The 108504-nt window shown below is 64.0% G+C and overlaps 1 protein-coding gene across 8 annotated transcripts; it reads left to right on the plus strand.

Annotated features, from left to right (window-relative positions):
- The first annotated feature begins 16263 nt into the window (after positions 1-16263).
- Positions 16264-98787, plus strand: ADGRB1 (adhesion G protein-coupled receptor B1). 8 transcript variants are annotated; one of them, XM_049700681.1, is made up of 32 exons: positions 16670-16872; positions 28532-29523; positions 40192-40353; positions 41309-41419; positions 41775-41939; positions 42083-42247; positions 42609-42773; positions 43083-43247; positions 43461-43562; positions 45145-45251; positions 45461-45655; positions 45822-45890; positions 46599-46707; positions 49979-50122; positions 50582-50657; positions 50762-50864; positions 51752-51795; positions 69916-70057; positions 76078-76181; positions 77487-77589; positions 78220-78370; positions 78813-78882; positions 80289-80355; positions 82721-82806; positions 84688-84786; positions 87993-88164; positions 91074-91169; positions 92799-92853; positions 95181-95869; positions 97110-97145; positions 97328-97438; positions 97993-98787. In XM_049700681.1, the coding sequence occupies exons 2-32, from the start codon at positions 28752-28754 to the stop codon at positions 98191-98193; spliced, it is 4836 nt and encodes a 1611-aa protein (XP_049556638.1). In that variant the 5' UTR covers positions 16670-16872; positions 28532-28751; the 3' UTR covers positions 98194-98787. The 8 variants fall into 8 exon arrangements, with proteins under 8 accessions (XP_049556644.1, XP_049556638.1, XP_049556640.1 ...); XM_049700683.1 differs by having other exon boundaries at positions 97996-98787; XM_049700684.1 differs by having other exon boundaries at positions 16671-16872; positions 92799-92838.
- The last annotated feature ends 9717 nt before the right edge of the window (positions 98788-108504 follow it).

The following is a 108504-nucleotide window of genomic DNA, read 5'->3' on the forward strand; positions in this document are numbered from 1 at the left end:
AACGTTCACTGCCGGTGAGAATGTAACATAGGACAGCCACTCTGAAACACAGTCTGGTGGTTTCTTATCAAGTTAGACGTACACATAATGCAGGGCCCATAAGATTCCTGGTAAGTGGATACCTACCCTAGGAATTTACCCAAGTGAAACCAAGACTCATGTTCGCAAAAACCTGTACACAAGTGTTCATAGCACCTTTATTTGTCATAACCCCAAATTGGAAATAACTGGATGTCCTTCAAAGGATGATGGTTAAACCAGCTGTGGTACCTGCGTGCAGTGGAACGGTCACCAGCAGGAAAAAGAAAACGGCAATAGTGCAGGTGGATGGCCACAGCTTTACGCGGAGCAGACGAAGCCAGCCTCAGAATTCGGCAACTGTGTGAGTCCCCGGACAGGGCAGCCTCGAAAGAACAAAACTGTAGTGATGGAGGACACACACGTGGTGGCCAGGGATGAGGGGTCAGGGGAAGGCGTGACCACAGACGGGTAGCCTGGAGGAGTTTTGGCGGGGACGGGACTGTTCGTATCCTGATAGTTGTGGTGGACAAACACCAGCTTCTCCAGGGCAGACAGATTTGCCACTCCTCCCTCGTCCGGCCACAGCACGTGGCAGGCAGGCACACATACATGTGACAAAGCCACGTGCCCGTGCTCTTATACCCGTGAGGTCTGCACAGACCTTGTGTATTTGTGTTTACATTCACATGCATGAGTGTCCACGTGTGTGACATGTGTGCACGCCACCTGTGTTTGTGCAGTGCACCATACCTGTGGCCTTGCCCGTGTGCATACACGTGGGTGCACACGTATGCATGGGTGTGGTGTGCGTGCCTGTGCCTCTGTGCATGCGCACCTGCACTGCGTATCGTGTGTGCACACACCAGCGTACATGCAGGCACACGTGGGTTGCACACACAGGCACGTGCCAATACACCTGCTTTCCCTCCAGAGTCAGCCGTGACAGAAGCACTGGGGGTGGCACAGGGTGGGCCCAGGCCCGGCCTGGACTGAGGGGTGTCCTTCCCGCCCCGCTCAGGCCCCCACTGTGGCAGAGCCGTAGGGGTCACTGACCAGACTCTGGGCACAGCTGCGGCCAGGGGCAGATGTCAGGAAATCCAGCTCAGTGCCTACCCTCCAGGCAATGCCTGAGCTCAGTCCAGATCCTCAGACCGCATCACCTCTCACCACGCGTCTGCAAAATGGGTGTCCCGTCTCCCTCGCGGACTCTGAGGAAAGCAGGACACGTGGGCTGTGGACACACCGAGAAGCCCTCCAGTCAGGGCGGCCCTGCCCCACCTCGCCCGATGCCGGGACGGTGCCCACTGCCCTTGCCTTCTGAAGCGAGGCTTCCGCAAGTCAGGAGGTTGGCACGTAGACTCGGGACGGTGGAACTGAAGCCCCAGAGCTCTCTGCTGTGGCCCTGATCTCGGCTCTGGGAGAGGCCAGACGGCTCCTTCCCAGGACCCAGGGGACCTCGGCGCCAGTGGAGGTCCCAGGAGCCGAGCCCCTCCCCCCCAAGGAAACCCAGATTCCGCTCTTGGCAGGGTGGGTCCAGGCCGCGCTGGCTGCACCAGGAGGCAGGGGTGCCGTGCTTTGGGGGGTGGGCACATAGATGAAGGCACCACCCACCTTCAGATCAGTGCTCTGGCTCCAAGGGCAGGGAGGGGGCGGGGCAGGGAGAAGCCCTGTGTCTTTTCTCCTTTTATGAGTTGGGAAATGGCCTTCCCCACCTTCTCAGGGTTTGGGGAGCTGCTGATCTTCACGCATCTAAATCTGGGGCCGGCAGGTCGTGGGCGCCGAGGGCACTAAGGAGGTCAGCCCAGGAGGACAAGCTGCACAGCCCTGACCCTGTTTGTGACCCATGTCGCCGCCCATGGCACTCGGGATGCCACCCCTGGGGTGCAATGTGATTCTGGGGATGGGGGTGGGGGTGTGCTGAGACCATCGCTCCTTACACACACGCGCACATGCACACGCGCACGTGCACACGCGCATATGCACACACGCACACACACGCACACACGCACACACACGCACTGGCCTGCTCTCCTTATAGATGGCCCCTGGGCGTGTCCCCTAGGCCCCTCTCTCCCCACACCTCATCTGAGAAGCTGGTCTCTGGGTCTGTCCTGGGCAGGAGCCGGACCAGGCAGCCCCTCATGCCAGGCCCCGGGGTGATCCTGGGCCAGGGCGGACCCTCCATTTCATTGCCTCCACCACCCTCTGTCTGTCAGCTCCACCAGACACCCTGCCCCGCCTGCCACGTCCCCTCCCACCCTCGCCGCCTTTGCCTTCGGGGAAGAGTCTGGCTGCAGTAACAGGAAAAGTCAGAGGTCGAGCAACACAGACGACCGACCAAGCAATGAAGTGACCGGCCCCAGGCCTCATGACCTTTCGGGCTCAGAGCCAGGATTTAAGCCCCGCCCCGGCTGGGGGCTCCCATCACCCGCCTGACAGCAACACCACCCAGCCCCCCAATCCACCAGCCACCTTGCCATCCATCTCCTTGGCGCCGTGCCCTCCTCCTCGTAACAAGCACCCCACCCTGCCAGCCCCAGCACCCCCGGCTTTACTTCTGTCGCGTCACACATTGTGGCAGCAGCACCGGGGAGAAGGGCACAGGCGGCCAGCGGCACACCTGTCCCGCCAGCTCCACCTTCACCAGGCCCGTAGGCGGCATCACCCTCCTGCCCTCCCCTCCCCACGGATGGCGAGCTCTCCCTCGGGGCGCGGGGCCCTCCAGTACACATTATACTCTTCGGAGCCTGCGGCCGGCCGGGCCCTGCTCCAGGTGCCAGGTGAGCCTCACCCGGAGCTGTCCGGGCCCGCACTCCCCCCGCCCGGTGCCCGGGCCTTGTGCGCTCAGCTGGCCGCTCCCCTTCCCAGAATGAGCACTAACGCACCCTCTCGGATGGCTGGGCTGGGTGTTGGTTTCCTGTTTATTTTTTTCCTCTTTGTGTCAAACTCCCTTTTCTCACTCTAAACTGGCACGAGAGGGGGATTCACAATTCACCCTCCCGGCTCCCATCCCAGCACACGCACCTCGCTGCAGTCTTAATCATCTAGTTTGTAATATTTCATCTCCCCTCCCTTTCATCTCCCTCCGAACACCTCGACCGGTTAGAATAAACATGTAGTTTTAATTCTGAGGCACCTAATTTAGTCTGGCAGGCAACGTTCCGCCACTCACTGGCATGCACCTCCGCTGAGTCACACTCCAGCTCACCAGGCACGCCGGCCCCCGCCCACGCTGCCAGGGGCTGCGTGGGGAGAGGGCTCGGGGCCGTGTTCCCAGGAGGCAGTGCCCTCCCCCAGTGGTGTCCTTTCCTGGAGAGGCCGCAGGACACCGCCAAGGAATCCCATAGGCGGCTCCTGGCCCCAAGCACTGGCCCCGAAAAGCCAGCCCGAGGGCTCCAGCGTCGCTCACCTTCCTCTCTCCAGGGCCGGGCCATGTACGCAGGAGGGCCTGTCAGCAGGTGAGCGGGTAGAGGCCCCCAGGCCGGTAGCAGTTGCCCCTTCTTGGTCTCCATGGGCATATTTCTGGCCCCTCCTCCCCTTTGCAGGGCTTGGTCAGCAAGGTGGACCTCATTCTGGGTGGCTCCTCTCAGACCACTCAGAGGCCATTGTCACCTCCCTGGAGACCACCGACACCCGACTGCATTGTCATCCTTGACCCCGGCCTGGGGCCTGCCACTCTGCTCTCTCTCCCCTGCCCACCAAGCTGCTGGGCCTGGCCGTACGTTCCACAGGTCACAGGAGTTGACAGGTGAGGGGTGGCACCCGGCCTGCTTGAAGCAAGGGTGCCTGAGAGGACGGGAAGCCGGAGCCCCAGCCCTGTGTCCCCTGGCCAGGCCTGGCTCTGATGAGGCTGGAGGGCTCACCCAGGGCGACCTCAGACCCCCACTCGCCCAAAGACCTGTTGGAACCCATTACCTTAAGCAGTTGGCTGGAGGTGATTTAACATCCCTAAGTCAGTGGACACCTTGCCTCCCAAGTGAAGTCATCTCCAGCTAGTCTGTTTCTCATTCATTCATTCATGCGTTCATGGGTCATCTGCTCATTCATTGGTCCAAAAAGTATCTGGCTGGCCAGGAAGGAGGGGCTCCAGGGATTCAGAAATGAGCTGTGTTGGAAGATGGGTCTCTGAAGTCAGGAAGGCTGTGCGCTTAAAGCTGCAGTGGGAGTGAAGACAAGCCCCCAGGCCCTGGGCTCTCACGGGTCACAGCTGCCACTCCCACCGCTGCTCAGAGCAGGAACCTGAATCTGGGTTACACCTGGGCCAGGGCCTGGCCTGCGCTGGCCTGGGCCTTTCTGCCAGTCCCAGGGCCTCCAGGCAGCGGATCTGAGGCCTCTCCAGGTCCTCACTGATGATCTGCTCCAACCTGCCCATCTCTGTCCCTTCCCACTCAGCTTCCAAAGCCGACGGAACACCTGAGGGACAGGAAATGACGAATGGCCACCGTGTGAGATTTCATTCATGCCCCTAGGCAGGACCTGCTACAAGGACAGGGGAGGTGACGGCCAGCTCCCCAAGGGTGTGTGCGCCCCAGGGCTCATCCACACTGGACAGCTCAAGCTTCACGTGCCCTTTGGCCCAGCGCTTCTCTTCCTGGATGCACATCCCAGAGAAAGTCCACCCTGTGCACCAAGGGGTCACCCACAGGACGTTCCACCCAGCTTGCTGTGGAGACGGCAGCCAGGCCCTGCTGGAAGCTTGTCCACAGAGCCGCACTTGGGGAAACGGAAGTTCCGGGAATGGGAGAGAGGATGGATACGAGGCCTGTGGCCCCATCCAGGATGGAGCACCTCGTGGCCGGGAGGATGAGGCAGCACTGGGCTACAACCTTCGTGTGCATTCTCCCCACAGAGCTGAATTAATTGCTGAAAGGAGTTAGCTTGGGACACCACTCACCCATGTCTCAGGGGCCCATAGACCGCGTCAGTCCACTGTTTGGATAAGTGCGTACCGCCCGGAGATGTAGAGAACGAGGCAGAGGTGTGATTGGCTCAAACACGGGCAGAAGAGGGGCCACGTGTGCTGGGAAAGTCACAGAGAACCTGTCCACGTTAGCGAGGTTTTCTCCCCTTAAAACCAGAAAGATCTCAGGCCAAACACTAAGCTCTGATGAAGCTGGGTCCTGGGCCGGGGCTCCCCCATAATTGTTGCCCCCCCATACTTATCAGCATACTTGAAACATTATATAGGGACTTCCCTGGTGGTCCAGTGGCTAGGGCTCCACGCTCCCAATGCAGGAGGCCCAGGGTTCGATCCCTGGTCAGGGAACTAGATCCCACGTGCCGCAGTTAAGACCCGGCGCAGCCAAATAAATAAATATTTTTTTTAAAAAAAAAGTGATATAAGTTTCAAGGGAGAAAAATGCATCTATTAACTCCTCACCATGAAGGTGTAAAATGCTGATGACCCAGCAGCCCTGGAGGCTCTGGGCAAGCACAGCGTTCCCTAAAGGGAACAGGGGCTCATGGGGGGACATGGGGCTCCTTGACCAGCAAAGGTGGCAGGCTCAGAGTGGAGCTCCTCCTGGACCCTCTGCAAACATCTCAGCTGGTTGGTTCCCAAGGTGGCAGAGTCTACATCTAAGCCCGTCTTAAGAGTTTAGGGACCAACCCCAACCTGCAGAGAATGGGCCCCCCTTTCTCTCTCCCTGCGGTACTGACCCCGCCAGCTCCCGGGGCACTCAAGTTGGCTGATTCTCAGAAAGGATCCTTTGCAGCCACAGCTCCCTCCCTGGGAACGTACAAGTCCGGCTGGGTGACACCCATAAGGAGAGTGGCTGGACCCTGTGGAGGCTCAGGGGTGGCATGCAAGGCCACACGGGGTGCAGCAGGGTGAGCACATCCTGGCTTCAGGAGAACAGACCCCCGGGCTGGCTCTGCTCTGCCTGGCAGCGTGATCTGGGCCTGCATGCTGGGTCGTGTGTGGATGTGGGTGTGTGTGATCGTGTGTGAGTGGGGGGGTGGGGGTTGGTGTCTGCGTTTGTGTGCCAGTGTGTGTGCACAAGGCTGAGACCAACAGTGAGCCTGGAACCAACAGAGCCCTGCGGGCCCTGTGGAGCCAGGTTCTAGGACGAGGGCAGAGAGGGGCAGGAGCAGGTGCCTGCCTGGCCCTGGACGTGGTCATGGGCAGGGTAGGGAAGAGGGCCGCAGAGGGGTGGGGGCTCTTGGGGTCTAAGGAGCTGCTCCCTTGTCTTATCGTATCTCCACATCTGGACTCATTCAGGCATCTACTCATCACACACTGGCCAAGTAAGGCAGCTCCTCGAGGTAGGGGCCAAGACAGATGAAGAAATAAGGATGCCCAGGCCATGCCACCTGAGTGCTGACAGAGACAGCATAGCCTGAGGGGGCTACCTGGGAGAACAGGATATGGGGAGAGCACTGAGAAAGGAGCAATTCCCCACCCTCCCAGAGCTCCAGATGAGGAGGGGATGGTGGACTAGCCACAGGCAGAAGGACAGAGGCATAAAATAAGCCAGCCACTGGCTCCAGAATCTTCGAGGAAAGAGGCACAGATTCCTGACTTTGGCTTCATGAGTCATCCACACCAGGCAGGCCCACGCTCTTCAACATCATCAGAATCACCACTGCCCTTACCATCACCATCATGATCACCATCACCACCACCATCACCAGCACCACCAGCCCCATCACCACCATCACCATCATCACCACCATCACCACCATCACCATCACCACCATCACCACCATCACCACCACCACCACCATCACCACCACCACCATCACCACTATCACCATCACCAGCACCATCACCACCACCAGCACCAGCACCACCAGAACCATCACCACCATCACCATCATCACCACCACCACCACCATCACCACCATCACCATCATCACCATCACCACCACCACCACCACCATCACCATCATCACCACCACCAGCCCCATCACCACCATCACCATCATCACCACCACCACCACCATCACCATCACCATCACCATCATCACCACCACCACCACCACCATCACCACCATCACTATCACCGCCATCATCACCATCACCATCATCACCATCACCATCATCACCACCACCACCACCATCACCATCACCATCACCATCATCACCATCACTATCACCACCATCATCACCATCACCATCATCACCATCACCATCATCACCACCATCACCACCACCACCACCATCACCATCATCACCATCACCACCACCATCACTACCATCACCATCACCATCACCACCACCATCACCACCATCGCCATCACCATCACCATCACCACCACCACCACCACCACCATCACCACCACCATCACCACCATCATCACCACCATCACCACCGCCACTATCACCACCATCACCACCATCACCACCACCACCACCACCATCACCACCACCACCACCACCATCACCACCACCACCACCACCACCATCACCACTATCACCATCACCACCACCAGCACCAGCACCACCACCAGCACCAGCACCACCAGAACCATCACCACCACCACCATTCTCCTCCCACATTAGGTTCTGAGTAGAGGACTGTGTACGTCAGAGCAGGCAGCTGGATAGCCAGGGCTATTGAGGAGTCGGCGGGAAGAGCAGGAGAGGATTTGTGGGATCCAGATCCTTGCCGGGGTCCTTGCTTGTCATGTGGCCTCGCACAACTGGCTTGTCATTTCTGAGCCTCAGCTCCCCGCCCTTTGAGAGTAGGGTTATGCTCCATGACCCCACTACTTTTCGATGTTGTTTTGAGAGTGAAATAAATTGAACTATTTGAAGGTGTTACGTAAATTTGAGAGTGGTGAGCAAATGTTATGCATTCTTCTCAGTATGTAGATTCCATTCCCAGCTGAGCCCCTCTCTCTGCCCCCCCTCCCAGCAACCACACACTTACCAGGTCCTGGGAGTGTGAGGTTCCAGGAACCAACCCCAGGAGCTGGAAGATTGACGCCACCTTTGACTGGAATGCAAACAACATGCAAATGAACAAGCAAATTCCCTCTCCTCCTTCCGGAGGGCCCTACCTGGTCCTGGTTGGGCTGCCCTGCCCTGGCTCTTGTTCAGGACAGGTGGTGGAGGGACAGGGCTGCGGAGTTCCAGGCGGAAGGAGGGGCCTGGAAACACCACACGTCACAGAGCACCCAGCAGGTCCATGTTCTCGCCCTGTCTCTGCTCCACAAAATATCCATGCGTCTTCCGGAGCTGCAAGCTTCCCTCCCTCGTCTCAAACGTGGCATCCGTCCCTGTCACTCCGCCCTCCTCTCTCTCCTCCCTTCTGTCCTTCCTCCAACTTTCCCTGGGGGCCCTTGCAGGCCCCGGACTTGGTGTCCACCACCGGCACTTGGGCTCCAGGAGAGAGACTAACAAGAGGCCATGGCCCCGCAGTCCCAGCTCACGGTGCAGAGTGTCACCCTATGGTCCCCCGGGGGTCCGAGGCTACTCCTTGAGAAGCCTTGGCGTGGAGCTGCATGTCTGCCACCCTCCACATGTCTGTCTGTCTGGCCACCCACCACCCGGGCTGGGCTGTGTCCTGAGTGTCAGCTAGTGAGACCTCCTGATGGGGCCACGGGGATGGGACATCAGAGCCCGGGGGGGCAGGGGAGGACCCATGTGGAGGCTGAGGTGGTGTCCAGGGTCCCTGTGGACACCTGGGGCCTCTTTGGCACTCAGGGGTGGTGAGAGTGGGGTCGTGCACCTGTCCTGGGGGCCTGGGCAGGGCACCAGCTCGCGGGGGAGAACTCGGCCTGCGCCTGCAAGGGGGCCAACGCCTCATCCGTGCCACTTGGAGCCCGCTGGGCGCCAGGTGTGGTGGGCAGGTGTGCAAAGCCGCTGGGCCGTCTCAAGCCTCAGCTCCCTCGGCTCTGTGATCCCTGCGATTGTCTGCACTGATTTTCACTGCACGGTTTATTCAATGCTTAATCTCCCTCCACTGAAAGCTCCGAGAGCGGAGCGGCGTCCTCAGTCCCAAGGGCCTGCTAAGCCCAGGGGAAGGCCTGACAGAAGCCGGGCGGCTACTGGCACAGGCCCTGAGTCCACACGGCCTCTGCCCTGGGAACCGGGGCGGCAGGGGTGGCGTGGGGACTGGCCCGGTGTCAGCAGGTGCCAGGCCCACGGGAGGCGCCCGAGGAGGCCGGTCAAATGGCGGCCGTTGATAGCCACCCTCAGGGGTGCCTGGGGAGGGTCAGGGCTCAGTCTGTGATATGGATTAGGGATCAGTACGCCCGGGACCAGGGCTCAGTCAGGACGTCGTGAGGACTGGAAGTGGTGCTTCAGAAGTGTCCAGGGCCGGAGGCAGGAACTGCGTGTAACGACCCTCCTTCCCTTTCTGCCCTGTCCATCCTGAAGACCCCCTTTGAAGAACGAGTCCATGAGTCTCGATCGCACCTGGTCGGAGTGAAGGCTTCGGTGCCAATCCTAGTGCCCGGCTGTGTGAGCTTGGGCCAGTCACATCACCATTCTGAACCACGAGATGCCCAGCTCCAGGATGGCCCCACGCCTTGCAGCCTTTGGGGGTTACAGATGGAGATGGGCATGCAGTGGGCTGGCCAGCACAGCTGCTGAGGACATGTCAGGAGGGTGCCCTTCAGCTGCCCACTTGCAGGGCCGTGAAGGCCCTTGGGCGCCCCCAGCCGGCCCCACCCCGGGTCCCCAGAGCAGCAACAGTGCCACCTGCGGGCTGGCGCCACCGCACCTCTCCCTGACCTGCATTTCCTCTGCCGGCCCCCGTGGGGGGTGGGGAGGGAAACCCGCCACTCGCACCTGGTTCTCAGTCAAGAGTTGTGACAACGAGTGGTTGAAAATAGTCTGAAACTATCCCAGCCTCGTCCTCCCCAGGGAGGGCAGGGCAGGCGAGGGGTGCCGAGGAGTGGGCAGCACGCTCCGGTTACATAAGCTCGGCGCCCTGGGCGCCCCAGGCTCCCCGGGAGAAGGCAGATGGCTCAGCCCCATGGCCGGGAAGCCAGGTGTCCTGGGCCTGCAGACGGGTCCTGCGGGCAGGGCATGGGCTGTGGGCCCAGCAGAAACTGCGGGGCACGGTTGGCCGCGCAGTCTTTCCCGGGCCTGAGGACCAGGTGGACGAAACTCTCCAATCCCTTGGTCCTGAATCCCCCAAACAAGTGCCCCATTCCTCCTCCTTCCCCCAGAAGCCCGCCTGAGTCCCGCCTGATGGAGACCCTCCAGCGCCTTCGCCGCTCTGAGCCTTTCCCGGAGAGCTCAAAGAAACGACGCCGCCCAGCCGACAAGGGCAGCCTCGGCCGCAGAGGCGGGCTCGGCAGGGTCCAGAGTAAGACTGGCCGATCTGCCCCTCACCTCTGCCCACCTGCTCCCCCTCTCAGGAGGCATGTCCCTCTCCTGGGTACCCACACCCCAGTGCCCCCATGGCTTCGATGCCATCCACAGAAGCTGAAGGGAACTCTGTCTTTCCAGGCCTGGTGTCCCCCCGAGTGACCCTCAACCTGAGGTTTCTGTGTCCAGCAGGCCTGCTGTTCTCCAGGGCCTTAGGCAGAGGTGGTGAGCGGGGAGCAGGTGGAGCGCCGGGGCCCATGCTGCAGCAAGAGAGCTTAAGGCCAGGCGTAGGAGGAACTTCCAAGGGCTGAGGGTAGTGACAGCTGGAATCATGGGCCAGCTCTTCCCTCCTGTCTCCTGCCCTTCCACTCCCGAGGCCCATCACTCAGCCAGCCAGCCCGGGTGTGGGTGGTGGCCCCAGAGGACCCCCGGGGCCAGGGCCACACTGAGGGTGTGCACAGTGGTCCACGGGAAATTCGTTCCTTGGCACTGGGGGCGGGTGGCAGGAGCTCAAGGCGTCAGGGCCAGACAGGGAACAAAGTCATGGGCAGCCAACTGCCGTCTGCTGCCGTCATGCCGCCTGACCCCAAGGGGCTGCAGGGAGGGGGTCCTGTCCTGTGGGCTGGGCTGAGTCAGGGCAGGGAGGCAAGCGGGCGTGGGGCAGGAGCTGGGCCCCAGCCAGGAAGCTTGGCACCAGAGAGCAGGAAAACTGGGGCTCTGGCGTGGAGCCCACACCTCCATTGGTATTTGCCATCTGTGCCAGGCCCTCCTTGATTTACTCATTTAATCCTGACAAAGACCACATAGGTGGTACTATTATCGTCCCCATTACAGATGAAGCAGGCACAGAGTGGGTAAGTTGCCTGAGGTCACACAGCTAGAAAGTGGAGCCGTCAGGACACAACCCAGCCTCCCGTCTGGCTGCAGCCACTGCACCAGCACTCCCTGAGGACACCCCACTCTCACCTGGACCCCCGATGTGTGGAGGGGAGAGGTGCTGGGCGGCTCACGAGCTCTGCGGCCGAGCCTGGAGCCGCAGGTCGCGTGCTCGCCCTCCCAAGGGAGCCTCAGGACTCCTGGATGCCAGACCCCGGCAGGGATGGCCGGCCACAGCCGCAACAGGGCAGCCACTAGCCACACGTGGCTGTTTAAAGTGAAATTAGTCTAAAGTACGTAAAATTACAAATTCAGCTCCTCAGGCACACAAGCCACATTTCAAGGGCTCGGGAGCCACACATGGCCAGTGGTGGATGTGTTGGACGGCGCAACACAGAACGTGGCCACCATCCATTCTGTTGGACAGCTCTGTAGGGCCATCTTTGGAGACCGGCCTTCTCTGCTCTTTGCCACTCCCGCCCCCGGCCCAGAGGCGGGCAGCCTGGGGAGAGGGGCAAGGGGATGGTGGGAGGGGAGGTCGGCCTCCCTGGGCCCTCTCACTGCCCACCTCCTGGTAACTCACCCTGACGCTGGCCCTGAACCTAGTCTGCTAGAACACAGACCACAACTGGGTCGCTGCTGTGTGTCCAGACCTGGCCTGGGCTGGTGAAGGGTGATGGTCCACACAGGACTGTGGACTTCACGGAATGGAAGCTGCGGCACATCTGCCCAAGACCCACCGTGTGCTGGCCCAGTCACCCAGCTCTGGGCTGGCCCTGGCGTGCAGAGCCCCTGTGGAGGGTCCCGTCACTGTCACTGGGCCCAGGGAGGGTCTCGGACTGTCTGACTTTGTGGATGGGCTGAGATGTGTCTGGTGTGTTCCCGGGATACAGCGAGGGGCCATGCCTGCCAATGAGATCACCGGGGAGGATGGAGGACTTCCTGGAGGAGGGGCCCTTCTGAGCTTCACCCTTTAGAACCTGTGGTTAACCGGAGGAGCTGGGAGCCCCTGGCCTTGCTGTCCTTCCTCCCCAACCATCCCTCCTCTTTTTCCTCCCCTCACAGTTGCACAGCCTGAAGGGACCAGGGCTGAGTGGGGTTGGGAAGGAGGGGGGACCCAGAAGGCAGAGCTACCACAGGGTGGGGCCTCGCTTCTGCTGAGTGGCAGTGCAAGTCCTTTGTGTCCTGGCTGGGAGGCTAATCATGGCATGTTGCATCCACAACTAATTATGTGCATGTGAATCAGCTAATTACTCACCATGCTCAGCGCCCGCCACCCCAACTCTGGCTGGCAAAGTTCACGGAGTGGTTGGAGAGGACCACGAATGTCCCCAGGCTGGGAATCCTGTGCAGTCCCCTACTGCCCAGCCCCCACGTGGCCTCTGAAGGCCCGAGAAGGGCTGCCAGATGCTAAGGGCTCTCGCTCCACCTCTGTCCCAGGAGCCAGGAGTCAGGGAGCCTGGTTCTAGACCACCCCGCTCCGCACGCGACCGCACGTAGGTCCCCCCCTTCTCCCCTGAGGAGAGGACTGTCCTATACGAAAATGCTTGGAAATAGACAGGGCCTCGAGGAATGCTTCCTGCTGCTCCACTGGGGGTCCTCCCAGCCCCCCACAACGTTCCTGTTTCTCATCCCTCAGGGATGCCTGAGCGTGGACACTCAGGCCTGGGAATAAAGAACTGGATGCGTAAGACTGCCATGAGGACGGGGCTCAGGGTGGGACCAGGGGCGGGGCTCAGAGTGGGACCAGGGCTCAGAGTGGGACCAGGGCTCAGAGTGGGACCAGGGCCAGGGCTCAGGGTGGGACCAGGGTCAGGGCTCAGAGTGGGACCAGGGTAAGTCAGGGCTCAGTGTGACCAGGATAGGGGCTCAGAGTGGGACCAGGGCCAGGGCTCAGAGTGGGACCAGGGCCAGGGCTCAGAGTGGGACCAGGGTCAGGGCTCAGAGTGTGACCAAGGTAGGGGTTCAGAGTGGGACCAGGGTCAGGGCTCAGAGTGTGACCAGGGTAGGGGTTCAGCATGGGACCAGAGTCGGGGCTTAGTGTGTGACCAGGGTCAGGGCTCAGAGTGTGACCAGGGTCAGGGCTCAACGTGTGAGCAGGGTCAGTCAGGGCTCAGTGTGACCAGGATAGGGGCTCAGAGTGGGACCAGGGTAGGGGTTCAGCATGGGACCAGGGTAGGGGTTCAGCATGGGACCACGGTAGGGGTTCAGCATGGGACCAGGGTCGGGGCTCAGTGTGTGACCACGGTCAGGGTCAATGTGTGACCAGGGTCAGTGATCAGTGAGTCAGTGGCTGTGGTGAGGGATTGGTTCATGGCCATGAAGAGGGCTTTTAATGTCATGCGCTCTCTGCGGCTGGGGGAAGAAGTTCTAGAACCTGGATAGGGTTGACCTGCCAGGGGATCGTCAGTTTCAACCTCCTGTGCTAAGCCCACTCCGGGTTTCTTCAAGCTGTGGCCCCGCCCTCAGGTGGCTGTGAGATGGCCAAGGGTTTGCACAAGCTTTGGTGGAGGGTGCTGGATGTAAACTGGTAGCAAATCTCTGGAAGAGTGGCCATTGGCTTAGAGTTCTAGAATCTTGGGGTGTCTGGGCTGCAAGAAACCTTCAGAACCCTTCTGTCCCGGTACTCACGTACCCATCGGGACACTGAGGCTGCAGCAGGGCCGGTGTGACTCTGTTCATTTCAGGGCGCTCAGCTGGGTGTGGGCCTGGGGCAGTGGATAGAAGCCCTGCCCTGGAATTTCAGGGGCCATGCTGACTTTGCTCCCTCCTCAAGGAGGAGCATGGGGGCAGTTAGGCACCTCTGCTTCTAGGAGGGGGAACTGTCTGGGGTCTGGATCAGGAACTGGGGCAAGGGGACACTCTTCTAAAAGGGGCAAGTAATGGAGGGAGGCAAGGAGTCCCAGAGCAGGGAGGGGGAGACATGGCCCTGCTGAGAAGCCCCGTCTGAGGGGACACCACCTTGCGCTGGATGGCCTGGGTGGAGGGGGTCCCAGCCTTGCCCTGGGAACCCCAGGCGGGGGTCCCAAAGCAGAGGAGTGGGATGGCTGCTATCCTCCCCCATCCACGGGAGAAAGGTTGGTGGCAAAGCGGCAGCTGAAATCCTGACTCAGAGCTACCGGCACCCTTGGCGGGGCCTTGTGGCCGAATACCAGAGGACCCCTGGTGGCCACGAGCTGCTAGTGCAGGGAGGAGATGGAAGCAAGGGCAGCGGGCAGAGAGGATCTGGGCTAGGAAGGGTGGGAGGCGCAGATGGGGCAGCACCTCACCCCCACCCCGCCGGGGACACCACCTCCATCTCTTCCCCCAGTTCAAAGACTTTGGGAAGAAGGTCCTTTCTCTGGGAGGGAGGGGGAAGAATAAGGCTGGCCTGGAGGTTGACTGGGAAAGGGGCCTCCCCTGCCCTCCCAATTGCCTTGGGATCTGTGTCTCCCTAGCTCTTCCGACCAGCCCCTCAGGACACCCCTAGAGGCTTAGGCCACAGGCTGGCCTTTCGAGAGGGACCGGTTTGGACGGAGCTCCACCTGATGAGGGGAGCAATGTGCAGTGACCAGAGATGGTGCTGACTGTGGCGCTGATGTAGTGGCTCTGTCCAGGGGTTGTGGCAATGGTCATGGAGAGAGCAGTGTGGGGGTGGCTGCTGACATTCAGGTTGAGAATGGTGACAATGATTGCGGATTAATGTTTGGTGGTGACAGTGATGACACCCTGCTGGAGCCTCCTGGGAGGAAGCTGAGAAAAGCAGACGGTTGGACCAGATGCTGGGCTTGGGCAGCAAAGGCATTAGTGGACTGCTAAGATGATAAATGTATATAGTATTGGATATTCAGGCGGACCCAAAGAAGATTTTGCATTCAGAGTGGACCACAAGTTATGAAAAAGAAGCAAGGGGCTGGGAGGCATAAACATCCTGGTAGAGAAGGACCCTGAAGTAATCTCCCTGAGGTCATTCCTCCAAGATTCTGTATTTCATTCTAGGGAGGCCCCCTATGGGTATCTGGCCAAAGGTCTCAGAAGAAGAGGGACTGTTGTCACTTTAAGATGGGAGATGAAGCAGCTAAAGGGGCCATTTCCATCAGCTTATGGAAAACAAAATCTAAATATGCGACTGGGATGTCCTCACTGTCACCAAGTCAAAGGAGGATGCATGGAGGATGTGAATGTGGATGGAATGGCTGAGGACAGCTCCACGGGGTAAATGGTGGTCTGGACCTCACTTTCAAACCCTTGGCTCTTCTCCCAAGCCCCTCCCTCAGCGTCTCTCAGAACAGAGTACCCCTGAGGAGACTCGACAAATCCAACCTGGGCAGTTCAAACTGGCCCTTCCCACGACCGCCAACCTCTGACCCTCTTGGATGGGGTCCAGAGTCTGTGCCTCTGACTCTGTCTCTTGCCCATCACTCATTCCATCTTCCATCCAACCCGCCCACCCGCTCTCATCCACCTATCCATGCATCACCCTTCCAACTGCACGGCCCACCCCATCTCTTCAGCCCTCCACTCATGTGCCATCCATCCATCTATGCACCCACCTACCCTGCCCATCCTCAGCCGCCTCTTTCCTCCATCCATCCACCCACCCTCCACCCTTCCATCTACCATCCCACCCATCTCTCTAGGCATCTGTCCATCCACCCAGCCTCCGGAGCACCTCCTCAATCTACACGCACTTACCTCATCCACCCTTCCACACATCCCATCCTCTCATGGACCTTTGTGCATTGTTCACGCACAACCCCATATAACTTCCTTCCCTCCATCCATCTGCCCTCTGTCTACCCATGCATCCCCCTGTCCACCTATCCACCCATCCATTTATCCAGTCGGCCAGCGGCAGCCACTCCTCGGCTCCTGGAAGAGGCAGAGGGCTGAGACCCAACTCTTGGTTTTCCTGCTGCATAGGGCAGGAGCTGGGCTTTCCTCGGTGTGCGCGCTTGTGTGCGTTTTACCCGTGCCCCCAACCCCGTTATCTCTCTCCCCTCCCCCACACCCCGCCCCCCGCTCGCGCTCCCCTCTAATGTGTGATCTGGAAGCTCTATAAAGCCTGATGTAATCCGTAATGCAGTCTCTGGCTCCCGATTCGGGATCCAGTTTCAGAGAGGGAGAGATTGGGGAGCGCCGGCAGCCCGGTGGGGGGAAGCAGCTCGCCTCTCTCCTCCTCCTTCTCCTCGTCCTCGGCCTCCTCCTCCTCCTCCCCGCGCCGCCCCGCCCCCGGCTCGGCTCGGCTCGGCTCGCCCCCCCCCCCCAGGAAGGGGAAAAAAGGCGAGAGGAGCGGGGCAGGCGACAGGAGCGGAGCGGCGGCGGCGGCCGGAGAGGGAGCGGCGGGCGCAGGCGGCGGCGGGCGCGGCGTTGGCGGCGGCCCCGGCGGAGCGAGCGTGGAGCCGGCGAGCCGGGAACACAGGCGGCCGCGCCGCGTCCTGGCCGGGCCCGGGCCCGCGCGCTCCGCATCGCCCGCAGCCCGGGCATCCGGACCTCCCCGGCGCCCGGGGGGCGCCGGCACGCGGGGGGAGGGGAGGGGGCCTGCGCGCGCCGGCGGGTGCGCTCCCGAGGACGTCGCTGCTAGGCCTGGAGCGGGCCGGGGGCGACGGAGGCAGGAGGACCCCCCCGTCCGCCCGGACGCCCGGCTCGGCCGCCGGCGACGCGCGGCGCTCCTGGGTATTTGCAACTCGCCGGATCAAGTCTTCGCCAGCGGGGCCGCTGCTGCCGGGAAGGTAAGGAAGGCTCCGGCGGGCGGCTGGGGGCTGGGGGCGCGGCGAGAGGGGGTGCAGCGAGGGTGGGAGGGGGCCGGGGGAGGGGCGGACGCCCGGACTTCTTAACTTCGCCGTTTGGAGCTTCGCAGCTCCGAGGTTTGCGCTCGGAGCACGGGAGTTTGGACCCCCCTCTCCCCCCGCCCCCTGCCTCCTCCAGCGGCCGCGACGGAATCTGGCAGGTCTCCGCGCGCCCGCATTGGGAGGCTGAGGAGGGGGCGACCTGGACGTGGGAGAGGCTCCTCGGCGCTGCTCACCTGCCCCCAGTCCACACACACGCAGCCTGGCCGGGGTGGCAGGCCAGGCTGGGGAAGACACCCCCTCCCCGTCATAGGCACAGACCCAGGGCAGGCTGGGGAAGGCGTTCCCGTTGTGTCCTCACCACATACGGACGCTGGCAGGGGCCTCAGGGAGCCCCAGATGTCCCCACAGCCACACGCAGACCCAGGTAGGTTCAGGAGGGACACCCCAGTGTGTCCCCCTTCCCCTCATCATAGCCAGAGCCCCTACAGACATTGTAGGGGCCCGAGATGTCCTCCCCCACGCACAGTGCCTCCCTCGAAGCCTCACGGTAGACCCGGCACTGGCGGTGGACACTCCCCGGAGGTTCTCTTATCCCCAGATCGGGCGGAGGGCTACCCTAGCGCCCGTCCGCCCCCCTCCACACACACGAAAGCCCTGACTCGTTCCGTTCTCGGCTTCTTTTCCGCTCGCTCGGACAGGCCGCACGGATAAGCCGCTCCGAACTTTGGGTCGGCCCTGTGCCCTCTCCGCGGGAAGCGGGGAGGCCAGGCGCCGGGCACTCCTCGGTCCCCATTCCCAGCGGGCGGAGGCCGCCGGCCCTCCGCGGCCGCCGCGCTCGCTTGGAGCCGCGCGGAGCTGCCTCGAGGAATGAGCCTGGCCCCCGCCCCCTCCCGGGCAGGCTGGGGCTCTGGGCCCGGCCGGGTGCCCTCTCCCACTAGTCTCCGCGGCCCCCTGGGCAGGGCAGAACGCGTCTCGGGCCTGCCTCGGGAGGGGGCGGTGGAGCTGAAAATCGCCGCGAAGCAAGGTGGCCAGGAAGGCTCGTCAGAGGATGCGGCTCCCAGCCCCAGTACCTCTGCCGGGCCGCGGCGGCTCCTGCTGGGGTCACTTCCCAGGCAGCCTAGAGAAAGCGCCCGTTCAGGCACCCAAACCCCGGCCCGCTGGGCACCTTACCCTCCCCACTTTTATTTTCGGCTTCCAAGTTTCTTGGAGCGCAGGGAGGCAGGATGGGACCGGACGAGTCCTAACCCGCCCCTCCTTCAGCACCCTTTCCCTCCGCGCGCTCCCCAACACGTCCCATTCCCCCGGGTCTGGGTCGAGGATTCCTTAGCGGCAACTACCGAGGAGTTGAAAGGTGTGCAGGTGTGTGGGTGGGCAGGGGGCGCGCACCCACGCCCCAGAGGAGCGGATTGGCAAACGTGTTGGGGAGGGAGCCGGGAGGTCTGCGCTCCCAACCCACCCTCGGGACCTACGGGGACCCCCAGTGCCTTCCGCCACTACACAGACACACGCCCCCTACGAGCAGCGGCCGCGCGGGCGGGGTGGAGAGGGCAAACGGGAGGCTGGGGTCCCTTTTCACATCCGGAGGTGGCATACGGTGTATCTGGGGTCTGAGGAGGCGGCCAGAGCGTCTCCTAGAACCCGAAGCTTTCCATTTCTTGGCGACCCCCGCCGCCGCGGAGGCAGCGAGGGAGGTCGAGGGAGAGAGCCGCTCCCTCACTACCGCAGGCGGCAGCGAAACTCTGCGTCCGGACGCCCGGGTGCCGCCGGGTCCTGCTTTGAGTACCCGAGCAAGGTCAAGCAGGCGAAGGAGGGGGCGGGGGCTCCTGGGCGCGCCCCCGCCCGTGCAGAGTCGGGGCCTTGGGAGGGGGTGTAGGCCGCCCACCGAGTAAGCCCCGAGAGCCCGCTGCCCGCGCCCGGTCCCCGGAGGCGGACGTTGCGCGCGTTCCGGGATCCCGGAGCGCCCCGCGCCCGGCCCGGTGCCCTTCCTCCCGGCTAGCTTGCTGGCGCTCGGCGCTGCTTTCAGACTTGTTGCTCCTGGATGCGGGGGGCGGGGGGGGGGGGCCGGCCTGGGATCACCGGAGCCCGGGCGGCGGGGGGCCGAGCGCGAGGCCGGCGGGAATGCGCCAGGGCGGCGCGCGGCTCCGCGGGCGGGCGCGGCGCGGAGGCTCGAGCAGGGAGTTTGCCGCCTCCGATCCCGGAGAAGGGCGCTTGTCCCCGCCACGCTCCCGCGCGGGGGCGGAAAAGACGATTCGTTGCCCTCGGCATAACGCCGGTCTCCTCCAGACCCTGGGCCGGGAGGGGACGCAGCCAAGTTGTCGAGCCCTCCCTTGTCCGGCTCCGGCCCCTCTCGGACCTCTGTGGCCGCGTCCGTGAAATGGGGGCGAGGGTGGGGGTCTCGGAGCCCTTCCGGCTCAGGCCCTCGGCGCTCGTCCCGATGTCCAGCGTGCTGGGCCCGCAGCGTGCTGGGTCTGCGGCGTCCCGACCGGCCGGGTCGGGAGGCAGTTGGGCGCCTGCGGACGCGCGGCCGCGGGGACGGGCACGAGGCGGACCCGGCAAAGCCAGACGAGCAGCGGGGCGCGAGCAACCTCCCGAGGCGTCCTCGCCCCCTGGCCGGCCCGCCCGGTCCGGCCCCGCCTCCGGAACGAGTCCTGGGGCCCAAGCCCGCCCCCTGGGGACGCCTCCAGCTCAGGCAGGGGCGGCGGGCGCGGGGCTGCGGTGGCGGTGGCGGAGGGCGGCGCGCTGTCGCGTTCGGCCGAGAGAGGGCGCCCGCGCCGCCGGCCGCCTGCCCGCCCCTTCCGTCTCTTCCGTGGCCCAGGCGCCCGCCCCATCCTGGGCAGCCCTGGCCGCCTCCGCCCTCTCGCCGGTGCCGCCGGTCCCTCCGCTCCCGCGTCTGGGCGGGAGCGCTGTGACCTGTGTCTCTCCACGCTCGCCTGGCCCCCGGACCTCCGTGCCCTGTGCACGGGCGTGAGGAGCATGTTTGTGTACATGTGTGCTACGCGTGCAGGTGTGTGTCCGGCCGGCAGGCTGGCGGCATGTGTGGGCAGGCATGCAAACTGCCACGTGTGTGTGTGTGGCGCGGAGCGGGTCTGTGTGAATGTGCGCCCTGGATGGCAGTATTTAACCGCACCACCTTTTACCTGTGGCAGGTCCTGTAACTGGCTGTGTGCAAGAGGTGGCCCCCTGGGAGTAAAGCTCTAACCCCGCCCCGAAAAGCTCAAACCTGGAGGGTTTTGTTAACTCTATCCAAACCAGCAAACCCACACTATCCCGTTGTCCTCTGGAACCCTCTGGCCTCCAGCCTCCACGGCTGCCGCTGCGCCATCGGTCAGAGCTGTGATTTCTGTGTAAACATACACGGCCCGGATACCCTTGTGCACAGCTTGCGCGCACACACATACTGAACGTGTGGGTGCCCACGTGTACACACTCGCACTAGTGGTGCAGCCCGGACGAGGCAGAGGGCATGCCCCCCACCCGGTGTGAAGGCTGGTGGGAATACGGGAGGAAGGAGACCCTGCTCGGCTCAGTGAATGGACCCTGGGGGTGGAAGACAGCAGCCTGCAGGAGCCCAGAGGTGGGGCTCCCCGAGAGCCCTCCACGGGGAAGTGGCAGCTAAGCTGGGAGAAGAGCGGTGGTGGTGATGACAATGAGGAGGGTCTCAGTATGGGACCAGCCATGCAAAGGCCTTGTGGCAGGTGTGAGGCGTAGACAGGAGCTGGAAAAGAGGTGAATGGCAGGACCAGGGCTTCAGAGGGAGCGGGGCCAGACCGCAGATCCCTGTAGGCCTCGGGCTATGTCCTGGGAGTGGTGGGGGCCACGGGGGGCTGTAAACAGAGGTGATGACTTGGCCTGATGGACATGCCAAAGGTAGCGGGTGCTCCTAGGGGCAGCCAGGTTGCATGGGGCTGCCCCGCCCACAACTGCACTGGACTCCAGACTTCACTTGTCACCACAGAACGGCCGTCACCCTGATACCACCCAGGAGCCCCATCAGTGTGCACCACAAACAGCCCACAGCACAGCACAGAACGCGAGCGTGCGCTACCCTGGAATCTGGGCCCCGAGGTGGACATTCATGTCCGGGGACATGGTGTCACTCCGAGGACCCTGAGGCCGCAGGGCACCGGGAGAGCCCCTCTTCCCACCCACTGCCCATTTACAGTTGTTGGAAAAGTAAGGCCAGAGAGGGGAAGAGCTTCCCATTGGAACTTTGATTCCAGGCCTTTGCCTCCGCGCAGCTGCAGGCGACAGAGGCACAAGGCCCTCCCCCTGCAGGGCGGGGCTTCGCAGGGAGACCCCAGGACCTGTGGCCTCAGCTGAGTGTAAACCCCTGGGTTCAGATCTCTTAGGGAGCCGTCCCTGCGTCCCAGTGTCCTCCTGGCTCCCAGGGTAGGGGAGGACGGGCGCTGCCGGGGAAAGCACACAGCAGGCAGGAGGGTGCCGCCCTGGGGGGCGGGGCTGCCAATGCAGGTCTCGGGGAGGGCCCAGTTGTCCCAGAGGGATGGGAGTGCCTTCAGAACAGAGAGAGCGCTGTCCCTGCTCCCCGCCAGAGCCCTGACCGTTTGGGTCCCAGCGCGCAGGGGCGCCTCCGGAAAGCCTTCCACTCACACACGTGCACACCGGCACACATTCACCCCGAACACGGCGACCCTCCCTGCTGCCGTGCACACGCTCCCTCACGCACTGCACATGCGTGTGCATAGGCACCCCCGCGTGCGCACACTGGTTCCTCCGCAGTCCTGTCCCGGTCTCGGGGTCCACCTCCCCGGCGCTCACTGTGGGCCACAGGTTGGCTTGCCCTTTCTCCTCCGGGCCCGCCCTCTGCCACCCTCGCTCACCTCGGCCGTCCTGGAGAGAGGGGAGAGGGCGCCCCGTGGGTCTCGGGGAGGCCCAGGTCCAGAGCCTTGATACCTCTGGGCACCAGGTACCAAGGTACGTCTTGGGACGGCCAGTCCTGCCACAGCTGCTGGCACCATTAGGGTGGGTACAGGGAACGTCAGGAGCCAGGAGACCTGGGTTTCCTGAAGCACGTCCAGGCTAAGCACCCCCTTCCTCTGTTGTCATCCCCCCTCTCCCCACTCCATGCTGTCAGGACCTCTGCGTCCCCACCTGGCCAGGCCTATCCGGGACGTCCCTGGGACCTCAGTGTTGTCTGCCGGCCGCCAGGGCCCTTCCTGACCGCCTCTTCCGATCTTGTCACCGTCCTCACACGCTCCCCGTGTGGCCTTGGACAGGTGACCTTGGATGAGCCCCTCTTCCTGGGAACCTCAGGCATGGATCCTGGCGTGGGGTGTGGGTGGGCATCACTTGTAGGCCAGCCGCTGAGCGGGCGTGGAAGGTGTGTCTCCCTCTCTGGGAGCAGGGGCTTAATCTGGGTACCCAGCAGGGGGACACAGAGGGGAGAGGGCAGTGACGTATGTCACACCCAGAATTTCAGGAGCCTCCCCTCCTCAGGAGAGTTCCCCGCTCCGGGGGGTTGCCCCAGTTGATGGGGCAGACGCTCTCACTGTCCCCGCCTGGGACTCTCCAGAGAGCGTGTCTGTGTGCACGCGAGGGCATCGTGTGCGTGTGTATGCAACCACGTGTGTGCATGCCCGGGGCGCAGGACGCAGTGGAGCTCAGAGCGGGAGGGGTCCGGCAGGCTCAGGTAAGGCTTCTAGGACAGCCATCTGGCCCGTGTCCTGAAGGACAGGTGGGTGTCTGCTGGGCAGGGGCCAGGGCAGCGGGGGCAGCCCGGGAGCTTGAGGGCACGGGGTGTCTTCAAGGCCTACAGGTGGTTTGGGGTAACAGGCTCCTGGGCAAGAAGAGGTGTGATGAGGGTGAGGGTGTGTACGGGGAGGCCTGGAGCAGAGCCAGAGGGCCCTCCCTCCACCCCCCAGCAGTGGACCTTCCGGGGCACCTTTCTTTTTCCTCCTGGGGAGCTCTGCCTGGCCTCCAGCCAGATTCCCCTGGCAGCCCCTGTGCCCAGGCAGGCAGGTAGGCAGGGGAAGGAGGCCTCCCTGCCGGCAGCCCAGCCCTGCCCAGGCGGCCCCTCCCCGCCCCGAGGGATACCTCCCTGGCAAGCTCCCACCTTTCTGCTGTGAGTGGAACATGGCCGGGGCCTCCTTGGGGGAGGCCTGGGGTGCGCCACACGCCAGTCAGGAGGGCTGGGGGCAGGATCTCCGAGCGGCGCCCCCAGCTCTGCTCATGAACGGAGGCTCTGCCTGTTGGCCTGACCTGCCACGGCCCAGGAGGGCGGCCCCCGCTGGGCGGTCAGGTGCCCCCGGGGGCCCTCCCCTGCGTGCTCTCCCAGCCCCACCCGGCCGCCGGCTCCGAGCCGCGGGTGCCCACGCGCCCCTCCCCCAGTGCAGCCTTCCCCGGGACACACAGGCGGGCACTGTTCAGAGTGCCGGGCGGGACAACAGAGCGCCTTTTGTGGCTGGTGTCGGGGGATGCCATTGGCGGCCTGGGGTGGGTGGGGAGGGATGGAGGCAGGGCCTGGGTCAGGCCTGCGTGTTGGACAGTTGCGGGGGGGGGGGGGAATCCCACGGACTGAGGTGAGGCTGGAGGCTTCTGGAGGCTGAGGGGTGGGCATCCAGCCCACGCCCCTGAGGCGCCCAGGGCTTCTGATCGAGGCCAGGGGCTGGATGGTCCCCCGTGCGCAGATACGTCTGGGACGGTGGTGGGAGGAGGGCGCGTCACCCCTCAGCGGGCGGCGACCCTGCCAGCTGTGAAGTGGGGCCGCTGCTGCTCCTGCCTCCTGGGGTCCCGTGTGCGGTCAGCGCTCAGTAAGCAGCCACCGTCTCCCTCTCTCGTCTCCGTGACTCCAGATCCCCGTCCTCCGCCTGCCGTGGCCGGCTCTCTGGGGTCCCCCACCCCTCACCCCGAGGCCACCCTGCAGGCTCTGAGAGGCCGCGTGGTAGGTTCGGGGCAGAGGCTGGCCAAAGGGATGGGGGCCAGACACCAGGAGGGTTTCCCTGCAGCAGGGCAGTTTGGCCCTGAGAAGGTGATGGGAGAGGCGGGGGCCTGAGGGGGCTTGGGTGCTAATTGGCCACCGTCCTTGGGACCCCAAGATGGGCAGGGGGCGATGGACGCCGCAATGACCCAGGTTGGGATATGGGAACCCAAGGACCAGACAGGGGGCCTGCAGCCCCAGGGAGACAGTCCCCCCGTGAGCACCTCTGGAGAGGAGCGACCCGCAGCCTCGCTGGACCCCGGCCCCGAGGCCAGGAGCCTCCTCCAGGCCCCTCACCTGTGGTCGCCAGGCTTGTAGAGTTTGACCCTCAGCGGAGGCCTGGGCGCTGGGTGTGGCCTAGGGGAGCAGGCGTGAGCCAGCCCGGGGGAGCCACAGCCCCAGTCACCTGCACCCAGTGTGGAGCCGGCCTTCTGCCGGCCTGGCCCTTCTCTGAGGCCCTGCCTTGGCCTCCGTGGGGCTCCGTCCTGGCCATGGGCTCCCCCTCCAGGCAAGCACTCCTCTCGCAGCCCCAGTCCCTGTCCCACTGCCCTGCACGTCCCATGATTAAACGCTGAGCCCTCCTCCTGCTGGGAGCCTTGTACAAGCGTGCTACTACACGTGTGCGTGTGTGCAGACACAGTGCAGGCACGCGCACACACGTGCGCGCACAGAGACATAGGTGTTTGCACACGCACGTGCGTGCACATGTACGGGCACACGTCTACTCCCCCCAGCTCAGCGAGGGTCCCCACCGCCTATGGCCCACATGCTCAAGCTAGAAGCCTGGTCACCTCCATGACCCTGTTTGTCCTCTGACCACCCTCCCGGCCCAGACACCACACAAGCCTCCCCCCGGCTCTCCCTGCCTGTGCCCCCTCCCCCGTCAGAGGAATCCCCCCAGTGAAGGTCGATGCTGTCCCCCTCATCCCGGGACCCTTCCCCAGCATTGCCCCCTCCAGGACACTAGCCCTGGGTGCCAGGTAGGGTCAGGGGCTCCCCTGCACGCCCCACCCCATCTCAGCTCTGCTTGCCCGGGCCTGGGATGGAGTCAACTGGTCAGCCTCCACCACGGCTGTGTGACCTGGGGCCTGACACGGGCGTCCCCCCGACCAAGGCTAGAGGGGACCTCTGAGCCATTTATCCAAGGCCTTGTTGGAGCGTTTCAGGCAGGCAGTTAATGGGGAGGGAGAGGCCTCAGCCTCTGGAAAGCACCTGTGGGTCTGTTGGGGGCGGGGCAGAGGGCAGGGTGTGGGGTGCGGGCAGGTGGAGGGTGAGTGACCGCTGGCAGGCACGGGAGCTGTCCGTGCTGACGGCCTGGGCCTCCTGCCCAGCTCTGCCCCGAGACCCAGCCAGAAGAGGCAGAGCGAGGCCAGTTCTGTGGCACTCAGACTCAGAGCTGGGACAGCGTTCTGGCCAGCAGAGCCCTGCCCAAGGCCCAGGGTGTGGAGCTGTTCAAGGTGTAGAGGAGGCCTGGCCCCCTGGTGCCCTAGTGGTCCGCGCTGTGGAACCCTGTGTGAACACCCCATGGGTGGGCCCTTCTAGGCCATCTCCTGGCCCCAGGAGCCTGTCGAAGGCTCATAGCAGAGCCTCAGTCCCGGGGGTGAGGCGTCCTGAGCTGCCACTTAGCCCCTGTCCCCATGGGCGCCTCCCGCCTCCCCCGGGTCCAGGCCAGCAGCGTCGCCTCCACGTCGCAGCGCCCAGCCGGGGCCGGGGCCGGGGCCGGGGCCGCTCTCTTCTGCGTCCTGCACATCCTTGCCCTGCCTCCTTCCTCGCCCCCCAGGCCAAGCCCTGTGCTGCCGCCCTTCTACGGGGCAGTTCTGAACGGGGCGCTGCCCTGCACCTCATCCTCGCTTCTCCCTCTCGCCCGCTGTGCGGGACCCTGGGCTGGGCCTCGCTCCCCTGACAGGCCCTCAAGGAGCGGAGTGAGCTGGCGTGGATGAGGGCCAGCCGGCAGGGATGCTAGGAGGGCCCCGGCTCGGCCCAGCTCCCGCGGGCCCTGGGACAGGGGCAGGATCAGGGCCGGTTCTGCCGGGCCTAGGGCAGTGCCAGCTCTCAGAGGGCAGGGGCTTTGTGCGGCAGACCTGGACCCAGACCCTGCCTCAGGCGCCCTGCACCAGCAAGCCCCCACCAGGGTTGTTCGTCTGTGGCCCCCACGTGCCCGTCCGCACAACCGCGCCATAGAGGAGCCCCAGGATTGCTCCTGCGGAGACAGAGTGCCCCGCGCAGGATCGAGCCCAACATTGGTCCCCTCCCCGCCACAAGCCCTGCTTCTCCTGTGCTTTCCCTCCACGCTGGGCCTGGCTGGGACGCCCCTCCAGGCCTGCGAGCCCACAGGGTGGTGGAGGCAGCTGTGCAGCCTTGAGGCTGAGTGTCTGAGACACCTGAGGCCGGGTGTGTGCGCCAGGCTGTACCCACATTCCACACGGGAGGGCTGTGGCGTGGGCCGCCAGGGGCTGGGGTGGGGAGGGGAGAGTGCGGGCCCGGCCTGGGCCATCTCAGGACCGGGCAGGCCCCTCTGGGGGAAGGTGCTGTGTTTTGGGGTGGCCTTGACCCCAGGTCAAGGGGGATGAGTCAGAAGAAGTCGGCTGTCGCGTGGCGGGGGTCAGGGTGGTGCTGGGGAAACGCCCGAGTGTGATCAGGGTTTCTGCTGGGCTTTGCCGACTTCCACCTGAGATTCTCCGGGGCATCGGAGAGGGTTTGTCCCGGGGCTGGGGCTCCAGCTGGGGGCCTGGTGGCTGCATTAGGTCCCAGCCTGGGACCAAGGGAGGGGGCGCTGCAGCCGGGGCTGGGGTTCAGGTGAGGTTTCGGATGCCATGGCCACCCCTGCAGGCAGCCTCCTAGGTCTGGGATTGACTGTGAGACCCTGGCCCCAGCCTCTCGGTTCCCACACATGGCAGCGGGTGGCCAGGGCAGGCGGCTCTGCTATGCTGGCGTCCGAGGCTGGCCCCCGGATGGCCTAGAGGCGCGACCGGAAGAGGGGCTTCCTGGAAGCAGGGGCCAAGTGCAGGGTCTGCATGCGGGGTCTGCAAGTCCTTTCCTCAGGGGACCTGAGCGTTGGCCACTGAAGAGCCCCACAGGGCCGCCCCTGGTGATCCGGAGCCCCTGCCGCGGGTGCCTGCTGCCCCATCTCTGGGTAAACCCACAGGTCCAGCGCTGACCTCGTGCCGGGAGAGTGAGGCTGGGAAGTGAGGGCCTTGGCCGGGTCCACACTGCCATGAGCGGGGCAGCCCGTGTCCAGCCATCCTGGCCAGCCCGAGGCCGCCCACACCCAGCTCCCTGCTCTGCCGACGAGGCCTGCCAGGAAGGACGCCAGGAGGGGACTGCAGAGCAGTGACCGACCTTGTGTCGCCGGCCAGCTGGGCCCAGGCAGCGAGAAGCAGCAAGTCCCTGTGGGCAGGCGGCTGGCGTGTGCACGGTCGGCGGAGCCGAGGCGCCGGCACCAGGCCAGGCGGGCTGCGGGGGGCTGCCGTGACTCCCCCCGCTTTGCCCACATGCTCAGCTGCTGCTGCCCGGACGACGCCCAGCAGGGGCTCTGGGGGGAGGGTGGGGAAGCTGAGGTTTAGGCAGAAGGAGCTTTGCAGGGTCCACGTGGAGGCGCGTCAGGACGGGCAGCGTTGGCTCCCCGGGCCCGGGACGGCTCTGCTGTGTCCCTGCTGACCTGGGCCGGAGCTGCCCCCCCCCCAGGTGTGAGCCGGCGGCACACAGCCAGTGCCCATTCCTGGTGCAGCACAGGTGACCCCAGGGCCACAAGGTTGGGGTCAATCTGGGGGTGTTCAAGTGTGGGTACTGCCACTCCCTGCCTGTGACCCCGTCTGAGCCTTGATTTCCTCATCGTGAGATGGGAGGCAGGGAGCAGCCTGGCTAAGTGGGGAGGGGCAGGCCGAAGCCTGGTCCCGGTGGCCGCAGGTGACCCCGGGGCGGGGAGAGGGAGGCTCCCTGGCAGGAACATGGCTGGTGGGCCAAAGGGGGCACCTGAGTGGCTGTGTGAGCAGGAAGGGGGGGCAATAGGAGGTGGGTGGATGTCACAGTCACAGCCAGAGACCCAGAGACGGGGCACCAATCCTACCCTCACCCCCCAAAAACTGGTCACTCCTGCTGTGACGAAACAGAAGTGGGAGGGGTCTCTGCACCTGCACCGGGCAAGGCCCAGAGGGGCGGGGCTGCAGGGAAGCTGGGAAACGGCAGGAATGACCTGTCTCCTCTGCTCCCCTGCCCTGCTTCCCCTCTGGCTGGGTTTGCAGATGCTTCCCTGAAAGAGGGCTGGAGACGGATACGGTCTGAGAGGCCACAGAGGCCCAGGGGCAGAATGGCCTCCGTGGCCACCCCAGGGCAGGCGGTCGGGCCCAGAGCCCGTGGAGCCACGCCAGGCTGCCCAGCCAGGTGGGCACAGCCGAGGCCCCTGTGGCCTGCGGCCCTGGCCAGGGTGGCCCACCGCTTCCCGCTCAGGCTTGGTGGGGGAGGAGGGGCCCCGGCCCCTGGCTCCTGCCCCTGCAGGTGGACATGCTGGCAGGTGGCAGACAGACAGGTGGGCAGAGCAGGTGCCTGAGAGCGAGGCCAGGGCCTGTGTCGGGGGCCCAGAGCCCGGGGCGGGCACTGCCCCCAGCGTGCCAAGTCCCAGCCTCCCCCGGGGGCTCACGCGAACCCTCTCTGCTCTTTCTCTTCCAGCTGCTGCTGGCGACCACAGGCGGGCACTGGGGCCCCGGACGTTAGGAGCCGCCCCTGCCCACTCAGTCGCCTGAAGCCGTCTCCTCCTCCTGCCCTCGCTTGAAGGCCCTGCCCCCGGCCCCGGCCCGCTCCGCTCGCTGCTGCCGGACCCTGGCATGTCAAGGCCTGGCTCGCGCCTGCCTGCCCAGCCGGCGGAACCCTGGCGGCCCCGCGAGCTAGGATGAGGGGCCAGGCCGCCGCCCCGGGCGCCCTCTGGATCCTCGGGCCACTGCTGCTGCTGCTGGGGCACCAGGCGGGCACGGCCGCGGGGACAGACGCGGGGCCCGGGGCCGAGCCGTGCGCCACGCTGGTGCAGGGCAAGTTCTTCGGGTACTTCTCGGCAGCCGCCGTGTTCCCGGCCAACGCCTCGCGCTGCTCCTGGACCCTGCGCAACCCGGACCCGCGCCGCTACACGCTCTACGTGAAGGTGGCCAAGGCGCCCTCCTGCAGCGGCCCCAGCCGCGTCCGCACCTACCAGTTCGACTCCTTCCTGGAGTCCACACGCACCTACCTGGGCGTGGAGAGCTTCGACGAGGTGCTGAGGCTCTGCGACCCCTCGGCGCCCCTGGCCTTCCTGCAGGCCAGCAAGCAGTTTCTGCAGATGCAGCGGCAGCGGCCGCCGCAGGATGACGGCCCCGCGCCCCAGGACGGGCCCCCCGGTCCCAGCGACGACTTCTCCGTGGAGTACCTGGTCGTGGGCAACCGCAACCCCAGCCGGGCCGCCTGCCAGATGCTGTGCCGCTGGCTGGACGCCTGTCTGGCTGGCAGCCGCAGCTCACACCCCTGTGGCATCATGCAGACCCCCTGTGCCTGCCTGGGCGGGGACACCGGCGACCCTGCCTCCGGCTCCCTGGTGCCTCGTGGGGATGTCTGCCTGAGGGACGGCGTGGCTGGTGGCCCCGAGAACTGCCTCACCAGCCTGACCCAGGACCGGGGCGGGGATGGCGCTCCAGGTGAGTGACGGCTAGGAGAGGCCCTGGGGTGGCTCTCTGGGCATACGGTGGGTGGGAAGGGTCTTCTCTGCAGGGCTGCCCTGGCCACCGATCCCCCGAGCACTTCAGGGAAGCCAAGTGCAAAGAGAGAAGTTCTCTGCAGGCTCGCTGAGAATGGGCAGCCTGGGTGCTTGCCTCTGGCCCCCAGGGTGCTGGGGTGCCTGCCTCGTGGGTGGTGCTTGCTAAGTGCTCAGGGAAGGGAGGGATGGATGGAGGGAGGGAGGGAAGGAAGGAAGAGCAGGTCTCATTTCTCCCAGGATGAGGGAGTTTTAGATTCCTGGCTGGGGGGAGGGTCCCTCCCGGTCCCTCCCTTTTCGCAGGCAGGACCATTCTCATGGGCCAGCAGGCTGCTGTGGCCTGTGGCCGGGGTCTGCAGGGGCCTCCTGGGACACGGGAGACAAAGTGAGCAGAGTGGACTCATGTGGTCAAGGAGATGCAGTGTGGGGCTTGCACATGGTTACAGCCACGCAAACCGTCAAGCAGCAGTTAGTTACCCAGCGCCTGTGAGGTGTTCTAGGAGCCGGGGACACGCAAGGAAGACAAGAAACAACAAAAACAAAACAAAACAAAACAAAACCCCCGCTCTCGCTCTCGCTCTCGCTCTCGCTCTCGTGGAGCTGCCTTCTGGGTCTGGGCGGTGTTAAACGGCAAAGCACAAGAAACAGGCACGTCAGGTGGTGATGAAGACACCGCAGGGGGAGGGACCCTGGTGGCGGGGCTGCATGTCACCTGGAGGTCAGGGGGCCATGTTCGAGGTTCTGGGAGGGGTGCAGGTGAGCCCCGTGCGGGTCAGAGGGCAGGGCAGGGCAAAGGTGGGGTTGGGCGTGTGCTCAGCTGGTCCCACCTTCTTAGCAGTTTGGGTTCCTCGGTGAGACGGCCACCTGCACAGGAGGGCGCCATCAGTGGAATGGGACACCGAGCGGGCCCCCTGGCATCGGGCAGGAGGGAGACCCTGTGCGTGCTTGGAGCGGGACGCCCAGGGTGTCTCGGGAGGCTGGGGCTGCGTCAGGGGACAGCTCTTCACCGAACGTGGAGTTTGAGACACCAGACAGCGTGCCAGGCGTCCGGGGGCCAGGCTGGGCTGGGCGTTCATGCGGGCAGGTCACCGTGAGACCAGGTGACATGGTCCAGGGCTCTTGGTGTCTCCGGAGCCAGTAAGGCCGATGGATTCCTCCGAGTGACGTCTGTAAAGGCATCAGAGAAGCTACGTGGGGTTACAGAGGAAACCAGCTATCCTGGAACGTGGTTCTATTCATGGGCCCCGGGCCGTGGATCCCAGATTAGAAACCCCCGTGGAGCGGTGAGCATAGCTGGAGGGGATCAGGAGAGGAGGGAAGAGGCGGGCAGCGCCCCGGGAGGTGGAGGCGGTGTGGTGTCCAGGAAGCCGGCAGAAAAGCCCCATCTTCCATCAGTTGTGTCAGGGCTCCCAGCGATGGCGTGGGAGGCTGGGAGGGCTGACCTTTGGGCTGGGCAAGGTAGAGGTCACTGTGACCTTGGCGTGGGCAGACCCCGCAGCGTGGTGGTGGGAGTGGTCCTCAGGGCAGGGGGGTGGGGAGAATGGAGCAGAGATGCCGGGCCGGCGGCTAGTTTGGGAGGTGGGCGGATGCAAGAGGACCAGTGGGGCAGGGGCCTGGCCGGACATGTCGCTCAGCCACTCCCCAGTGGTCACCTGCCCCTGAGCCTCAGCATCTTCGCTGGCAGAGTGCTGAGTGCTTTGAGGGACTCTTCAGTCACCTCAGACCTGATTGCCCTGGGGCCTGGCCCACACTGGAAACCAAAGTGCAAGAGCTGCTCTCTGTTAGCATCTCGGGGCAGTGACCGTGCCGGGTAGATACCTGGTACAGCTGGAGCCGTGTGGAGCTTGCGGGAGAAGGTCAAGGGGACGGGGCTGGTGTGATACATGTGTGGCAAGTGGCAGGAGCTTGTGGGGCTGTGACGTTGGTGCTGGAGGGAGCAGGCCCTGCTGCTGGAGTCGGGTACGGTGGTGGACAGGCCTCCTGGCCGGAGTTTGCGTGTTATCATGAGAGCTGAAGGGCCATGGGGGGCTTTAAGCAGAAGGGTGACATCACTGGGGCTGTACATGCAATGTCGGGCTCAGAGGGGGAATCCGGGGCAGGGACAGGGCACTGCAGGCATCCAGGAGGGAGCAGACGCTGGCCTGGGTGGGAGGAAGGGGGAGGATCTTGGGGGGGGCGTGGAGCTGACGGACTTGCTGATGCAAAGGATGTGGGCGTGGAGGCAGGAGATGGCTGGACCCCTCCCAGGTTCTGGCCAGGAGTGAGGACCTCGGCCGAGGTGGGGAAGTGGCAGGGAGGACAGGGCTGGGGTGGAAGATCCAGAGGACAGAGCAGGACCTGACCGTGACAGGCCTGTGGGTCATCTGGTGGGAATGTCGTTTGAGAGGGAGCCTGGGACCTGGCGCCCCAGGATAGGCCCAGGTCAGGTTCAAATCCCAGCCCGCCCCACACTCGCTGTGTCCCCGGACCTTGTCTTTAAAATGGAAAGAGTAAAAACGTCTTCTTTTCTTGATTGTTATGAGGAATGAGAACTGGGGTGAAAGTGTTTCTAAGCAGAAGCAACGTCAGTGATGAAATGCCACTATCTGTGTTTACTATGAGGTAGAGGATCTAGAGGGCTTGGGGGGCAAAGAGGCAGATTGGAGGAGCGGAGCTGTTTGGAGACCACAGCTGGGTGCTTCGGGCTTGCACAGAGATTCTGAGAATGGGCATGTTTGGAACTGGTGCTGGAAAGGGGTGGGCAGGCGTGCGTGTGTGTGTGCATGTGCATGTATGTGTGCAGTGTGTTACGTGAGCATGTGTGTGTTCATGCATCCATGTGTATAAGTATACATGCGTGCATGTATGTGTGTACACGGCATGTGTTATGTGTGTTCACATGCACGTTGCCAGTACGTGTGCTGTGCGTGCATGGTGTGTGTGTGCGTGTGTGCAGTGCACCGGGCATGTGTGTATGTGCATGAGTGTACGGCTGGTGTATACATGTGTGCGTGCCTGTGTGCAGTGCATCGGGCATGTGTGTATGTGCATGAGTGTATGGTTGGTGTATATATGTGTGCGTGTGTGCAGTGCCTCGGGCATGTGTGTGAGTCTGTGCATGAGTGTACGGCTGGTGTACACGTGTGCGTGCCTGTGTGCAGTGCATCGGGCATGTGTGTGAGTGTGTGCATGAGTGTACGGCTGGTGTATACATGTGTGCGTGCCTGTGTGCAGTGCATCGGGCATGTGTGTGAGTCTGTGCATGAGTGTACGGCTGGTGTATACACGTGTGCGTGCCTGTGTGCAGTGCATCGGCATCTGTGTGCATCGTTTTTGTGCGCGTGTGCATGTGAGCATGTGCAGGTGTGCACCTGTGGTATGTACTTGCTGTGTGTGTGTGTGTGTGTGTGTGTGTGTGTGTGTGTGTGTGTGTTAGGCTGGCTCTGTGCGAGCCGATTTCAGCAATCCTGACAAAGCGGAAGTCCAGGCTACGAGGCAGGGCTGGCAGTCTCGTGGAAGACGGTTCGGAGGGCATGAGGGCTGGGGCTGCCGCCATGAAGCGAGGAGCTCGACTCTGCGGGGCGGGGGGCACGGGACATGGTCGCCCAGGCCCACAGGCAGCTCAGACCCCGTGCCCGTGCCCTGGACTCAGAAGGCCCTGATGCTTCTGAGACCTTGGGAGTAAACCTGATCTTAGTAGTGGCAGTAGCCGCATTCTGCGTGTTTCCTTTGTGCAGGAAGCACCCACATCTTAACCAGTTAACTCTTGCCAGTTGCCCAGAGATGGCTCCCCAGCGAGGCACCTACCTCCCTGCCCAAGGCCTTTGCATGGGCTGTCCCCTGGCCTGGAACACCCTCCCCACGTGCCCACAGGGCTCCCTCCCTTGAGTGCTTGCCCAGATAGCACCTTCTCAAGACGCCCTGGCCCTGCTGCAGAAAGCGGCAGCAGCCCCAGCCCTGCTGTCGCCTCACACTCTCTCTCTCTCCCTCTTTCTCTCTCTTCCCACACGGTATCGCCTGTGAGCACTGGAGAATTTCCTGTGTCCTTATTCTCCGCCCCTGCCAGGATGTACCCACCACAGGGCAGGGGAGTTTGCCCTGCTCTCTGACGAAGCCCCGTGTGTGGACCAGTACCTGGCACACAGCAGGCCCTTGATTAATTCTTGTTGAGTGGAAGGAGGCACAGAGACGTTAAGGCAGCAGCCAGGGTCACACAGCTTGTAAGGGGGAGACAGAGAGCAGAGCCAGCTCTTGGTCACCTGGTGGTCCTGCCTGGGGCTTCTCCTGCAAGAAGGAGAGGGTGTGTGTGTGTGTGTTCATGTGTGTGTAGGGGTGGGGTGGTATATGGACCAGAGAGGTCCAGCAGTAATTCAGAAGACACACAGCAGATCCAGACCCCATATCTTGCCTGCCGAGCCTGTGCCCAGGAAGCTGCGTCCCCTCACGCATGCCAGGGGAGGCTGGGTCAGGCGCGTCCCTCCATAGCCGCGGAGCCGGAGCCGGAGCAAGCAGGAGGCCCAGGCCAGCCCGTGGCCCATTTTCAGCCCTGCCCCCGCCCGGCCTGTCCAAATGCCACATGGCCACGTCACGCATCCGACTGGCAAGCGTTCCTCAGGCCAGAGCAACTGTTCCCTCTCCCCTGCCCCGCCGGCTGCCCCTCTGCGCTGCCTGCGCGCTCCCACGTGCTCTCGGGCTGTCCCTCCTTCCCCCTCCCAGAGTCTCTCTGCGTTTTTCTGCCTCTGGTGAGATGTGCCGTTTCTCTCAAGGGTTGTTTTAAATATTCACGTTTTAATTAAAGAATTTTATTGCAGAAGTGACATGTAAGATAATGAAGAAGCCGCATCCTGAGGGCTGGGGGCGAGTGTGCGTGTCTCCTTGTGTGTGTGTCCCTGTGTGTGTGTGCCCGTGTGCCCCCTCCAAGTGCCTGCATGGGGCGGGGGGTGGGGGGTGGGCTGGAGCCTGAGCGTGTGAGTGTGTGACATCCTGGGCACGTGCTGGGCCGCGATGCCGGCCTGGGGGCCGTGACCTGCCCAAGGCCACACGCCAGGGGAGATGCCGAGCGCTCCACCCGCCTCCTCCAGGCCCCTCGCCTCTCAGCTGGGGCGCCCCTGCCCTGAAACCCCCCCCCAAGGGATCTGGAGTCTTTCCAACCCTAAATGCCCCACAACTTCCCTCGGGGGAGGCTGCGAGCCCTCTCTGGGGCCTGCAGGGTGTGGAGGGGAGCTGGGCTGGGGGGAGGGACGAGTGGGGAATCCCAGGGGGAAAGGCGTGTCTCTGGAGTTTGGGGGCAACTGGGCGCTTGGGGGTGGGGAGCAGGGTCGGGGTGGGAGTAGGAAGGGTTAGGGCCTCCCTGCCAGGACTGGGTTTGTCATCCCAGCCAGGGGAGCTGCGCTTTTGCACAAGGGCCAATTTAGAAAAATCTGGAAAACAAGGTTTCAGGCTCCATTGTAGACAGCCCCCATTCCAGAGGGAAATAGCAAGATGTGACCCCATGAAAACAATAAGTACGCACGGGGCATCACCCACAGAGGAACTGCCATGAGAGGCCAGAGCTCACCCCACACCCCCCGGTGGCCAGGGAGACTGGAAGCTATGGCCCTGCTGGGGTCCCACTTCCCTAAAAGGTGGGGAGAAGCGCTGTCGGTCGTATAGCCAAGGCTCAGGGAGGAGAAGAGACCTGCCCAGGTCATCCAGCGCCGAAGGGCAAAGCCGGGTGGGACCCAGCCCTTCGAGCTTGTAACGGGCACCCTTCTTAGGGGGCACCTGCCTGGCTCAGGGAAAGCAGCATTGAGAAAGTGAGCAACCCCGCAGACGGGGCCAAGTCGCCCCTCATCTTCCCTTCTGTGAAAACAGGGATGGCACAGCTCCTGCTCATAGGGTCTTGGCGCCTCTGCCACGCTTGGAGGAGACCCCCTTGTCCTCCTTCTCTGGCAAGTGGCCCCGTGGGCAGTGGGCACGGCTCTCAGCCTGTCCTGAGATCCAGGGGTGCCTGTGGCAGCTGGGCAGACTGCTGGTCACTCGGGCCTGGGAGCTGCAGGCCTTGGTGAAGGATGCACCAGGTCTGGACCTGTGGAGCCAGGGGCGCTGTGGACTGGGGATTGGGTTGGAGAGGGGCTTCAGGGAGCTGTCCAGTTTCCCTGTGGTCCTCATTTGCACATCCATGTAGGGGGCTGAGAGGAGGAGCCTGCATTCCGCAGTACACACCTTCGCTCGGTTGGGGGTAGGGGTCCGCACAGGGGCTGGACTTCGCCGAGGTGGATGTGCACGGAACCCGGCCTGACTGCGGGGCGGGAATGGGCAGGGGCTGACCCCCCCAGCCGGGTGCTGCCTGACCTGCTAGACTGGGGAGACCTCTGCTGGAGGAGACGGGAAGTGCACCGCTCCCCTCCAAAGGGGACCCAGGAGGCGGGAAGGCCCAGCGGGAAGAGGGCCCCCCCCAGCGCCCTCATCCCAGCTGACTGAGGGCGCAGGGACCAGGGAGGCCATGGCCTGAAGGCTGGGGCACCAGGGTGGGAAGGGGGCCAGGAGCCCCCCTCTCTGTGTGCTCTCTCTCCTGGGCGGCCAAGGCTGCCTGGCGGCCATTAATTGGCTCTATTCATCCCTTAATGAGATGGAAATGAGGCTTCCAGACAGAGGGGGCATTGAGCCCGGGAAGAATGGCGGCTTCTTTCCGGGCCTGGAGGGGCAGCCCACCCCCCAGCCTTGCCCACTCCTCTGCTGCCCCCTCAAAGCCCACCCAGCCCAGGAGCACCGTGGCCACCCAGGAAAGGGTGGCCTGAGTTCCCCTGTGCCCAGCTCTGCGGGCCCCAGGAGCCCTGCCTGGGTAATTCCCTGGTCGTGGCTGCATTTGCTTGACAAGCATTTATCAGGTGTCAGCCGTGGGGGGGACACACGTTAAAAATAAAAATGGTAACAAAGATAGCAGCTACCATTAACCGAGTGTTCATCGGTGGTGGGAGTGCGGCCAAGGTCAGGATGGGTCCGTGCCTGGGATCAGGGCTCAGTATGTGACAGGGGATCAGGGATCCCGTGTCCAGGATCAGAAGGCAATCTGTGAAGAGGATTAAGGCCCAGTGTGTGGTCAGGGTCAGGGCTAGGCCTGGGGGGCAGTCTGTGCTCTGAGCCAGTGGACCCCCTGCCTGGCCTCTCCCATATGACCCCTCCTCTCCTCCCCCTCCCCCCACCACATCCCCACCCCCTGGGTCACCAAGGTAACCAGCCCTGAAATTGTGGGTGTTTTGGCAGCAGAGGCCTAACCTGAGTCTATCCTGAAAGACTGAGCTCTGCGGCAGTTGCCATGGGAACCAAGTGGCATCCCGCGATTAGCCAGCATGGACACCCTCTCTCTCCCACCCACTTCCAGCTTCCGCGTCACTCAGGCTTCCGCGCGGGGGCTGGGCTGGGGCAGCAAGGGGGGCCAGGCAGGACGTGTCCACCTTGTCCCTGCCGGCAGGCCTGTCTCCCTGGACTCCAGGCCTCCCTGTTCCTTTGTCTCAGTATGACGGTGAGACCAGTGAGGCCTGGAGTACCAGGCTGGGGGTGGTCCTGGCGGGCAGCCTCTGCCTGGGGGGCAGTGTAGGAGGAGCGCTTGGAATCTGATCATGGGTCCAGTCCCAGCTCCTCTCCTTGTCCACCCGGTGGGTAACTTGGCCTCCCTGTCTGTACCTTCCAGGTGGGCGTGGTTGCGGGGCTGACGGTCCCCAGAGTGAAGGCGCCTAGAGTGGCAGCAGTGAGGGCCCCATATCTGCGCAGCCTCAGGGCCCAGCCGCTCACCAGTCCTGCCCACCAGTCCTGCCGTGTGCACCTGGGGGCTCCCCACCCCCTCCCCCGGGGCCCTGGCCTGTTTGTCTCTCACCCCCACGGCATGGACATTTCTGTCCACAAGGAAGTCCTATTTGTGTAGTGTCCTCCATACTTCTGGTTCTTACTCAGCCCTGGGGACCCTGGCGCCTGTCTTCTGAGGCTCGGGCCTCCATGCCTCCTCAACTCCAGGGCAGATCCTCCTGCAGGTGGGGGGGGGGGGTCGCCAGCCTGACTGTCTGGACCACCCCTCTTTGAGCCTCAGTTTGCTCTGCTGTAAGTGGGGTGAGCACTTGGTTCCTGGGTGGACTGGGACTCGAGGTTCCTGAGGCATCTGGCACGGAGTGGGGGAGACAGGGATGGGGGAGTCAGTACTCGCCTGCCCAGGATGCCGCCCTGAGAGCCGGCCTTGAGGGAAGCAACCGTCCTTGAAGGGTGTATGGGCCGGGTCCAACAACCTGGGCGATTCCTGCTCGGCCCCCTCGTAACTGGGGGAGTACGCGCATCCCGTCACTAGGGCAGGCCTCGATCTTCCCATCTGAACAATGGGAGCAGAGAGGCCTCCCTTGTGGGAGCACAAGCCGTCACGCCCAGACCCAGGAAGGGGCTCAGAACCGGGCCCCTCGGCCCCCTGAAGCGAGGGTCCCTGCAAAGCTCAGTCGGGCTCCCAGAGTGAGAAGCTCCTCCCTGGGCCGCCGCTGCACGGCTAGGAACCAAGTGTTACTGCGCGTGCGCGAGGGGCAGAGCCGGGTCCACGCCCACCCCCAGAAGACAGCGATTAAGGTCCGAGCCGGCCCCCACTACGGGTCCCTGTCTGGGTGCGTCGGCCCGCCCACCTGCCCCACCCACCTGCGTGACCCACCAGCATGGCAAGTCTGGAGGACAGGAGGCTTGACTTCTTTGTGCCCTTGGCCCGTTGATGCTCTGCGTCTCTGGGCTCAGGGGGAAGTGAGACGTATGGGAGGGTGGGTTCTGCAAGGGGAGAGAAGATTCCTCAAGGGCTTGGGGGCGTGGAGGGAGAAATGAGCCCCGCCTTCCAAACTGGGGAAATTGGGCTCCCTCACCCGCCTCCCGTTCATTTGCTTCCGGCGCCCCCTGCTGGTCGGTTCCCAGCACAGGCGCAGGGACCACTGGGAGCGGCCCTCCACAGAACAGAGCACCTGGACGCCCGACTTGCTGCAAATCAAAGTGAGTTCTCTGGGATCGACTCCGACCCCAGTGACGCCCACACCTGTCGTCGCCCAGCCATTTCTTGCCATTTACCCTCACAGGCGTAAGTCCTAGGAAGTAGTGTCCTCGTCCTCTGGCGAGGGGTGTGAGGTCAGGGCAGGGTGGACTTAACCATCCCATGGTCGTGGGTGCTGGGGCCACCATGTGAACCTGGCCTTTCGGCTCCAGTGCCCACCCTCCAGGATCTGCACAGTCCTCATTCCCACCCTATGTGCTCCCCAGATAAGCCAGCCTCCAGGAGGCATCAGGGACGCTCCTGCTGGGCCAGGTGTGACCTGCCCTTGGCCAGCCTGGCTCCCCTGCTCCAGCCCCGGGTGAGCAGGCAGCATGGGGCAGTGGCCCAGCTCTAGTGCAGCTCCCAGTGCTGGGCCTTGGCAATGCCATCTCCTCGCCTCCTCATACATGGGTGCCATGTCGGGGGGCTGTGTGCAGGGTGCCCGGCGCAAAGTAGGTGCTCGGTGAGGCTGCGTGCCCTTGGTGAGTCTGCCCTGACCCTGCTATGCTGGGAGTGTAGGGGCCCTGGGGTTCTCCAGGACAAATGGGGTGGCGGCACCAGAGTCCCTCGAGGCAGGAGTGATCTGGGCACCTTAAGTGTGGCCTTTGAACAGAAAGCCTGGATGAAGCGGCCCCTTCCTGAGCGAATCAGTGCAGCCTCCAGCTCTGGCCCAAGATGTGTGGCCTCCCTGCTTCTCACCCCTCAATGGCTCCCCAGTACTTTGAGGCTGTCCCTCTTAGTGTCTTTGGTGGCACTGGGGCCACCAAGGGGCTCAGAACTTCAGGGGCACGAGGTCATGATGGTTGGGGGGACGGGGCCGGGATGGAGAAGACCCTTGAGAGGGCTGAAGGAGGGTGGCCATAGGGGCCTGGAGGCCCTCAGCAGCCAGTGTCTGCTGGGTCTGGGGGACGCTCCGCCTGGCGGGGCCCTGGGTGTGAGACCCCACTCGGCTACCAGGGGTGGGACCTCGGTCACCTCTGGTGTCCCTGCGGGTGCTGGGGGAATGAGCACATGGGTCATGGCAGGGGATGGGGGGATGAGCAAACTGAGGCTCAGAGGATACTGGACTGAGGACCATGGGGAGGGGGTTCAGCAGGGCGCGAGGCTCGGTGCCAGGCAGGAGAGCCCCTCTGCCCCCAGCCCATCACCCGGCCCTCGATATAAGGCAGCCGTTGGGGTGGGCAGGGGTGTCATTCATTCATTCATTCTCCAGACCCACCTGGGGCTCCAGCTCTGTGTCCAGCCCCACACTGGGGACCTGGATTCAAAGCCAGTGGAGACCCTGGCCCAGGTGCCTGTAGACAGAGCCGGAGAGCACAGAGACTCCAGAGAGAAGTGGGGTGGGCCCCGGACCACAACTTGCCCGGCACCTCTGCCCCTCCCGGCCCTGTCGGCCTCTGCTTCACACCCCATCACCAACCCCGTCCAGGCCCACACTTGCCTCCTAGCTGACCCTCCAGGGTGCTATGCTGGTTCCGACGCGGAGGCCTCTTCGCAGGGGCTGCTGTGCCCCAGATCCCTGCCTGGGAGACCCCTAGAGGTCACTCCCCGAAAGACACCAAAGCCCTTTGCCCCTGGCCCTGACCCCTGCCCTCTGGTCCCCACCAGGCGGCTGGAAGCTGTGGTCCCTGTGGGGCGAGTGCACGCGGGACTGCGGGGGAGGCCTGCAGACGCGGACGCGCACCTGCCTGCCCGCACCGGGCATTGAAGGCGGCGGCTGCGAGGGGGTGCTGGAGGAGGGCCGCCTGTGCAACCGCAAGGCCTGCGGCCGTGAGTGCGCGGACAGGCGGGTCGCGGGCGGAGCCGGGGGAGGGAGGGGCTCGGGGCGGGGTCAGGTGGAGGCAGGAACCCGGACTGGGCAGGGCCGGGCGGGGAAAAGGGCGGGGAGGGGCGGGCAGGGCCTGGCCAGGTGAGGGAGGGAGGGAGGGCGCTCGGGGCGGGGCCGGGCCAGGCAAGGCCTGGGCTACGAGGGGCGGGACGTGGGACAGGGGCGGGGTCAGAGGGTGGAGCCTTCCAGGGGCGGGACCAGTAGAAGTAAGGGCCCAGGAGGAAGGGTGGGACCCGGTGTTAGGACTGGATGGGTCTTTCTTAGCAGCTGTGGATTGGGAATTCTGGGGTGCACGTGGAAAGCCGGCTGAGGGGCTTGTTCCGCCACCGCCATCCCTAGCCCTGGCCAGACCCGACTGTCCCAGCCGGATGCTGCCTCCAGGATGTATTTCTTTAATAAGGCTCTCTAATGATCTCATGCATATTTTAGCTGCTTCCATAAAATTAAATCAAGTTATAATGAGATTGTCATTCTTCGGGTTGTTTTTTCCCCGACGAACTTTCCTGGGGAGAGGAGCTCATCTCCGAAGCCTGGAGAGGGCCCTGGGGTGTCGGGGCTGGGCCGCGGGGGGCAGGATCGCTGCCGCGATGCTCAGCAGCGGAGAGCAGTAGCCATTCAGACGTGCTGCCCCGCAGGTGACTCCTGCGGGCCCCGGAGGAAGAGAGGGAGGGGCGCAGGGCAGGGGAGACTGGACCAGACAGTGATTGGCGCCAGGCCAGGGTGCCCTGGTCCCGAGTTTCCCACCTGTCCGGTGCGGCCAAGTGGCCCTGGTGCTGAGAAGCCCGGACCCCGCTACGGCTGGGGACCGAGGGACCAAGGGCCGAGAGCGCCCCTCTAGAGCTGCAGGGCGGGGGCTGCAGGCCACGGCCTGGACGCTTACCTGAACCCGCCCTGCAGCCGCCGGGCGCACCAACTCCCGGAGCCAGTCCCTGCGGTCCACGGATGCCCGGCGGCGCGAGGAGCTGGGAGACGAGCTGCAGCAGTTTGGGTTTCCTGCCCCGCAGACAGGTGAGTGGCAGCGTCTGGGCGGGGCTGACAACGCAAATGCACTAAAACCCTGGGAAGTGGGGAAAGTTGGTCTCAGGGGACTAGGTCTTTGGGCAAGTACTATACGTTATTAATTGCTGTTGCTTCTAAGTAATGACTGTAATAATTTTCCGTAATTAGACTAACCTCTCAGGTGCCAGGCTCTTGTCTCCAGGCACACTGGATTTAGGGGAAGTGGTGTGAGGAGAAGGGGACTGTCGAGAATAAAAAACGGGTGGGGTGCTCAAGGGCTTTGCTGCGGCCGCCTGACGGTCTGACCGTAGCTCGGGTGCAGGGGCAGCAGCAGGCCTGTGATGCTGTAGGTCTGGGCCCACAGGTGACCCCGCGGCCGAGGAGTGGTCCCCGTGGAGCGTGTGCTCCAGCACCTGCGGTGAGGGCTGGCAGACTCGCACGCGCTTCTGTGTGTCGTCCTCCTACAGCACGCAGTGCAGCGGGCCCCTGCGGGAGCAGCGGCTGTGCAACAACTCCGCTGTGTGTCCAGGTGGGCGGCGCGCCGTGGGGGGCGGGGGAATAACAGGAGCAGGGGGCGGGGCGTCCGGGTCAGAGGGCGGGGCATCAGGGGCGGGTGACCGGGCTGCGGGCTCGGGCAGACAGGGGTCGCAGAGTGCTTTGTTCCTTCCGTAGTGCACGGCGCCTGGGACGAGTGGTCGCCTTGGAGCCTGTGCTCCAGCACCTGCGGCCGCGGCTTCCGGGACCGCACGCGCACCTGCAGGCCACCCCAGTTTGGAGGCAACCCCTGTGAGGGCCCGGAGAAGCAAACCAAGTTCTGCAACATCGCTCTGTGCCCTGGTAGGTGAGAGGGAGGTCGCTGGGTGAGGTGGGACAGGGGCGGGAAGGGAAGGGAAGGGCCCAGTGGGCCACCGGCCAGCCCTGCCCTGGGAGCCCCGCTTTGCCCGCTCAGACCCACCTGCTAGGGGGCTCAGGTTGGAAGCTCAGGCTGTGATCAGGCTGAAGGTTGGAGACCTTGGGGCGTTCTCACTCGCGTACCGTGGGCGTTGGGGTGATGGGCCCTCTTGGGTGTCACACCCATGCCTCAGACTTCGTGGGGGGGGCCACACCTGTGGGGTGTTCACGCCTGTGCCCCAGGCTGGGTGTGGGCCCTGGGTGTTCACGCTGCCTTCCTGTCCCCTTCATCCCCTGGGCCGGGCAGTGGATGGAAACTGGAATGAGTGGTCAAGCTGGAGCTCGTGCTCCGCCAGCTGCTCTCAGGGCCGGCAGCAGCGCACGCGCGAGTGCAACGGGCCTTCGTACGGGGGCGCCGAGTGCCAGGGCCACTGGGTGGAAACGCGAGACTGCTTCCTGCAGCAGTGTCCAGGTCAGGGCCATGCTCCAGGGCCTGCGGGTGGGGGGATCTGGTGGGCGTGAGCCACTCGGGAGGGGTGAGACCTTGGGGGGCTCCTGGTGGGCCCTTGTACACGGCCCTGGGGGTGTGGGGGGCGGGGGGGGTGACTGTGAGGGACCAGTGCACAGGAGGCATTTGTCTGATCCTGTATCAGTCTGGGCTCTGGCTTCCCCGTCCTGGGTCTCGACTTCTTTCTCCTCGTGGCTTCCTGCCCCTGCGTCCCTGTGTCCGCACCCTCCTCACCCCCATCCTTGTGGCTCTGTGCATGGCCGTGTCCCACAGTGGACGGGAAATGGCAGGCCTGGACGCCGTGGGGCGGCTGCAGCGTCACGTGTGGAGGTGGCACGCAGCGGCGGGAGCGCGCCTGCTTGGGGCCCTTCTTCGGGGGAGCAGCCTGCCGGGGCCCACAAGATGAATACCGGCAGTGCAGTGCCCAGCGGTGTCCCGGTGAGCTTCCCGCACTCCCACCCCACCGCTGGACTCTGGGGAGGGGCCTCCTGAGTGGCGGGGGAGGGAGCTTGGAGCTTAGTTCTGCTGGGGAAAGCCTCCCCCTCGTGAGGGTAGATGTCTCGCGAGGGCCTTGGCCTTCCTGACCCTGTTGCCAGGTCTCGGCCCACCCCCCGTGCCCCACCCACACTCACGTGTCTAGCCCCTTGGCAGAGCCGCATGAGATCTGCGCTGAGGACAGCTTGGGCGCTGTGATCTGGAAGGAGACCCCGGCCGGAGAGGTGGCTGCAGTGCGGTGTCCTCGCAACGCCACAGGTGAGGGCCGGTGGGGCAGGTGTTGTGCAGGGCTCTTGTCCTTTCCTCACAGAGGTGCAGGGGAGGCACCGAGATGCCCCTTCAGGCCCGCCCACGGAGCTGTCAGCTCAGGGCACGTGGCCCAGACCCTGCCCAGGCAGCCCTGTGCACACAGAGGCTAGCACAGTACAGGCGGGGGTCCGGGGCCGCCGCGTCCTGAGAGCTCACCAGGAGCCAGCGCCAGCACGAAGCCCTTTAGTGCGATGTCCCACAAAGTCACCCATTTACACGTGGGAAACTGAGGCACAGAGGAGTTAACACACTGGCCCTGGGCTTGGGGGCCATTAAGTAGGAAATTGGCTTTGAACACGGTCATCTTAATCCCCGTGCAGCCCTGTGGAGTGATGGGAGGTGTGGAAGAAGCAGGTTGGGCTCCCAGAAGGGGCCGGACGCATCAAGCTTGGCTTGGTTTTCTTTGCCCCTCTTATCTGAGGAGTGCATGCAGTTTTGTACCCCTGTTTGCTGTGTGACATCCGGGAAGTGACTTAACCTCTCTGAACTTTGGTTTTCCTACTGTAAAACAAGTGTGTTGTGAGTTCCCCACCACCCGACAGGGCTGGTCCACGTGGTAGAGGCTGTGTATTTCCAGCTGTGGTTATAGCCCCCCTACCCAGAATAATACATGTTCTGGGTAGCGTCTTACAAATACAGGGAAGGCAAATGAATAAAATACACGTCACGGACTGGTGTGACTCCCCTGGCCTCTTGTCTGCATGTGTGGCCTCTCGTCTGGACTCTGCGCCATGCTGTGCAGCAGGTGTCCTGTCCTGCCCCGTGGCTCCTGTTGGGTGACAGGGTTGTGGCAGTTCCCTAAGGTCATCACCGCTGTGTGTGCACAGCTGTGCCTGGCTCCCTGGGAGTAAGTTCTGAGTCATAGGCTGTGCCTGTGTTCCAGGCCGTTGACACCTGATGCCAGTCAGCCCCGAGGCTGCCCAGTGTCCGCAGCACACCCGGGCCATCGGGGGCCCCCTGATCCCAGGGGTGGAGCTAGGCAGGGGCCAGGCCGTTGGGTTCTCCCTGGGGCTCTGGATAGGAAGGGGCCCGAGGAGAGGCCCTGGGCTGAACACTGAAGCCCCTCACTCGGCCCAGGGCTCTGCCTCCACGCCAGTGGGATGCCTGCAGGTTTGGCTCCTGCCAGGTGCCAGTGCTTGGCCTGTGGCGTCTGCTCAGAAATGCTTCGAGTGAGGGAATTCCCTGGCGGTCCAGTGGTTAGGACTCCGAGCTCTCGTTGCTGAGAGCCGGGGTTCAATCCCTGGTTGGGGAGCTAAAATCCCACAAGCCACACGGCCAAACAAAACAAAGCAAAGCAACAAACAAACAAACACTTAAAAAAAGAAATGTTTTGAGTGAAAGAAACTAAGGGATGCCTGGCCCCCACGCCAGCTCTGCTCTTGGAATGAGGCCACAGGCGAGCACCTGCCCCTAGGGCTGCAGGGTCTCATCCAGAGGGGCTTGTGCCTGGGAGCCGGGGGTGGGCCTCCCACCCGGGACATGGGCATCTACCAGAGAAGTGGGAGACGGAGCTGACCCACCGTCTCCGCAGGCCTCATCCTGCGACGCTGTGAGCTGGACGAGGAGGGCATCGCCTACTGGGAGCCCCCGACCTACATCCGCTGTGTCTCCATCGACTACCGGAACATCCAGATGATGGTGAGGCCGGCCCCGGGGTCTCCCGCCCCACCCGTCACTCCAGGGCTCGCCTCTGCCCTCCGTCCTCAGACATAGCCCTGTGTCCCCAGTGGCACACCCTGTGGACGTGAGTCAGCCACGGCCGCTGGCTGCGGGCTGCAGAGGACCCTCTGGGCATGGGAGGTCCTTGGTACCTGCAGTCATGGCACTCATACCCTCCACCTCCCCAGACCCGGGAGCACCTGGCAAAGGCTCAGCGTGGGCTGCCCGGAGAGGGGGTCTCCGAGGTCATCCAGACACTGGTAGAGATCTCCCAGGACGGGACCAGCTACAGCGGGGACCTGCTCTCCACCATCGATGTCCTGAGGAACATGACAGAGATCTTCCGGAGGGCGTACTACAGCCCCACCCCGGGGGATGTACAGGTGGGCGCCCAGGAGGGCGGTCCTCCCCCCCAGCGTTAGACGGAGCCCTGACCCCAGATGGAGCTCTGACCCTGGTCCCACGCTGAGCCCTGACCCTGGGCGCGTTCTGGGCCGTGATTCTGTGCCTCATCCTCTGCTCACTGGCCTTTCTCCCTCTTCCTTTCAGAACTTTGTCCAGATCATCAGCAACCTGCTGGCGGAGGAGAACCGGGACAAGTGGGAGGAGGCCCAGCTGGTAGGGATGCCAGTCCGGGACCCTTGCGGCCAGAGCAGCAGGATGGGCGCGGGCCTCTCTGGTGGCTCCCTGAGCCCCAGGCCAGCTCAGGGTGGGGTCTTGGGTTCAAATCCCAGCACAGCCTCTGCCAGTCTCGTGACTTTGAGGACGTCACTTATCCTTCCGGGCCTCGGCTTCCCCGCCCGTCAGAGGACAGCGGCGCACCACGCGGGGCTCGGGGAGGGGCGTGAGAAAACGTGTTGGCCGTGGGGTACACGTGGGCGTTTTCTCATCTGGAGAAATTGGTCCGCCTCCCTTCCTCCCAGGCTGACCTGGAACCTGCCAATACTCCTGTGCCCAGGGCAGCACCCGGAGTGGGGACCGCAGTGGCCGGAGAGCCTCCGCCCTCCTCCCAGCTGGACCCCTGGCCACCGGGCTGGAGCGCAGCGGCCCCTCTGGGCTCAGGGTTCTCGTGCACACAATGGCGATGGAGACTCAGGTCCCCATCTGCTTCCCAAGTCAGGTCCAGAGCCCTGCGGGGCTGGGGAGTGACCGACAGGGCCCTGATGAGGAGGGAACAGACGAGGGAAGGAGGCCGGCGGAGGCAGAGCAATGAGAGGGCGTGTCCCTGCTGCGGCGCAGGGGTCTTTGGGGACCCTGAGCTCCGGTTGTCGACGTTCTCGGCGGGGCTGCTCCCCGCTATGTCCCTGACCCCCGCCTCCCCTCCAGATGGGCCCCAACGCCAAGGAGCTGTTCCGGCTGGTGGAGGACTTCGTGGACGTCATCGGCTTCCGCATGAAGGACTTGCGGGACGCGTACCAGGTGACAGACAACCTGGGTAAGCCCAGCCCTCGCTGCGCCGACCTCCAGGCCCCTGCCCCGCAGTCATGGGCAGGGCGGTTTGGCCTCAGTCTCCTTGTCTATAAACAAGCAGCGCCAGATGCCTCCTGCAGGACCCCCGGGCCGGGTTCTAAGATGACCTCTGTGTCCTCAGGTGCACAGACCCGAGTCTTCTGATGATGGTCTGATGTGACCCCGGGAGGGGGTCGGCGTAGGGGCTCTCAGACCCATACAAGGTCCTGGAGACCTTGAATCGTGGGACACACCAGGAAGTCCCTTGCTTCCACCTCCCTGGGGCTGGGGGCCCACTTGTACTTGTCCCCACCCCGCCCCGGGGCCCCCAGTGCAGGGACCTTGAAGGCAGGACTCCGTGGTCCTCCGCTCCCCGAAGTGCCTCGTCACAGGGGCCTGGCTCCACCCAGCTCCGTGGCACTGAGCGACTCTCTCTGATGGGAAGGCAGGGGCGCTGGCCTTGTGGGTCCGAAGGAGCAGTAAGTGGGCCGGGACCCGAGAGCTCGGTGGCGACCGTCGGCACAAATACTAGAGCAGTTACATTTAACGATTGTCATCCGCGTTCTCTTAAATAGCTCTTTTGGGCCTCATTTGTCAAGTCCTCCCTGTTTTGGGGTGCTCCCCAGACAATCTCCATTGTCAGGGTTCCTCCTCACAGTGGGGCACCCAGGAGTGGGCGCTGGACCCGGCTGTGGTCCTGACAGCACCAAGGAGGGAGATTGTCGCATCCCTTGCAGAGACACTCGGGCTTCTAGTGACATATCCTAGCTCAGCTGTGCTGCCTTAGCACACACCTGGGGACCTGCCTGGGCCGGGACAAACGTTTGCTAAACTGCAGGTTCCCAGAGTGCTGGCTGGCCCTGCCTTTCTGCCTTAGAGCCCAGGACCCCAGAGCTGGGAGACCTCTGAGGCCAGGGGATCAGGGACAGCCATCATCTCGCAGGTGGGGAGACTCGGGCCTGCGGGTCAGGTGCTAATGGAGGTCACCTGGCAGGTGGGATCAGTGGTGGCACCAGGCCGGCTGGGACTTCCTTGCCTTCCTTCCCTTCCTCGCCGGGCTGACTGGGCCTTTCTTCACGGTGAGATGGGAGTGGCCCAGAGAGGGGAGGGCTTTTATGCAGCCTTGCGTGAGCGGGCATGGGACCGGGTGGCTACTGCAGCTTTCAGCCCCCCTGGCCCAGGACCTCACTGTGGAGTCTGGTTCCCCAGCCGCCCAGCCCCGCCCGTGGTCCCTGGAGGGGCGCTCACGGCCCACCCTTTGTCACCAAAGGAGGCCCTGGACTCCTTCCCATTAGTCCTCATTAGCCATCCCACCCCACGCACCCTCACACCCCCAATCACCCCCTAGCCCCCCCATACTCACACACCCATGTACCCCACACGCCTACACACCCTACACATTGTGCACCCCATGTACCCATACATCTCATGCACCCTGTATACCCTACACCCTCAATTCACTCCTACACCCCTCATATACTCACATACCCATGTACCCTACACCCCGTGCGCCCCCTGCACCCCAAACACCGTGCACTCCATGCACCCCCCTTCACCCCCTATACCCCACGCATATACTCACACACCCCATGTACCCTGCGCACCCATGCGCCCTGTACACCCCACGCACCCTGCATACCCATACGCCCTGTACACCCCATGCACCCTACACATCATACACTCCCTACGCCCTGCTGCTGGAACACCTGCCCCAGGAATCCAAGCAGCCTAACCTTCTCCAGGGGCCTCCAGAGGCCACCTCCTCAGGGAGGACTTCCTGACCACCTTGTTTGGAAGTGCCCCACCCAGGGGTCATCACTGCCCAACAGACCACAGTCCATCTATTTCTTCTCTACTTGGGTCACTGTCTGTTTCCTCCGCTCCCTGTCAGCTCTGGGAGAGGGTCTCACTTTCCTCTGCACCCTCAGCGTTAGAACAGTCCCAGGCACATGGTTGGGGTTCGGAAGCGTGTGGCGCGGATGAATTTGCTTATTCGTTCTGTCCTTGGTGAGGGCCTCAGCCACAGAGGGCCAGCCATGTGCTGGGCTGGGCGCCCAGAGAGGGCCGCCCGTCCCTCTTGCAGGGAAGGTGCCCTGGGCCCCAGAGCTGACCACACAGGTGCAGGGAGGGCATGGCCAGTGGGGGAGGGGGGCACGGCCGGGTAAGCCAGGCCTGGAGGGGTACAGGAGTGCGGGCAGGTGCTGCACAAACAAAGGTATGGAGGTGGGCATCAGCTGGTCAGTGGGGTTTTGCTGGGGAAGAGGCCCCAGGGTTGGGGGAAGGCCAGGTGACAGCCGGGCAGGTGAGGCTGTTGGTTCCTAAGCCCCTACCCCTTCCCCCTACACCTAAGGCCGCCCCGGTGCAGACCCCGACCCAGGCCGTGGGTGCTGGGTGAGGGGAGCAGTGTCTGCCTGGAGTGAGTGGGCCTGGAATGAAGGGGCTCGGAGACGATGGGACCCCACCCCACCCCCTCCTGTCCTCCCAGGCCCGCCTGCCGCTCCACCTCTGGGAAGCCTGGGGCGGGGCTGGACAGAGCCCACTGGGGCTGGTGTCTTCAGGAGGCCTGCCAGGCGCCCACAGGGAGAGCTCGGGAGAAACAGCTACACGCTGCCAGCTCTCCCTGCCCTGGCCTCTCCCCATACGTGCTGTGTCCCCGCAGCCCGTCCCCCTCCACCCTGCGTGGAGCCCTTCCCCATACCCAGCACCTTCCTTCCCGGGTCCCCACTCCACCTTGGTCCATCTGTTGGCCCCTTTACAGTCCCGGCCCTGTGAGGGGGGATCCGTCCCTGTCCCTGTTACAGAGCAGAGCCCAAAGGGGGAGGGCTGGGCTCCAGTGTCCCAGGGAGGGGCACCAAGGTGGACACCACGCCCTGTGGGTCCCTCTGTGGCCGCAGACCTGCCCACAGAACCCGTCTCTGGCACCTCTGGGGCCACGGTGACTGGGTCCAGGCCTGCGTCCTCATAAGGGCCATAGGGCTCCTGCTGGGGTGGGAGTGTCATTTGAGGGCTTGGAAGGAACCAGGAAGCCGCCCGGGCCCTGGACCTCATGGGGAGGCTGGTGTCAGGCTCCCTCCTGGCTGGGTGGCCCCATGCGCGCTGCACCCACTCTGAGCCGGGAGCACCCCCATGTCATGGTCCTGGGCTCCGGGGCCCACTCCCCGTCCCAGGGCCGAGGCTCCTCTCGTGAACCGGCTTCGCGTCTCACTGTCTCTGTCTCCCTTCGTCTCTGTCACCTCTCACTCCCTCCCGAACCCCAGTTCTCAGCATCCACAAGCTCCCGGCCAGCGGAGCCACGGACATCAGCTTCCCTATGAAGGGCTGGCGGGCCACGGGCGACTGGGCCAAGGTGCCAGAGGACAGGGTCACTGTGTCCAAGAGCGTCTTCTCCACGGGGCTGGCAGGTGAGGAGCCTCGGGGTGTGGGAGGGGCCCCCCAGAGTCCGAGGCTACCCCCCAGGAAGTTCCTTCTGGAGTCTGGCCTGCTGCTTCAAGAGCTAGGGTGGCGTCCGTTTCTTCTCAGTGTTCCCCAGGTTGCCCCCTCCTCCAGGAAGCCCTCCCTGCCCTCCCTGTGTTGGGAGACTCCCAGGCAATCTTGGCTGAATGGACCGATGGACGCCCTCACCACAGGGAGGGAGAGGGTCTTGCCTGGGTCACACAGAAGGTGACTCTGGTTCCCAGGAAGATGAACTGTGCCCTGCCAGCCCCGGGTCTCAGGAGTCACTCCGGGGGACCCAGGCAGTCCCCCCAGCTCCAGGCAGTGCTGCGTCCGCAGTCGGTGGGGGGAAACACACTCCCCTTGCCCAAGCAGGGTCCTGGTTTGTGGGTGGCCGGGAGGAGGGTGACCGCGGTGCTCTCTTCCAGAGGCTGATGACTCGTCTGTGTTCGTGGTGGGCACCGTGCTCTATAGAAACCTGGGCAGCTTCCTGGCGCTGCAGAGGTGGGCACCGCGGGCACGCGGGGTGGGGGTCAGGGAGGCCAGGCCTGGGGGAGGTGAGGGCACAGGGCTCCCGACCCCGACACGGCCCGCCGGCTCTCCCCCAGGAACACGACCGTCCTGAACTCCAAGGTCATCTCGGTGACCGTGAAGCCCCCTCCCCGCTCCCTGCTCACACCCCTGGAGATCGAATTCGCCCACATGTACAACGTGAGTGCCCTCCGTGTGCACGTCTGCGTGCGCATGCCCCTCTGCCTGATCCCACGTGTGGTGCGTGCTCACACGTCCCCACCTCGCGTCAGCCTTGAGGGAGAGCTCCTTTACGCCCGAGTGACAGGTGGGGATGCAGGCTGGCAGAGCTGCGGGGACTTGCCCAGGGTCACCCAGCAGGGCTGTGTGGGAGCTGAGGCTCAGCCCAGCCCCGTCGGCCTGGCCGTTCCCTCGGGGAAGAGAGAGTTGTCCTCTGCTGAGAAACGCACCTGCCCCGGCCTCACGGACCCTCTACACCCTGCTCCTTGGGGCTTTCCCTCGGGCCTCAGAGCAGCCGGTGCCACGAAGCCCTGGGACCAGCCGAGCGCCGGGAGCCGCCCCGGTTACCCAGCCAGGACAGGGCGGCGCCGGGCCAGGTTGTGGGAAGAGCCGGGCCTGCCTTTCCCGCTGTGAGGCCTTGGGGCTTTGCTCAGCCTCTCTGTGCCTTGGCTTCCCTCCCTTACAAGTGGGAACCCTGCTGTCACCGCACCGCAGCCCTCGGGACGGGGGTGTCTGCTGAGCCCCACCTGTGCCCCCGGCCCCAGGCTTTCGGCGTTAGCCCGTTTTGCGTTCAGCTGGACTGGTCAGCGGGGCGTCTAGAGTTGGGCTTCGGCCGCTGCTGCCCAGCTCTGCTCAGAGAGGGGACAGAAGATACCCAAAGCCACACAGCAGGGCTAGGGGCTGAGCCAGTCCCTTCCCTGCTCTGGGCCTCAGTTCCTCCTCCTAAAACTCTGTCTCTGGGGAACAGCGGAGGGAGGGCGCCTGGCACGCCCACGGGTGGACCCCACAGTGACCCTTGGGTGCGGCTCATAGGGCGGCAGGTGGCCTGACCCCTCCCCTCTCTCCAGGGCACCACCAACCAGACCTGTATCCTGTGGGATGAGACGGATGTGTAAGTTCATCTGGGCTTTGTGGCCTCGGCCCGACTTGGTGGGCGGATGGGGGAGGAGGCTGACCCAGTAGGGGAGGGACACGGGCTTCGGGTTCAGGGCTTCCGACCGTCCCCCCGACCCCGTCAGTCAAGCACGGTCTCTCCCCGCCTAGTTCAGGCTCTGAGGCAGCAGGGGGCCCACCCAGCCGGCCTCACACTCCTCCCAGGGAAGTCCACGGTCAGGGGTCCCGAGGGGTGTGGAAGTCCCCCGGACCAGGAGCGCCGCCACTGACCGGGGCAGCTGGGTGACACCCAGAGGGGTCAGAGAGGAAGCAGAGGCGGGGGCTTCTGGGGTCCCGGGCCCAGTTTCCTGTGCGGCACGTGGCGCAGGCCTGCGCGCAGTGCGGAGAGCACAGGTGGGCGCGGGGCATCGGTCTGGACTGGCCGGGCTGTGATTCGGGGTCACGGGGCCGTGTGGGCACCCAGAGCAGGGTGTCCTCCCAGACACAAGGAGGCAAAGGGAAAGGTGGGTGGGGTCTCGTGTACTCACAGGGAAGAGTTTGCAAAGGCCCTAAAGTGGGGGCGGCCCTCAGAGGGGAGGAGGGTCAGAATCTGGGGAGACCGGGCAGGAGAGAGCTTAACGTCTGGCTCCTGATGGGCCAGGTGGGCCTGGGGAGGGCTGGGCCTTCCCCCCAAGGGGTAGTCAGAGAGCTGCGTGTCATTGTTACCACCCGCCTCCCTCAGCCCTGGCACCGCCAGTCCCCAGGCCAGCACCCGGGCCAGGGGGTACATGCGGCGAGTCCCTCGTACTATGGGCAGTGCAGTGACGGAGGTGCGTCCCGGGAGGTCAGGGGGGGCTCCCGGAGTGGCTGGCACTCAAGGAGGACACCTTTTCCCTGAAGAGAACGTGAGGGAGGGGTCTCGGGCAGAAGCACAGTTTGAGCAGAAGTGTGGAGGTCGGAAGGTACGGGGGGGCATGGCCAGGAAGAACAGGCAGTTAGAGAGGTGCAGGGCTGCAGGGAGGCTGCAAGGGCCATGGGGCCAGTTTGTAGGGGCAGTGTGTCAGGAACTATGGGAACTGTTGGGGAGGGATGTGATCATGATGTATCCATCCATTCTCCACCCACCCATCCATCCACCCATCCCCCATTCATCTATCCATCCACCGACCCACCCTTCTATCCGTCTACCCACTTACCTATCCTCTCACCCACCTATCTACCTATCCACTCAATCATCCACCCATCCACCCCCCATCCATCCACCCATCCACCCCCCCATCCATCCACCCATCCACCCCCCCCACCCATCCACCCATCCATCCACCCATCCACCCCCCCATCCATCCACCCATCCATCCACCCATCCATCCATCCATCCTTCCACCCACCCACTCACTCATCCACCCATCCACCCCCCCACCCATCCACCCATCCATCCACCCATCCACCCCCCCACCCATCCACCCATCCATCCACCCATCCATCCACCCACCCACCCACCAATCTACCCATCTACCCACCCACCCACCCACCTATCCCCCAGTGATTACTGACCACTGAGAAGGCACTCCTCTACAAGGTCCTGGCCCTCAGCCTCCTCCTGTGCCTGATGAGTAGGAACAGGAAATTAGGAACATATAGATCCCTGTGAAACTGTCAGGGCATGCCACGTGCCAAGAAGTGGAGGCAGTGGATCTAGTGGCAGGTGGGGCGAGGTGCCTTTCGGAGCAGGTTCACAGAAACCTCTCTAGGGTGGTGTTTGAGCAGAGGCCTGACACAGCACTGTACACATGGGTGTCTGGGGACAAGCATTTTGGCAGAAGGAACAGGCAGTGCAAAGGCCCTGTGTGTGCAGGGAGTGTGCAGGGCCATAGGGCAGACTGCACTGCCCTTTCCCACTCTGGCTCTGAGGGTGTGAGGACAGGGTCTGGGGCCGGGAGCTGGGCTGGGGGAGAGCTGGGGCGGACCCTGGGAAACTGGCCCTCTGGCTTTGGTTGTCGTCGACTGTTTTTCTCTGGATTTCGCAAGCGGCATAAACTCTTTGTACAAAATGGGGTATCAGAACAGAAAAGGGTGAAAAAAGAAGAAACAAGAAAGAGGGCCCACGTTCTCACAGTACCCAGGCTGGACCCCCTGGCCGTCGTGGGAGGTTGTGCAGCGGCTGCAGTCCATCCCTGATGTCAGCACAAGCCCCTCCCCACAGCCCAGAAACCCTCCCAACAGGCTGTTCAAAGGCTGCCCGGAGCTCCCCGGCGGTGCCCGGTTCACCCAGCGGCCCAGCATCCTCGCTTGGACAGCGCCGCTCACATTTCTGTTTGTTTCCTTGCCTTTGAGTCCCCCAGACCATTTCAAGGTCTTGGTAGTAAGTTGCTTTCCAGAGAGGTGGACCCGTCCCCTTTGCTGTCCCAGGGCAGCAGGTCGTGAGAGGTCTGGCCAGCCCAGTGTCAAGTTCACTGTCCTTTGGGGCTGCATAGTCTGGGGCAGATTCCACCCTCCAGAAGCCTCGGCCTTCCATCCCCGTGGCGGAGTCTGCCTGCTTGCGTGTGAGAGCAGAGTGGGGGAAAGGACAGCGGCCAGGTCCATGGGGTGCTCACCCCTGGCCGTGGCCTCCACTTGCCCTTCCTCCCTCAGGTGTGGGGAGCCCACCCACTGCCCCAGGCCTGCTTTGCCCACCGCTGGTCGCCTCTGGATAGATGGGATTGTTAAGCTCTCTGCACCTCGCTCCAGGTCCCTGAGCACAGTGGGAAGGTGACAACAGCTGTGCTGTGTTTGAAGCCCCCTGAAGTGCATTTTGCCCACAAGCTCCCTGTTCAGTTCTGGGTGCAGCCCTGGGAGCCCTGCTGACTGTTCCTGTTACCGCTGGGGAATCTGCGGCTCCAGAAGGACTGTGGTCCAGCTCAGAGTGGGGACGAGGCATCTGCTGCAGAGCTGGACAGCCGGGGACCCAGAGGCTGACAGTGGGGGAGGGGGGCCACGGGAGAGGGGGGCTGGCTCTGTCCCCTCCCCCGCCCTCCCCCCATGCTCTGTGCGGGACAGCACCTCCTTCCACCGCAGGGCGGGGCCACTTCTCACATAAATGGGCTCAAAGGAGCCAAGGGTTTCCCAGGTGACCTGAAATGGGGACCAGGGACAGGGCCCCAGGTCTGTTTCCACCAGTGTGCCCAGGGATCAGGTCTGTGCTGGTGTGGGCTTGTGTTTGTGTGTGTTTGGATGAGAAAGGGTCTCACGTGTCTGCAGAATTCTGTGTGTGTGGGGCGTGCCAGTGGGGGGTGAGAGCCGTCAGTGACCATCAGCTGAGAAGTAGTGATCTCTGACCCATGACTGGGCCCCGGTCACTGAAGGAGCCTAGTTTCCCAATCCCAGGCTGAGCCCTTGTCCTGGTCCCACGCTGAGCCCTGAGCCTGGTCACCTGCTGAACCCTGATCCTGGTCACACTCTGAGCCCTGACCCTGGTCACACTCTGAGCCCTGGCCCTGGTCACACTCTGAGCCCTGGCCCTGGTCACACTCTGAGCCCTGGCCCTGGTCTCACGCTGAGCCCTGACCCTGGTCACACTCAGAGCCCTGACCCTGGTCACACTCTGAGCCCTGGCCCTGGTCACACACTGAGCCCTGACCCTGGTCCCACGCTGAGCCCTGACGCTGGTCCCACTCTGAGCCCTGGCCCTGGTCACCTGCTGAACCCTGATCCTGGTCACACTCTGAGCCCTGACCCTGGTCCCACGCTGAGCCCTACCCTGTGTCTCATCTGGAGTCATCACGCATGTTCACGTGTAGTCGTTCACGTGTCATGTGCGTGGAGGGCTGCCTCCTCTTCCAGCCACACGTAACAGTCCAGCATGTGACACAGTCGTCTTGGAAAGTCTGAGTCAGAGGCTTCCACCCACAGGGCAGACCCCCTCCTACCTCGCCCCCAGCTGTACACACACACAGACTCAACATTTACAGCCGAGGCGACTGCTCACAGCGAGGCTCAAGGCCACCCCCCCCTCACCCCCTCACCCCTACGCCAGCCTGACCAGTGGCAATGAGGGCCTTGGGAGCAGGGCTGTTAAGGAGGGAAAGGGGGACTTTGCAGAATTCTCCAATGTTTAGGGGGATGGAGGGGTGGATGGGGGGTGGAGGATGGGGGCGTCGGTAAGTGGATGGATGGATGGAGGGTGGATGGGTGGGTGGATGGAGGATGGGTGCAGGGAGGATGGGCTGGTGGTGACGGGGGTTGATGAAGGGCAGGAGCACATCCCTGGAGTTAAGTTCTGTGGTTCTGAAAGGACAGCTCCCTGGATCTCTCACTGGTAGAAGCTGCAAATATTTTGCAGTTTCCTTTTTAAAAACAGACAAGAGTTACATAGAGCATAAAAGTCAGAGCTGGCAAGATCCTCGGGAATCACTTGCTCCGCCCTCACTTGGAAATGGTGTAGCTGAGGCCCGGTGTGGGGACGTCAGGCCAGGCCAGGCCAGGCCTGGGCCACACGCGCTCCACGGTGCTCGTCCTGCGGCGCCAGCGTTTCTTTCGGGAGGTGTTTTGCCCGATACCAGTCCCGCGTGGGCTCCAGGGAGGGCAGGGTCCTATGCCCACTGTGTCTTGTGCTCCTGGGCCCACACTCAAGTCAATGAAGGCTCTGAGAAGTCCTGCAACAGCCTCCTCTTCAGTCGGGTTGGGGCGCTTGGCACCCTTACTCTGTAACTTGAGCCGGCAGAGCAGATGCTGGGACAGGCTGGTGGAGGGCGTGATGTTCCCGCAGAGTCTGTGGGGTCCTTTCCCGAAACCTGAGCCCACTCCAGGCACCTTCAGAACCCTCTCGTTTACTCACACAAGCTTTCTGTCCGGCTGAGGACTGGGGCTCAGAGTGACAAGCCCAGGGTCGCCCTCTCCCCGCCCGTGCCGACCCCCAGCCCTGCTGGGTGCAGCTGTCCTGGGGGACGCTGAGGACCCAGGCCCAGCCCCCTCCCTGGGGTCCTTGCCCAAGTACGTGTCCTGGTCCCTTTAAGAGCCTTGCCCCTCCCCCATCCTTGGTTTCCTTGGAGAGGGCGGTGAGGGGCCAGGCCGAGGGGGGCAAGCGGAAGGGAGTCTTGGCAGGGTCCCCAGGTCGCTGTCGGCAGCCGGTTCCCAGCCCAATTTCTCCCACGCCGGCTGGTTCCTGATGGGGGCAGAGGAGGCCGGCAGAGGGGGACACGGAGGGGGACGGGGTAGGAGACGGCTCGACACAGAAGGCCTCCCTGGTGGCCTGGGTAGGGCCTCGGGATCCACGTCACCAGTGAGCACGGGAGGGAGGTGGGGAGACGTGCTCTGCTCCCCCCACCTGGATGGGGGCTGGGGCTGGGGGAGGGGTGCAGAGCTGCTCCCAGAGGCGAGACCACCCACCCGTCCTAGCCTCTGCTCTGGACTCAGCCCAGCCCCTTCCCCAGCGCCCGTCCCTTCTCTGAGCCGCCCCCTACTTCGTCCTTGGGGAGCAGGGGGGCTGGCAGAGGCCCACGGTGGGCCTGCCCTCTCTTCGAGGGGCGTCTGAGCCCCGGGCCTGCGTGTTCCCTGCCGGCTTTGGGAGCTGGAACGGACAGACAGCCATGAGGTCACGGCCCAGGGACAGCAGCTGTGCTCTGAACCTGGGGCAGTGAGCGTCCCCACTGCCTTGCTGGCAGCCCAGCTCCGCAGCCACCGCCGGCCGCCCCATGGGCCCCTCGCCACTCCCCGCTTTGGTGCCGCTGGAACACTTGGCGCCTTTGTCCGCGGTCCCCGTGCACTCTTCTCCAGCCTCAAAAGCCACCTGCTCCTGGAGGCCTTTCTGCCTGTTTTTCTGCATCCCCAGCCCTGTCCCCTTCCTCCCAGCTCTGACCCCCATTTGCAGCAACTCCGTGTATCCGCAGAGTGTGAGGCCCGCCGCGCAAGGCCTGGGTCTCCTCATGCAGCCGGCCACCTCCCCCGCCCAGCGGGCGCACAGGAAGCCCTCGGGAGGGCTCATTCTAACGGCCCCTGCCCTCGCCCTCTTCTTCTTCCGGCTGGAAATAGCACTGCTGGGCTGGAAAGAGCACTGCTGGGCCAGTGGCGCCCTGGTGAGGCGCGTCTGGGGAGGGGGGCAGGGTCCGGTGCCAGGAGCAGGCTGGGAGCATCACAGACGTGTGCTTGAGGGTCGGGGGGCTCTCCTGAGCGTGGGGGGCTTTCCGGGGCGGAGTCAGGGCCCATGAGTCTCCTGCTAGGCGTGTCCAGCTGCGTCCCATCCCTGTGCTTTCCCACCAATGCGGGGCCCCATGTGTCTGGGTGCCCCTGTGTCAGTGGTGTGGGTGTGCGCCCCTATGAGCGTGGTGTCCATGGAGATTCGAGGGTGAGGCGCCGGGGCTGATGGGTCAGGGGAGGCACAGGATGTGGCCAGCCCTGAGCTCCCGGGGGCTGCTGGATGGGAGCAGGGGCCATGCCGGGCAGTGCTGGGTGGCTCGGTGTTGGGAGGGTGCCAGGGTGCACCGGGCAGCTGCGGGTGGGGGCAGGTTGAGTCAACCACGTTGTCTTCCCTGGTCAAGTGGCCGAGGGGTCAGCGGAGTGTGGCACCGCCGGGGCCTGGGGCTGGGCGGGGCCCCTTCAAGGCCTCGCCTCCTCCTTGCCTCCTGTGCCCTCACTGGTGATGGCGGCGCTGGGGAGACAAGGAGGAGAGCCTGGCGTTGCCCTCAGGGAGGAGGGGGCGCCCACAGGGAGGTCAGTGCCGGGCCCTGAGCGCACGGGGCAGTGCCAGGAAGTGGGGAGGGTGCTCAGTTCCCTCCTCCACTGAGACCTGGGGGCTCCAAGAGGGGCCACCTAGGGGGAGGGGGACAGCTGCCTGTTGGGCCACTTGGTGCAGGGAGGGCGCAGGTGAGGACAGAGCAGGGGCCTCTCCGGGAAGGACCAGGCCTGGCTGGAGACAGAGGTACTCGAGGCCGCTCCTGGCAGGGATTTCATCTGTCTGTCTGTCCTTCTGTTTTCGATGTTCCCGAGCTCCGTGTCTTCATAGTGACGTCAGCCCTCGGTTGAGCACTCACCCACGCCCAGCACTTGGGCCCCCTTCGTCCTCCCAGGAGGAGGGGTCAGTGCGGGGGCTGCCCCTGTCCAGACCCTGCCACCTCCCGCAGGGCCCCCGTCTGCCTCACATCCTCCCAGAGTCCCCCGCACGCCCGGGCTGCCAGGCCTTTGCCCTGCTCTTCCCACAGTGTCACAGGGTCGTTCCATCCGCTCCCTGCGCGGTCGTGTCAGATGGGAGGTGCTTCACCTGGCACATGTCCGGGGCCCTGTGTGACATGGGGGACGGGGCAGAGCTCTCACCTCCAGCCTGGACGCCAGTCCTGGCCCTGTTCTCACTGACGGGTGACTGTGGGCGAGCCCTTTAGCCTCCTTGAGCCTCAGTTTCTGCATCTGTCCAAGGGGCGGCTGCGATTCCTTGACGAGCTGTTGTGTTAAGGAGCTGGACCAGGAAATGCTCAGCAAGTAGACGCTGTCGTTACCCCCACCCCCGCCCCGTTCCAAGAAGCCTGCGGGGGGACAGCAGTGAGCCACTCAGGCAAAGCACGTGCCCTCGGGGGCAGGGGGATGGGGCACGGCTGCCCCACGTGCTGGGAATAAGGGGCCACCTCTAGGAATGGGCTTCCTGGGGAGGGGGAGCTTGGGCTGATGGTGAAGGGTGAGCTGGAGTCCCGGGGCAGGAGGGTAGTAGAGGCCCCCCATGCCCAAGGCGCAGTATGTGCAAAGGCACCGAGGCAGAGAGCATTTGGGGTGCTGGGGTACAAGGGGTCCAGTGAGAGGTGGGCCTGGGGGCCTCCGCCAGCTCCTCTTTTTAGGAGCAGAGAGGGGTGAGCTCTCTGGCCTTGAGGTAATCAAGCACAGGCAGAATGGGACTGGGTTTTGGAAGGACAGAGTGACACTTCCTGGGCACCTGCTCTGGGCCTGGTCCTTCTGCCAAAAGTTCACTCCAAGTTCAGACCAGGCCCCAGACCTCACGCAAGAGGCCTGAGGTTCAGAGTGCTCGAGAGGCTTGCGCGGGTCCCACAGCCCTTTGCGGGTCCTGACCCTGCAAAGCCCTGAACCCGGATGGCCCCAGTGATCTTGAAGAGGCCTGGTGAGGACAGGGCTGGGGGATTGCAGGGTCCCTGCCACTGGGACGGGCCTGGAGGGCGCACGGTGACCCTCCTCCCTCGAGACACTTTCTCCCCTCTGCTCGGGGTGTGCAGTTGCTAGTTTCCTGAGGCAGGAAAGTCTTAATCAAAACCCCAGCTTGGGGCTTCCCTGGTGGCGCAGTGGTTGAGAGTCCACCTGCTGATGCAGGGGACACGAGTTCGTGCCCCAGTCCGGGAGGATCCCACGTGCCGCGGAGCGGCTGGGCCCGTGAGCCGTGGCCGCTGAGCCTGCGCGTCTGGAGCCTGTGCTCCGCAACAGGGAGAGGCCACAGCAGTGAGAGGCCCGCGTACCGCAAAAAAAAAAAAAAAAAAAAAAAAAAACCCAGCTTGCCAGGCGGCTCAGTGGTTTGCTGGTGTGGTATTGGGAGGGCAGGGACTAATGTCCTCATCTCTGCAGGGAGCTGACTAGGGATGCGGGAGGGCAAGATGTGGGGTAGACACAGGAAAACTTGGCAGAGAGGGCAGGGTGACCGTGGGTGTCTTGGCCTTGGTGCAGAGGCACCTGGAAATGGGGGATGATGAAACAAACTTGAGGTTCATCCTGGGAGGCAGGTGAGATAGGAGATGCCTGGAGGGTGGGGTGTGGTCACGGGTGGGATGGATAATGGCAATGGCGTGGTTGCCTGGGTTCAGCCCATCATGGTTGATGGGGCTGGTGGTGAGGCCTCCTGCAAGATGGGTCCCGCCTACACGGTGCCCTGGACGTGGCGGGTTGAGTGTTGGTGATGGGGGTTACCATCACCCTAGTGTTGGTCCACAGACATGGTGCCGGTTCAGAGGTGATGGCAGTCAGGGTGGTATTGCTAACAGCGGAGGTGAGGCTGGTGACCATGGTGATCATGTAATTGTGGTGACCAAAAAGATGGAGAAATGGTGGTGACATGGCAGTGATGATTGTGCTGTTGGTGGTGGTAGTATTGGTGGTGAGAGTGACGGCATTGGAAATGGTGTGTTGTTGATGGTAGTGAAGATGGTGACGGTGGTGGTGATGATAATGTTGGTGCAATGGTAGTGTCGCTGCTGATGGTGTGATTGGTGGTGGTGGTGGCAATGGTGGTAATAATGGTTGTGTTATTGTTGCTGCTGTTAGCGTTGGTAATGGAGATGATGGTGAGGGTGGTAGTAATGATGATGCTATTGATAACATAATGGTGGTGGTGGTGGTGGTGATGGTGTTGCTGGTAGTGGGGATAGTGGAGATGGAGTGGAAATGGTAGCGGTACTTATGATGATATTGACGGTGATGGTGATGGTGATGGTGGGAGTAATGACTGTGGTGATGTTGGTGGTGGTGGTGATGGTGATGGTGATGGTGATGGTGGGAGTAATGACTGTAGTGATGGTGGTGGTGGTGATGGTGATGGTGATGATGGTGATGGTGGGAGTAATGACTGTGGTGATGTTGGTGATGGTGATGGTGATGATGGTGATGGTGGGAGTAATGACTGTCTTAGTGATGATGGTGGTGGTGGTGATGATGGTGATGGTGATGATGGTGACGGTTGTAGTATGTGTCATTCTTGATGCTGACGATGGTGGTGCTGTTGATAATATAATAGTGGCGTTGAAGTTGATCGTGTTGGGAGTGGCGATGGCAGTGATGTGTGGTAATGACAGTACTGATGACGTTGGTGGTGGTGGTGGTAGTAATGATTGTGCTGTTGGTGGTGGTGGCGGTGTTAATGATGTTGCTGATGGTGGTAATGGTGGTGCTGATGGTGTTGGTGGTCGTGATGGTGGTGATGGTGGTGGTGTTGGTAGTGGGGATGGTGGCGATGGAGTGGAAGTGGTGGTGGTATTGATGATATTGGTGGTGTTGGTAGTGGCAATGGTGGTGACGCAGTGGTAATGATGGTCTGATGATGTGGATGGTGGTGGTATTATTGTGTCATTCTTGATGCTGGTGGTGGGGCTGTTGATAATGTAATGCTGTTTGTTTTTCAATGTAGTAATTGTATTTTTATATTAATTTTTATTGGAGTATAGCTGCTTTATACTGTTGTGTTAGTTTTTGCTGTACAGCAAAGTGAATCAGTTACACGTATACATATATCCCCTCTTTTTTAGATTTCCTTCCCATTTAGGTCACCACAGAGCACTGAGTAGAGTTTCCTGTGCTATACAGTAGGTAAATCGTGCTGCAATGAACATTTTGGTACATGACTCTTTTTGAATTATGATTTTCTCAGGGTATATGCCCAGTAGTGGGATTGCTGGGTCATATGGTAGTTCTATTTTTAGTTTTTTAAGGAACCTCCATACTGTTCTCCACAGTGACTGTATCAATTTACATTCCCACCAGCAGTGCAAGAGGGTTCCCTTTTCTCCACACCCTCTCCAGCATTGTTTGTGGATTTTTTGATGGTGGCCATTCGGACTGGTGTGAGGTGATACCTCACTGTAGTTTCGATTTGCGTTTCTCTGGTACGTGGTGCTGGTATTGATGTTGATGGTGGTGGTGGTGATGGTGATGGTGATGTTACTGATGTTGGTGGTAGTTTCAGTGAGAGCCATGAGGGTGGAGGTTGTGGTGACAGTTAAGGTGGTGGTGGTCTCAGCTCTTTGGGGGATTTGAAGCCCCCCCCATGGGAACCAGGACGCTCCCATGGCACAGTGTTGGAGGTAGACTGCAGCAGACAGGGTCAGACGCCAGCCCGAGGAGATGAGAGGGCGGGGTGGAGGGTAGAGGGGAGCGCTCACGAGGCCACGCAGTCTGGGAGGGTGTCTTGGAGGAGGCAAAGCTGGGCCAGCTGAGGGTGGTGAGGTTTGGGGTCTCCTGGAGCCAGGGAAGTGCCTGTGGAGGTGCCCAGTGCCCAGCACAGGGCCTAAGCAGGCGGGCGAGGGACGCGCTTGCTGAATGAGTGAGTGATGGACCAGCCTGAGCCCCAGCTGCACCAGCGGCTGGAGCGTGAGGGGGTGGGGTGTCGAGGCGCTGGCCCCTCAGCTGGTAGGGGTAGGTGACAGGCTGGACAGAGCTGGGCCAGAGGTGCACCAGGCGAGGGTCTGAGTGAGGGGCAAAGGGCTCAGGGAGGGTTCCTGGGGTGCCGGGCTCTGAGATGGGAGGAGGTGGCAGGTAGGCTGGGGTTTAGCAGGGCCCTGGCCCTCCCAGGCCAGATGACTTCCTTGTGAGGCTGGGGAGCTCAGGGGCCCCAGGGGCCTTGCCCAGGTGGGTGGGGTGGGTCAGGCGAAGAGCCGCTGAGCCCTGAGGATGGCCAGGTTGCTAGCCTGGGGGCAGGCCTGCGGCCGGAAGCCCTGACTCAGAGCGTGGCTGGTGCCAGCTGGGAGCCAGGAGATTGGCATCGTGGGGAACGTGAGAAGCCCTGGAGGCCCTGGTCACAGCGCCACAGATGCTGAGCCAGCCTGAGACACTATCAGCGGCGCGAGAGCCAGCCCCACATGCGCAGGGGCGCAGGCCTGCGGGGGCATGGCTCTCACCTGGCGATGCACTCAGCAAGACCCAGGTCAGGTGGATATCCATCCCCCAGGGTCCCCAGCGCCACAAGCATTGCCCCCGGGCCCTGAGCCAAGAGGGGATGGAGCTGACCTGGGCTCGCCCTGGGGGTTCTCACAGGCCAGTGACCAGCTCACCTTGGGGTGAGCTGTGCCCACTCTGGCTGCCCAGGGAGCGAGGTGGGTGGGTGAGGGTGGCGTGGTGGTGGAGGGAGGATGCACCGTGTATTCAGGACTGACCCCAAGGCGTCCAAGGGGTCGGGGGTGGCAGAGGAAACTCAGGTCTCAGCTCAGGGGGTTGGGCACAGAGCAGGAGGCTGAGGAGACTTCCTGGAGATGGCAATGCCCCGGGGGAGCCCCGAAGGACGAGGCTGAGTCAGCCAGGGGGCAGGCGGGTGTGTGGTCAGAGGGACTGGTCAAGATCAAGGCCTGGAGGCAGGAGAGGGCGCCTGTGTTCTGAGTCACCAGTGGTTCCTCTGGGCTGGTGCATGGAGGCAGGGCTGCCAGGGCTGGGATAGTGGGGGTGAGGGGGTGCTTGGGAGTCATGATGAGCTCCAGCCGCTGGGTGAGGTAGGACCCAAGAAGGGAGCCCCAGCACGGCGGCAGGGTAGGACCTGTTGGAGGAGCCAGGTGCAACACTCAGGAACTCACGACTTATCCAGGCAGGCTCCCTGGAAGAGGAGGCTCAGCACAAGCCTTGGTCTGTGGGTCAGAGGTCAGTAGGCGGAGGTGGGAGGTAGGCACCCTGGATGTGTGAAGTGTGATTCAGCAGGGCTTGTGCCTGGAATGCATGGTTTGGGGAGCACAACGGCCAGTCTGAGGAGTTTTCAGGGGCTCCTAGAAGCCCCTGCCTGCAGAGACACCTTGCCCACTCCCTGTTCCCTCATTGGGGTGAGCTGTGCCCACTCTGGCTTCTCTCTGCTGTGTGGGGGGACACCTGAGTCACTCACACTCCAGTGTGAATTAGCCCATCAAACCCCAGGGGACCCTGATGCACACAGTCCCATAATAGCACCTGCTTCGTGGGCCGACAGGAGGCATCCTGAATGCAGCGGAGGCCCTGGCTCAGCGGGCCGGCGGGGGGCTCTCCACGCACCCTCTGTTACTGTCCCCTGATGTCCCACGAGTGTGCTGGGGCCTGTGCTGGGCATTGTGTCCCTGTGGTCTCCCTGGACAGCATGTGGGGGAGGATTTATGCCCACTTCATAGGGGAGGCAGCTCAGCTCTGAGTGGCCGGTAGGGAATTGGCCCAGAGGTGGGAACAGGCCTCAGGTGCCCAGTTCCTCCTCCCGGGGCGGGGATGGACGAGCACGTCCGGGCACAGCAGGGACCGGGACGGAGGGGCACCATAGGCCGAGCCTCCTCCCAGGGCCTCCGACATGCCCTGGCCCCCACCCAGCCTGGGCCCCAGGGGAGGTCCCTGCGGGGTCTCCTGCGCGGGGCGGGGGCCCGGCTGCCTGCTCTGAGCCACTCACCTGGGCACCAGGTTACGGCTGTGGCTCTGGGACAGGCGCTGAGTGAGGCGGGTCTGCACTGGGCGCAAGTTGCGGGGAGCTGGGCTTCGCGGTCTGAGCGTGGCTGGAGGGGAGGCTCAAGGGGGAGAGCGGGGAGGCTCAGGGAGGGGGTGGCCAGTCCCCAGGGGCTGTGGGTCCCTGAGTGAGGAGGGAGCCGGGGGAAGGTCTTGAGCAGAGGATGACGTGTCCTGGGATATTTCAAATGGTGGCGCGGGGACAGGCGGTGGAGGGCAGGGCGGAGGCTGGCAGTGGTGGGTCCCACCAGGGTGGCAGCCACAGCGTGGGGAGCAGAAGGGAGACTCTCAGTGCATCGTGCAAGGAAGGTCAGTTGCAGATGGGTCTGTAGGTATGAGAAGGAAGGAGGGAGGGAGGGTCCTGGAGGCGGCCGCCAGGTTGGAGCGGTAAAGAGGGGCCTTGCTTGTCCACCCATAGCAAGTCCTGGCTGAGCACTCCGACCCCACTGGGGTGCGGGCAGCAGGGTGAGGCAGCCAGGCCCCAGTCCTGCCCTCCCAGAGGAGGATGCAGGTGGGAGCGTCAGGCCATCACACGTGGCGGGAGAACCGGGCCGAGGCGGCAGGACCCACGGATGGAGGCCACGGGTCAGGGACGGCCTCGCCGTGAGAGCCAGGGCGCTGGCCCGTGGCTGTGGCCGTGGAGGCGGAGCCGTCCAGGCCGGACCCAGCTGGCCGGTGTGCAGGGCACGGACAGCCACCGGAGGGGCCGCGCTCACCGTGGCGGTGACTGGCCTAACACTTTCTCAAGGAGCACTTGGGGCCGGGGAGGCCGGAGCAGGAGGCAGCTGCCCAGGGAGCGAGGTGGGTGGGTGAGGGTGGCGTGGTGGTGGAGGGAGGATGCACCGTGTGTTCAGGACTGACCCCAAGGCGTCCAAGGGGTCGGGGGCGGCAGAGGAAACTCAGGGCTCAGCTCGGGGTCAGGACGCACGGTGGGGGCCCGTGTGGAGGGGTGCCAGCTCAGAGCTCAGAAGTGGAGCAAAAGGGACGGGTAATTGTCCCTTGGGTTTGGTGACTCGGGGGCTTTGCTAGGAGCAGGGTGGGAGGAGCCTGTGGTGAGGAACTGGTGGCCTGCAGAGGGTGGGTGATGGCTGGACCTTCCTGGGGGCCCCGGTCGATGGGGGAGGCACAGGCTTTTTCTGGGAGCTCTGATCTGAGGGGCCCAGGGCCCCCTGCAACCTCCCGTCAACTCAGGCAGGGAGGGGCTCCCGCCCTCCTCGTGCTGGCAGGGGCCCCAGCTCCAGCTCCTTCTCTCGCCCTGGACCTGGGGGTGGGGAGGCGCAGGTGGGTGTCACTGACCCAGATTCCTCGGGCCTGGGCCTGGGAGGGGGCGTGGCTCTGTGCCCCAGATATTCCAAGTTTCTGAAGCTCAGTGGAGAGGCGACCAATGGTCTCCCACGTGTGGGAGTGTGTGAGGAGGGAACAGCCTGCCCGTGTTGCAGAGATGGTAACAGGTGTCGCCTGCAGCAGGAGGGATTTCGGTCAGACACGGTGAAGAACTTCCAGATGTTGTGGGTATAAGAGGATACGTCCTAGAGGTCTTGTTGAAGAAAGAGGGCTGAGGGTCCCCGGACCTCTCCCAGTTCAGGGTGTGCCTACGATGCAAGCGAGGGTCCACGGGTCAGGGACCACCGCCCACCTGTCCTGCTCCAGCCAGCCCTCAACTGATGCCCAGCGCAACACAGAAAGCACAGCTAATGGCCTGGGAGAGCTCCATTGACCGAGCTCTGCCCTGGTGTGGGATGGGCCTTAGGCAGGCCCCCCCCCCTCCGCCTGGTCTGGGCCTTGGGCCATCTTCGAGGGTCCCTTTCAGATTTGCTCCGCAGAGTTCAGTGGCTCAAATACTGTAGGCCTTGTAGGTTGGTCAGACAGATAAAAAACTGGAATCCTGGCCCTCCTGCTGTCTTGCTGCGTGGCCTCGGGCAATCACACCACTTCTCAGAGCCTCAGTTTCTCTATCTACACAGCTGAGTTGAGGATTATTCCAAAGATTAAATGATAAAATGCACAGGAAGTGATTAATATTGAGGTGAGGTGGGGGAGGGGACGAGGAGAGGGTCCCTGTCCCTGTGTCGCGTGTCAATGGCCTGCCAGAGCCAGGGGGACCATGGAGTGGGGAGGGGCCAAGGCCAGGGAGCTTGCAGAGGTCCTGCAGGGTCTGGGTGAGCCCAGGAGCTGCCCACCTCCCAGGCTGCCAGCCCCAGCAGTTGGTCCTCTGGACCAGGGGCGGACGCCTCCTCGTGCCCTCCGTGGCCTGAGGCTGCAGGGGCAGGCCCCGGCGAACCCGTTAGCAGGGTGGGCCCTGCTCCTTGTTGTCGCCTCCCCTGGGAGACTGATAAGCTAATTGGTGCCCATAGCAGGAGTCCTGTGGGGCGAACCAGCAGGCTGGGCTGGACTTCTCCCAGGAGGTGGCCAGCAGCCGTCAGCCTGGCGCCCTGCAGACCCGCCAGCACTGCCTGGGAACCTGCCAGCTTACCGGCCCCAGCCAGCCTGGCTCCCCTCACCCCGGCCCTTGGGGTGCTGTCCCTTCCCAACCCTCCCAGCAGCCTTCAGCAGGCGGAAAAGATGGGTTCGGGGTCCCCCCCCCACTCAGAGTAGGAGGGCTGAGGCAGCGTCGTGGCTGGACTGTGAGAACACTAGAGCTGAGATTTGAACCCAGGACCGGCCGGCCACAGACTCCTGCTCTTAGGAGCGGGCACGTGGCCAATGTTGTGGACAAGCCTGAGAGAGAGGGAGGCGCTGTCTCCAGGCCGGAACAGCCCACAGGCCTCCTCCCCGGAGCGTCCTGGGTCTTGGGGACTCCTGGCCTGCACTTCCTTGGCCATCTTGGCGTCTGGTCAGTGGCTTGCACGCGCACCCCAGGAGTGAGAATGGGGTGCTCTGGGGCCGGGAGGGACCAAGGGCAGCTGGGGCTCAGCACTCTGTGCCCATTCTGCGTAGTGCTGGGGGATGAGGGGAGACAGGAGTGCGATGTGCGTAGCACAGCTGAGGGTGCGGGGGGACCACGCTGGATCTCCCAGGGCTCTCCAGGGCCCCGCACTCCCTTTCCTGATCCTTCCATCCCCCAGGTCTTGTTTCTGGTTCTGTGGTCATTGGGGTCTTCTTTTCTAGAGGAAGGAAGGGGAGAAGAGGTCTCTACTGGGCCCTTAATAGCTTTTGACTTCTGCTCCATTCCACGCCAGGGACACCGGGTGTGCGGGATGGCGGCCCAGGAGGTGGGACCACACAGGCAGCCGAGCCCCTGGCCTCCATCCCAGGGGCTGCGGTCAAGGCTGTGGCCTTGGCCCTGGCCCTGCCTGGGCACTGCTGTGCTGTGTAGTCAGGCACACCTCGGCTCCTCCCGGGGCCAGCACGGGTTCAGGTGGGCCAAGGTGGGAAGGCTCAGGTGGAGGCGTGGTCAGGAGCCGAAGAGGTGGAAGCCCCGGGGGCCCTCCCGTGGCATTCTTTATGAGGGCCCCTACGATGGATGAGGTTTGGGCCCCCCAAACCCTGGCCCCCATGGGCTCAGGGGCCAGTGCTAGTGAGAGGGATGCCACAGAGCCCTGATGCACCCCACGGAGCCAGGGCCTAGCCTCTGCCTAGCTGTCACCTTGGGCCTCAGTTCTCCTCTGTAAGGGGCAGGCCCTTCCCTTGGGGGGAAAATGAAGAGAGAAAAGCAGACTCGACCGGCCCAGAGTGTGTCCCTTCTCCCCTGGGGCCTGAAGCTCAGAAAGGAGATTTATAACATCCCAAATTCAACAGAAGCAGCTCTGGGTTCTGGGATGCCCAGAGCTGAGACCCTAAGCTTTCCTAAAGACGTTCTTGCAGGTGCTGGGCTGGGGGGCGGGGGGGCCTTTACGGTGTCCCACCGTCAACCTCCCGACCGTCTCCTCCCCATTTTAGAGATGAGGAAACTGAAGCTAGGGCCGGTAGCTGACTTGCCAGGTGACACAGCCAGGAGGTAGCCCAGGATGGTTGCTTGCAAATCCAGGTGTTGAGCAGACGCCCGCTCAGAGTGTGGGGGTCAGGGCTCCCCTGGGAGTGCACACCCCCAGCCCGCCTTCCATACAGAGGGCCTGGGATGGGGGAGACAGGCTGACAGCTCCCTCCTTCTGGGGCTGGGGCTGAGGGATCTAGGGCGGGCGGGGGGTGGACCCTTGCCGCAGAGACCTGGAATTTCCCCCCCAAAGTCCCGGGGCAGACACCGGGTCTGAGTTATTTGGGGGCTGAGGGGGCTTTTTCGGCCCTGGGGTCAGAAGGAGACCACTCACAGCTGTGGCTCCCGAACAGCGGTTTCAGTCTCCAGCCTGGAGCCCTCCAGCCTGCAGGGCCAGGGCCCTGGGGAGGGCACTCCATGGGCACCTTCTGCGGGCGCGCCTGGCTGGACGCTGCCAGACAAGTGGGCCGGCATGGGGGTGGGGGACTTAGATCAACAGCGACTGGTTCGCAGAGTAGTTCAGTCCGGCGCACTGAGGCCCTAAAAAGCGCTGGTTTCAAGGAAACCAGAGCCACCCCAGCGGCAAACAGCGGGAGGGCCCTGGGTCAGACGGCAGGGGGCACGCTCAGGCTGCTTCCCCGAACCCCCGGGGTGGGGGGGGGAGCGGGAAGAAGGCCGATCGGGGCCGGGGGAGGTGGCTGTGGGAGCGGGGTGGTCCCAAGGTCACCAGCGCGACGCGGGGGACGGGGGCGGAGGCGCAGAGGCGCCCCTCATCCCGCCCCGGCCCGCGCGCGCACCGCAGGCTGCCGCGCCCCCCAGCTGGCGCCCGGCTCCACGTGCGCCCACGCGCCCCTCCCGGCCCAGCGCTGGGGCGGGGCGCTCTCCGGGCGCGGGGCCAGGGCTCGGCACCCCGCCGGCCCCGCAGGCCCGCGCTCCCGCGAGTCGCTCTCCCGTGGCTCGGCGGCGGCCATGGGGCGCAAGGCTCCGAGGGCCGGCGGGGCGCGCGCGGCGGCGGGCGCAGGTGCGGACGCGGGCCGGGGACGCGGGGCCCGGGCGCGGCCGGCAGCCGCTCACGCCGCCCCTGTCTCCCCTCCCCCCGTGTGTCCCGCCCCCCAGACCCTCCTCCCCCGCCCCCCCGCAGCTCGGGCCCTGGTCGTGGCGCGGCTGCCGCACGGTGCCCCTCGATGCCCTCCGGACGCGCTGCCTCTGTGACCGGCTCTCCACCTTCGCCATCTTAGCCCAGCTCAGCGCCGACGCGGTGAGACCCCAACCGGGCGCGCGGCGGGCGGGCGGACGGGGCGGGGGCGCGCGGGGCGGGGGCTTCCGGGGCCGACTGTCGCCTCCGGGGCCGGCGTGGGGAAGGGCGGCTGCGCCCCGCCGCCCCCCGTGGCCTGGCCGGCGGGGCCCGGGCCTCTAGAGAGGGCGGGTGGGAGCTGAGTGGGTGGCGATGTGGAGTTGGGGACTGACCTGGGAGGAGCCAGGCCGGGGCCCAGAGAGTGACTGATGGGTGAGTGAGTCCCCCACCCAATCTCTTTGGGGGCCTAGGACCCTGGAGGAAGCCGATCCTCAGGGGAGCCGGGCAGTCTGGGCCCCCGGCCCTAGGGGCTGGAGGAAGGCTTGGCGTGGCAGAGGCGGGTAGACACCTTCACTTAGTGGGCTTCCTTCCCCCAGCTGGCTGCAGGCTCCTGGCCTGCCTGGGACACGGAGGGGGAGGAGCTGCCACCTTCCTTGGAGTCCTTCCCCACCCACCCCAAGTGGACCGTGGGCTCTGGAGGCAGCTGCGTCCCCAAGTACGGGTCCCGGGGGTGGAGAGGGTGCTGGGCTTGGCCCAGGTTGGCAGCCCTCCCCAGGAAGGCCCCATCATCTCAGGGGCCTCCTTTTTGTTCTCGTGATTCTTGTGGGGGCTGCCAGTTTCTATGGCGACAGCATCTGGGGCCAGCTTGCTGGCCGGGGCCGGCCAACTGGGGCTGGTGGGCACTCCTGCCCAGGGCCAAGCCGCACTCGCTGGATCTAGGAAAGCCGGATCCCCCAGCCGGGTCACTAGGCCCCCCGAGGAGGGAAAGGGTAGGGGTCTTTGCTCATTGAGGCCCCTGGCCCCGGCCTGGTGTGGAAGTGTCCTCAGGCGGCAGATATGGAGGGCGGACTGGGAGTGGGACACCGATCTGGGGGTGTTTGGGGTGGCTCGCCCTCGTCAGATGGGGGTAGCGCAGCTCTCTGCTCATGGAACCCCAGTTTCCATGTGGAAGATGGTCCCAGGCCTCTCTGAGAACAGTTTGCCCCCCTCCTTTGTCCTCTGAGACGTGGGGGGAGAGAGCGATATTGTCAGCCAGGATCCCCTGGAGGGTCAGAGCTGGACAGGACCTTAGAGGTCATTGCCACTAACCCTTCTATCGACAGGCAGGGAAATCGAGGCTTGGGGTGGGGGGCTTGCTCAGAGTCTTGGGGTGACTCTGCTGGAGGGGTCTGTGTTCTTGGCCCAGATCCCAGTGTGCCCTCCCCCTCAGGCTGTCCCTGTGACAGGACTGTCGGTGTTACTGATTCTGGGGACCCGCCCCTGAAGGCAGCAGCCGGGGCCATGCTGGGGGCTCCCCAGAGGAGATGGCTTTCTGCACAGGGGAGCAACCAGTGGGGCTGGGACTTCCTGGGTCCCCTGCGAGGCCGGAGCAAGCAGGGCAGGGCCCGCCTTGGGGGCTGCCCTTCCTTGGGGGGCAGGGGGGGCTCCAGAGCGGGACACATGCCCAGATCCCCTCTCCCAACCCAGGGTCTGGCCTGTAGGAGGTCAGTGCCAGTCGAATCTTGAAATGCAGGCTTGTCCCTTACACACGGTGACCCTAGACTGGCCTTCAGTCTCTCTGAGCCTCGGTTTCTTCACCTGTAAAACGGAAATGGCCCCATGCTGCTCCGGGTGGCTGCGAGGGCTTCGCCGGTTGACAGGGACCCTCCTGGACGGGGCCTGGAGCGTGGCAGGGCCACTGCATCCTCGAGAGGTGGCATCCCGCTCGGGAGCTGAGCCCAGGGCCACCTGGCATGGAGAGCGTGTTGGGTGAGGGGTGAGCAGCTGACGCTGGTGGAACTCGGGGGTGGAGGAGTGGGATGCCCAGGGGGCCTTTCTCGGAAGGGCTGACCTGTAGCGGTGCCTCTGAGGGTGCGCGGACGGGAGCCCTGTGCCAGGATGGGCCGGCAGAGCTTTGGTCTCTGAAGGGTTCAAGGCTTTGCTTGGCAGGGCGCTCAGTAGCTGCAGTCAGAGGGGCATCTGGTGTCAGCCTGATCTGCACGGGAGGGTGAGACGCAGGCTGGCAGGTCGGGGCACCCCATCCCCACATCCCAGAAGAGGCAGCTGAGTCTGAGGGTTCGGGAGCCGTCAGTGGCCACAGAGCCACCCACTGGCCCTGGGACCAAGGGCAGGCTGCCTGGCCGCTGGGAGCCTCGGTTTCCTCCTCTGTCCGATGGCACCGTAGTGGGCTCTGGCTGACCCTGTGACCCCCTGAAGGCCTGGGCGTGGCTCAGAGGAGCATGCTGGGAGGGCGCGGGGCGGGGGGGGGGGCTTGGCCTGTGCTGGGTTGCTCGCCTGTGCTCACCTGCTCTCAGAGCCATCGCCACCTTCCTCTCTTCTCCCAGCCAGCTCTGGCCCCAGAGATGCTGAGCGGGCAAGGGCCGAGAGGGAGAGGGAGACTGCTGGCCTGCAGCCCATCACGCTGTGCCGACCCCTCTGAGTGCCTGCGGCTGGGCCCTCGAGGGGCACGGGGTCTGACGGGGAGACAAGCCCAGGCTGGAGGGAGGAGGTGCTCTGGGGGCTCAGCGCCAGCCTCCTTCCTTCCAGGAGTAGCTTGGGAGACGGGCACGAGGAGGAGGTGCGGAGTAGGGCCCTGAGGGGTGAGCAGGAGTTCCCAGCAGGCTTGGCGGGGAGGAGGGATGGTCGCCCCAGGGACGGGGAGAAAGGCAAGAAGCAAGCGGAAGATCGGGTGGAGCTCGGCGGGCAGGCAGGGCGGGGGCCCGGCGAGCTAGAGCTTCAGCCCGAGGTCCGGGGAGCTGGGTGGCTGGGAGGTGGTGGGCTTGGGTCCTGGAGGGATCCCAGCAGGCATGAGGGCAGAATAACCCACCAGCAGGTGGGGTGGTGGCAGCGGAGAGCTGGGCTGTGGGTGGGGGCGGATGCTGCCCGTCTCCACCCGCGGAGTCGGGTGTGTGCGTGGGGCGTGGGCATTCGGTCTGAGCAGGCAGAGGCCGCTGGCATCTCGGGGTATGGAGTGGTCTCGGGACCAGAGTCCAGAGCAAGGCCCCCAGAGAGGACGGAAGAGAAGGGGTGCTGTGGTCACAGCCCAGGAGCCAGGGAAGGGTTAGATCCGTGGGCATGGAGTGGAGGAGGATGAGACGCAGGCATCCCCCGCCTGCGTGCAGCCGGAGTGTCAGGTCCCGGCTGTGCCGCTGCAGGCCTGTGACCACGGAGGGTTGAGTAACTGCTCTGAGTCACATCTGAGGGGGCGAGGCCACCTGCCTCAGCCTGGTGGGGACCGAACCTGGTGAGGTATTTACAGCAGCCACACAGCCTGGCGTGTAGTAAACAGTCTGTAAGGCGTAGTTGTTGGAGGCATCGCTTCTGTGACGTGCCCGAAACTGGGCTACTGATCTGACCGGAATCAAGGCTCAGCGTGTGCCCGGCGTCAGGGGTCAGGCAGTGTTGGAGTAGGGCTCGTTCGCGTGGGTAGCTGTGAGCCACGTGTGGTGTTGGAGCGCAGACGGGATAAAGACAGCACCATAGGAAGGAAATCAGTGTTTAGGGCACATGAGACATGTAAGAGTTGAGAGAAGATTGCAGGTAGGGAATTCACGTGGTGGAAACTGACAACAACCACGTAAATGACAAACAAGTAAAGGTGGGGGGGGAGGGGCTGGTGCCCTGAAGAGACTCAAGACAAGGGGGCGGGCAGAGAGATGAGGGGCTGGCTCAGATTGGATGTCCAGCGAGAGCCTGTGTGCGGAGGTGACAGCCAAGGCGAGAGAAGAGCCAGCCGTGTGAAGATCAGGGGAAGAGCGCTGGGTGGCGGGACCAGCATGTGCAAAGGCCCTGGGGTGGCTCGGAGCCTGGCTGGGGAGCCAGTCTCCAGCAGGAGGCCGGCCTGCTTCTGCCTGATCTCTGTGTGGATTGGGACCAGTCTCTCACCCTTAAGGTCTCCGGTCCAGCCCTCCCAACAAGACCTTGAGATCCCTGACACCCCTGTCCACATTGTTGAGAACCTGCAGGGCTAGGGCTGTCAGGAGTGACGGATGAGCCAGGCGGAGAGGAGGAGGAGGGCACGGGAGGGCAGGTGGGCGAGCTGGCGGGCGTGCGGCTGCCAGGCCTAGTGAGGGCAGATGGAGGCAGATGGCCACCGAGGTCGGGGCCGGAGCCAGCCACGAAGCAGGCCTGAGCCACTTACTCGGCCACCCATGACTTGCGTGGCTGGCCGGGCCTCTGAGGTTACCGGGTGAGTTCAGGGGTTCTGGCCGCAACCCGGAGCCCTCCAACCGCCTGTATGGAAACGCAGAAGTTTGTGCTGGCGCCTCACCCGGGCCAGGCCCCCGGGGATCGCGGATGCCTGGGTGACCTTGAACGACTTTCTCGATTCTCCCGGAGCCTCTGCCTTCCTGGTCTCCATTCATCCAGCCAGTCACACTGACCGAGCGTCCACGCCAGGCCTGCCCACGGGGGGCTCACAGACATGAGGAGGCGGGGCTGCAGGGACAGACAGGCACCCCCAGCCATGGAACACGGCTGGGACAGAGGGACAGCAGAGGGACCTGGGGGCGGGAGGTGGTACCTCCGGTGTGGGGAAGGGCAGTCCAGGCCTCGGATGGAGAGCACAGCACGGTCACCGTGGTGGGGGGGGGAGGCAGCTGTGTCAAGTGGGGTGGGCCCTGGGGTGCCCTGTGCAGGAGCCCCGGGACCTTAGGCTCCCAAGGAAGGTGGAAGGTCGCATCTGAGGGCGGAAAGGGCCACCGTGGCTTTAGGAAGTGGGTGGGAGTCTCGCTCTGCCACGTGCTGGGGTCAGCAGGGGGTCTGAAGGGTGTCGGCCAAGTTAGACTTGGGACGAGCAGGAAGGTGTCAGCTCTGGGGCGGGGAAGCCCACGAGCAGCCCCTTGTCCCCTGGCCGAGCTTTCCCGTCATCTCCAGCCCTGGAAGCGGTGGGCACTCGCTCTCTCCAGTCCCTCCATTTGTCTTTGAGTTTTGGACACAGAGGGACCTGGGTCATTCCTCGGCAAGCACACGCGGTCCGCCTGCCGTGTGTGCCGGGCACTGGGCTGTGGTGTGGCCGTGGTTCACGCGGTCACGTCGCGGGGCACACAGGGATGCGTAAGCAAGGACCAGCCGGTGCTTAGGGCTGCGCTGGGCCACGTGGTGGGGAGCAGTGGGGTCCGTTGGCCCCTCTGAGAGGGGACAAGACCAGAACGGCCCGAGGCACTGCCACGCAACGGCTGGGCAGGGCTTCCTGGCAGAGGGCATGGCTGAGCCAGGCGCGGAGTGGGAACGAGGGGGCAGCCCAGTGCGGGGCGTGGTCTCACGAGCTGAAGGGGGCCTTTGGGGCCTTCGGACACAACCTGGGCCGTGGTGGGGTGGCATGGGAGACTCTGAGACTGGCTCCTGCTTGGGGAAGAGCCCGGGGGCTGGCCTGGGGGCATGGAGGGCAGAGGCCCAGCCCAGACGGAAGGGGCCCACTGGAGGGAGGAGGTGGATGAGCGCCTGGTGCAGGCTGTGGGTGGAGCGGCTGTCAGGGAGGGGCTAGGTCTGGAGGGGTGGGCGCTGAGTGCCCCGTTAGATGCAGCTGGAGCTCTGGGCCCCTTTCAGAGAGAGGTGGCTTCTGCCCGCGGCCGGAACTGCAGAGCCACGGAGCCGGGGAGAGCTGTCCGTGGCGGGGCGCTGGGCCTGCTGCCTCCGTGATCTCACCTGTGACTCAGGGTCGGGGAGTCCTTCCCTGGGATTGGTGGGGGGCGTACTGCCAGGCTGGGCACACGACTCATTCTACCAGTGGGGCCGGGGCGGGGCACAGACAAAGACGCTGCCCTCAGCAGGGGATGAGACCCCTCGCCGGGGACAGCCCAGGCCAGAAGGTGCTGGCGTTGGGGGGGGCTCAGAGCGCTGCAGGAGGGCAGCCGAGGGCTGCTGGGCAGGGGCGCCTGCGGAGGATGCAGGGGTGGAGGGGGAAGGCTCCCCCGGCGTCCCCCACGGCCTGCAGGACCCTCAGTCTGCATGTCTGCCTGGGCCCCCTCACCCTGTTCTCTGTCCCCGGCTCCGGAACCCACCAGAACATGGAGAAGGCGATCGTGCCGTCGGTGGCGCTCATCGTGGGCTGCGGCGTGTCGTCCCTGACCCTGCTCATGCTCATCATCATCTACGTGTCCGTGTGGAGGTGCTGCTTCCGGCGGGCCAGGGGAGGGGGGAGGGGGGAGGGGAGCGGAGGGGGAGGGGAGCGGAGGGGGAGGGGAGCGGGCGGTGCAGGCACTTCCCAGGAAGGGGCTGACTGGGGTCGAGTCGCATCCCTTCTCCCATCAAGGGCAGCCGTGGGGGGCGGGGACCCAGCATCCTTCCTCCCCAGCTTCCCAGTTAGCAGCACCTGTCACTCCGTCGTCGCCACCACCCCGCCCGCCCTGGTGGCTGCTCCGTGGAGGCCGCGTGGCGCTGATGGCGGGGGCACAGGTGCAGGCCAGGGATGCCAGGCCTGCCTGCTCCTGCATGGCGCTGGGCCCGCACCACCGCTCACAGGGGCTGGCAGGTGCGCCCCGAGCCCACTCCCCAGCTGAGCACCCTGCCCCGTGACCACGGGGACCCCAAGATCATGACTTCCCTGCCTGTTGTCTGTTCCGTCACGTGGATGTGCAGGGTCACTCCCCAAGCCCGGGGTCAAGTGTCAGGATGGGGGTCTCTGCTGGGCCGCCTGCCCCACACCCTTTCCCCCAGGCCACAAGGCCTCTTCACAGACCCCTGTGCCCTGGGTGCTGTCTGACCAGTGTTGGCCCCTGGGGTGTGGGGCGACCCCGTTGCTGCCGGTCACCAGCCCTGGGGCAAGGGACACGTGTGCACAGACTCCCTTCCCCCAAGTGTCCCACTTTGGGCCCGGAGGAGCAGGGGTTTGGGACAGTAGGACAGGGAGGGTCAAGCCAAGGTCACCCGCCCAGCAGCCACCCGCTGGGCCCAGCCGGATTCCCAGTGTGTCAGCTCCAAGGGCAGCACGATGTCAGCCAGAGGCCAGCGAGGAGGGGTCGATGTGGCCATTGGGGCAGGGGTGGCCTCTGCTTTCCTGCCCCCCACCACCCCATCCTGCCCAAGGTCAGAGGCACCAGAGGGTCAGCGACCCGGAAACATCCAGTGCCCCCCCACCAGCCCCTGCCCAGACCATCCGTCCTGAATCCCCTGGAGGCGTGCTTGGCCCCCTGGCCCAGCCCCTCCCCCGAGGCCGCTGTGGTTCTGAGGTTTTGGCCCACGGTCTTCAAACACCTCCTTCCCCATGAGCTGTGTTCAGGACCCTGTGGCGTCGGCGACCCTGAGAGGGAGCGTGGTGGCGGTGGAGCTGGAGGTGGTGGGGTGGCGGTGCTGGTGCTGGCAGCGGCGCCTGCAGGGAGGAGGGGGCGCCGGCCTTAGTGGCCACAGCACCCCGGTGCTTGTGAAGCTGAGACCCTTCCGGGCGCCGATCGTGGCCGCCCACCCTCTCGCACAGGTACATCCGCTCAGAGCGGTCCGTCATCCTCATCAACTTCTGCCTGTCCATCATCTCCTCCAACGCTCTCATCCTCATCGGGCAGACCCAGACCCGCAATAAGGTAAGCGGCCTGTGCTGTGCCGCGCGCACCCCCGCGTCCCAGGTTGGGGGGCGCCGGTGGCGGTGATGTGAGCCTCCACGGCAGAAGCTTAGGGAGGAGGGTGCCACAGCCGTGCGGACCCCTTTGCTGTCCTTTGGCCGCAGCGGCCGCGTGGCTCAGTCCGGAGGGGCCCGTCACCTGGCCAGGGGTGGGGACTCGGTGTCTGTAGCCTCCAGCTGGACTGGCGCTTTGACATGCCAGCTCAAGCCCCGGCCCCGGCCCACCATCGGTACCAGGCTGTCGCCGTGTGGCCTCCGGGGGACCAGCTGCTGAGCGGGTGGGCTCACACCGGGGCTTTTGGGTGGGCTCCTGCGGCGTTCGGTGCATGTGTGAGTGGGTGAGGAAGCCGGGGAGAGGGGTGTCTGTCCCTGGCATTGGTGGGTGGAGTCGTGCAAGCACCCACCAGGACCGCGATGTACCACAGCCCGTCGCAGGGTGGTGGAGCGGGTGAGCGCTGGCTGGCGTCCTACCTGGGGAGTTGATTTGGTCACTGCGCGGACGCTGGACTCGGGCCCTCGCCGGGGCAGGCGGGGTCGCCGGGGCAGGCGGGGTCGGGTGAGCGAGCGCCTCTCCACCTCTCCCGCCGTGCAGGTGGTGTGCACGCTGGTGGCCGCCTTCCTGCACTTCTTCTTTCTGTCCTCCTTCTGCTGGGTGCTCACCGAGGCCTGGCAGTCCTACATGGCCGTGACGGGCCGCCTCCGGAACCGCCTGGTCCGCAAGCGCTTCCTGTGCCTGGGCTGGGGTGAGCGCCACGGGGCCGATGGGCGGCGGGGCCCCCCTCTCTGACCCGGCCCTCCTCCTGGCCCTGGCAGCTGTCTCTCCTCTGAGCTTCCCTCCAGGCCTCCACTCCAAGGGGTTGCCTCGTTGTGTTTGAATGTCAGGTGAGGGAATAACTCTGTGGTATGAGGACGCCCCATCCAGTATTGGGGCTATACTTATGATTGAAAGTCTTCCCATTTTTTATCTGAAATTCAGACGCGGCCAGGCGTCCCATCTTACTTGCTGATCCGGCGCCCCCCCCATTTCTGTGGGTCCTCATCCTGTCCACCTCCTGTCCCCTTTCTCACATGCTCAGTGTCACCCTCTGTTCAGGGGCTTCAGAGGTGCGTTTTGTTCCCCTTCCTGAGACGGGCGGGGCCTTGGGCAGTGGGGAGACCGACCCTTTCTTTGTGCTCCTCCCCTAGGGCTTCCTGCGCTGGTCGTGGCCATTTCCGTGGGATTTACCAAGGCCAGAGGGTACAGCACGATGAACTAGTGAGTCGGGGCGGTGGGGACGTGGTGGAGGCCGCACGGCTCCCCCAGACCCTCCCCCTGCCCTAGGAGGTGAGGGCTGGCTGGGCGCCCATCTCACAGATGAGAGAGTCAAGGTTGGGCGAGAGTGAGGGCCCCGGGAGCTGGAGGCCGGGCCCTGGGGAGGCACCTGCCTCCCATCAGCCAGCTCCTCCCGGCAGTGGGCAGCGGGGTGAAGAGAAACAGGGCTTGGGGCGGTTGGAGCCTCATTTCCTCCTTCCATGGCCTTGGACAGATGCCTTAGCCTCTCAGAGCCTCAGTTTCCCCATCCGCACGATAGGGGATGCGCCCCTGCGCCGGTGTGGGGATAAGGGGGGCTGTATGGCCCCTGGGCAGGCGGGGCAGGTGGGGGTGCCCGTTTCACAGATGAAGTCACTGAGGCCCTGAAGGGTCGGCTGGGTCAGGTCCAGGGGCCTCGAATGCCAAGCCAGGAAGCTCGGGGTTATCCTGGAGGCCGTGTGGCTTCCCAAGACGGGGGGAAAGGAGCCAAGGCCTAGGGGGCCATGGCTGTGGATGTGGGGAAGAACGGGCAGCGAGAGCCAGGAGGAGGGGCCGGCAGGGCTGCGCAGGCCTGGCCCACTGCAGAGCCCCAGGGGGACAGGACGTGACCAGGCCCTGAGGCGCCCCCTGCACTCGAATGAGGACCCGTGGGGTGAGTACTGGGAAGGAAGTACGAACACCGTCCCCAGGGCTGACAGGAAGGAGCACCCAGCCTGCCGGGCTCAGGGGTGCGTCGGGAGGAGGCGGGGTGTCGCAGCGGGGTTCTGAAGGGTGGAGAGCTGTGCACTTGGCACGTGGTGTGGCCGTGCAGGAAACCGAGCAGCCTTCACTGGGCTCAGGGCTCCTGTGGACGCCCTGGGTGGTGCCCAGGAGATTTGGGGAAGTAAGGCTGGGGCTGGTGACCGAGTCTGGTGGAGGGCCCAGGTCATGGTGTGAGCAGGGGCCCTGATGCAGAGGGCCTGGGTTGAGTGGGTGGGTGGAAGTCCAGGCCGGGGACCCAGCCCAACATTTTGGCATCACGTCAGGAAAGAGGGTCTGCACATGAGATTGGGGAGGGTCTGTGAGGCAAGTTGGGGAGCCCAGGCCTGGGGGGAGAGTCGGGGGAGGGGGACGGTCAGGGTCCCTTCCTCTGGCGGCCTGGCCCTCTGCTGTGTGGTCCCCTGCTCTGGACCTGCTTCTTCATCCGTAAGCTTCGTCTGTCAGCTGCCTGGGGGCTCCCGTGGGTTCTGAAGCTAAAGAACGTGCGGTCACCTGGCTTCCTCCTGCCCCTTCTCAGCGTCACGCCGCCCTCCTGGGAAGCTGGTGGTGCCCAGGGTGTGACTGGATGGGGGCTCACGCCTGGCCGCTAACCAGCCTATCTCCCTCCCCAGCTGCTGGCTCTCCCTGGAGGGGGGACTGCTGTATGCCTTCGTGGGACCGGCCGCGGCCGTCGTGCTGGTACTGACCCCCGTCCCGACATCCCAGGCTGAGCCCCTCGCCTCCCCCTGGGTCGGACTTGGGTTTTACCTGCTGCCCCATCAGGGTTGCCCTGGTCACCAGGGGTGGGTGGTGTCCACAGATCGCCCCCGACCTGCCGCAGGGGTGCGGAGGCGCGGCTGGGCTGGCGGCCTGGTGCTTCTCTGAGCACGTTCTGCCTGAGGGCTGGACCCCGGCGGTGTACCTGACAGGAGGCCTTCCGGATTTGATGAGCGAGTGACCGTAGGGCGGGGAAGGCGGACAGGCGGACGACCGGGGCAGCAGGGGCGCGGCTGGGCCTGGGACTTCTCCCTCGATGGGGAGCCCGTCGCCCCCGGAGGAGGGAAGCACCTCCCCTTGCTTGACCCTCAGTGGGTGTTTTTTTCTGCTGTGCCCACGTCCGCTCAGCGAGGGTTGAGAGACGGTGCCACACGCACACGGGGTTATTGTCACCCGGTTACGGATGAGCAGGGCGAGGCTGGGGGGTATCCCGAGATCGATGGCTTCTGCCAGGCCTGGCTCAGAGCCCATCTCGCCCTCCCCTGCTGCCTGCCCCCAGGAAAGGGCATCACATCTGCAGAGTCCTGCTGTCCGGGCAGGGCCACACCTCCTTGTTGCTATATCCGAGCCAGGCTTGGGCGCAGGCTGGACAGGGCAGAGGAAAGTGAAGCCCAGGGCACCCAGGGGAGGCTGAGCCTGTAGGGGGTATGAGTTGGGGGAGCCGGGTGGGGGTGGCGTTAGTGGGCAGAATCCGTGGGCCAGCCCCAGCCGGAACCAGCTCCTTTATTCCTAGAAGACGGCGGGCAGGGAAGCGGCAGTGGGCCGGGCATTTGAATGCCACTAGGCAGTGGGCCGGGCCTTCTAAGGGCAGGCGCCCCAGGAGGGGCAGGAGGGGGGATGTCAGAGGCAGGAGCCCCCCAGGTCCCTTCCCACAAAGCATCTGGAGGGCAGGGCCGGTCCTGACCCGCCGTGCACTCCTGCCCAGGGCTCCTCCCGTAACACGGGGACATGCAGGGAAAGGCAGGCACAGAGCCTGCTGCAGGCGGGGCGGCGGCCACTGGTGTCCTGCCCTCTCCCGCCCCAGCGCTGCCACCCGGGAAAGCTGCTTTCACCCAGACGGCCAGGAGGCAGGGCTGGGGTGTGTGTGCGGCCACGAGCTTGGCTCTGTGGGGCTGCGGGGAGTCGGCCTCCCCAGACCTCTGGGTCCAGGGACCCATGGAGTCCCCGTCCCCGCCTGAGACGCAGGAACGTGGCTGGGGGTCAGGCAGCCTCTGTGCAGAGTGGAAGCCCTAGGGGAGTGAGGATGTGCGCTGGGAGCCCCCTCCACGCAGGCGAGGAGGCCAGAGGGGAGGGGAGACCAGGGCCTGCAGGCCGTGGAGGAGCTGGATGGCTGGGACGCTGGGGCAGCTTCTCTGTCTAGGCGGCAGTCTGGGGGGCAGTAGGAGAGTAGCCTCAACACCCAGAAGCACCTCCAGGGCCGGGTGCCCCGCGGTGGGGGATTGAGGGAAGACGCCTGTGGGGTGGCAGCCCTGGCTTAAGGTCCCGAAAGGGCTGCGCGGTGCGGAGAGCAGTGTGGCCCCGGCAGAGCCAGACAGGAGGTGTCCCGAGGCGTCAGGTCCCGCTTGAGCTGGGCGAGCTCGTGTGTGGAAGGCGCACGAGGGGCGCTAAGGAGGGGACGCGGGGCGAGCCTGGGCGTGGGCGGCGGCTGGACTGGAGGTCCCCTGAGGTCCCTTCTGTGGTCTGAGTGGGACAAGTGCCCCAGCAGCGTGGTTCGGCCAGCCCGCTCGCCTGTTTGACTGCTCTGGTCAGTCCCACTCCGGGCAGGGACAGCCTCACCGTGACCCCAGCCCGACCTCTGACCTCTGGACTCCATCCCTGATGGAATCCCAGCTTCATAAACTGCCGACCCCAGTGGCGATGGCCATGGGCCTGGGGACCCGTCATGTGGGAGGCTCGAGCCGCGGTGCCCAGCCCTGGGCGGGGTGGGGGGGGACCGTGTGGCACGGAGAACCCCACCTAGCGGCTGGGGCTGTGGGAGGAGACGGCGGGGTAAAGGGACGACAGCGTGAGGGCCCCCCCACAGCCGCCCCTCCCTGCCCCGCAGGTGAACATGGTCCCTCTCCTGACCTGGGGGCCCCCCACAGCCTCCCCTCCCTGCCCTGCAGGTGAACATGGTCCCTCTCCTGACCCGGGGGCCCCCCACAGCCGCCCCTCCCTGCCCCGCAGGTGAACATGGTCCCTCTCCTGACCTGGGGCCCCCCACAGCCGCCCCTCCCTGCCCCGCAGGTGAACATGGTCCCTCTCCTGACCCGGGGGCCCCCCACAGCCGCCCCTCCCTGCCCCGCAGGTGAACATGGTCATCGGCATCCTGGTGTTTAACAAGCTCGTGTCCAAGGACGGCATCACTGACAAGAAGCTGAAGGAGAGAGCAGGGTAGGACGGGGCCGCCGCGCCACGCCCCACCTGCAGTCGAAACGACCCAGAGCCCAGCCACCCTCGAGCCCCACCCCCCTCCCAAGCAAGTAGGAAACGGAGGCGCGGAGGGTTGCGTGGCCAGCCCCGCCTTGCTCTGTGCCTCACTTTCCCCATCTGCCCCATGACAGAGCAGGGCCTCCGTAAGTTCTCAGAAACGGTGGAACTGATCACTTTTGGAGACCCCAGGCCCACCAGAGTAGGGGGAGGGTGCCCCGGGCTTCTCCCTTCCCCACCGTGGGGTTGGATGACCCTGAACCAGGACGTGGCCTGCCCATCCTTGTGATGCCTTCAGCATGGGGACAGTGCAGGGGCCGGGCCGGATGTTCCTCCCACCTGGGAGGCTGAGCTCAGAGAGGGCAGTGCCTGGCCAAAGGGCGCACAGCACTGCAGGTGGGCGGTCCTGAGTGGCTGTGGTGCCCAGCCCTGGGGGAGGAGCAAGCTTGGAAGGGCGCTTCTCCTCCGGCTGCCAGGGGACAGGAGCACCCTGGTCTCGGCGGCCCTGCCATCACGGGTGGGGCCAACTGTGGGCTGGGACAGGCCCCCTCTCTCCTGCCCCAGCACTGAGCCGTCCTCACCTCGCCTCTGCCCGCTGCTCTGTCTGTCCCTCTGCCCTGACTGGTGTCTGCGTGGGGGTCCCCACCCCCTCCTCCACCACCCCTCCGTGCCAGTCCTGCTTGGTCTCTGTCTCTCATTGTCTCTCTCCCTCCCCCTGTCTTCCTGCTCTTGCTTTTCCCCGGGAACGAGAGCTTCTGGAATCCTTCCCCTTGGGTCCCTGGTGGGTTCTGTCCTGGTTAGAAACTTGCTTTGGGGGAGGAGTGTGACCCTGGAGAGCCTGCGGTGGCTGGGAGCCTGTCCTGGCCGTCTGTGGGCCTGGGTCCTACACTCTCTGGGCCTCTTCTCTGAGTCTGTGAAGTGGGGATTGGCAGGCTCACCCCCCCCCAGCCCAGCGCACACTGCCACCCACACGTGCTCCCAGAACAGTGGGTCACACACGGAGGAGGCCCCGGGGTGCGCAGGGGTCAGGGCGCCAGTGAGGCGCGGCGCGCCCACCCCGCAGCACCGTCTCATTTGCTCCCTGCAGTAACTCTAGAGGCAGGGTCTGCTGTCTTGTGCCCACTCACAGCCGAGCAGATGGAGGCTGAGGCCTGGGAGCGGCTGGTGGAGCCGGGCTGGGTGCTGAATCAGAGCCCAGTGTGTCCGGGCGGCCCTGCCCCGTTGGGCCCCGTCCCCAGGTGCAGCGGTGCCACGGCGCGGAAGCTCGCGCGGACCCGCCCGTGAGGCCGCAGCAGCCCTGCTCCCACCCAGACAGGAGGCACCCCGTGCTCTCTGTGCCCACGCGCACAGGCACACGCTCAGGGCTGGCAGGGAGGCGACTGCCCAGGTAGCTCACAGACGCCCCCGTTGACCGTCTGGCAAACCCCTCGCTCCTTGGCGGGGGCAGTGCCTGGTCAGACCAGATGTGGGCCGACCAGAGGGAAGGGACAGTGGCTGCGCCCAGATGTCCTGCTTTTTTGTGTGAATGTGGGCGGATAGTGTCACCCTCCCGCTGGACGTGGACACGCACAGTCCCAGCCCTGCCCTGCCCTCAGGCCAGCCGCGTCCAGCCACAGGGCTGGCGCCCCGCTCTCCACCCCTGCCCCCGCCGGGCTCCGGGTGCGTCAGGTGGAAAGAGGCCCGAGGACCCCGTCCCCGCCCACAGCGCCCCGGGACCCTGTCCCCGCCGGGGGAGGCTCGGGCTGGACGCCATCTGGTTGCTTTTGCTGTCCCCGCCCCCCGCCCCCACCCCGTGTCTGCGAGGACAGTTTTGCTTTCGTTTCAGTCTTTTAATTTCACTTGCAGTCAGCTGCCCCGGGCCCCCCTCGGGCGCGCCCTCAAATGTGCCGAGTGTGGAGCCCTCTCTGCGGCCGCCGCCACCTCCGAAGCCGCCAGTAACGCCATGTTAGTGCCGCTCATCGCCCGCCCGTCCGCCCGCCCGCCGGGCTCTGCTCGCCTCAGTTACATTTTGTTTGTTTTAAGCTTTTTCTGTCATTTCTGTCATCTCTGCCGTCCACCCCAGGGGGCCTAGGCAGCCCCTGCCCACCCTCCCCATGCTCTGGCACCTCGTTTCCTGCCCTGCCCCCACCCCTCCCCGGCCAGGCTCCCCCCGTCCATCCTCCGGGGCCTCGCGGTATCAGACTGACCGGAGGGCAGGGAGCCGGGCCAGGCCTCGGGCCGCGAGAACACGGTCAGCTGGTGGCCGTCATCAGCGTGTGGTCACGCTGGGGTCGCAGCGCTCTGCATGAGTGTGCAGGGGTGCGGCGTGTGTGCGTGTGCGTGTCGGTCACGAATTTGAATGGGAGCGCGAGAGGCAGGCGTGACCTTGGAAACAGGACGTGCTGGGGCAGCTGGCTTGTTCGCTGAGCCCGGGCTGCCACCAGGGGTCTGTGAGCAGGGCAGGGCCAGTGCGACCTGGGGTCCAGGGTGGATGCCAAATCCGGAGGGACCTTGGCTCAGATGACCCGAGAGTGGTCGTCTTGTCCCCAGACACACAGGTCCCCTGGGACCCTCCTGTTTGCTTCCTGGGATTCAGGGGCCCCGTGGAGAGGGCATTCTGGCCGCGGGGAGCGAGTGAGCAGAGGTGGACACGGTTCCGGGGTGGGGACTTGTCCGGTGGAGCCAGAAACCTCCGGGAGGGCGGGCTGCTCCTCCGTGCTGGGATCCACAGCCCAGACGCCCTGGGTCTCCTTTGTTACACACGCAGGCCTGTGGGGTGGAGGACACAGCCTCCCAGCGGCCCTGCCTGCCCCCCTGCCCCCATCCACACTCAAAGCCCCTCCCCCAGAGGCATCTGAGTTTCCAAAGGGGGGCGGGTGGTGCAGCTGCCGGGCCTCTCCCCCACCCGCCTCCTGTCCTCCCCAGCAGTCACGCCTGGACCTGCGTGACCCCTCCACAAGGCTCTCTGCAGAAATGTTTCAGAAACTGCAGAGGCTTGGCTGCAAGAATTTGAATAATTTACCGTCCCCAAACCCCGGCCATCTGCCAGCCTGCTGCAGCATCAGGCAGTAAATGCCAGGCCTCAGGCCCAAGGGAAGATGACTCACGGTGGGATGGGAAGTTTCGGGGGGGGGGGGTCTGCGCCTCTTGCTCAGAACACGAGGAGCCGTGTCCAGGGCTCTGGCTCGAGCAGGCCTGCTTTGGAAGGGAGGAGACAGACTGCAGCGCCCCACCCGCCGTGGTGGGCACACTGAGGCCAGGCTGCCGTCACGGGAAGGCCCCCTTCTCTCAGGCCATGTGCCAGGTGCGGCACAGCAGGTATGGAGGGGAGAACACCCGCAGGTGCAGGTACCCCGCCCCGGAGGCCTCCGCCTGGATCGCCTGTCCTCAGTGCCGGGGGGCAGCAGGGCCCTGGAAGGGGAGGCGAGGAGAGCGGTCCGCGGTCTAGTTCTGGGGCCCGTGCTGTGCCCAGGGAAGAGGCGTGGGTGCTTCAGGGTGAGCGGTGGCTCTGGCCTGAGCCGCCGGGCAGGGGCTGGAGAGCTGTCCCCTGAGCTGGGGCAGGCCTTGGGAGGGGCAGGGTTAGAGGCTGCGTCCTGGAGGAGATACGGGGCTGGCCCTGGGACGGGGGACCCGGGTCACAGAGACGAGCTGAGGCGGACCTGGAGGCCCAGGGCCCTGCCTAGGGGCGGGAGGGCAGAAGTTCCCCATGGGGCTGGGCCCCTTGCAGGTCCAGTTGCAGGGGTGACACGGCTTCAGTGGCTGAGCCAGGCTGGAGAGGGTGGAGAAACAGAGTGTACAGTCTGGGGGGGACCTCTGCCCCCGCCCCGGTCAAGGCCCCGCTGGTTTGGGGGTCCTTGAGCTGGCCGGATACCAGCCTGTCTCCCCCCAGCCCCGGTGCCCCCAGCTCCTTCCTGGTGGCCTCCCTGAGGTTCTGTCCCACCTGTTCCTGCCTCTCCTTTTGACCAGGGTGATCCATGAGGGAGGAGGGGGTCCCGATGACCCCCCCGGTGATAGTGGCAGGAACGCCGGGAGCCCCTGCAGGCAGTCGCCGGCCCGGGGGGCAGAGCTGACCCTGGCTATGGTCCTCAGGCAGCAGTGGCCCTGAGACTGGTGGTAGCGGCGGGGATGGGGTTGGGGTGGGTCAGGCAGGTTCCCGACACTGTACTTCAGGCATCCTGCGGGTGCGCTTTCTGTCCCCACGCAGCCCCTTGGCTGGCGTAGTGTGCCTGCTGTGCGGACCAGGAGACAGGCTCAGAGTGGCCATGTGTGTAGGCGGTGCAGGGAGGGGCCGACTGCAGAGGGCCATGCCTGCCTTGGGGGTGCTCCTGCACTACTTGGAAGAAGGGGCAAAGGCTTCGGAGCAAAGGCAGGTCCTCCCCTGGGGAGGGCAGAGCAGGGCCCGCCAAGAGGAGGAAGCGCCTGTCGTCTCTGTTCCTGTCTGTCTGTCCGCCCCATGCCCTCCCTGCCTGGCCCTGTCTGTCTGTCATCTGTCTTCTTTCCTCACAGGTTTCTTCCTTCCTTCTCCCTGAGGAGTTCTCTGGTTTCCCCCCACCCCCCACCCCGCTTCTCTCTGTCCAGAGCTCAGAGGCCTCACCAAACGCCCTCCCCTGTGGCCATCTTGCAGTTCTGGCCCTGGACCCCTGGCTGGGGGCCTGAGGGCTCTGGGAGGAGAAACCTCTTCCCCCTTCCCCCAGCTGTCCCCCCTCCCTCCAGTGTGCCTCGCTCCCTGGGGCCTCCTGGACAGTCAGGAACCTTCGTCTTCCAGAGATCTCACCCCCACCCTCACTGTTGCCCAGCCCATTGGGACCACCGTCCTGAGTCCCCAGCCGCCCTGGGAGCCCTCGAGCTGGGGGTGTTGGGGCAGAACTCTGCTCCCCAGGAGAGGCGGCAGCAGGACTGAGTGGGAGAGGGTCTCTAAGGGGATGGGGAGGAGAGGATGCAGCCCAGGGCAGGGAAGGCCCAGTGGGGCCCCAAGGGAGATGTGCCCCAGGTGGGACGGGCAGCCTGGCCCTGGCCCCGGCCCCGGCCCCGGCCCCGGCCCCGGCCCCGGCCCTGGTGAGGGAGTCGGGCTGAGGCCGGGTCCCGGCCTGGGTGGCCCCTCCCAGGGGCACGGCGTGGGTGGCAGGGCCCAGGGCAGCCCTCATGCCGCCCGCCCGCCGCCCCGTCCGCAGGGCCTCGCTGTGGAGCTCCTGCGTGGTGCTGCCGCTGCTGGCGCTGACCTGGATGTCGGCCGTGCTCGCTGTCACCGACCGCCGATCCGCCCTCTTCCAGATCCTCTTTGCCGTCTTTGACTCACTGGAGGGCTTCGTCATCGTGATGGTGCACTGCATCCTGCGGAGAGAGGTGGGCCGGCGGGCGGGCAGTCAGCCTTTTCCAGGCGCCACCTCCCCACGTGCTGCAGCGGGAAGGTTCTGGGAGGAGGCCCGCTAGTGGGGAGGGGCTGCTTCCTTGGCCCAGACTCTTCCGCAAGGCTGGACTTGGGCCCAGCACGCGGCCACGGCTGCCAGGAATGGTCACTCATTAAGGTGACAGCTTCTTCTAGAAGACGCCCTGGTGCCCCGCGCTGGCTCAGACCAAGGTAGCGGGTGGGCTCTGTCCTCCCGGGGCCCAGGAGCATGGGAGCCGCTGGAGGTGGGAACAGCTCTTGTGGCACCTGAGACTCCCGTTCTGGCGTTTTCTGGGCTTCTCCAGGAGGTTCAAGAGAAGGTTTTTACCAAACCATCCCGACTGCTCCCTGACCGGTAGCAATGGCTCGGGATGGGCCCCTATGTGAGGCGGGTGGGAATGTGAAAAACCACGCCTCTGGACGTCGGCGCGTGGGAGCCCGCTTCAGGGTCGTGGGGAGAGCAGCGGGGAGCACAGGGCAGCCGAGGGGCATGAGGCCGGAGCGTCCCCGGATGCCAAGGGAGAGTCTGGAGTGGACGACTGGGCATCTGTCTGCTGAGGCAGCGCTGCCCACCCAGCCTCCCCTGCCTGGAACTTCCTGTCCAGGGGGTGGACACCAGGGCCCTGGCCTGGGGGCCTGCACAGCTGAAGATGGGGATGCCACGCTGGGAACAGCTGAGTGTCCCCCCAGCTCACACCTGGGGGAGACGGGCCACCCCTCTCCAGGGGCTCCCATTGCAGGAAAGACAGGAGGAGTGAAGACCTGACGTTTCTCATGTGGAAACGGCGTTTCCACCACCTGCAAATGTCCAGCCGGTCCCGAGCGTCCACTCTCAAGTCCTGAGGGCCTGAGGAGAGTCTCCCCGGGAAAGCCGCGGATCCGCCAGCACTGGAGCCACGGAGACAGCCCAGGAGGAGGCGACCTCACAGACCCACGTTGACGCCCTCGTGCCCCCGGCCCCCGACCTCCTCGCATTAGGGAGTCTCAGGACAGCCCCCCAAAGCAGCTACTGCCTGCTCCCCTTGGACAGACGGGGCGGGAGGGGGGCTGACCCAGGCTCGTGGTTCTCAGCTGCCTCGCTTCTGTGAAGCAAGGCCCACAGCTGGGACGAAAGGACACCCCGAGAACGGAAAGAGAGCCTGTAGAAATTACAAGAGCAGGAATGGAAATGCTCAGTAGACGGGGCAGACAGGGGCCGTGTCCCTGAAAGGAGGGAAGGTGGAAAACGGAAAGTGATGAGAAGGTGGGGTCGGGTGAAGGAGCCCCGAGCGAGAACAGGAGGTGCAGAGGGAGGGCTTGCCGGGTGCCAGCACGGACGCGGGGGTGTCTGGAGCACCGGGCCGCTCCATCGGGAAACGAGAAGGTGGGGTCGGGATAAAGACCCCAAGCACGCCCGCGGGGGCTGGGCCAGAGGACACGCGGGCCAGACTTCTCTGTCTGCCCTCTGTGAGCTCTAGGGTCCTGTGTGCAGGGGCCACGCTCAGGGGCCCTGCCGCCTGGGCCAGCTCGGCCATGCCGGGGAAGATGGGCCAGGAGGGGCAGACAGAGGCCGGCCCCGGGGGCATGGACCGTTCCAGCAGGTGGACAAGCAGGGTCCTCGTCTGCGCCAGCAGAGCCTGGATGTCCTGAGGGGGGCAGAGTGGGGACGCTAGGCATCGGGGAACCCCAACTGCTGTTCAGGCCAGCGTAGGACGTGCTCTCACATCTGCCGTCCCCTGGGTGCAGGCCCACACCTGCTGGGCGCGTGGCAGGGCTTAGCAGGTGTTTGTCAGCCGGGTCAGCAAGTGCGAGGATGGGAGGAAGGCACACCTGTGGTGGGTTTGCTCTGAGTGTCCGGAGCTCTGAGGCCGGCAAGATCCTGGCCCTGCTTCTGACCAAGTCCCTCACAGCAGCACAGGCTCAGTGGCCGGGGTGAGTGGGACCAAGTCCGGGGGTCCATGGTGGGTCTACTGGGAGCCCTCCTCTCAGCTCTCCCCACCTTCACTCGGGACGCCTCCTCCAGGAAGCCCTCTGTGCTCAGCCCACCCCACCCTCCGCGCTTGAGCAGGCTGCCCCTTCGTTTATTCCCTCTGCTTCCCTCGGTGACCTCTGAAGCACCGGCTCCCTGAGGACAGGCACTTTGCTCACTGCTGCCCCCAGTGCCCGGCGCCTTCCATGGCAGGTGGAGGTGCCGCCCGTGGCTCTTGCCCGCATTGACCAGCAGCGTCCCTGGATACACGGGCCTCCTCCTCCTCCTCTGGCAGCTCCTTTCTGTTGACCAGCTCCGGGCTGGCTGCTTGCGCGGCCCCTCGCTTGGAGCCTCCCTTACCGTCCCCTCTGAAAAGTCCGAGGCCGTAATTGTTCATTTCCCTTTGGTGGAGCACGCTGGTCTCAGGGATGAGGGAGTGGGGGCCTGACCCCAGCTTGCCCCGGACGTTCAGGGATGTGCAGGTCACGGTGACTCAGGACAGGTCTGGACACCAGGTGACCCACTTAGGCCAACAGTGGGCTCTTAACGGCAGATTCCGGCTAGGAGGGCCTGCAGCGTATTATCAGGGGCCCAGAGCTCCATGGTTTTGAGTTTTCACCCAAAACGGGCATAGAGAGGGTGTCAAAGGTCAGAGGAGAGGCTGGGCCCCAAGGCTGGCTGCTGGCAAGGCTGCCCCGAGCCGCTGTCCCTTTTCCAGCTCGCTGATGAGCCTGTGCTCTTGGGAGCACCCCCTCCCACACTGCAGGCCCTTCCCCACGGCACGTGGGCCCGTGTGCGTCCGGGGGGCAGGGCTGCCCCTCGCTGAAATGCTGCCCTGGTGGGACTCAGCCTCCCCTTCCTGCCGTCGCGGTCGCGGGGGGCGGGCTGCCCATCGACCGCCTCCGCTCTGCTCCACAGGTCCAGGACGCTGTGAAGTGCCGCGTGGTGGATCGCCAGGAGGAGGGCAACGGGGACTCGGGGGGCTCCTTCCAGAATGGCCACGCCCAGCTCATGGTAGGGCTCGGGGCCGGGACGCAGGCTGCCCCTGCTTGGCACCCCCACTGGGCGTCTCCACCAGGCCCCAGCAGCCCAATTAGGAGGACCTCCAAGCCCAGTTTAAGGTTGGGGAAACGGAGGCTCGCCGAGGTGAAGTCCCCAGTCCAGGGTTTGAGGATGGGCAGGGTCCAGGTGACGAGGGATCTGGGCGGGGCTGGCGTCCACCCAAGCTTACCCCCTGGTACCAGCTGTGCCCTTTGGCCAGACACCACTCTCTGGGTGTCCGGCCCTCATCTCGGCTCCTGCCCCACTCTGTACGTCTTCCAGACTTCTCATTGCGCTCCACCCGGGACGGGCCCTAGCCTGTCCACTCACTCCCCACCCCACCATGGCCTCGTCCTCAACCAGATCCTCTAAGGACCTGACTCCCTGGTCTTCTGGCATTACACACACTGTCCAGCCCCAGGCACTGCACACCCTTGTCTGTTCCTGCTGCCCACTTTGTAGGTGTCACCTCCTCCAGGCAGCCCTCCCTGACCCCCATCAGGCCACCTGTTCAGACGTTGGTAACGTGCTGGGGGAATTCCCTGTGCTGTCATTGATGCCTGCGGCCCGCTGGGTGCCCCCTGACAGGTGGGAGGTGCTCCTTCGGTCTTTAGGTTGCTGGCCATCTCATGACAGTTGTGAGGGTCACAGGCAGGGCCTTGGCAGAAGCCGGCAGCCAGGCTCAGGGAGGCGTTTTCAAGGGTGAGGCGGGGGCCCACGGTGGGAGGAAGCCAGGTTCTGGACCTCCTGACACTTCTCCTGGCCTGATGCCTGACCTCTGGGCAAAGATCTTGTGATCTTCCCGACAACCTGACGTCTGCGTTTGCCAGGAAGGAACTTCCAGGCTTGACTGAGGGCCCCACCATCCCCTGAGGCCCCACAGTCCCTGGAGAAGGCCACCTTCCAGCCTGGGGTGGCCCGAGCTGGGTTCCCCAACCGGCCGAGCTCCCTGAGGGCGGGGCTGAGGTCACCCACTTCCGCCTCCCCCAGCTCCTAGCCTGGGACGGGGCAGGTGCTGCAGCAGGCACTACAGCCACTGCTCCAGGGGTAGCTGGTCCCACCCTGGCACTGGACACTTGCGTCCCAACCCCACTCTGCCTCTGCTGGGCCAGCTGGTCTCCATTTCCTCGTCCCCAGGTCTGTGGTGAGGACCAAAGGGGTGATGTGGGACAGGCCCCCCCTCCCGGCACATCAGTGGGTGGTGGTGGCCTGGGCAGCAGGGCCTCTGGCGTGGGGCCCTCTGTGTGTCCCGTCCCATTGGAGGGACTCGAGGCCAAGGGCATGAGTGAGCTCTGCCTAATCCACGAATGCACTGGAGGGAGCGCGTGCTCACACGTGCGTGCACGTTCACACGCCCACAGCTGTGCACACGCGGCGCACGGGGCTTCGCTGTGGGTGAACACGTCAGCCCGTGGGCACCCTCGGCCCTCAGGAGCGTGCGCGCGCGCGCCCACACACGGCATCATACGCGCCGCTCCAAGGCGTGGCTGCAGCTCCAGGGCGGCCCTTGCCCGCAGCCCACAGGCAGCGCGGTGTGGGGGGCAGCAGCCCAGCCCTGCCCGCTCGCCTTCGGACTCACTCTGCGCCGTCTCTGCCTTGCAGACCGACTTCGAGAAGGATGTGGATCTGGCCTGTAGATCAGGTGAGCGCCTGACAGGTGAGAGCGACAGGTGGCCCTTCCCCGGGCCCCCTGCCTTTTCTTTTCTCCGTGCGTCTGTCTGCTTGTCTGTCCTCATCCCACCCCCGCCAACCACCTCCATGCCTCCCATCCCCCAGCCGCTCCCCTGAGGCTGCCGGCAGGTCTGTGGGGGCAGGAGCAGAAGACTGTCCTGGGGCTCAGGCCTGGCAGGTGCGCGGCACGTCCAGTGGTGGTGGAGCCCTTAGCGCTGGAAGGAACCACCTGGGGCCTCCCCCGCCCCAGCCCTGGCCCTCTCCTCTCCCTCAGCACGCCCCAGCCCTCAGCCCACCAGCCTCCTTGTAGGGACAGTGAGGCTGGGCCAGCTCTGTGAGTCCCGGAGCTGCCCTGCCCCCTGCCCCGCCTCCCCCACCCTGCCTGCCCTCCCTCAAGGGCCCATGTTCTGTGTTGCCTCCTTTTCTTCACTGTTACTCCAGCCATGGAAGAGGGTTTGGTCGAGCTTTCAGATTGGGGGCCGTTAGTGGAAGCAGGAGGAGAGCAGTGAGAAGGACCCGCTGCTGAGCCCCAGGCTAGCCATGAGCTGCTTGGAAGAAAGTGCAGAAACGGAATCAACCGCCTAGTGGCAGGAAGCTGGCGGGCGTCGTTTCTTATGAGTCAGGCGTTTGCGGCAGAGGAACGCCGTGTCTGGGGCTGCGGACGACTAGCTGGTTTTGGCGTTTGCGGCAGAGGAACGCCGTGTCTGGGGCTGCGGGCGACTAGCTGGTTTTGGCGTTTGCGGCAGAGGAAGGCCGTGTCTGGGGCTGCGGACGACTAGCTGGTTTTGGCGTTTGCGGCAGTGGAACGCCGTGTCTGGGGCTGCGGACGACTAGCTGGTTTTGGCGTTTGCGGCAGTGGAACGCCGTGTCTGGGGCTGCGGACGACTAGCTGGTTTTGGCGTTTGCGGCAGTGGAAGGCCGTGTCTGGGGCTGTGGACGACTAGCTGGTTTGGGTTCCTCTGCTCTGTCAGATATTTGTGGAGCATCTTTCCTAGAGATAGCCGTGGGGAGGGGCTTACAGCCCTGGGTGGGGAGTGTCTGCTGCTGCCAGGTGGACCCCAGGAAGCCTTCGTTGAGGAGGTGACCTCTGGCTTGGGCTGGACAGGAGGTGAACAGAGCATCCTTCCTGCCCCATCTTAGTCTTGTGTGCTCCAGCCAACCTCCCTGAGAGGAGAGGTGACCCCAAGACTTAAGGGCCTTTGGGGGCTTGGGCACAGCCCTTTGTAGTACCGGCCTCTCTGAGCCTCCAGTTCCTTCATCATTAGTAACATGGCCCAGCCTGGCCCTTGGGCTCGAGAGGAGTGAGCGGCCTGCAGCTGTGGGTGGGTGGTGCTGGGTGGAGAGAAGGCAGGGACCGGCACGGGGCAGCTGGGGGCCCCGGCGAGCGCACAGGAGGCCTCCTGCAGCTGGATCTGAGCAGGGAAGGCCCACGGGGCTCGACACTGGCTCCGACTTAGACAGCCGGCGGGAAGGGACACACAAGGGAGAGGCAGCGAGGGAGGGAGCCTTTTCTGACCCTGACCCTGACCCTGATGCGAGGGGTGGGAAGCAGGTTTGGCAGGGAAGATGGTAGGTTCGTTGGGCCACGGGGACTGGGGGCAGAGCAGGACTGCAGACCTGGGTGCTGGTGTTGGCATCCGGAGGGTGGAGAAGAGAAGGGGCCCGAGACCTCTGGCCATCGGGGAGGCGGAGGAGGAGGACCAGGGCGGGCAAGTGACCAGCGGCCTGGGCAGCTCGGAGGGTGTGTGCTGAGGAGGTGGGCCGCGGGGAGCAGCTGGTGAGCTCTGGAGGCCGGGCGAGGGTGTGACGTGGGGGCCTGTCCACCCAGCAGTGCCAGCGTGAGAGGGTTTCCAGAGGATCAGCCCCGAGTGGGCTGTGGACTGCAGCTCTGGGCCCTCTGTGGGCCAGTGCAGGCTGCACTGACTGGCAGGGGCGAGCCGGGCGGTTGGCAAGCCTGAGCCCAGGTCGGAGGTCCAGGCAGCCTGGTCCCCACTGCTGAACAGAAGAGAGGCTGGCCCCTGGGAACGGCTGTCCCGCCCACAGTGAGGGGCTGGGTCCCCACACTTCCAGGTGGCTCGGGCCGCCTCTCACTTGCCCTTCCCAGCTACTGCGGGTGGAGGTCATCTGTCCTCTTGTGGATTGTGGAGAGGACAGAGAGGCGCCCCTGCGTCCCAGCCTTGTTTGAAAGGACAGAGAAGCTGCGGCAGCACCGAGCACAGGGCGGGTGCCCAGAGCTGCCAGCAGGTCAGACCCAGCGGGACCCGGAGCCCCTCCGCCTCCGGCCGCCCTGACCCCCCTCGCCTGTCCCTACAGTGCTGAACAAAGACATTGCAGCCTGCCGCACCGCCACCATCACGGGCACGCTCAAGCGACCATCTGTGCCCGAGGAAGAGAAGCTGAAGCTAGCCCACGCCAAGGCGCCCCCCAACTTCAACAGCCTGCCGGCCAACGTGTCCAAGCTGCACCTGCACGGCTCGCCCCGCTGCCCGGGCGGCCCGCTGCCCGACTTCCCCAACCACTCGCTGACCCTCAAGAAGGACAGGGTGCCCAAGTCGTCCTTTGTCGGCGATGGGGACATCTTCAAGAAGCTGGACTCGGAGCTGAGCCGAGCCCAGGAGAAGGCCCTGGACACGAGCTACGTGATCCTGCCCACGGCGACAGCCGTGCTGCGGCCCAAGCCCCAGGAGGAGCCCAAGTACAGCATCCACATCGACCAGATGCCCCAGACGCGCCTCATCCACCTCAACATGGCGCCCGACGCCGGCCTCCCCGCCCGCAGCCCGCCCTCCCGCCAGCCCCCCGAGGCGCCCCCCACCCAGCCCCCCCCGCCCCCGCCCCCGCCGCCCCCGCCCCCTCAGCAGCCCCTGCCCCCGCCCCCCGCCCTGGAGTCAGCGCCCCCCAGCCTGGGGGAGGCTGGGGACCCCGCTGCCCACCCGGGGCCCAGCACGGGGGCCGGGACGAAGAATGAGAACGTCTCCACCTTGTCCGCGAGCTCCCTGGAGGTAAGGGTAGCCTTGGGGGCTAGTGGACAAGGGACAGGTGCGTTGTGGGCACTGCTGGTTTGGGCGGTGGCTCCACAGGTGGGGCTGGCAGCCACCCTCAAGGAGCCCAGGCCTGGGAAGCCCGGGGGCCGGCATCACCCCTGTTGGAATGAGTCCTGTTGGCAGGAAGGGAACCTGAGGCCTGTGTAGGGGAGGACTTGCCTCACCCTCACCCTCACCCTCCCCTCCCCCCCTCACCCTCCCCCCCTCCCCCTCCCCCTCCCCTCCCCCTCCCCTTCCCCTTCCCCATCCCTTCCCCATCCCTTCCCCATCCCTTCCCTTCCCCTTCCCCTTCCCCTTCCCCTGCGGGCGAGTGGCAGGGCTCTGCCTGGAGGGGGCAGCATCTACCTGTTCTCCAGCCACGCTCCCCGCACCGCCGGGCCTGCTGGGCCACCGTGACTGGGAGCTTGCGCCTGTGCTGAAATGGCCACTTGTCAGGTGGTTGCCCTCGGTGGTGGTCTCACCCATCACTTAAGGGCTCGAGAGCTTTCGGCCTGGACACTGAGCTACACTTGAAGTGGCTTGAGTCTAGTTCCTTCCATGGCTGGGCACTCAGCGGCAGCAAGGCTCCCTTAGACCAACCTAAAACCTGCAGTTGACCCCCGAGCCCTGCTCAGCCTGTAGGACAGGGGCTCGGAGACGGCGGGGTGGGGAGCAGCCAGGCCCAGCACCCTTGGGGAGCCCCACCCTCCCCAGGCTGGGCTCCCACCTCCTGGCTCATGGCCTCTGGTGAATGCAGCCCCGGGTACCAGTTCTGTGGCCGGCCAGCAGTGCCACGGCCCTCTGTCCAGGTCTCCTTGTGCCTGGGAGCGTGTCCTGGGCCGCCTGAGCTGGACACCCTTGCCCAGCCCTGGCACTGGCCTCAGGGTGGCACAGAAGGTGAATGAGGGTTCGCCCACAGGGTGCCCCTGCCTTCTGGGTCCTTGGGCTTCTGTTTCCTTACGTCCAGTGGCCCTTCTTTCTATCCACCCTCTTCCTCCAGGGCCCCCGGCTGGGCTCCCGGTGTCTCCGGGCAGGGCTGGCCTACAGGGGGCTTGGGCACTGAGACCGATAGCTTCAGTGTAGTCAGAGGTGTGTCTGCCAGGACCAAGGGTGGGCGGGGGTGAGGGGGCCCTGGCCTCCCTCATCCTCAGGCAGGAGCTTGTGGGCTGGGGGATTTGGGGAACTGCTTGCGAGCGTGCACGAACCCTTCTCCCCACAGCGGCGGAAATCGCGCTATGCGGAACTGGACTTCGAGGTGGGTCCTGGTGTGCCCTGCCCGGATTACCTGGGCCCAGGCCTTCCAACAGGCAGGGAGGGGCTGGGGAGGAGGACCCTGCCCTGACGGGGAGGCCAGTCCCCAGGAGCCTATGCTGGGCGGGGGCGGGGCAGGGCAGCCTCTCTCCTGGCTCAGGACCGCCGCCCCTCCTCCCCCTGCAGAAAATCATGCACACCCGGAAGCGGCACCAGGACATGTTCCAGGACCTGAACCGGAAGTTGCAGCACGCCGCGGAGAAGGACAAGGATGCCCCGCTGGGCCCGGACAGCAAGGTCTGGAGGGCGGGGCTGAGGGTGGGGAGGGGTGGGGGGCAGGGTCTCAGGGGCGGAGCCTGGGCGGGGCTGTGGGACAGCCCTTAGGTAAGCTCTTCTCTCCTTCCTCCGGCCCTACTTCGTTCATTCATTGGTTCCTTCACTCAACCCTTCCCAAGGACTGGCCTGACCCAGCCCATGCTAGACCCTAGAGGGACAGGGCAGGTGGATGGGTCTGTCCCAGGGGCCATCTAGAAGCTGGGTTGTGGCTGGGCTGGGGGAGCCTGGGTAAGCTGGACTCAGAGCCAAGCGAGGGGTGCTGGGTGGGAGGCGGCCTCCAGCTGCCCTTCCCTGCAGGCCAGCCCGACTCACCCAACGGCAGGGGTCGCGACCCTCGCGCGGTCCAGGAAAGGCTCTGCGCCTGCGCTCACCCGTCCGTGCCGGGGTCTCCTTGCCGCCCGCACCTACCTGTCTGGTCCCTTCCTCACTATTCGCCTTCTTTTCTCCACTCCCCATCTGTTCTGCTCTGTGTCTCTACGTCGGGGCCCTCACCCCCTCCGCTGCCCACCGGCCAGCAGCCAGAAAAGCAGCAGACGCCCAACAAGCGGCCCTGGGAGAGTCTCCGAAAAGCGCACGGGCCCCCCGCCTGGGTGAAGAAAGAGCTGGAGCCGCTGCCGCCATCACCGCTAGAGCTGCGGAGCGTGGAGTGGGAGAAGTCAGGCGCCACCATCCCGCTGGTGGGTCAGGACATCATCGACCTCCAGACCGAGGTCTGAGCGGGCGGGCGGCGGCCATGCACCGGGCCACGGAGGAGGGATGCTGCTCTGCCCGCTCCTGCCACAGGACGGGCACAGACACGCTCACGGGCGGCGGGCAAGACCCGCGCCCCGGCCTCAGGGCGCTCGGACGGCGGCCAGGCAGAGGCCCGCAGTGCTGGGACCAGAGCCAGACGGGACAGGAGGCGGCGGCTCCGGTGGGCACAGGGCTCCAGAGGCCCAAAGGTGCCTCAGACTCTGCCCTCCTCCGGCCCAGCCCCGGCGGGCGGGCAGGCCGCCGTGGACAATGGCCAGGCCGGGTGCGGCCAGCATCCCTGGGGTGCCCACCTGAGCTGCTGCAGCAGAGGACCAGCCTGCTTGGCCTGGCCAGCCTGGCACCGTTTTTTAGACCCCCCCACCCCTCGGGAAGCAGCCAGCCCCCCCGCACCCTTCCAGGGCCCAGGGGCCCCTCCCCAGACCCAGGCGGAGAGCACAGCCCTCCCACCTACACCACCCCAGGGGCAGGACCAGAAGCCCACTCCGGGAAGAAGCAGGGGTGGGGAATCTATTTTTTCTCTCCTTTTCTTTTCTTCAATAAAAAGAATTAAAAACCCACGTCCTCACTGTGTGGCCCTCCTCTGTCCAGCACGCAAGCCAGCACCCTGGCGGGCTGGGGGTGGTCTTTGCTGACCTCGGTCCCTGGGTCCGGGGGGGCTGGGGAGGCCTAGTGGGCACTGCGCCCCGCCTGCGGTCAGGCCCATTTCTGAGCCTGAGCTCTGAAATGCTCGCCGAGAGTGCAAGTGCGGGATCCCACCTCTCCTCCGTGCTTCCAGCAGGGGGCAGCCGGAGCCGCCGCAGGGAGCTGGCTGGAGAACTTCCAGGCTTGGGGGTGGAGGGCGGCTATGTAGATCCCCTCCCCTCAGGCTGTGCACCCCGCCCCGGGAAGCCAGACAGAACCCCTGGGCTCCGAGAGGCAACAGACAGAGGCCGCCTGTCCAAAGAGGAGGTGTGCAGGTGGGCCATCTGGAGGCCCAGCACCCCGAGATTATGGGCCCCCAACCATGTGATCCAAGATGAAACCGATGGCAGGCCCAGCAGAAAGGCCGGGGGCACTGCCTAGCACGGGGTTCCCATGGCGGCCTTGCTCTCCCCATTCAGGGCTCAGCTTGAGGGAATCTCACCGGGCGTGGATGCGCCTGTGACCCACCCCCCATCCAGAGTCCTCACCAGCAGGTGACGATGGGATGGGGAGGGGCCCGCTGGGTGCTGCCTCCTGCGTGAGTGACCACAGTGCCCGCGGGTGATCATGAATGACCGAGGATGGAGAGAGACACTGGTGACCACGCGTGCCTGGGAGGGGCTGAGTGACCGTGACCACAAGTGGCCCTACATGAGTGGACAACAGCGAGGGAGGGAAGTGTGGCCACAGCAGCAGCAGCAGGAGGACGTGATGCTAAGCCCTCTGGTCACACGCGGCCAGCGCTCGGGAACCAGCGCTTCACGAGGGCACATAGTGTCTGAGTCCGATTCTCAACACTTCAAAAAGCCAAAATCGGTGAGATTTGGCAGCAAGACCTGACCCAAACTGAAGCTTGTTATAGCTCATTTGAACCACTAAATGCACGTATGCACATTTTAGCGTGTTCCCCCTGGGGTGTTCGGTGAAATCTCACACGTGCGCTGTACTAGCTCTAAACCCAAGCCCATCTGGTCTGGGGTATTCAGATGAGGGCCGTGGCCTGCGCTGGCTTCCTCATCCTCTGGCTGTTACAGAAGGAAGCCAGAGGGTACCTAGGAGCAGAGGGTCCAGGTGGACGATGTCCCGAGCCCCCAGCGACGCCCTCTGCTAAGGTAGCACAGAGCACCAGGCCAGGGTCTGCGAGGCTGGCTTCCTGCAGAGGGCTCGCCACCGTCCTTGCGGAGTGACCAGCGCGAGGTCTTGCCAGCTCCCTGACCTCCCTTGCCCTGTTCATGCCCAGCACCACGTGCAAAAGAAAAACGGAAAGAAAAACAAAAAAGACAAGAGGCACCCAAACCACACACTCCCTGCCTCCAAAAGGAGTGACTCTGGTGGTGTGAACCGCTGGTGTCAGGGCTTTGGCGTGGGACCAGCCTCAGGATTTAGTGAGAGGCCAGGCTCAGGGGTCAGTATGTGACCAGGGTCAGGGCTCACCGTGGAACAAAGGTCAGGCTCAGCATGTGACCAGGGTCAGGGCTCAGCGTGGAACAAAAGTCAGGGTCAGCATGTGACCAGGGTCAGGGCTCAGGGTGTGACCAGGTCAGAATCATTCTGTGACCAGACTCCAATTTCCCCTCCATCCTAGGTCCTCTTTGCAAGAAGACTGTGTCTTTCTGAGATAGGCCACACACTTTGTTCTGCCTGGGCCCCACGTTCACAGCGGTTCAATGCTCTGTGACAGCCTGGCATGGTGACCAGTCACAGAAGTTGCTCTCTGCTCTCTTGCTCTCACTGCAAGAAGCCTGCCAGGGATGTTCCCACAAGACTTGCCAAAACCCTCGGGCCCTGCCTCGGGTCCTCCATCACCTTCTGGTGGTGAGCCCTGTGCTGGGCAGCATTTCGGGCCAGAGACAGTGAGGTGCTCAGAACTGGGGCAGGGACCACTGCAGGTTGAGGTTTGCCTCTGTATTCATCCAGCTGTTCAGACTGCTGAGCTCCCGACGCAGGACAAGGGCATTGGTCCTGATGGATCTGCAGATGGGAAAGCTGAAACTCATGGCGGCGAGGGGATGCTGCCGGTGCTTCACGTGTAGTGAGGGTGGGACTGCGTCTGAACCCAGCTCTCCTGGTTCTAATTCCTGGATCCTCCCCTCAATGGGTAGACTACCCAAGGGCAGCCACGCCACCTGTCACTGGTGAAGCTGAGAACACGTCCTCTGCTACCCTTCATCTGCCATCAGCAGCACCACCATGCCCAAGGGGGGGTGGGGGCTGAGTGTGGTGTGGTTACCATGACGAGCAGGGACATGTGCAGTCCAGGGTGGTGGTAACAGTTCTGTGGATGGAGCTGCAGGTCTTGGTGGTCATGCTGGTTGTGGTGATGCTGCTGATGGTGATGGTGGTGATGTGGTGGTGGTCGTGGTGGTGAAGGTGGTGGTGATGGTGGTGGTGATGGTGGTGGTGGTGGTGGTGGTGGTGGTGGTGGTGATGGTGGTGGTGGTGATGATAGTGATGGTGATGGTGGTGGTGGTGGTGGTGGTCGTCGTGGTGGTGGTGGTGGTGGTGGTGGTGATGGTGGTGATGGTGGTGGTGGTGGTGGTGATGGTGATGGTGGTGGTGGTCGTGGTGGTCGTGGTGGTGAAGGTGGTGGTGATGGTGGTGGTGGTCGTGGTGGTGAAGGTGGTGGTGATGGTGGTGGTGGTCGTGGTGGTGGTCGTGGTGGTGAAAGTGGTGGTGATGGTGGTGGTGATGGTGGTGGTGGTGGTGGTGGTGGTGATGGTGGTAATGGTGATGGTGGTGGTGGTGATGGTGGTGGTGGTGCTGGTGGTGCTGGTGGTGCTGATGGTGCTGGTGGAGCTGCAGATGGAAGTAGTGATGGTGCTGAGTGATCTTGGTGCTGATTATGCCTAAGATGGCAGCCACCATGATCTATGTTGCTGATGGTGAGGCTTCTGGGATTGAAAATAGGATCTCACCAGGTCACCTTGTCCCCAACGCCCACAGACTGGGAGCATGTGGAGGGTGAATGGGTTGGTAGGTGGAAGGAGGGATGCATAAGGACAGTGCCTAGAGCCTCTGAGTCACCTGGGGGTGGAGCCACCAGGAGTGGCAGCTGCCAGGTGCTGGCATTCCATCAGCACCCACACTCCTGAGACGGGAGGCAGCTCCTCACCTGGCTTCCACCTGCTCACTCCCTTTCGTGTCACCGACGCCAACAGTGCAGGAGCAGAGGGAGACCCAAGAAGTCCCCCCCCCTTCCCTGGGGCGGCCCTCCCTCCAGGCAGGTAGAGACATTATCTGGCCAAACCTGGTCACCCGCCTCTCCGCGCCTACTTCCTGGCCTCAACGCAGTCACAAACACACTCTCTGTCGGGAAGTCCTTCCTGTGGTCTAAATTCATGCCGCAGTGGGAAAGCTTCGTATCCGCATTAGATGACCTGCACTCAGTTCTCACCCTCCCTGCAGCCTGGCAACCAGTCCCTCAGTGCCGTCTGGGCTGCTCCATGACCACCAGTAGGGCACCCCACAGCCTCTGCTGGCTCCTCTAGGTCTCATTCAAGAGGAAAGACGGAACCCCCCAGGCTTCCCACAGCAAATCCACCGTGCGCTTCATGCTCCAGGACTTGTTCCAGAATCTTCCACTAGCTGGGAGTGTCCTTCCCAGCCCTGCTCCATCCGTCCCCAGCTCACCGTGACCTCCTGAAACCAGGCCCTGTGTCGGAGAATGTAGGGCTGGGAGAGCTGCCACCTCCCTGCACCTTCGCTGTGTGACACCCCGAGGTGACAAGGCAGCTGGGGTCCCACTGAAGAAGCCCGGAAAGTGCCACATCTCGGCCATCTGCCGCCCTGGGAGGCGACCAGGCCGCTCTTTCTGATAAACGTAAGATTGGAGGCCTGAGCTGCCTGCCATCCTTCCCAGGCCCCAGCAAGTGTCCTGGCTCAAGGCTTTATCCTCTCACTCCCAGGCCCTGGGGAGGGCATCAAGGCCCTGCCTGGAGCTGCCCCCAGACCTCAGAGTGCACCAGTCAGGGAAGTGAGGGTTCAGCTCTGCCACCTGCTGTCTGCGGCCGGGGAGGTCTCTCACGCCCCGCAGAGCGGGGATTCCGCAGCCCCCTCCCTGCAGACCCATAGGAGATGGTGGGGGTGAGTCTGGCCCCTGCAGGACGTCCTCCGATGCGTCCCACTTGCTGCACCGCTGCCCACTGGGGCGTCCGTTCCCCTGGCCGGGTCTGCTCAGAGAGGCCGGTCTCCCCCGCAGCGGTGTGGGGAGCAGGGCTGAGCTGCTGAGACCCCTCCGGGCCCGCAGTCTGACTCCATGCGTCTCCGCGCGTGGGTAGCAGCAGCTCCCGAGTTATTTTGTCAGGCCCTAAAAATAACCAGGAGAGGAGGGGTGTCTCTGAACACTCCTGACTGTGCCAGTCGCTGCCCCACTCGGAGCGGAAGCACCTCCAAATAAGGCCTCAGCAGAGTCGGAAGCGAGCCCCCAGCTGGCACTGCTCACGTCAGCTCCCAGCTGTGCAGCTCCAGAAATTTCCTCCCAGGGATGCCAGCCCCAGGGCTCTCCCAGAAGGCAGTCAGGCCTGGGGCGGGGTGCGGCCCAGGGGTCCTGGAAGTCGGGCTCAGGCTGGATGCCCAGAGGCTGCCTGGGCTGGGCACCACTGCTTGATGAAAAAGCACTGGCTCCCGGAATTTAAAACACAGAACCTACATTGAATGGTCTGGAAACCTGCCTTTACACTGTGGAATCTTAGCACCATCAAGTTCAGACCCCTCCCCCCAGCTCAGGGGACAGGAGGGCCCCTCTCCTGCCCCCTCCCCACACCCACAGCCCCAGCCGCCCTCCCAGCCAGCAGGGACCCCGACTAGGGATGGGGACGGCCCGCCGCGGGGGAGTGGGGCCCAGCCGGCCCAGGAAGGCGGAGGAGGTGTTGCTCAGAATGCTTTCCGGGAGCCATGTGGACCCCGCCCCAACGGGAGTCAGCCTGAGGCAGAAGACAGCGCCCCGACAGCTCCCTCCTCCTCCGGCAGCTCCCTCCTCCCTCCGCCACTGCGAGTTCCTTGGGTGGCAGATGGTGGGTGGTGGTGGCCTCAGGGGCCCCGTCCCCTCGCAGTTGTCCTCATCTGCCATCCCCACGCCTTACCTCCTGTGTCCTTCTAGATCCTTTCCAGGCTAAGCGTCCCCCAACCCGTAGAGGGGAAGCAGCTGACAGACTCCACCCCAGTCTCTCCTAAAGGCAGCCTCTGCGCCAGAGGGGGGTGGGGGGGCAGGGGTCCCGGACAGGAAAGAGGAGGGACGGAGAGGTGCTGGGGTGCCGATTCTTCAGAGGAGAGGAAGGGGAGGCCGGCTGGTGATGGGACCCTGAGAGCCGGCGGGGGCAGCCAGGACAGGGACGTGAGCCACCAAGGCTTCCTGGAGGACGGGACAGGCTGAGCCCGCAGCGCGGTGGGGCGGGAGCTGGACACCCAGGTGGGCCGCCTGGACACAGGCTTGGGGCCCGCTGGTGGGTGCAAGCACTTGGGAGGACAGAAAGTCCACTCTTGGACCCCAGCCCTGGGGAATGAGGAGCCTTCTGGGGCCCATCCCAGGTCACCACCTAGTGGCTAAGAGAGAGGTGTGGCCCGGGTCACACGCTGGGTCCAGGACTGCTGCTCGGCCAGCCCCAGAAACCCTGAGTCCCGTCCCCACGCCGGGAGGGCGGGCCAGCCCCCAGCAGTCTCCGCCCTCGGCTGCCAGACGCTCTCCTGGCCCAGTCTCGCTGGAGTTTCCCGTCCTTGCCCCTCCCTGGTCCTGAGTCTCTCCAGAGTCCCGCGTGTTGCATCAGGCTTTGGCCTGGGCGTCCGGTCCCCCTTGGGACAGGGGCCAACCCAAACCCCAGCAGGCAGCCGGGATCCACTCTCCCGACAGCTGCGGGGGCCTGAGAGGACCTGGGGGAGCAGCCCCTGGAGCCTGCTGGGGAGGGTCCCCAGACCACCTTTACTTGCCTCCAGGCGTGCGCCAGAGGAGGGGGACAGTAGAGTGAGGCAGGACAGGCAGAGGCCGGCGTCCAGGCCTCCAGGGCATGGGCTGCTCCGGACATTCGAAGCCAAGGCAGCCTCAGTCCAGGCAAATTGCTCCGCTGGTCTCACTGGCCCATCGACGCGGTGCCTGCTGTGCGCCAGGCCTGCAGGGGCGGTGACGGTGGGTGCAGGGCTCCTGGCAGAGGCTCCTGGAGCGGGTGGACCTCAGCGAGGACCAGAGCCATCACAGGACCGTCTGTTGGGACTGAGGGGTGGTGGCAGCGGGGCACATGCTGCTCCTATCATCCGCCTTCACAGAAGACTGGCCTGCAGGTAGTGGAGTGACAACACTGTGCTGGCCATCTGGGCACAACTGAACGTGCATTTCGCCTGCACCCAAGCCTGGCCCTGATGCGGGTCTCAGGCCGGAGGGCAACAGCAGCTTCTCTTCACTCCACCTGCCCACCCCGCACCCCTCCCCACACCCCTCCCCGCACCCCTCCCCGCACCCCTCCCCGTGCCCGGACGCCCTCCACTCCGCCTGTCTGCCCTTTACACCAGGGATTTGCCTCTCTTGACTCTCCCTCTCTCCCTCCCTCTGTCCCCCTCTCTCTCTCCCTCCCTCTCTCTCCCTCCCTCTCTCTCCCTCTCTTTCTCTCTCCCCCTCCCTCTCTCTCTCCCCCTCCCTCCCTCTCTCTCCCCTCCCTCTCTCTCTTTCTCCCTCCCCACCCTCCCCTCCCTCCCCTCCCTCTCCCTCCCCTCCCCCTCCTCCTCCCTCTCCCTCCCCTCCCCCTCCCCCTCTCTCTTCTCCGTCTCCCTTAACTAGTCCTGCTCATCAGCATTTAATTGCAGAACTATTCAGGCTTTCTGGTTCTTCCTGAGTCACTTTTAGTAAGGCAGGTATTTTTAGAAATTCATCTATTTCAACTAAGTTTTCAAATGTATTGGAATTAAATTGCCCATAATATTCCCGTTGCTTTTTGATTCTGACGTGTCTGTAGTTGGGTCCCCTTTGTCACCCCTCGTTGTCTGAATCGCACCTTCGCCCTCTCTTTTCTTTTGTTCTCGTTTTTCAGTTATAAAGCACAAACTCTGGGCTTGGTGTTTCACTTATTTTTTTATAATCACGGACCTCTTTGGGCTTGTGTCCCATCTACTTTAGTGCTCTATATTGGACCTCATTCTACCTTTTTTTAAAAAAAATCCTCTTTCTTGATTTTTTTGAAGTGATTACATTTTTAAAATATTTAGTTTGAATCCACTTTTTTATTGGTCAGTAAACTGTACAGATTCTTTCTATTCCCTTTCAGCTTACCTTTGAAATTTAACCAGTTATATAACTTAACAAGGACTAAAATTTATCAATATATTACCCCCTTTCATACAATACAAGGACCTCAGAACATTTAAATAATTTTCTTGGGGCTTACATGGTAACATTTTCTATGATTTTCGTCCTGTATTTTTTTTTTTACTGCCATCAGTTAGACACTATTATCATCTTTGTAAAACAATAAGCAACATTTGGTTATATTTACTTATGTGTGTAACAGTTTCTTTGCTCACCATTTAACCGGGTTCTGCACCCAGTTCCGATTTGTGGGTGTGTAGGGGGGTGTTTCCCCACACCACCAACAAGCTATGCTCCAGACACCAGCTGGGTGTCCTGATTCAACTCAGTTCTGACCATCTATCTGGGATAGCACCAGATCCCACAGGTTAAGGGCCCAGGCCCACAAGGCTGCCCCCTCAACCCACACTTCAGACGCCCATCTCAAGTCCAGGTCATCACCTGTGCTTCTGACCACCAGCTACAGATTGAGGGTTGCCACGCCCCCACCTTGGGTTTGATTAATGGGCTAGAGCAGCTCTCAGGACTCAGAGAAACATTTTACTTGCTGGATCACTGGTTTGTGATAAAAGGGAAAGGCTCAGGAACAGCCAGCTGGAAGATGCAGAGGAAAAGCACGGGAAAAGGGCCTGGAGCTCTCAAGGTCTCTCTCAACACCTGCTCTTCCCAAATCTCCACGTGTTCACCAGCGTGGAAGCTCTCCAAATCCCATCCTTTGGGGTTGTGTGGAGGCTTCATTACAGAGACACGACTGATTAACTCTCTGGCCTTTGGCAGAAGATTCACCCTCCAGTCCCTCTCCCTTCCCGAGGTGGGGGTGGGATTGAAAGTTCCAGCCCTCTGATACCAAGGTTAGTTCTCCTGGCAACCAGCCCCATCCTCTGGTGGTCCAAAAGTCACCTCTTTAGCATACGAAAGACTCCTCTAAGCTGTCATCACTTAGTAATTTCCAAGGGTTTGGGGAACTCTGTGCCAGGAAAAGGAGGAAGACCAAATATATGTTTCTTACTATAAATCACCGTATCACAGCACGTCATCTTATTGATACATCTCATGCCTCCTTCCTTCTTCCTGAAGTGCATTTTTCTGAGTCCTTCAGTCTGTTGATGGTAAACGCTCTCTTCTTTCCGCAAGTAGAGGATTGGAGTCTGGCACGTTATCACCGTTGGCCCACGCGTGTCCCATTCCGGCTTATTTATGTGTTTATTTATTCTCTTTTATCCCCGTAATCCTCCCACCAACCTATAAGCAACTATCCTAATTTAGTTAATGTGCCTTTTTTGGTTTGTAAGTGCTCTTGGGGAAAAAAAAGAAGTGTTTTCTGAAAGTTTTTTATTCTGAAATAATCTTAGCTTACAGAAGAGTTGCAGAGATAGGACTTCCCTGGTGGTGCAGTGGTTTAGAATCTGCCTGCCAATGCAGGGGACACAGGTTCGAGCCCTGGTCCGGGAAGATCCCACATGCTGTGGAACAACAAAACCCATGCGCCACAACTACTGAGCCCAAGCGCCACAACTACTAAAGCCCACGTGCCTAGAGCCCGTGCTCCGCAACAAGAGGAGCCACCACGATGAGAAGCCCACGCACCACAACGAAGAGTAGCCCCCACTCGCCGCAACTAGAGAAAGCCCGCGCGCAGCAACAAAGACCCAATGCAGCAAAATTAATTAATTAATTAATATTAAAAACTATTCTTCTTTAACCAAAAAAAAAGAAGAGTTGCAGAGATAGTATAGAGAGTTTCCTTACACCCTTTGCAAGCTTCGTCTAATGTGAGCATCTTCTATAACCACAGTGACCAAGGGGATATATTTTAAATTTATCTAAATTATATATCTCATTCTGCTTTTTACTTTTTTTCCACTAAGCACTTTTTTTCTTAAAGATCCATCTGGGTTGCTATGTGTGCATCTGATCTGTTATTTCTTTTTCTTTTTTTTTCTTGACATAGTTTCTTTTAATAAAAAATCCTGCCAAACGTGTAGCACAGATTACATGGAGCTGTACATAACGGCATTCTCTGTGCATAATAACTAATGCTGATGTATATCCTTGAATTTTACATTTTTTTATTCAGCTTCGTTGAGGTACAATGTATATATAAGAAGCTTCACCCATTTTAAGGATTTGATGAGTTTTGACAACGTATAACTCTCGCAGCCAGTAGGACTGGGGTGGGGTCTAGAGGGAGACACTCATAACCTTCACACAAGTGGGGCCCGGAAGCGTCCGTTTTCTCATTGTTGAGTTTGAGTTCCTCGTATATTTTGGGCAACACTCTTCATCAGATATATGTTTTGCCGGT

Source organism: Orcinus orca, chromosome 17, assembly GCF_937001465.1.
Source record: "Orcinus orca chromosome 17, mOrcOrc1.1, whole genome shotgun sequence".
In the NCBI taxonomy this organism is placed as follows: Eukaryota; Metazoa; Chordata; class Mammalia; order Artiodactyla; family Delphinidae; genus Orcinus; species Orcinus orca.

Coding starts and splice junctions, on each gene's coding strand:
- ADGRB1 (XM_049700681.1), top strand. CDS start 28,752: ATGAGGGGCCAGGCCGCCGCCCCGGGCGCCCTCTGGATCCTCGGGCCA. Junction 42,248..42,608: donor CAACATCGCTCTGTGCCCTG/GTAGGTGAGAGG, acceptor TGGGCCGGGCAG/TGGATGGAAACTGGAATGAG. Junction 84,787..87,992: donor GAAGCCGCCAGTAACGCCAT/GTTAGTGCCGCT, acceptor CCCCGTCCGCAG/GGCCTCGCTGTGGAGCTCCT.